At 39.6% G+C, this 144,179-nt stretch overlaps 1 protein-coding gene and 1 long non-coding RNA gene across 6 annotated transcripts; one reads left to right on the forward strand and one right to left on the reverse strand.

The window, feature by feature from the left end:
* Positions 1–24,559: 24,559 nt before the first annotated feature.
* On the reverse strand, positions 24,560–66,127 carry LOC118555996 (uncharacterized). 2 transcript variants are annotated; one of them, XR_004908386.2, is made up of 3 exons: positions 65,896–66,127; positions 65,038–65,105; positions 24,560–24,858 (listed from the first exon to the last, which is right to left on the reverse strand). It is a non-coding gene; the product is annotated as an uncharacterized LOC118555996 (long non-coding RNA). The 2 variants fall into 2 exon arrangements; XR_013442771.1 differs by lacking the exon at positions 65,896–66,127 and adding an exon at positions 65,249–65,658.
* A 173-nt stretch (positions 66,128–66,300) lies between these two features.
* C1GALT1 (core 1 synthase, glycoprotein-N-acetylgalactosamine 3-beta-galactosyltransferase 1) lies at positions 66,301–103,139 on the forward strand. 4 transcript variants are annotated; one of them, XM_078059292.1, is made up of 4 exons: positions 66,301–66,471; positions 83,926–84,162; positions 87,536–88,203; positions 102,839–103,139. In XM_078059292.1, exons 1-4 carry the CDS (start codon positions 66,465–66,467, stop codon positions 102,854–102,856), a joined length of 930 nt encoding a protein of 309 aa, XP_077915418.1. In that variant the 5' UTR covers positions 66,301–66,464; the 3' UTR covers positions 102,857–103,139. The 4 variants fall into 4 exon arrangements, with proteins under 4 accessions (XP_077915418.1, XP_035980409.1, XP_035980419.1 ...); XM_036124516.2 differs by lacking the exon at positions 102,839–103,139 and adding an exon at positions 94,882–95,695; XM_036124526.2 differs by lacking the exons at positions 66,301–66,471; positions 102,839–103,139 and adding exons at positions 66,524–66,596; positions 94,882–95,695.
* Positions 103,140–144,179: the final 41,040 nt, after the last annotated feature.

Genomic DNA, 144,179 nt, shown 5'->3' on the forward strand with positions numbered 1-144,179 from the left:
ATCCATCCGCCCCCCCGCCCCCCAAAACCTAAGAGATTCCAACCCCTTCAACAGCCAGGGAGCAGTTTCACTTCACAAGTCCTGAATCTCCTTGGCTGCACTGCACTTCAGTCCCCCGATGCAAGGAGCCCATCCAGGATCTTAACATCCTAGAATCCTAGAAATGCCCCAACGCAGGAATTCTAAACTCCAGCCGTCAGCGCGCAGATCGTCTCCTACCCTCTCCGCTTTCTCTGCCTTCATCCCCGTCGTACTTGTTCCCCCAAACTCTCGAATTCCTTCCTGGCAGGCTAGCGGGACCCTCTCAGCCTCTCCTCTCCAGGACTCGGCCCCTTTGTTCTAAATTACCAGCTCGCCGGAAAAAGCCACACCCGCGGTCCACACCACCCGCTGCCTTCTCTGCCACTGGACTCCGGGCCCTGCTGCAGCATTTGCGCACAACGGCACACAGTGACTACAGAATCTCGTGCTTTGCCCCTCAGCTGAGCCCTGAGCACCGTTTATCAGCCTTTCTGTTGGTGTTTGACAAGCTTCTTCATGACGTCTTCTCAACGACTGTCAGGTGATTGCTTCACTTCCTACTTTATCCACAAAACTGGCTGCGGCAGAAGCAGCACGATCAATGCCCTACCTCGTTTCGCGCGTACACACTTCAGACGGGCTAGCCAACTCCGCCCGGGTCTCGGCGGGCAAGGTTCTCCACCCCCCCAAGCCACCCAGGGAAGGCTGGCCCCGTCTCCCACCTGCACCCTCCGGAAGTGGCGTCATTGGTCTTCCTCTTGTTTTCCTTGACTTTCAACATCTCCCTCCCCACCGGCCCCTCCTCTTGTGTCTGCAGACCTGCTCCGGTTCCTCTCAACCTCATGTTCCACCTTAGCCCAGCAGACCCCCTCTGGGGTTTGGCAAGCGAGGACCCACAGGAAGCCTGTATTGGTGAACAAAATCTGAGTGGGATATCACCATGTGCATTTGTTTATATAGTGTCTATGGGGGCTTTTGCACTACAACAGCAGAGTGGTTGAGTAAGTTGTGAGAGAGATCATATGGCCCATGAAGCAAAAAAAATCTGCTCCAAGGCCCTTTACAGAAAAATTTGTCTGCTCCTTCATATTCACCCCCCACCTTCCTTCCTCTCTACTCCTTGATCCACAGCCACTGGGATCTTATTTCCGTGCCTTACCATCTTCTTAATCTTACCTTACTCAGGCCACTCAGATGACGCATAATTTCCTAATTCCAAGGCAGGGGAGATTTTCTCATTCTTTTTTTTCCTAGTTCCAACGCAGAGGAAATTTTCTCATTCTTTTTTTTTTTTTTTAAGATTTTATTTATTTATTTATTTACTGGGGAGAGGAGTAGGGGGAGAGGGACAAGCCGACTCCATGCTGAGTGTGGAGCCTAACTTGGGGCCCAATCCCAGGACTGAGATCATGACCCCAGCTGAAACCAAGAGTCGGAGGCCTAGCTGACTGAGCCACCCAGGTGCCCCAGATTTTCTCATTTATTCATTCCTTTGCCGCATTGGACATTTGTCTATCACACCCTTCTTGAAATTCTATAGAAAGATCCCAAATTCAAATGCCCAGAGGAGCCATGCAGACCATGTCAATGAATGAAGCAGGCCACACTGAGATATGAGTATGTGGGGACCTGGAGAGCCTGTCCCCATAGCAAAAAGGCAGCCCCATGCACTCCTGTAGATCCCATATACCCAGCTTTTCCAGTGCTTCAAGGGAGGCTATAAATGCAGATTTTTTGTGACATCTCTCGACTCTAAAATGTTGGCAACTATTTAAAAAAATATGAACCCTGATGAGCCAAATAAAACAAAATTTTTGGCCAACCCGGTCTAAAGGCTGTGGATTAGGCTGCCTGGATTCCAAGTCCATGCCTGAATTTCCCTGGTTCTCTTGGAGAATCTCTGATTTTTGCTGCTGGAGGTTCTCTGTGAGACAAACTGCTTCTGCCTTCCCAGGTGGTCATCCCCAGCCCATGGGTTTTTTATTCGCTACACAGGCTCTCTAGGCAAAATCCCAAATTTATATCTCACCCTCACCTATGCCCTTGCTTCTGACTCTCATTTCCAGTACCTGCTGGATCGCTCCACCTGCAAATCCCATGGACACTTCAACATCCACATCAGCCCTCCACCATCCTCAACCCATACCCTTTGCCAAGCCAACACCTATTTATCATTTAAGACTCAGCTTCCCCCCACCCATGAAGCTGCCCTTCTTTCTATCTTTCCATTGAAGGATTGGGGCCCCTTTCTCTATGTCTTTATAATATTTGGTAACTATACTTTCTACAAAATATTATAATTATTTGTCTTTGTGTCTCTCTTAGCCCCCTAGAGTGTGACCTTTCAGTGGGCAGCAGCCATGTCTCATTAATCTCTATATTTCCAGCTTCTAATAGAGTGCAGGCATATAATAATTTCCTAATAAAGATCTGGAAAATTAATATATGCACAAATAAATAAGAGAGAGATGCACTAAAAATTAAATTGCCAAATTTTCTATGTCTATAGAACACTTGTGCTAGTGTTATTTTGATTTTATGGTATCTTTGGTACATAACTAGCATTACTGTTAACATTTTAGTATTTATCAGGAAAAGATGTAATTTTCTCTTATGATTGTTGAAAGCGTTTGTTTTCATGTTACAGTAAAACTTTATTATGTCCAGCAATAAAAAATAATAAAGTTTAATAAATGGAAGTCAATGAATAAAGTAGGATTTGCCAAATAAATATATCTTTAAGCAAAACATAGTGGGGACACATATCTTTTAATATGTGTGAGATTTACTGGGAAAATTTATTTCTGTACAGAACAGAAAAAATAGCTTTTTGATCTTCGAATCTTGTCATGTGGAATGATAGTTGACAATGAAACGGGTTTCTCTCAAGCAAATGGCAATGATTCCAGCTTTCAGGAGGCACTTACAATGCCCTACCATGTCTTTGGTTTTGTGGCATACTTTTAAGAATCCTATGAGCTTTATCTCTGGGGGGAGTCTGTGGGGGTACAGCAAGGTGAAAATGCTGAAGTAACATTCGTTTTATTTTTGTCCATGGTTAACTGCCTGAGACTCCCCATCATTATTACCACTTGCAGATTAAACATTAAGGTAAAGTTCTCTTTTTCTACCAATAGGTGGCAGTATTGCTTTGGGACAAACAATAACTTTTTTTTTTTTAAGACTTCTAGATCTGTTTTATCTTTATTTCATTCCTAGACTCTAGGCCTCAGAGTGCCCAATATGAATAACGATGGAATAAACAAGACACAAACATGATATCTGAAGAAAATTGAAGAAGGCTTACCGATAACACCTCTTCATTCATAGCCTTGCTTTTGAAAGAAATGCCCACTAATTTCTCTCCCCCCAGGAAGGCTTCTTTCTCATCAAGTAAACCTAGAGTGACGATTAAGGCAGAAGAAATAGGTTCCATACTGCAAGTGGTAAATTTGCTATCATAGCAAATTGGGTTATATCCAATTCAGTAATCTACTCCCCAGCCTGGCAAGAATCTACTCTGAATATGTATTCACATAAGTCTCTTTCTTACATTGATTGTTAGCATAGGACTAGAGTCAGACTGACCAATTTGTCGATTCTCTCCTAATTTTAAATTTATACATGTATATGTGCCCATGTAACCATCACACTGATTAAGATTAGAATACTACCAACATCTCAGAAGGCTGTCTATGCACTCTTAATTTTTAGAATCGGGAAAACATTTTATTTTTCAAATAATGTGTTTAAAACAAAAGCAAATAAACAAACAAACTCATGAGGCAGAAAATTTGGGGAGAGGAGTTGCCCTGCTTTATACATCAGGTCAGGGTCTCTGTGCAGCCTTGAATGGAAATTCTGCGATAGATGCTTTGGGGCGGATGTGCTCAATGCGAGGCTGGGATGGAACATACCAAGTTACAGTGAGGATGTGGAGCAACTGGAACTCTTGTGCATCAGAGGTAGTTTGATAAATAGGTATAATCACTTAGGACAACTGTTTGGTAGTATCTACATATGCGTACCCTATGACCCAAAACTCCACTCCTGCATACATATGCAACAAAAAGGCAAACATACTTTCACAAAAGACATCTACTAGACTATTCCAAGAGCAAATGGCCTGTCAGTAGTAGGATGCATAACCAGATTGTGGTATATTCACGCAATGTAACATCATATAGCCACAATGAGTAAATTGTCCACAAATACATAGAATGATATGAATGAATCTCACAAACATATCAGTATCAGCAGAAAGAATTTAGATACAAAAAAGTGCATATGTTATGATTCCACTTTTATGAAGTTCAAAATTAATGTACCCTCTGAAGTGTGGATAGTAGTTACCCCTGGGTAGGAGCAGTGATGGGAGAAAGATTTCTGGGGTGCTGGTAATGTTCTGATTCTTGGTTACACAAGTGTGTTCAGTTTGTGAAACTTCTTCAACCTGTACACTTACATTTAGGTAAGTATGTTAAGTATGGAAGGAAGTAGATATACTTCAGTTAAACTTCAATTAAAGTTTAAAAAATTAAACTCTAGCCAAGTATAGACAGAAGTCACTTCTACGTGAAATGACAGTGCAACTTGCCCTCAAAGATGGGCAAGCCTTCTGAAGTAGAGACTGAATCCCTGACCATTCTATAAAAAAGCAATGTAAAAAACTGTGATGGTATAAGCAAAAGCATAGAAGGGGGAATGAGTAAGGAACATTTGGAAAATGACAAAATTAACCAAAGAATAAGGTTGATATAAAAAGCAGGAGAAACATCTCAAAACTAGTCTGAGTCTAAAGAACTTAGTCTTTATTTATTGGGCAACATGAAACTAGTGAAGTCTTTGGTTTTGGTTTTTATTTTGTTTTGTTTTTAAGTGGGTAGCAAAATGATCAAATCTCTACTTCTCGAAGAAAAATGTGCAGGATGCAGTGAAGGAAGGAGAGTCCAGCTTGGGTGGGGGTCACATTCAAGGGCACAAAACCTCTGTAATCCAGCCCCTGCCCACCCACCTCTTCAACCCAGTCCTTCACCTAGCCCCACCCAGCTACAAGCCAGTCATCTAACCACTCGCAGCTCCTCAACCAAACCAAGCTCTCCTGGCTTTGGACATGAGGCTCCATCTCCTGGGAAGACCCTTTCTCTGCTCCCTCACTACGCTTACACTGGAAAAGAGCCATCTCTCTCCCAGCAGCATGCCAAGAAGCTCTGTCATAAAATAAATCAAAGTCTGCAAGTACAAAACTTGTCTTCAGGACCACATAAAGCACATAAGATACAAATAGCTTCTATGGCCAAATCACCTGCAAACTCTGAAAGAAAAAAAATCTATTGATTTTCAACATATTAATTTATAAACAATGACGTTTCATTCACTAGTTTCTCAGCACTCCTAAGTCTTACTAATTTTAGTAGTTTGACGGCGGTCTTGATAACCACAGGAACTTGTAGTAATATCTATAATGATAAACCACCAGGGATCACCCCAGAATATAACTGCAGCCCAATTTTGTTTTGGTGCACCACACACTGTCACTCCCCCTTGCCATACTAGCAACCAGAAAAACGCACCCTGCTTGTTGGCAAGAAATTAGAAATTGGGTATTGAGTCATTGGATTTACCAAAAAGGTTCAAATTGTGAAATGTTTGAAGAAAATGTATAAGGGCAAAAGAAAATTATCTGGACATTGTCCAAGGTTCAGAAGGAAATAGGAAAACTTAAGTAGTTCATATCCTGTACACCTTCTAAGCAAAACACACCATTTAACATTTGTCCATTAAAATGCAAATATTGGCAGTGACTCACATGCCAGGCAGCGGAAAATGTGAGGCACAAATATTTGTAGGGGGGCTGCAGTGCCAGGACCCAATCCTGGTGAAGAGGAAGAATGGAAGCCAGCCGTTGCCCTCTTGGAACAAGAGGGGCAGCAGTGAGCAGTTCAAATGAAGTGAAGGGGCAGGAAGGATGTTGAGTTTGAGAAGTGCTTTATAGATTTTGGATACTAACCCTTTATCAGGTATGTCATTTGCAAATATCCTCTCCCATCCTGTAGGCTGCCTTTTAGTTTTATTGATTGTTTCCTTCACTGTGCAAAAGCTTTTTATCTTGATGGAAGTCCCAGTAGTTCATTTTTGCTTTTGTTTCCCTTGCTACACACAAAAAACAAATAATCCAGTTAAGAAGTGGGCAGAAGACATGAATAGACACTTTTCCAAAGAAGACATCTAGGTGGCTATCAGACACATGAAAAGATGCTCAACATCACTCAGCATCAGGGAAATACAAATCAAAACCATGAGATACCACCTCACACCAGTCAGAATGGCTAAAATTAACAACATGGGAAACAACAGATGTTGAAAAGGATGCGAAGAAAGGGGAGCTCTCTTGCACTGTTGGTGAAATGCAAACTGGTGCAGCCACTCTGGAAGACAGTATGGAGGTCCCTTAAAAAGTTGAAACTAAAACTACCCTACAATCCAGCAATTGCATTACTGGTTATTTACCCAAAGTTTGCAAAAATACAGATTCGAAGGGGTTGCATGCACCCCGATGTTTATAGCAGCATTATCAACAATAGCCAAACTATGGAAAGAGCCCAAATGTCCATTGACTGATGAATAGATAAAGAAGATGTAGTATATATACGTGATGGAATATTACTCAGCCATCAAAAAGAATGAAATTTTGCCGTTCACAATGATCTGGATGGGGCTAGAGTGTATTATGGTAAATGAAATAAGTCAGTCAGAGAAAGACAAATACCATATGATTTCACTCATATGTGGAACTTAAAAAACAAAACAGATGAACATATGGGAGGGGGGAAAAGGGGAGGGAACAAACCATAAGAGACTCTTAAAGATAGAGAACAGAGGGTTCATGGAGGGAGGTGGGTGAGGGATGGGCTAGACGGGTGATAGGTATTAAGGAGAGCACTTATCATGTGAGCACTGGGTATTGTATGTAAGTGATGAACCACTGAATTCCATTCCTAAAACCAAGATTGTGCTGTATGTTAACTAACTAGAATTTAAATAAAAATTTGAAGAAAAAAAGGGGGGGCAGGAAGGGAATTGCTCATCTTAGCACAAAGGTCTTAGCTGAAGATCAGGATACTAAAATCCTAAAAATACTAATGCTCAGCCCCTACCCTCAGATTAAATTTGTCTAGGGAGGGTCCCAGATATGGAGATTTTCCAGGTGATCCTAAGGTGTAGCAAAGTTTACAAACCACTGCAAAAGCAGAAAGGCCATAGAGTCAGACCTATGGGAAAAGTTCAGGTTGTATTACTTCCCTGATGAGAACTCATTCTGTTACTCACTCACCCCACCCCTTTCCACCATACCTCACCTCACCTCACCCACGCTCACCTTACAACCACCAGCTGGGTTTTGACCTCTCTCAAGTCAGGTCCCTGGGAGTTTCCATCTTTCCCTCCCGAACCCCCAACCCTCACCCAGCACAACTTTCTCAATCAATCAATCAATCAATCACCAAGTTCTGTCTTTTTCTGCATCCTAATTCTCAAATCTACCCTTTCTTCCCCATCTCTATAGTTTCTACCTTACTCTGGGCATTTGTTTGTTCAACAAATAATTATGAGTGCCTACTACTCTGTAGGTGTAGGTATGTATACTGTTTGGGTGAATAAAACAGACATAGCCCCTGCCCTGAAAGGCTTACAGTCTAATGGAGGAGAAAGACCATAACCAAGTAAGTTAACGAATTAATTTAAGATTATAAATGTAAGTACTGAGGAGGAAACAAGCAGGGTGTGGTGAAGGAGACTAGGGGCGGTGGAGGGAATCTGACTGGACAGGGAGGGCAGAAAGGACTTCTAGGAGAGTCACCTAATTTCCTTCTAAACTCTCAGCATTCTAAATAATCCCCAGCAACCACCAGAGTGATTTTTGTAAAAGTCCAGACATTTTAATAAGACTCACAGCCTCTTGGAGACCTAGCTCCCCGCTGCCAATCCAGGCTCACATGCCCATGGGGCTCCAACTGCTTCAGGCCACCAGCAGCTGCTAGTGCCCTCTCTCTTTTCCTTTCTTTCTTTCTTTTTTTGTTTTTATAATGTTAAGTTAGTCACCATACAGTACATCATTAGTTTTTGATGTAGTGTTCCATGATTCATTGTTTGCGTATAACACCCAGTGCTCCATGCAATACGTGCCCTCCTTAATACCCATCACCGGGCTAATCCATCCCCCCACCCCCCTCCCCTCTGAAACACTCAGTTTGTTTCCCGGAGTCCATAGTCTCTCATGGTTCGTCTCCCCCTCTGATTTCTCCCCCTTCATTTTTCCCTTCCTTCTAATGTCCTCCATGCTATTCTTTATGTTCCACATATAAGTGAAACCATTTGATAATTGTCTTTCTCTGCTTGACTTATTTCACTTAGCATAATCCCCTCCAGTTCCGTCCATGTTGATGCAAATGGTGGGTATTCATCCTTTCCAATGGCTAAGTACTATTCCATTGTATATATGGACTACATCTTCTAGTGCTGTCTTTCAAAGTCAGTGTATACACACTGCCCTCCCTCCAGTGCCCTTTCATGTCTTCCATCTGGCTTATTCCTATTTCTCCTTCAGAACACATCTTATGTTGCCTCCTATGAGAAGCCTCATTGGACCCTCCCTTTTAGCTGGTCCTGGTAAGTCTTAAAGGAAAACAGGGTGATGTTTTGCTCATAAGTACTAAAGCCAGGGGTTAAAGCCAACTTCTATCAACAAAGCCCATATTTCTTTCCCTTAATGATGTCACAATTTTCTCTACACTGTTTTTAAAATCATTGATACTATCTACATTGCATAGCTACTTAATGCATGGTCACATTATAAAACTTTGAAAAATACAGAGAAATGAAAAGAAAAAAGCCACTCAGATGTCATCTCTAACCATAATCACTATTAACCTCAGGGTGGGTATTCTTCCAGACATTGTCCCACACAAAGCCATCATATACAAACATGTACATTTTGTGACCAGGCTTACAGGTATATGTGCGCAGACATTGTTCTCTCCTATAGTTTCAAGGTTATGACTACAGTTTTTTTTTTATCAGAAGAGACTATTCCTTGCTCAGAATTCAAAAGCTGGGATTCAAAAACAGTTGTGCTGGTTGGTTGTTTTGTTTTTGTTTGTTTGTTTGTTACACTTCAACATTTGCTTAGAACAGGACATGTTGCTTTTGGACCATGTGCTCTATTCCTTTATTATATCCTCAGTTTTTCAAGCCACTGCAGTCTTATTCTGAGCAATTTCTCTCTGGGGTCCTCCATCCTTCTGCTCCAGTGCAGGCTGGGTGCCCTGTAGCCTGACGCTCAGCAATGATCCTGTGCCGGCAGCCCCCTCTTTCTTAGCTCTCTGTCTTTTATGGGTGAAATCCATCCTCAAGTAACTTTTAAAAAGGTATTTTAGAGAAAAAATTCTAATCCTTAAATATTTGAAAATGTCCCCTTCCTCCACCCCCACTCCAACTTAATTCATAGTTTGGCTGAGCATAGCAATCTAAATCTAAAGTTATTTTCCCCAAACTTTGAAAGTCTTCCATGTTTTTCTCAGCATCTCATGAAGCTGATAAGAAGTTTGATGCAATTAATGGTAATTGTCCTTAGCAAATTTTCTGCTTTTTCTCTCTTAGATTTTAAGATGTGGGCGTTGTGTTTATGTATGTAATTGTTGGATAAAAGGAAATGTATATTTTACTGAGTCAGACAGAATAATGCTCCTACCCCCTCAAAGATGTACATGCCCTAATCCTCAGAACGTATGAATATGTTCTTTTCCATAGCAAAAGGGACCTGGCAGACATGATTAAGGTTACCAACCTAGAGCTGGGGAGATTATACTGGAATACCTGGGTGGGCCCAACCTAATCACATGAGTCCTCAAAAGCAGAGTGCCTTTTCTGACCGGGTCGGACCTGGGACAGGAGGAGGAAGAGATGTCAAGTGTGAGAGAGACTTGAACTCTGTCACTGCTGGCTTTGAAGATGGAAGAAGGGGGCCATGAGCCAAAGTTTGCAGGTGGACTCTAGGAGCTGGATCTGCCCTCAGCTGACAGCCAGCGAGAAAAGTGAGGAACTCAGATTAAACATCTGCAAGGAACTGAATCTGCCAACAAGGGGAATAAGCTAGAAACAGATTCTCCCCTCAAGCCTCCAGAAAGGGACACAGCCCTGATGATGCCTCGATTTTAATCCAGTGAGACCCATACTAGACCATGACCTTCAGACCTTAAGTTAATAAGTGTGTGTGTGTGTGTGTGTGTGTGTTTTAAATATGTATTGTTCAAAGCCACTGAAGTTTGTGGGAATTTGTTACAGCAGCAACAGAAAACCAATACATTTATATTTTGGTAAATGCTGCCAAAACTTCATCCCAAAAGGCTGGATTTATTTATACATACACCTATAGTTGTTGAACAAACTTTCTCAAAACCTTCACTAACAGGGCATATTTTTAATATCTTAATTTTTCCAAGCTGATCCTGAAAAATATTTCATTTTTGTTTTCATTTATAGTCCTCTAATGTTTTAAACAAGGTCAACCATCTTTTATATATTTGTTAAACATCTTTTGTTTTGTTTGAAATTGTACTTTTTTTATCCTTAGATTGCTAACATTTCAACCCTGGCGATCAATGGGGTGACAGATGTCGCAGCCAGATCGCCCTCACATCCAGATTGCTAACATTTCAAATTGTTATGACTATGTGTATAAAAATGTATCCTGTTAGGTACTTTTAATTTAATAATTTGTATCTCCTTTCTGCTCTAGAAGCTACATTGCATATTAAACCATGTGCAGAACCTGCTAGCTGCCCCTCAAAGAATCCTGGTCTTTATCTGATCCTATTGCTGCTGAGAATGAAGGACTACATGTCTTAGCTTTTCTTGCAACTAGGTTTGGCAAAAGTGATGTAAGCAAAATTATGGGAAACCTGCTTAAAGATAGTTGCCACAGCTTGGAAGACCTTTTCTTTCTTTTACTTTCTTTTTTACCCTTCTTTCCTCCCTCCCTTCCCTCCCTTCCTTCCTTCCTCCCTCCATTCCTTCCTTCTTCCTTCCTTCCTTCCCTCTCTCCCTCTCTCCCTTCATTCCTTCCTTCTTTCTCTTCTTCTTTTCCTTTCATTATTCTTTTGGCTTCTCTTGGGTTTTCCTTTTCATATTGGAGACTTTCATCTGATATCTATTAATTCTTGGTTGCTGTTCACATTAAGAATGAGGCAATAATGGGACAAATTAACACCATATGCCTCCTGATAAGATGCACTAAGAAAAACACCTACTTGTGTGGTATTCTGCCAAAAGTGTATAACCTGAATTTAATCATGAGGAAAAACCTGACAGACCCAAGCTGAATTTCTACAAAATAATTAAAGAGTAGTCATAAATGTCAATGTCATGAAACACAAATTGGTGTTTGGTGATTAGCCCTCACTGAAAAAGATTTAAAAAGACATGGCAGCTGAATGCAACATGATCTGGTCATTTCTTTTGCTAAAAAGAAATGTTAAAAAATAATTGGCAAAATCTGAATAAGATCTACAATTAGATAATAGTACTATGTCAATGTTCACTTTCCGATTTTGGTAATTTTTCTATGCTTGCATAAGAGAGTGTTTTAAAGAAATAAATATACACTGAAGTATTTAAGTATCATGTCTATAACTGTCTCTAAAATGGTTCAGCAAAAAATAAAATATATATATATATATATATATATATATATATACACATATACACACACACACAGGTGTACCTGTTCATTAAGAAAGAGAGAAAGGGATAAAGTAAATATGTTAAAATGTCAATATTACAGGAACTTAGGCATTGTGTATATAGAAATTCTTTGTACTTCTCCAACTCTTCTATAAATCTAAAATTATGCCAAAATTAGAATAAAATTGTGCCAAAATTTTTTTAAAAAAGCTTTTTTTTTAAAAAAAAGAATATGGCAATAGAAAGACTCTCTGGAAGCTGCATGTACACGGGCTGATTGATGGTAGGCTTCAATAGAGTCCATACAGGCATGAAGCCAGCTGTGACTCTGGGAACCCTTAAATGCCAGAATAAGGAGGCATTCACCCTGGGGGTGTTTCCTGTAGTCATCTGCTCTAGTCTTTCTTTGGCAATTTCTCAGGATTATTTAAACCTTCTGATTTTTGTCCTGGCCTAAATGGCTGTCTGCAAATCCTTTCAGTCCAATGTCTCAGTCTCATCCCCTATTACATCTGCTGTGTTAAAGTCTAGGGCCTGTCTGGGGCTCTACCAGACAGTCAGCTCCATGGTGTGTTTTCGGCTAAGGCTTCCTCTACTCTGCTTCATCAAACAACACTCACGAATCTGTTTTGTATCTTCCAGAAATTTGTTGAAATCTAATTTGTTCAAACTTTTGTCTACCAACAAGCCCTCTCATTCCTTTCATTTGTGTTACTTTTGTTTTCATTTTTTATATATTTTTATTCCTGAGCATGTACTTCATCAGCCATCCTAAACCAGAATTTAGACAATTTAATGTTAATTTTAATCTGTAACTTATTACTCAAGGAACACATCTTTTTTCTACTTTTTTTTTTTTTTTTTTTGCATATCTGACAATCCATCAGCTTTTCAAAATTCCATGTTATCATAAGCTTTCTCAGCTCACTATAGGTCACACTGAATTTTTAGACCTTCATATTTTTTTGTCATACTATTTATTTGGTCACCTGGTAAAGTTATATTATTTAATTATTTCATGTGTATTGTCTTCTACAGCTTCACTTTATAGATTTGGGCTTGTCAAGGCCAACCTCAATTTATTCCTTTCTTTATACTTTATCTGAAGTAAGGATATGCCCAGAAGAATGGGGTAGCCCAGCACATCACATGTTACCTCTCCTTCACCCAGCCATGGCTGATCAAACCAGGTATCTGCCCCAAATGGGCAGCCAATCCATTGGTTGATCAGAGACCTTTGATTGGTGTGGCTTGACTAGAACAGATATCTAGACTAATCAGATCCCCTCCACTATGAGTTCAAATTATAAAATACAGAGATTGTTGCTGGTCAGGGGTGGGCATTGAAATGGCAAAGTCATGTCAGCTTAGTGATTGAAGCAGCCATTTACAAACAAATGAAACTGATCTTCAGAGAGATGAAAATGTTATAATTGTGGAAAAAAGCTGCGATTACGTGAGAAAGAGAATTTATCTTGGTTCTGAACAGCTCTCTAGTTTGTGTGAGGCCCAATTGCACAGAATTCTGTGAAATATCTGTAGCATTGAAACAAAACTTCCTTCCTAATAATGAAGCTAATTTGGGTGGGTATCTATTCCTTGCAACCAAAAAATAAAAAGCCTTAACTTTATTATCTTCATTCCCTGGTTCTTGTTTTTGAAAACAGAAAGAACTATTTGTTAACAAAGTTATTCATAAAAATTAACATCTGTATCAATCGGTACACAAATTAAAATGTCATAAGAATTAGGAGGGTTTTTTTTTAATTCTCCGATAGAATGTGGGGTCTTTTTCCCTAATCCTTGACTCTTTTTAGTCAATTTAATCTAATCCCACCACTAGAGTAAAAATTTCTTCAGGGCGAATTCAGGTTTGTTCTTTCAAGAGTCAAGGGTTAGGCATGAATTTTCCATTGTGAACTCTCCTATAAGATTTCCTGCCAACAACACATTAAGGAAACCTAATGCTTCCTCTGCTCCCTTTATTTGTCCTTCATCTTCCTCCAGAAGTAGTAAGAAAAAAACTCGATGACTTCAATATGCTTCCATATTTGCTATTGTGAAATTATGTCTTAATCCAGTACTATCCTCTCTATGCATCTTGACCTTTGAAGCTACAATTTCTTCTTGTTTTTATATCAAATGGATCAGATATATCATGGGTTTTGGAGAATGAATGCATAGATTTATAAGAATATCCAGCCAGAATAAAATTATTTAAACACACTTAAACAAATCCTACTTTCAAAAGAGTTATAAAAGAGTTCTACAGTAGTCTTCTAAAGTGAGTTCCTGAATTCAGGGACCATGTTCTTTAATTTCTTCTACATTCCCTCCAAAAAAACAAAAGATTCAGAACTATGTAACTTTCAGCTATCCAATTAATGTAGTTGAATCGAATCGTTTTAATTACCAGAAGAAAATTTTATTAAACTTTAGTGCCAAGTTTTAAAATGAAAATACGTTTAAAACAAAGTTAGGAAATGACATTAAAATTTTTAAATTGCAAAAGTCAGCAGTTAAGAGTAATGTTCCAAAATAAGCACTGCCCATCTTCTGTGAATAAGCAGTTTATTTTGGCAAGTGCAGAAGTTTGTCTTGGGTGGATTCACAATGATCCATGCCATTGCTGTTCTCTTCCAGACCAGTTAGAGATTTACTTCTTAATTCAGCTATCTGATTGCTACAGCTAAAACAAATGTGGTTCATATCATCTTCAAACAACAATTTTCTTTCAATTTAAAATAGTTTGTTCATAAAAGAAAATTCTGAAAAAGTATAACAAAATTGGAAAAATAAATTATCCAGAGTTCCACCATCCAAACAGATCTGCTCTTAATATATTCTTCTAGTTACTTTCTGCTCATAAACCAAAGAAATATATGTTCATCGCTTTTTGCATAGGATAATAAGCTAATCTGTATGACATGCTGAGGAATTTATGATCTAAATTGTAATGTACCATTTGTCCATGAATTCTCCCAGATTTACTTTTGTGCTCTAGGTCAAAGTTGCCCTGCTGGAAGGAATGCTTTGCCCCCAATGACAGTATGTTCAGGTGCATGAGTGTTGAGGAGGGAGAAGGAAGCTTTCAAAAACATTGCTTCTCAAACTTCACGGTGCATAGGAATCATCTGTTACTCTTGTTAAAATGTAGAGTCAGTTGGCATTTTTAACAAGCTCGCAGGTGTTGTAGGAGCTACTTTCCATGAACACACTTTTAGTAGCAAAATCCTAATATAACCTGAACATAAGAGAATTTGATGGAAGAAATTTTTGCCTTTACACATCCATCCACCATTAAGCCATTGCCATGTTTCTGACCCATTTCTGGGAAGACATGGGACTATTTCTCACACTTGGAAAGTTTGCCACAGGCTGAGGGTGGAGCAAGGATTTATTTATTGCAACGCAAGTGAAAATATTGAGCAACTATATTGAGTCTCCCCTCTGCAAAGGAAGCCTTGCAGAATTCACAAAGTATCTGTTCATCTCTTCTTCTTTGGTAGCAATATCTATGACATCTGGGCACAGGGTCTCCTAGAATGAAGGCTACCTTTCCCAGCCTCCTTTGAAGCTGAATGTGGTCAGGTTACCAACTTCCAGCCAATGGGATCTAAGCAGCAGTATATGTGCAAGCCATGTTTTGAGGATGACAATTAAATTAAATCATTTTATTTGTCCTAGTTAGGATAAGCTGCAACCCAGGTGCAGTCAGCTAAAAGATTAACTGAAAGTGTATACCCCAGAGGTTGTCCCTGATGTTCCAGTCAAAAAACCCATAGCCTACAAGTGACTAAGTGTTTCTGTCATCAATATCTGGATCAACACCAGACTCACTGCTAATGCTCTCAGTGAATTTCAGAAATGGGGTTTTAAGGGTGAAATTAGCAGTCTACTAACTAGTATAATGAATGCTAGAAAGGAACTCTCATTGGTTAATTTAAAGATACGTAAGATATAAGGTTGACTAAACCCTTTTACAGACACTTCCCACCCTTGCATGAATAGAGTAAAAGAATCCAGTGAGGCCTGCAGCCTATACTTTTAGGAATGGTGCCCGAGGTTTGATCTCTAATGATCCTGGGTCAACCCTTTGGTTTTAGGCTACCTAATGTTGACCACATAGATAACAGATTCCTGCTTCTGGAATGTTGTCATGCCTGCCTTGATTGAAGTTTTCACTCTAGGTAAGACTGGAGATTGGAATTGAGACTTCATTGAATTGAAAAACTAGATACTGTAAACTATTCTTATGCTTGCTTATAAATAAATTTTTTTAAATAAATATTTGCTTTTGTGGCAGAATTTTTTCTGAGACTTACTTATCACCTGGTACCAAGGTTGGGGAAGCACTTTGAATCTACTGTTATCTACCAAAAAGACCCTAAGAACTGTGTGGGACCTGGTTGGCTGGTGTCAGCTCATGGTAAAGAGAAAGAGGGATAGAAGGAACTGGATTTCCTGAAATCCAATGGAGCAAACATAGAGCTCTGGACTTCTTTCCTCCGGATGTGTTTTCATGTCAGAGAGAAATAAGTGTCCAAGTTATGTCAGACATTATCACCTTACATTTTCTGGTACTCACAGCAGAACCTATCCTGATAGTCAGGGATGCCCCAGTCACCATCCCAGGAAAAACCATTCCATGCACAGCTTTTATGATTTCACCTCCCCTCCTCATTCTTATTATCTTCTGTATTTAGGATTCTCTTCTACCACCACCCTCCTCCCTCTACTTTCAGATACTTTGGACCCCCCTTCAATCCTTTCTAATCAGAAATATCTACTCTCCCAAGGAAGGCTCATCTATGACATTGCTGCCTTGGTCCCCACCAAGGGTTGATCACTCACCCTGACTCTTTCAAGGAAAAACAGTTGCTAACCTAACTATTTTCCAATGATAGATGTATCAGAAGTCAGGCATTTTATCCTTAGACTTCACATCTTAGCATATATGATTTTAAAAATAAAAATGATCAATTGTTCAAGATCAAATATAATCCAAAGCCCATATAACATGCTATGGAACTTCTCACCATTTTTCATTTATTTTCTTTATCTCATCCTTTGCATTCATTTCACAGATTTTTTTTAAAGCGGTTTTTCAAGATTACAAATGCCTCAAGACTATATAACATTCACAATTACATACATGGCCTTGACAGTTAGAATGCCTTTCAGGCTTATTATCATTCTTTATCCTTCTCTTCATGCTTTCCTTCCCGCTTCTTCAATAAGGTAGAAAATGGAACTAAATAAAGGGCTTTGGGTTCCTCAGACCTCTCTTTTTGTACAGCAGAGTACCATAATTTGGATTTGGGGAGATTTCCTCTTCATGCAAAGTACAGTCCATGAGGAAAGTGGTAGTCTGGGCACCTGGGTGGCTCAATTGGTTAAGCATTTGCCTTTGGCTCAGATCATGATCCCAAGGGTCCTGGGATCGAGACCCGCATCGGGCTCCCTGCTCAGCGGGTCTGTTTCTCCCTCTCCTTCCACCCGTCCCCCTGCTTGTGCTTGTGCACCCATGCATGTGTTCTCTCTCTCTTTCTCCCTCTCAAATAAATAAATACAATCTTAAAAAAAAAAAAAAAGAAAGCAATCGAGTGAAATGATCTAGCATACGCTCTAGAGTCAGTCTGAGTTTAAACCCTGGCACGAGCTATGTGTCCTTACTCTGTGCCTTAGTTTCCTCATCTAAAAAATGGCAATAATAATAAAGCCTCCCTCCCAAGGTTGTTGTAAGAATTAAACAACATAATCAATGTAAAGAGCTTAGTGTAGTGCTTGACATGCAGTAAACGTAATAGCATTCATTTATTCAACAGGTAATTACTTGCTATGTGCTGTAAGCAAAGTACTACCTAACACTGTAGCAATTTGAAAGCTGAGGCAGAGTGAGTTCCTTAAGAAACTTACAGTTCATTGGGAGAAATAAAGTAGATTACCACAATAGAGATGGATATATGTCAAGATATTCCAAAAAATTATTTATTGCACTATATAGTTGCAATATAGATAGTTGCAAACTCTTTATTATTCCTGACATGGAGTCTAGTTCCTTCCCTTTGAATTTAGGATGGCCTTTGTAACTTGCTTAACTAACAATGTAACAGAAGTGATATTCCAGGACTTTCACCCAGGTCAGCTTTAGAACACTCTCACTCTCAGGGAAGCCAGCCTTCGCACAAGAAGTCCAAGCCTGTGGAATCATCATGCTGTAAGGAAGCCCAAAATATCCACCTAGTGAGTCTGCATAGACAGAGCACAAGGTATGGCTGTTTCAGCCATCCCAGCCCAGGAATCACACCTGAGTGAATCAGCTGTCCTGGCAGCATCTCGGCAGCCCCAGGAAATGCAATGTGGAGAAGAACCAAGAACGCAAATAATAGCCACGACTGAGTCTGAAGATCTACAGTCCTAGGTCAAGCCATCCCAACCAACTAACTAGATAGGACTTTAGATAAGCCATGTAAACCATCCTTGCTACAGGTTACTTATTTCAAATGGGTTTATGATAGATAGCTGTCTTTCTTATGTCTCTATATGTGCTGGAATAAAGAAAATAGTATGTGCAGAAAAGAGTTAGCTGAGCAGTCCTGAGACTGCTAGCCTTACAAAGGCTTACTTGCAAAATTGGCCCTGGGCTGGCATCTGGAACCTTGGCTGCTCAACAGTTCCCTACACTGGTATAAAACTTTCCCTATAGGATCAAGGTGGCTCTCTACGGCTAGACTGCTTCTACAAACCGTATGCTTTATGCTGAGCACCTGCTTTACTTCTAGAAGTCTGGGGTTGGGGTATGTGGTGAGCAAAGAGTGCTTCTTTGACCACCCTTGATATAAACCTTGAGGACCAAGTCACTAATGAGATGTCCCATGTGTTGTCACTGCTAATTGCTGAAGGAATTAAGCTACCCCACTGTAAAAGGGCTCTTCAAACCTTGAACCTGAGGTTGCCCCCAACTTCACCCCATGCACCTTTTTCATTTCTCATTTTGTTCTGTATGTTTTCATGGTAATAAATCTTAACCATGAGTACAAACAGATGCTGAGTTCTGTGAGACCTTTTCTATCAAATCACTGGACCTGGGGGGTGACCTTGGGGACCCCCGATACACAGCATTTTAAAAATTGTGTGAGAAATATTGGAAAGTTCTTCAACTTTTTTTTCTTAAAACGTGGTATCCCTCTTAACTTTCTCACGTTCTTCCTCATATCCCGCCTCCCCAGAATATGCGTATTGAACTTCCTTCCCACCTAAATCCAAAGGGGCATGTGGACATAAACACACTGTTGGTGATCACACTTGGTTCTTCAGGCCTAGAGCAGCTGTGTAACTACTATCTCTCATAAATACAGAACCATGATTGCCTGTATTTTATTCTTTATCCTATTGTGTTTGCCTTGTGTGGGTGTAGTATAGGAGCTTTTACCTCATTGGGCTAAAGGTATCATTGAAGTTCTTTTTACAAGATTTACCCTAAGACTAAACTGGTGATAAAAGTATTTTCTTTGCAATAGTATATCAAGACTTTATAAACTTATGGCTAGTCACAAAAGAACTGGCACCACAACATCGGCAAGGATCTAGATCTCCCTCATAAAATCTATGCAGCATATCTGGCTATGCAGCGTATCTGTCTCACATTGTGTAATATGCATGACTTATTTTCAGATGGTCTTCCTGATAAACTTTATGATTTTACTTGGACAGGGCTGAATATCATCTCTTTAATCTCAGAGAATGACAAGAGCTGAGGCACTATGACAAGCAAAGTCCTTGGATTTGGCTCTAGAAATCCACTGAGCACAGTATATTTTAAGAATTCACACAATAGGGGCACCTGGGTGGCTCAGTCGTTGAGCGTCTGCCTTCGGCTCAGGTCATGGTCCCAGGGTCCTGGGATCGAGCCCCACATCGGGCTCCCTGCTCAGCGGGAAGCCTGCTTCTCCTTCTCCCACTCCCCCTGCTTGTGTTCCCTCTCTCACTGTGTCTCTCTCTGTCAAATAAATAAAATCTTTAAAAAAAAAAAAAAAAAGAATTCACACAATAAGCGAGCAAACTGAATATTATGTGCTAAGCGCTTAAAATCATACTGTAGACCCAGGACTGAGACTTAGGAGACCAAGTCCTAACCCAATCTATGTTCTAAAAACATGACCTTGATAAATAATTTATCCTTACTGGATCTCTATCACATCAGCTGTAAAATGAGAGCATTCACATGAACCATTTTTTCAATCTCAAACATTCTATGACTCAATGATAATATGAAGTGTGGGAAGGTAAGTGCCAAATAAGAGAGTGCAAGTTTATTTTGTGGAAGGGAGAGGTTCCTGGAGATTAGAATAAGAAAACTTAATTGGCCAGGAAAGAAAGAGAGGGGCACTCCTCTCAGAGGAAGGGGCTTGGTTAAAGGTGTACAGGTATACAGAAAGAAAATTTTCAATATAAAATAACAATGATAATAATAGCCAACCATTGTTGGGTATTTAGTAAGGTATTATATATCATCTTATTTAATTTCCGTAACTATCCTAGGTATTGTTATTATTCCTGTTTTACAGAAGAGAAAACTGAGGCACAGAAAGATTCAGAATTTTCACGAGGTCACATAGCAAGTGGTAGAACCCAGATATGAAGCAATTTGACACTCTAGAGAATAGCTCTAATTGCTATTACGGCAGTCATGTGTGAAAGTCAGCAATAAAACTATCCTCTGAAGCATTGTAGCTTAGATACAATTGACTGGAAAATTAACATAAGCAGAAAATAATAGGCCATCATCAAGAAGAATCATGATAGTTACTTTTCATGGAGTGCCATTTATGAGCTTTTCATTTATGAGCTCTAACCTCTGCAGATGTTTTTTGTTTTTATTTTTGTTTTAAATTACCATTTTACAGTTAAGAAATTTGGGCCCAGGAAGTTCAACTTGTAATAGGTCAAGAGCTGTTAGGCGGGAGAGTTGGGATCCAACCCTGAGTTTGTCTGACTTCAGAGACCCTACGTATTCTACTATGCCATGCTAGATTCTTGGCAAGAAAAAGAAAACTATTTGCAAATATTAAAAACAGCTGTATCCTACTGCATGCTTTTATTTACATGAAATTCTAGAATAGGGAAAAGTAGTCTACAGAGATAGAAAGCAGACCAGTGGTTGCTTGGGGCAAGGGGGATGAAGAGATTGACTGCAAAGAAATATAAAGGAAGTTTTTTTGAATGATGGAAAAATTTTATATCTTGATTATGGTGTTGATTACATTTATACCATATTTGCCCAAACTCATTGAACTGTATTCTTAAAATAGGTGCAGTTTATTATATGCAAATTATACCTTGATAAAGTTGATTTTTTTAAAATGCCACTGAGGGGCCCCTGGGTGGCTCAGTTGGTTAAGCGTCTTCCTTCAGCTCAGGTCATGATCTCAGGGACCTGGGATTCGAGCCCCACCTCTGGCTCCCTGCTCAGCAGGGAGTCTGCTTCTCCCTCTCCCTCTGATCCTCCTCCCCACTTGTGTGAGTGCTCTCTCTCTGTCTCAAATAAAAAAAAATAAAAATAAAAATCCAACTGAATCCAGTACTTGGCCCTCTAGACATAAACTTGGACCACTGGCATTATGTGTCTTTTCATATGCATGGATCACCATGGTGGATATGAAATACTGGTTCTTAGCAACCATTCTGAACTCTGCTATGGCTCCTTCTTGTATTGCCATGGCTAAAAAGCTCGAAATCACATTTCTCTGACTCTTTCACAGCTAATGTTCAGACTGTGAGTTAAATACACTCAAGAGACTTGAAAGGAAGGAGTGAGACCAGGGCCATCTCCCTGCTCTGTTATTTGTCGCTACTGGCAAGTAAGATAATGCAGACATTGAGTCTTTTGGCAACCACATTCATCTAGCTTCATGAGGATTAGAAGTTAGTGGCTGCAAGGGTGACAGTGTTTTCATGATCCTCAGATTGCAACTATACAGTGTCTACCAGTTTCAAAAGCTTCCCCCAAAGACGCTTTACTTCACATCTTTATGACCGTGGCAGGAGCAAGAGCTCCCCTGGGAAATCAGATGAATAGTTATCTCCTGGGAGTTACTTCCGTCATTGCAGTTTAGAAACTGCTCCTCCAGCTCTCCAATGATTTTGCAAGCACCTAACTACCTGCATTAAATTTCTTTCTACTTATAATTGCCAGAATGGTTTCTGTTTCCCCAGAACTCTACACTGACATTGCTAGGAAAGATGGTGTGGATTTGTTGGTCAGAATGGCAACTAAAATAGCAAAGCAATAGCAACTTTTTCTGAGTACTGACTTTCTCCCACATGAACTCACTAAGGTCCATGCAGAGCACAGTTTTCTTCTTTTCTCCATCCTACTCAAACTCTGTGGATAGATTTGTCCACTCCTCCTTCCTTTTTCAGTCACTCTCAGATCATAAAAATCCTCCTGTTCATTGTAGTCCTCCAAGTCAACTCATTTCAGTCCTTAAAATGTCCAGTCCAGGGTCATTAGCATATAACCCGAAGCTCTCATCTAGTTTAAAGCATATTTATGCCCTCAGCTTGAGCTTCCTTTGGGCTGGAAAGTCTGGCATTTCTGAGGACGAGAACACGGTTGGTTTCTGCTCCATTTCTCCATAAAGTATTTGTTTCCCTTCTCCTCCCCGTGTCCCCTGCCCACTAGGCTGCTTCAGGATCTTCTGAGGTTGGAATGTGGTTGGGAAGAGGTAAAACTAGTCTCTAAAAGTCTCTCAACTGGTCTGAATACAACCTGGCATGTGAGCCCTCTGGGTATGGCAGATTTCCAGTGCTGATACTTTCTCTGCTGGAATGCTGACATAGCTTCCTTAAAGAAATCCCACTGCTGCCTTCCAACCTCCAACCCGCATCTTTCCAGACTGCACGGTCAGGCATCCTCCTCATTTCTGTATAGGATGGTATACTCCAATTTCCTTTTGCTGACGTCCAGTTTGGCACAAAGCCTTCTTGGGCAGTCTTTCCAAAATGACTCCCAGCGAGCTCCATCCTGACAGCCCACTAGGCACACAAGAAAATTCCCCACCTCCCCGCTCTGCTGTCGGTGAGGGAGCATCTGGGTCTCTGCAGCCACCAGGCAGGCAGCTACACCCATGGTCTTCCACATTTAATTTCCCAAGGCACGAGTTAAATATCAGTTCCTACTTCCGTCCAGGTCTGAAGGGTCCCGGTCACCTGACTTGAGGTGAGAGGGAAGCACTCCTCTCCCCTCCCACATGAGGAGGAGGAGAACAACTCTCTAAAAATACATTTCTTTGTAGCCTTGTCAGTCTTGGCTCCTGTATCAGTAGAAGGTGGGTGATTGCATACACCAGCTCAAGCAGTCTCATAGTCTGTGAGCATGTCTTACATTGGTGGTCCAGCAGCTCACTTTAGAATGCGGAGGCACTTTGTAATTGTTTACTTTGTTTTTGGTCTTGAAGCCATGAAATTTTGGTCTTCATGGCCAAAATTGAGACCGATTGTTGTTGAATTATCACAACAACCCTAAAAGGTAATGACTAATGCTCCCATTTTAGAGACAAAGAAACTGAGGTTCGAAGGGCAGAAAATGAGATTTCAACACAACTGAGTATGACTTTAAGGACTTTGCTGTTAAACATTATGATTATATATTTGACAATGCAAATGCTAATGACTGCTATGGGTTGAATTATGTCCCCCAAAACTCATATATTGAAGTCTTAAGCTCCGGTGCCTCGGAACGTGACCTTATTTGGGTATAGTGTTGTTGCCGATGCCATTCATTAAAATGAGGTCATATTGGAGTGGGGTAGGCCTCTACTCCAATATGATTGGTTTCTGTATTAAAAGGGTAAAATCTGGACACAGACATGCACACAGGGAGAAAGCCATGTAAAGATGAGTTAAGCTGCCACAAGCCACGGGACTGCCAGGAGCTAGGAGAGAGTTCTAGAACAATCCTTCTCTGGTACCTTCAGAGGGACCATGGCCCTGCTAATACCCTGATCATGGACTGTGAGCCTCCAGGCTGTGAAACAATAAATTTCTGTTTCTCAAGCCATTCAGTTTGTGGTACTTTGTTATGGCAGTTCTAGAAAACTCATAAAACAACAGTGTGACAGCCAGGGAGGTACTGAAATTTTAACTGAAATAAGAATTGTGTGAGAGAACCAAGCTGCTAGGAGAAGAAAAGGTATTGGAGGAGCCAGAGTGGGGCCTGCTATTTGTTCATGTTGGTTGACAGAAAATTGGGCTGGTCATTAGGAGCCTTTGAATAGGTTATTAAGTAGAAAGCTTCCAAACAAATTTTACTTCCCTAGGAACAGAGAATGATTACAATACTCACCTTGAAAAACTTTAAGAAAACAAAGCTCAAGCCAGGATTTTGCATAATTGTTTCTGGGAAAGCCTGAAGAAATTTGAAAGTAGGCCAGCAGGAAGTTATACCTGTATCTGAATATACAGAACCAGGAATAAGTAAGTGAAAGGGCAACACAGTAGAAGCTTATATTTCATATTTCATACTCCTGATGGCTTTGAGAATAGGAGTACTAAGAGACTAGAATACCTTAATAAAATTTGCTTATACATTAATGGGACCTCAAAACATATAAATAAATATAAAGATTTTCAAATTGTAATCGTGCAGAATGTGAAGACACATCTGCATGTCCTAAGCAACACACACACACGCAATATTGTTTAGAGATTTTAAGTTTTAGATTTTAATTTCCAAAAATGTTGGTCCAAGTAGCATAGGTATACAATTAAATATTAATAAAAATACCTCAAAAACTATTAATAAAAATATCTCAAAATTTCAATGGCTTGTCACAATAAAGTTGGCTTTTGGGGTTTTTTTTCACTACCATCGCAGTCCAGTGTGAGTCAGGTGGCCCTCCTGAAGCTTGTAGCTCTGCCATCCGGAATGCCTGGCCTCCACTGAGGGGAAGGGAGCGATAGAAAAGGCACACTGGTTCTTAATTGTCTTGGTCCAGAAGAGACACACACCACTTCTGCCCATAGATCATTGGTGAGAATAAGTCACATGGCCCAACCTAACTGCAAATGACGCTGGGTAACATCGGAGAACACCTGGAATATTTAGGGAACAATAATTATCTCTGCCATAAAACTATACAGGGAATAAGTGTATAAAAGGCGCTAACCCCAAAAGTGAGATGTTTGTTAGATGATAAATCCAATGAGAATCTGATCTCATTAATCTTAATGAGGGGCACTCTGATGCCTTCCTATCTATATGCAAATTACTATGCCCTGGTAATTTGACTGCTCAAATTTAGTGCTGCTCAAGAGCCCCCCCTTACTTCTGATAGTTCCCAGAGGAGTGCCTCACATGTGACCCCCAAACTGAATTGCTTCATATATAAAACAAAAGGAAGCAAGGATTTGGGAGGGGTCAGTGAAAGGGAGATAGCAGTGAGAGTCCCAGGACTTGGAAGAGATGTGAAAAGATTGAGGAGAAGATCTAAGCAGAGGGAGGGAGGCCGAGTCAGATGCCAACTGGCAGGAGGCCTGGAGCAAAGGTGGCTAGTGTACATCCCCCATGTCAGGACAGTGATACCTAATATTCAAGTTTCTTTTTTTTTTTCCTATTTATTTATTTTTTGCTGTAGTGTTCCATGATTCATTGTTGGCGTATAACACCCAGTGCTCCATTCAAATACATGCCCTCTTTAATACCCATCACCAGGATAACCCATCCCCCCACCCCCCTCCCCTCTAGAACCCTTAGTGTGTTTCTCAGAGTCCATAGTCTCTGATGGTTCATCTCCCCCTCCGATTCCCCCCCTTCATTTTTTTCCCTTCCTACTCTTTTTTTTTTTTTTTATTTAAACATATAATGTATTATTTGTTTCAGAGGTACAGGTCTGTGATTCTTCAGTCTTACACAATTCACAGTGCTCACCATAGCACATACCCTCCCCAATGTCTATCACACAGCCACCCATCCCACCCACCCCCCACCACTCCAGCAACCCTCAGTTTGTTTCCTGAGATTAAGAATTCCTCATATCAATGAGATCATATGATACATGTCTTTCTCTGATTGACTTATTTTGCTCAGCATAATACCCACTAGTCGCTTAGCATAATACCCTCTAGTTCCATCCACATTGTTGCAAATGGCAAGACTCCGGGTTTTTTTGATGGCTGCATAATATTCTATTGTATATATATATACCACATCTTCTTTACCCATTCATCTGTTGATGGACATCTTGACTCTTTCCATAGTTTGGCTATTGTAGACATTGCTGCTATCAACATTGGGGTGCATGTACCCCTTCGGATCACTACATTTGTATCTTTGGGGTAAATACCCAGTAGTGCAATGGCTGGGTCATAGGGTAGCTCTATTTTCAACTTTTTGAGGAAGCTCCATACTGTTTTCCAGAGTGGCTGCACCAGCTTGCATTCCCACCAATGGTGTGGGGGGTTCCCCTTTCTCTGCATCATCGCCAACATCTGTCGTTTCCTGAGTTGTTAATTTTAGCCATTCTGACTGGTGTGAGGTGGTATCTCATTGAGGTTTTCACTTGGATATCCCTGATGCCAAGCGATGTTGAGCACTTTTTCATGTGTCTATTGGCCATTTGGATGTCTTCTTTGGAAAAATGTCTGTTCATGTCTTCTGCCCATTTCATGATTGGATTATTTGTTCTTTGGGTGTTGAGTTTGATAAGTTCTTTATAGATTTTGGATACTAGCCCTTTATCTGATATGTCATTTGCAAATATCTTCTCCCATTCTGTCGGTTGTGTTTTGGTTTTGTTGACTGTTTCCTTTGTTTTGCAAAAGCTGTTTATCTTGATGAAGTTCCAATAGTTCATTTTTGCCCCTGCTTCCCTTGCCTTTGGAGATGTTTCTAGGAAGAAGTTGCTGCGGCTGAGGTCGAAGAGGTTGCTGCCTGTGTTCTCCTCTAGGATTTTGATGGATTCCTGCCTCACATTTAGGTCTTTCATCCATCTTGAGTCTATTTTTGTGTGTGGTGTAAGGAAATGGTCCAGTTTCATTTTCCTGCATGTGGCTGTCCAATTTTCCCAACACCATTTGTTGAAGAGATGGTCTTTTTTCCACTGGACATTCTTTCCTGCTTTGTCGAAGATTAGTTGACCATAGAGTTGAGGGTCCATTTCTGGGCTCTCTATTCTGTTCCATTGATCTATGTGTCTGTTTTTGTGCCAGTACCATAATGTCTTGATGATGACAGCTTTGTAATAGAGCTGGAAGTCTGGAATTGTGATGCCACCAGCTTTGCTTTTCTTTTTCAACATTCCTCTGGCTATTCGGGGTCTTTTCTGGTTCCATACAAATTTTAGGATTATTTGTTCCATTTCTTTGAAAAAAGTTGATGGTATTCTGATAGGGACTGCATTAAATGTGTAGATTGCTCTAGGTAGCATTGACATCTTCACAATATTTATTCTTCCAATCCATGAGCATGGGACGTTTTTCCATTTCTTTGTGTCTTCCTCAATTTCTCTCATGAGTATTTTATAGTTTTCTGAGTACAGATTCTTTGCCTCTTTGGTTAGATTTATTCCTAGGTATCTTATGGTTTTGGGTGCAATTGTAAATGGGATCAACTCCTTAATTTCTCTTTCTTCTGTCTTGTTGTTGGTGTATAGAAATGCAACTGATTTCTGTGCATTGATTTTATATCCTGCCACTTTACTGAATTCTTGTATGAGTTCTAGCAGTTTTGGGGTGGAGTCTTTTGGGTTTTCCACATAAAGTATCATATCTTCTGCAAAGAGTGAGAGTTTGACTTCTTTGCCAATTCACGTGCCTTTTATTTCTTTTTGTTGTCTGATTGCTGAGGCTAGGACTTCTAGTACTATGTTGAATGGCAGTGGTGATAGTGGACATCCCTGCCATGTTCCTTACCTTAGGGGGAAAGCTCTCAGTTTTTCCCCATTGAGAATGATATCGCTGTGGGTTTTTCATAGATGGCTTTAAGATATTGAGGTATGTACCCTCTATCCCTACACTCTGAAGAGTTTTAATCAAGAAAGGATGCTATACTTTGTCAAATGCATCTATTGAGAGGATCATATGGTTCTCGTTCTTTCTTTTATTAATGTATTGTATCATGTTGATTGATTTGCGGATGTTGAACCAACCTTGCAGCCCAGGAATAAATCCCACTTGGTCATGGTGAATAATCCTTTTAATGTACTGTTGGATCCTATTGGCTACTATTTTGGTGAGAATTTTTGCATCCATGTTCATCAGGGATATTGGTCTGTACTTCCCCTTTTTGATGGGGTCTTTGTCTGATTTGGGGATCAAGGTAATGCTGTCCTCATAAAATGAGTTTGGAAGTTTTCCTTCCATTTCTATTTTTTGGAACAGTTTCAGAAGAATAGGTATTAATTCTTTAAATGTTTGGTAGAATTCCCCTGGGAAGCCATCTGGCCCTGGATTCTTGTTTGTTGGGAGATTTTTGATTACTGCTTCAATTTCCTTACTGGTTATGGGTCTGTTTAGGTTTTCTATTTCTTCCTGGTTCAGTTTTGGTAGTTGATACATCTCTAGGAATGCATCCATTTCTTCCAGATTATCTAATTTGCTGGTATATAGTTGCTCATAATATGTTCTTATAATTGTTTGTATTTCTTTGGTGTTGGTTGTGATCTCTCCTCTTTCATTCATGATTTTGTTGATTTGGGTCCTTTCTCTTTTCTTTTTGATAAGTCTGGCCAGGGGTTTATCAATCTTATTAATTCTTTCAAAGAACCAGCTCCTAGTTTTGTTGATCTGTTCTACTGTTATTTTGGTTTCTATTTCATTGATTTCTCCTCTGATCTTTATTATTTCTCTTCTCCTGCTGGGTTTAGGCTTTATTTGCTGTTCTTTCTCCAGCTCCTTTAGGTGTAGGGTTAGGTTGTGTACTGGAGACCTTTCTTGTTTCTTGAGAAAGGCTTGTATTGCTATATACTTTCCTCTTAGGACTGCCTTTGCTGTGTCCCAGAGATTTTGAACAGTTGTGTTCTCATTTTCATTGGTTTCCATGAATTTTTTAAATTCTTCTTTAATTTCCTGGTTGACCCATTCATTCTTTAGTAGGATGCTCTTTAGCCTCCATGTATCTGAGTTCTTTCCGACTTTCCTCTTGTGATTTGAGTTCTAGTTTCAAAGCATTGTGGTCCGAAAATATGCAGGGAATGATCCCAATCTTTTGGTACCGGTTAAGACCTGATTTATGACCTAGGATGTGATCTATTCTGGAGAATGTGCCGTGGGCACTAGAGAAGAATGTGTATTCCGTTGCTTTGGGATGGAATGTTCTGAATATATCTGTGAAGTCCATTTGGTCCATTAAAAAAATAAATTATTTATTTATTTTAAATAAATAAAGTCATTTAAAGTCTTTATTTCCTTGTTGATCTTTTGCTTAGATGATCTGTCCATTTCAGTGAGGGGGGTGTTAAAGTCCCCCACTATTATTGTATCATTTTCGATGTGTTTCTTTGCTTTTGTTATTAATTGCCTTATATAATTGGCTGCTCCCATGTTAGGGGCATCAATATTTACAATTGTTAGATCTTCTTGTTGGATAAACCCTTTAAGTATGATATAGTGTCCTTCCTCATCTCTTATTATAGTCTTTGCTTTAAAATCTAATTTGTCTGATATAAGAATTACCACCCCAGCTTTCTTTCGATGTCCATTAGCATGGTAAATTGTTTTCCACCCCTTCACTTTCAATCTGGAGGTGTCTTTGCATCTAAAATGAGACAGCATATCGATGGGTCTTGTTTTTTTATCCAATCTAATACTTTGTGTCTTTTGATTAGGGCATTTAGCCCATTTACATTCAGGGTAACTACTGAAAGATGTGAATTTAGTGCCATTGTATTGCCTATAAGGTGACTGTTACTGTATATTGTCTCTGTTCCTTTCTGGTCAATGTTACTTGTAGACTCTCTCTTTGCTTAGAGGACCCCATTCAATATTTCTTGTAGGGCTGGTTTCGTGTTTGCAAATTCTTTTAGTTTTTGTTTGTCCTAGAAGCTTTTTATCTCTCCTTCTATTTTCAATGACAGCCTAGCTAGATATAGTATTCTTGGCTGCATATTTTTCTTGTTTATTTCTCTGAATATATCCTGCCAGTCCTTTCTGGCCTACCAGGTCTCTGTGGATAGGTCTGTTGTCAATCTAATGTTTCTACCATTGTAGGTTACAGATCTCTTGTCCCAAGCTGCTTTCAGGATTTTCTCTTTGTCTCTGAGACTTGTAAATTTTACTATTAGATATCGGGGTGTTGACCTATTTTTATTGATTTTGAGGGGGGTCCTTTGTGCCTCCTGGATTTTGATGCCTGTTTCCTTCCCCAAATTAGGGAAGTTCTCTGCTATAATTTGCTCCAATATACCTTCTGCTCCTTTCTCTCTTTCTTTTTCTTCTGGGATCCCAATTATTCTAATATTGTTTCATCTTATGGTATCGCTTATCTCTCAAATTCTGCCCTCATGTTCCAGTAGTTGTTTATCTCTCTTTTTCTCAGTTTCTTTATTCTCCATCATTTGGTCTTCTATATCACTAATTCTCTCTTCTGCCTCATTTATCCTAGCAGTTAGAGCCTCCATTTTTGATTGCACCTCATTAATAGCCTTTTTGATTTCGACTTGGTTAGATTTTAGTTCTTTTATTTCTCCTGAAAGGGTTTCTCTAGTATCTTCCATGCTTTTTTCAAGCCCAGCTAGTATCTTTATAATCGTCATTCTGAACTCTAGTTCCAACATCTTACTAATGTACGTATTGATTAGGTCCCTGGCAGTCGGTATTGCCTCTTCTTCTTTTTTTTGAGGTGATTTTTTCCTTCTTGTCATTTTGTCCAGAGGATAATAGATGAATGAGAGAACAAAATGCTAACAGGGTAACAATGACCCCAGAAAAATATACACTAAACAAATCAGAAGAGACCTGAAACTGGGGGAAAAGAAAGGGAAAGAAAGAAAAAAGAAAAGAAAAAGAAAAAAAGGATATAATCAGATATGATCAGGCTAGTGGATAGATCAGTGCCACACACTAGATTTTGGGCATATTTTGGTCTGTTAGAAGAAACTGCCTCCCAAAATTTTAAAGAAAGAAAAACTTACATATGTACAAAAATAAGGGTAAATACGATGAAGGGATGGAATATGACTGTAAAGATGAAAATTATAAAAGATTTATAAAAGGAATTGATAAAATAAGAAGTTGGTTGAAAAAAGAAAGAAGAGAAATTTTTAAAAAAATGGAGAGAATGTGATTAGGCAGGAGACTAGAACAAAGCTATACACTACAGATTTAGGGTATATTTTGGTCTGTTAGAAGAAACTGTATCCCAAAATTTTAAAGAGAGAACAACTTATATATATACCAAAAATAAGGTTAACTACAATGAAGGTATAGAATATGACTCTAAAAATGAAATATAAAAAAGATTTTAAAAAAGGGATTGATAAGATGTTGGTTGAAAAAGGGAAAAAGAAAAATTCAAAAAAAAAAAAAAGAAAAAGAAAAAGAATGTTAAAAAAATTAACTTTGAAAGACTAAAGAATCATGGTAAAAAAGCCATGGATTCTATGTGCATTATTCCCCTAGCGCTGGAGTTCTGCCGTTCTCATTGATCAGTAAACTTGGTCTTGGCTGGCTGTTCTTGCTGATCTTCTGGGGGAGGGGCCTGTCACCGTGGTTCTCAAATGTCTTTGCCGGAGGCGGAATTGCCACGTCCTTGCCGAGGGCCTGGCTAAGTAATCTGCTCTGGTTTGCTCTCGGGAGCTTTCGTTCCCTGCAAGCTTTCCCTACAGCTTTGGAGGATGAGAGTGAAAATGGCAGCCTCCCAATCTCTGCCCTGGAGGAGCCAAGAACTCAGGCCCCACTCCTCAGTGCGCCCCCAGAGAAAAGAAGTCAATCACTCCCATCTCCCCGGTCTCCGGGCGCACTCCGTGCTCACCCGGCCTGTGACCGAGCATTTCTATCTCTGGCACATGACCCCGTGTGGAGTCTCCAAACCCAGCAGATCCCTGCGGTGAGCTCCTGTGCCGCTCCTCCTGGGGGAGGAAGGGGGGGTCTCCCTGGATCTGCCGCTTCTTGGGTCCCTGCTGGAAAAGCAGTGGCCCGACTGTGCCACAGATCACAGTTTATGGCAACCCCGAGTTGAGAGCCCGCTCCTCTGCTCCGTCTCTGCAGCCGGCTTCCCCGCTCCCATATGTGGGAGCTCTGCCACACTCAGGCACTCCTGGTCTTTCTGTGACTCCAAGGGTCCTGAGACCATACTGTCCCAGCAAGGGTCCACCCCCAGCTTAGCGACTGGAGCAACGTCCCTCAGCGGAGCCGACTTCTAAAAGTTCCGATTTTATCACTTGCCGGTAGTGGCTGACAGAGGCTCCGTACCCCCGCGGTCTATCTTCCCGTATATCACCTCGGATTCACTTCTCTGCACATCCTACCTTCCAGAAAATGGTTCCTTTTCTGTTCAGAGAGTTGCTGCTATTCTTTTCTTCGATCTCCTGTTGAGTTCGTAGGTGTTCAGAATGGTTTGATCCCTATCTAGCTGAATTCCTGGGACCAGATGAAATTTAGGTCTCCTACTCCTCTGCCATCTTGCTCCTCCCCTAATATTCAAATTTAAATTATTTTCAATTCTTTCCTGAGCTGTCAGCCTAACTACTACTAAAAGACTGCTATTCCAGAGAAGGAGCCTGGTCTTCAGTATTAAGGAGGGTTGGAATAACTATAGGGACGTTGGTCCCACATTTTCTAGTGCAAACCCATGATCTGGACCCATATTTTACACAAATTCACTTCTTAGACCATGTGCCCCAAGTTTTGTTTTCAAAAAATATTGTCACTGTGTGAATCATCCCTGTAGGAAAATGGAAAAGAAAGGATTTTTCTGGGCAGGGGTAAGGCCCTGCTGAGAGCAGATGACAGCACAGATTTGAAAGTGGGTCCAGGCAGCCTATTTTCATAGCTTTTGCCAGCAATGTTCAGCACGAAAAAAAAAGCTTTCTATATTTGCATTGTGTTATATTTGCATAAGTAAATCCTAGAGGGATACCAAAAAAAGCTAATAAAATAGCTACTTGGGGTGGGAAATGGGGAGAAATAGGACAGACAAGTGCAGGGGTAGGAGTGAGAATTTTCACTAGGCACCCTCCTATATAATTTGATTTTTAAACCATGCGAATATATTATCTATTCAAAACTGTAAACACAACCGGGGGAGAAAAGTCTTCCAACCACCCCAGCCTTGTGTTCAAGCTACTTTGGGAGAACAAAAGACTTGAAGCAAAATCAAGAGTAAAGCAGTGTGAAGTAGCCACCGGACGAATGACACTGTGAGCACAAGCAGGAAATAGGAGGGACAGGTAACTAAGGGAGCGAAGAGCCCCTGATTCTACTCCTCATTCCTTAAAGCTCCTGAGATATTTGGGGGGAAAACCCAAGGAAGAGGAGGGTGATGGTGGGTTCTCTGTACAGTGTGGAATGCAAGGTAAACACTTTGTCATTTTGAATATAAGATGAAAGGGTGGCCCGAGAAGGGGAGGACATGGGGACATCTAGGTAGCAGACACTTGGATTATAATTAGCATGACATTCAAGGCTCTTGACGATTTTGACCCACTTCTTTACTGGAGCACTTCTCTCATTAAGGACCAGTCCAGGCTAAGTGTTAGTGTTTTATTCATCCAGCAATGAATAAAAAATTAAGAAGCTCACAGTCGGGTTGATAAAAACTGACTTAAAAACAACCAGGTATTACTTGTGCTCTGCTAGGAAAGTGTACAGTTTCCATGGGGCCATGAGTGAGGAGTGGACAACTGTGCCTGGAGGAGATCAGGTCATGAGGCTTCATGGTCAAGGTAAACCTTGAGTTAAGTCCTGGAGGGCGAACGGATATGCTGGGAGGTAGGGGAGGCGAGGAGGGCATTCCTGGCCCAGCCATCTGTGCATAAGCTCAGACAGAGGACACAAAATGGGGTTTCGAATCTGTGCTGTGCAAGCAACTCCACATGGCAAAAAGATAAATGAAGGGGGTGCGAAGAGCTGCAGCTGGAGAAGCGGGAAGAGAGACTTTGTATGCCATGGGCTTTTATCCTATAGACAGCCAGGTGTTAATAAGGGTGAACCAAAGATCCCACAGTCATCTGATAACACTGGCTTCACTAGTGAGAACTGATTAGATCCACTGGAGGGATGTGAGACTGAAGCTGGTGAGATGCAGGAGCGACCACTGCCATAGAAAGAGGAAAATCGGAGAAAGCCTGAAATGAGGCATTTACCCTCCACCTGACCATCCTGCAATGACCGTGCTCCCCATGAGGCCTTGAGCAAGTTACTTAACATCTCTGCAGTTTAGCTTTCTCATCTGCCAAATTACCTGCCATACAGGGTTACCATGGGGGTTAAATAAAACAAAACAATGTATGTAAAGTACCAGGCACATAGAAAGTACTTGATTATGGGTAAAAATGATTATTCCCTAATACGCCTTTAGCCCAGGACTTCGATACTCTCACTTTTAGGAAGCCATGGTGCACTGTGGGTGTTTCAGTTACCTATGGCTACATAGTAATAAATTATCCCAAAATATAGTGGCTTCAAACAACCACCACGATTCTGTTGATCTTATTGGGGCTCCCTCATAGGGCTGCACTTAGCTGGTGGCAAAGCTATCCTAGGAGGCCTAAGGAGGTGGCTTTACCCACAAGCCTGGGGCCTTGGCAGAAATGACTGGAAGGCTGGGACTGAACTTTCTCCACATGGTCTCTCATTATTCCATTATGTAACCCAAGCTTTATATATGGTGGATGACTTCCAAGATAGTGACAATGGAAGCTGCAAGCCCTCTTATGTTCCAGGGATTTAATTCTATGAAACAAACCATCCCAAACAACCCCAACCATTTATTTGATTTATTTGCTTATGATTCTGCAACTTGGGCAGATTGGCAACTTAACTCTGTCTACATGGTATTGGCTGGGGCAGCTCAACAAAAGCCAAAGGATCCAGGGTGCCAGGCTTCACCCGCATGACTGACACCCAGCTGAGGTGACTGAAATGGTAGCAGACTGGCTGCGCTTCTCTCTCTCCACTCCCCGTCTCATCATTCAGTAATCCAGCCTCAGCTGCCTTACATGGAGGCCACATCCTGAAAGGGCAATAATGAAATCTGCAAGGCCTCCTAAGGTCAGGGTGTGTAAGTCATGCCACATCATTTTCACCACATTCTGTTGGTCAAAGCCAGTCATGGGGCTAGTCTGAACTCAAGGTAAAGGAAATAGACTCCATCTCTTGATGGGAGGATTGGAAAAGTAATATTGCAAAAAGGTGAGTGGAATGGGAGTGGTTAGCTGGCTTTCAGTTAGGAAGCACTGGTGTGGGAGGGAGATCCTCATTCCACCACTCAGTAACCATTTTCTCTCAAATTTACTAAACTTAGATTGACCATCCAGTATCTGGATTGTCTTTTTAAATATGGGGTATCCCCCCTTGTGAGCACAATCTTTTATGATCCACCACTAGATGTGAACACATTAAGGGAAAGATTCTCTGGTAATCGTCTCTCTACATTCAGAGTTTTTCATGGTGCCTGGCACTTAGTAACAGTACAGTGCTCAGTAAGTACATGTGTTGAACTACTAAATAAGTAATAAATAAATAAATAAGCACCAATATTAGCTCTTTACTGGGCACTTCCCATATACCAAGAACTGTTCTAAACACATCACATGTATTGATGATTCATTTAAATACTAAAACCCTAGGAGGTAGGCACTATCATTCCCTGTGTTCAGATCAGGAATCCGAGGCATGAAAGGCCATGGAGTCCACCCCAAACTACACAGCTAGTATGTGGTGGCTCTGGATCTGGACCCACTTGACCTGGCTCCAGAGTCTGGCTCTGAACCACCAGGCTTTGCTGCCTTTGTAAAAGTATAAACAATTGCAAGGAAGACAGGATTGAAAACTGAGGAAACAATGGACTTGGAAAGGGATAATTATGCAAGGCATGAATCATTCTAGAAGCATTATAGCATGCTGGTGAAGTGTATAGAGTCTTGAGTCAGACAGATACTGATTCCAAGTGCAGCTCCACCGAGTACTACTCTATTACTTTGGATGGGATACTCCCCAAGTCTCAGTTTTCTCACCTGAAAAATAAGTCTAAGAATAATACCTATCTCAGAGGGCTGTGGTGAGGCTCCAAAGAGAGAGGGCAGGTACAGTCCTTACTTCAGTGTTCATACGTAAATATTCCCACAGACAGGGAACAGGGAAATGACACGGTAAGGCAATGCAAAAAAGAAAAAAATTAGGGTCAGATGCAGGTACGTGTACACTCCCAAAAAAGTTTCCTTTTAACTTGTACTTAATACAAGAAAATGGAAGAAGTTGGAAAAGGAAAAACAATTAAGAGTCTTCATTAGAAAGTTAAGAGGGGCGCCTGGCTCAGTTGATTGAGCATCCAACCCTTGATTTTGGCTCAGGTCATGATCTCTGGGTTGTAAAACTGAGCCTCCTGAGGGGCTCCATGCTGAGTGTGGAGCCTGCTTAAGATTCTATCTTTCCCTCTCCCTCTGCCAACCCCCCCATCTAAAAAAAAGATAAAAGGAAAAGAAAATCAAGAGAAGTTTGAACATTAAAAATGTCATTTTTTAAATCCAGAATGCTATGTTGACCTTTTGGTAGAGGTAGATTATATCAATAAAGTTTTTAAAGGGCTACTATAAGCAGAAAGAAAAGACTAGGTAAAATAGTAAAGCATTATAAATCTTGAGTCAAGGGGACTACCCAAAAGAGCAAAACACAGAAAATGATTGATCTCTATAAGAAAAGAAAGAAAACTCCAGCATGCTAAAAAGCTAATGCCAGTTTTCAAATTGTTTCAAGAACACCATAAAGAAAATCAATATGTAAACGCCAAGTGATGAAAGGTTTGCAACCTATTGACCCAGGTTTTATTAAAAGATCATGCTAGCTAAGTTGAATAAGTCTGTGATTGATATCTGATGAAAGAAAAGTCACAGACATGGTCACCGGGGTTGTCTAAATAATTTTTTTTTGGCACATCAATGAAGCCTTTATTAGAAAATTAGCAGGCAACTGCTGTAGAAATAGACAATGATGCATCTTAAATTTCACTGGCAAAGATGACAGTTGAGAGAATCCTCCTGTCCTCAGGCGAGGGAGGTCAGTAGGAAGAAGAATCTGAGTGACAACAGTGATGGTGGGGAGGAGGTGGGTTGAAGCTTCTGAGCCTACTCCTTCCTTGCTTCTACCACACATAACAACAACCAAAAAGGGTTTGTTTTTCATGCATAAACTAGATCTCTTTTTCGTTTCAAATTATAAATACAAGTTGAAGTAGATGATTATAAAACTGCAATAGATCTTTCATAAGAAGACTTTCATAAAAGAATTGGCTCTGCAAAGCTCTGGAAAACTAGAGACTCTACAAGGTATACAGTGTTCCTTTTTTACTTCACCTGTTCATTATGCAGCTCCATAGACTATAAATGATCCAGCATAAGCATTTTTTGGAAAAGAGGCAGAAAAGACAATATTTACTTTAGGTATAAAAGCATAAGAGTATTTTAGAAAGAGAAGATAAAATAATATACAAGGCTGCTTGACTTTCATGGACTAAAACAATGGGATTCATTCAATCATTTATGCAGCAAATATTTGTCAAATACATAATATGTGCCAGGCACTGTTCTAGAAACTGGGGAGACAGCAATAAACAAGACAAAATTTCTGCTCTCTTGGGCCTTGCATTCTAACAGTAAAACAGACAATAAACAAAGAGACATATAAAAAGTGATTGGGGCACCTGGCTGGCTCAATCAGAAGAGCATGTGACTCTTGATCTTGGGGTCATGAGTTTGAGCCCCATGTTGGGTATAGAGATTATTAAAAAAAAATTAATAAACTTAAAAAAATTTTTAAGTGACTGAGTTCTATGAAGAAATATAATTCAGAGTAAAAACAGGAGGGGAGAGGTTGTGAACCTTTTTGGGTTTTGCCCTCCCCCTTTCAAAGGTCTAACCCCACACCAAGATTCTGGCATATGGTAATCTTTGAATAACCTTTGAAGATCCTGGCATATAGAAATTTTTGTTGAATGACTATCAGGGCTATCAGTGGTCCCTGGTGAGCACAAGTCTCCAGGGTATTTGCTTGTGAGCATGTTAGAGCCCCATGACAAGTCACAGGGACCAGGGGGATTGAAGAACCTACAAAGGAAACATAAACTGTCTGGGGTCTTTTTCATGCAGTTCCTGTCTGATGAAGACATCCTTCTACCTCCATAAGTGACCCTAAGAACACAGGGCTGGGCAGGCTTCCTCATCTGGCCACCACATGAAGCAGTACTCACTCACAGAAATTTCTTTCATTGTGCACAAATCCTGACACTTCCTGGGCCTCAACTAATCCCCAGGACACCCCAGCTCCTCTCCTTTAGACCCTAAGGCACAAAAGATCTCCTATTTCCCTAAAACAGAATTACACTACCTTTGAGACAGGGCTCAGAACTGAGAAAAGCCAGTTTATCCTCCCTGAGAAGTAAAAGGGGCCAAAATTTAGAAGCTTTGAAGGACAGAGTTTCTTTTACTCTCTCCCAACACTGAGTGTGAGTGTAAGTGTGAGTGTGTCTGAGTGACTGTGTGTGCGTACCTACTGGTCCTCTCCTTCAGTCACCTACCTGTTCCTCCCTTCTGTAGTGGGCCATCACCTTGCTAATCCTATTATTTGAACACTGGGGGAAACTGAAACGGTACTGGAAGTCATAGTGACATAACTGAATTAGGTTTTTTCATATAAACAATAATGAGGAAAAGATTTGGTTTTTGACCAAGGGCCTATGGAATGACCAGGAAGACCAATTGTTTAATCAATTATAAATTATAGAGCTATGTCAAAGGAGTGTATATACCTAGATAGAGGCTTTTAGTAATAAATCTAATATGTTGGTTTCTTGAACTTTTGTGTTAAAGGCTACAACATAAATGGCTCCTTACCAGTTGAAGAATCAATCATGTTTATTTTTTAAAATAGATACTATTATTAAAATGTTCACTGCATTAAAACACATTTTTAATTGACGTTTCTTCTGAAAGAAATATGGAGACAGAAGTACCGCATTTATTATTATTAAAAAGAAAACCTCAAGCCCAAAATGGTGTCACTTAGGTTAAGGCCGCAAGTCAGTAACTGGGGCTTAATACCTAATCTAATTGTAATTTCAACCTCTCGCATAAAGATGAGTCTTACCCAGATCAGTCAGGAATTTTCTGATAAGCACCAGTGAGGTAATCTGCCTGGACTTTCTCTATCCCCCACAAAGAAACATGAGGTCATCTGCATAATAAGATCTCCTGTCCTTCCCCCTAAATGAAGGTGATCTTATCTGAAACAATCCTTCCTCTATTTTGCTTATAACTTTCTTACTTCACCCTCCTTCCTAGGAAAACCTTCCATTTTGTACAACTCCTCTGAGAGCCCCTCTACTTGCCAAACAGGACACTGCCTGATTCATGAATCGTTTAAAAAAGCCAATTACATCTTCAAATTTACTCAGTTGAATTTTTTTTTAACATTATAAAGGGCAAAATGAGTTGACTGAATTGTTACACTCAGCAAAGGTGGTACTTGGCCAACCAAGAAACAAGGGCATTTCCATGTTGAGGAACCAATACAACTTAATTAAAGGTAATCGAACAAGCTAATGGTTATGTCAAGTAATAAATAAATCAGAAAGTGAGTCAAGGTCAAGTACATAGAAACAAATGGTTCCAAGAAAAGCAATTGCCTAAGGAGGAATACAAAATGAGATAACGGGCTCACCTACGTAATAGCGATATATTATTAGCTAGAAAACAATCATCTCTGCCATTCAAATATGACAATAAAACAAATTTGAAATCATTGTTATTCCTGTCTCTGTTGCAACCTCTGAACTGCAATAGTGAAAGAGAAAGAAGGACGCAAAGGTATAAACCTAAACTCATGCAAATATAAATATACAAAATAAAGATGGAAACTAACATTTCAGAGTATCTACTTTTTACCAGGCATATCCATTATGCTATTTCATCCCCCTCAAAACTGAGGAGATTGGGCATTAACTTATCCATTTTACACATGCTAAAACTGTGTCACAGAGACGTCTTGTAATGGATCTAAGTAATAAAACTAGCAATCAATCAATCTAGCAAATAGTGGTACTGGAATTTGAACCCAGGTCTGCCTACTTCCAAAACGCTTGTTTATCCTGCTCCATGGACCCAGCCTCTTTTCTGATCCCAACTAAATAGGTCCTGGTAAGTGAGATGTCAGCACGGGTTCTGGGAGCCTGAGTATGGAGTGGAACAGGACTGAACTTTGGGCCTCAGAGCCAAGAACCAGATACCAAATAACAAAAACAACAACGATAATGATAATAATATACCAGACACTGAGTCAGAATAAAGAGCCAAGAAGACAGCTAAAAAATCTATCAGAAAGATACCAACTAGTGTTTCAAGAAATACTGGGCTCTTGTTGGACAGTCATCCTTTCAAAACGACCCATGAAAAAAAAAAGGAATCTTTAAGACCCAGAGGTGTGGGATGGTGTAGAAGGGAAAGCTACCATCACCTGTAAGATTGGACAGTGACAAAACCCAAATAACCACGGGAAGCCAAGGGCAGGGGAGAACTGGGGCATTCACATCTCTCAGATGAGACGACGGTAGTAGTAAGAATACCAACCACAGCAGGAACAACAGCAGCTCATGGAATAGAGAGGAAGCCCAAGTAGGGATTGCAGAACCTTCCTACCCATTGCACTGGGCAGTACAGGCACAGTGACCAGGCTCACAAGCATTTCAAGGGTCTGAAAAATGGTTTTATGCCTGAAGAAGAAAAGAAAGTATTGGGCCCACAATACAAAAGAAGAAAAAAATGGAAAAATTAGAATTAACAAATATTGAATTAAATATCTAAAGGTAATATCAAGTCAAGTGGTCAAATGCTGCTAAACCTTCACTTGGTTATATGGGAGTATCTTTGATGAGAAATGGCTGCCCTTTAATATGTTTGATGACACTGGGTGGAACCAACAAAGGAAGAGGGGCTGAGTGGTGCTCCACTCCCAGTCTCCAGGATGCAAGCTGGGGCTGCCCTCTGTAGCTTCTCCAGACTTCTTCAGCACTAGGCCATATACAGGAGGTCTCTTTCTTCCCCAGAGCCACATCTAATTATGGCATCTCCATAAGAGGCCTGATCAAAATGGCAAAACATATTTACTTCCAGTTTATCACTCACGGCTACTTTTCCCTCAGCATATAGTAGTTCTCTCCACTTCTTGACTCCTCTCTTTTTCCCCATCAAAGGAAAAATCCCATCTGATGACACTGACTCCAGGTTTCAGGAGGACCTAAGGAGCTGTAACTAATCAGCTTGGCAAGTTTAAGATCTATGTCAACTAAATATAAAGGGAGAATATAAATTAGGGACAAAAGTTACACTACTTATAAATGACATCAAATGAATTGAAATTATACACCACTCAGGAAAAGAAAACATAAGGTAAACATTAGAATGGACATTTCTGCTGATGTAAGATCCATTTTAAAGTATTTTTCCTGTGTTTAGTTCTATATTTTTTTTTGATTCACTAAAATATTTATCGAGCAGCTAGGGAGATACAAAAGTGATTAAAACATTGTCAAAGAGGTGAGGCAAATGCACACATCACAGAAAGCCAAGTGTAAGGGGTCACTGAATCACAGCAGTCAAAAGAAAAGTGCTTTAGGAGATCAAGAATGAGATTGCTTCCAGTGTTTAGTTCTGTATTTGATCATGAACGATGATCATGACTGATATATCAGGTATGTCATGAAAAAGACTATAAAACAATATGACCATATGATCCTAGTTTTGTTTTAAACACCATTGTGTGTTTGTTCAAAGAATGAAAAAGTCTAAAAAAGTGAAGACAAAAATGCTTGTAACTGATAAGAGTTTTGTTTGGGTGACAGGATTATAAGTAAAGTTTTTTTTCTAATTTTTCTATAATAAACATATTGTTGCTGTAAAAGTTAATGAAAGGAAAAGTTATGACCTAGTCTTCAAGAAACATTTTACTATGGGATACAGAGAACAAGATGAGTTTATTTTGGCGGGAAAATGAATGATGCTATTTAAAAGTTTATACTTTGTCAGCAAATGAGTTTTTAAAGAGAAATTCAATAAGCTTCAGAAAACTCCGGATCCATTTCCTGGCTCATCCATGGGCCATTTGTGTATCTTGGGCAAATCACTCTGAGACAGTTTATTCATCTTGATCTAAAATTTCCCCAGAACTAACATTCTTTGACTTCACATTGCTAGCTCTCTGGTAACTAGTAATATGGATAGCTCTTTCCTTTTCCCTACCAGGTATAGCTTGAAAATCACAAATTTATTCTTTAAATGTATCCATACATCTATCCATCTGTTCAACTAACATTTATTTGCAAGCTATTATGCTCCTAGAACTTAGTAAGAATCTCATGATCACTTGATTGCCTGAATCTTGTTTTCTAGGTAGATTTTTCAGGGAAAAATATTCCATGAGTTCTTGCATGTTCACAACTGCTTTGTTTTACTGTAGTTTATACTTAAAAGCAACTTTGCATGTGTATAAAAATCACTGTTTCATGTGTTCTTTCCTTGAGTCTCTTAAATATGTTGCTCTATTATCTTATGTTGTGGATAAATCTGATGAAAATATGATTTTATTTTTTCTTTATAAGTAACTTTGTCTTTATGCTCAGATGTCCAAAAAGTGCTTTCTTTACTATTCAGTTTTAATAGACTGTGTCTTAGTGTTTACAATTCTGAGTTCATTTGCCAGGGTTAATGGGGTGATCTTTCAATATAGATGTTCCAATTTTTTTTAAAGAAAATCTTGCATTATGGATTTTTGTATTTGTTTTGTTCTATTGCTTTCATCTTCTTCTTAGCTTATGTTGGATCTTCTTTTCCTATCTTCTATAGCTCTCATTTTTCTCTTGCTTTCTCTCTCTCTCTCCTTTTCTTTCTTTCTAGCTCCTTTTCTTTCTCTCTTTCCTTCCTTCCTTCCTTCCTTTTCCTCCTTTATAAACTATATTACCCAATTTCTATTTCTGACAATGGTGGACTAGATTGTCTTAGAACAATGTGAAGGTATTTGAAGAATCCTCATTCAGGCAGTGAGGATATATGGGGACTTAATCCAGAAAATGAGGGAATCTGAGAAGAGTAACTGAAAAGATGAGAATTTGAGCAAAAATTTTCATAGATTCAAGTTGTAGGGAGAAAATTGGAGTTCAGAACCATGCAGGAAAGGGGAATCTATAAATTTCAATTAGAACCAAAAAGGGACACAGTTTATAAGTAAGGGTAAGCTGGAAATGGGCCAGCCTTCACATGACTTGAGCCCAGTTCTGAATGTTACCAATCCCCAACTGATGTTTAGCCACCTCATTTCTCAGTTTCCTAATTATAATGTATGCTGTTCTTTCAGTTTTTTTGTTTTTTTTTTTTTAATTTTTTTTAATTTTATTTATTTATTTGACAGAGAGAGACACAGTGAGAGAGGGAACACAAGCAGGGGGAGTGGGAGAGGGAGAAGCAGGCTTCCCGCCGAGCAGGGAGCCCGATGTGGGGCTCGATCCCAGGACCCTGGGACCATGACCTGAGCCGAAGGCAGACGCTTAACAACTGAGCCACCCAGGCGCCCCTGCTGTTCTTTCAGTTTTTATTTATTGTTTCCTTAAGTTCTTTTAGATAATTCTATTATTTAGTTTTCATCTGCTTTTTGTTGTATATTTTCTAGAATACATTAATTATCCAGTTTCATCATGTAGCCCATTTTTTCTTAAAGATTTTATTTATTTATTTGACAGAGAGAGAGAGCACAAGCAGGGGGAGCAGCAGAGGCAGAGGGAGAAGCAGGCTCCCCGCCAAGCAAGGAGCCTGATGTGGGACTCCATCCCAGGACCCTGGGATCACGACCCGAGCCAAAGGCAGATGCTTAATCGACTAAGCCACCCTGTAGCCCATTTTTTTAAATACTAGTATATTTAGTGCTTGACAATATTCTTTTCCGTTGTTCATGTATAAATAAGCCCAAGTGTTCCATGTCTTTAGAAAAATGATTCCCTTGTAGGGGATTAAGATGCACTATGATAGCTTTCCTACCTCCACTGCTTCAGAGCTTTCTCCTGTATTGTTATTACAAAGACTATAGGTAGATAGATAAAGATACAGCAAATAGAGATATAAATAGCCTCTCTGTGTAGTCATACCCACTTTCTGAGATCTGCCATCTTTGGAATCCTACCTTCCCCCAAAGTGTTTGATCCTTTTCTCCCATCTGCCCTAAGAGTTCCTGTCCTGCTCAATTTGAATTCTCTTCACAGGACCATTTTCCTTAGGACAGGAATTTTATTAGATATTTCTGAGTTCTTTGAGCATTTGAGCCACAGCATACCTTCTTATCTCTCCATAGTGCCTGAGTGTGTAGCTGTGCTCTTCTCATTCCACTCACCCATAACTGGAGCCTGGAGTCTTCTCCTTTCCACTGTTATTCTCACAATATTCAATTTCTGAGAATTCCATTCCAGGAGGGACTCTCTCTCCTTTGGAGTATATCTTGGCAATCGCTGTAGTTTTCCCCTCACTATCTGATAGTAGAATGTTCCCATGAAAGCTTTCATAAACCAAAATGCCATAAAGTGAGGAAGTAGTCATCATAACTTATATGGAAAACTTTTTAGAGTTCCCAGACCCCCCAGAAAAAAAATAACCTCTCTTAGGCTTTTCTGATACCTTACGACACATCTTGCTAACAAATGTACAAAATAAATTGAGATAAAGCACAGATGCTCATGGATAGAATTCAAAGCTATGGCAGCTGGATGCTGAGATGCTAAGTGTAGCTCCCAGGGAAGGAGCTTCAGGGTGCCACTCTCACTGCTCTGGGTGCTCACTTCATCTATAAACACTGAACACTATTTTTGCTTTTTACCTTTCTTCATAAAAGTGAAAACCCTCTTTGGATTTCTTTTGGTTAGCAAAAATAGGTACTAATGTAGGTCTTTTGTACAAGTGAAATGGCCTAACATGAACTTTCTAAAAGCAGAGGAAATTTGTATTCCAGTGTTCATAGAACAATTAAAACTCTCTTTCTCTCCCCTCCACTACCTCTGCATAGCTGCTAGGCCTAGACATGTCCTGTATGGGTCCTGCATTGTTTGTGGTTTGGGTAAGGCAAGCCATAATCTGAAAGGGTATTCTGAGGTCCATGGGATGTTTTGTTAGTTGAAGATGTTGTGAGGATGTTGTAAATAGAATTTTTCTTTTGCTATTCTAGTTATTTAGTATGTTTTTAGAAAGGGGAATTGGAGAAATTTAAAAATTATGCATCATGACTTGCCCTGACCTGAAGTCAATATGGGCTTATTTTTAAATCATGAATACTATCAAGCAAGGGAACATAATCACTGATTCTTCATTATTTCACTGTCTTGACTGGCTTCTAAGATGACAGTTACTTCTGAAGTACTTTCTGCTCAACTTTGTTAAGTGTTTATTAGCTTCCCTAAAAGTATTCTTTGGAAATATAACCAGCCTCTATCTGAGAGTTGTCCACATTCTGATATTGCTTTCATTTTCCTCATCAACTTCTCTTCAAATTATGGCTTCCATCATTAGCTAGCCTCAGATTGAGTACATACACATACATTCTGAACAATTTATTAAATCAATGATATTCTTTTTCCTTTAAAATCAGACTTCATTTGAGAACTTCCTTATGCTCCAATTGCTGTATTTTCCTCCTAGGCATGTTTCAAATTGTTCTTTATATTTCAGGAGCTTCAGTCAGAATGCCTTCTTTAATGTTCAGAGGACTTACTAAATCAAAAATGGCTTCCTCAAGTTAATATTGTATTAACTTTGCAGTAATTTCTTCCAAATGAAAATTGGCACATTCAAGCCCATTACCCTCACACTGCTAGAACTGACACATTCCTCTGGTGAACAGAAGAAAATTACTATATTTCTCTGCAATTTTGTAGATTCTGTATACTCTTCAGAACTTGTTAAAATGCCCCCTTCCTTTTCTCTAAAGAAATGAAATTAAATGGTGAGTAGGAGTGGGGAGAGTGGCCTCAAGCCTCCAATGATCTACTGCAGGGTTCTGTACTTTACTCTGTTTGATTTAATTCAATCAACACTCCAACCTTCCATGAATACCTCCAATGTGCTAAGTTTTGTGTTCAACAGAAAAGATAAGTAAGAAATTATCTTCCAAGGGAGCCTTAGAGTTAGATGTGGGTTAGAATCCTTATCTATATCTACGAATTGGTGGCTTGAGTTAGCTATTTGATCTCTCTGAGCCCCAATTTCCTTATCTCAATGTAAATCCTACATGATACAGCTGTTGTGAAAATTTAACATGTATATAACATTTTATATTATTATACTTTATATATTACATACACACATATATTTGTATATATGTGTACATATATAATTTTTATAGCAGCTGTATCATGTAGGAATTTTATATATAGGTATGTTTGTGGTCGGCAGTGCTCAATAAATGTTTGTTCCTTTTGGATGATGTTACAATCTACTTGTAATTTGATAACATTTCTTCCCCGTTTACCTCTCCAACCACACAAAATGGCTGCTATATAGCCTATTGATTTTCTTAACAAAATGAATTAAAATTGATTACGATTGTTTTACGATTCCTCCTATATCAAATTGTGTGACATTTGTGGAATGTATTGCAACAACCGGCAGGGTTCTTGATCCGAGGTCATACACTCCTAAGGGGTTCAGGGAGTTTTTGAACATTCTGAAATTGCATACAAATCGATTATGCCCATTATGCCCATGACTTAGGCATTTTTGGAAGGAGGCAGTTCGTTGCTACCACCGGATTTTTAATGGGACTGAGAAACAGACAAACTAAAAGCCAAGAATCATGAGGGTGTTATAAAACCACAGTCTACACTGTATACTTCAGAAGTCAGACACTGTCTATGCAATTTCCTTTTTATAATGCTTAGCACAGATCCAGAAAGGGCAAAGAACTTAAACTTTTCTTTTAATCAAAGTAATAATGACATCCCTTTCTCTACTAGGAGGGGCAGTTATAAAAGATATAAAAACAAGAACTGAAAAATAAAAAGGAAGAGATTGAAAGGAGACAGACCAAACACTGAGGGCAGTGAAAGAGCAGGAAGCAAAGAAAAAGAAAAGAAAAACAACCCCTGCCACCTTACCTTCCCCCATCCCCAAAACACATGCAAATGAAAACAGAAGGAGAGGGAAAGGGAGAGGAAGAGGAAAGAGATAGATGGAAAGAGAAGTAGAAATGCAAAGCAGTTGAGAGAGAAAGGAAAAGAAAGTGATCTTTCTGTCAGACTGTGGTTAGTTTGTTCCGTTCCCGACTCCATCCCCCTCCACCAATACTGTCTTCGAGGCAAAGGCTCCCTAGAGATCCGGTAGAAAAAGAAGTTTCACAGATTGAATGAAGGTGCATGAAATTCTAATTTTAGTTCAATTTGATCATAATGCCTTCCGCAAGTCACTGTTTTACCTGAATTTTCCTTATCTGCAACATCTAGATAGTTAATGTTAGTAAACTAGAAAAAGTCTCCTGTCTCCATGTGAGCTGTATCCCAAAAATTCATTTTAAGGTGATCCAATTTGAAGAATGCACTTTCCTACAGAAATAGTGTTAAAACATTATCATAACAGTTCACAAAAACATATTTAACATAGAGTGGAAGAAAAGGGAATTGGCCTTTCAGTCATCAGCTGGATAAACTGGAGTACAACATCTCTCCTCATTTCCTTTCTCACACTCTAGGGAGCTTTACATGTGCCCATGTTGCTAAGTTGGGGGATATGTCTGCACTTAAAAGATAAAAGGCAGCAATACTATAAAAGACCACTGATACAAGAGAAGCAAACCAGCTAGATTTCCTGATGCTTATTCCTTCCTTCAACTCCTTTCTGCCCCACATGTGTCTTTCTTGCCCCTATTATCTTTGTGGGGGGGGGTGTAGAAAGCATTTCTTTTTTTATTTAAATTCAATTAGCCAACATAAGTACATCATCAGTTTCAGATGTAGTGTTCAATGATTCTTTAGTTGCGTATAACACCCAGTGCTCATCACATCACCTGCTCTCCTTAAGGCCCATCACCCAGTTACCCCATCCCCCTCACCCACCATCCCTTCCACAACCCTCAGTTTGTTTCCTGGAGTCCAGAGTCTCTCATGGTTTGTCTCCCTCTCTGATTTCTTCCCATTCAGTTTTCCCTCCCCTCCCCTATGATCCTCTGAACTATTTCTTATATTCGGCATGAGTGAAACCACATGATAATTGTCTTTCTCTGATTGACTTATTTCACTCAGCATAATATTACCCTCCAGTTCCATCCACGTCGATGTAAATGGTAGATATTCATCCTTTCTTTTTTTTTTTTTTTTTTGGTATTCATCCTTTCTGATGGCTGAGTAATATTCCATTGTATATATAAACCACATCTTCCTTATCCATTCATCTGCTGAAGGACATGTCAGCTCCTTCCACAGTTTGGCTATTGTGGACATTGCTGCTATGAATATTAGGGTGCAGGTGTCCCTTCGTTTCACTATATCTGTATCTTTGGGGTAAATACCCAATAGTGCAACTGCTGGGTCATAGGGCAGCTCTATGAGTAGAGTAGACAGTGTAGGAGGGTTCCAACAGTGTAGGAGGGTTCCCCTTTCTCCATATCGTCACCAACATTTGTTGTTTTCTGTCTTGTTAATTTTAGCCACTCTAACTGGTGTAAGGTGGTATCTCATTGTGGTTTTGATTTGTATTTCCCTGATGACAAGTGATGTGGAGCATATTTTCATGTTTCTGCTGGCCATTTGTATGTCTTCTTTGGAGGAATGTCTGTTCATGTCTTCTGCCCATTTCTTGACTGGATTATTTGTTTTTTGGGTGTTGAGTTTTCTTTATGGATCTTGGATACCAGCCCTTTATCTGTAGTGCCATTTGTAAATATCTTCTCCCATTCAGTGGGTTGCCCTTTAGTTTCGTTGATTGTTTCCCTTGCTGTGCAGAAGCTTTTCATCTTGATGAAGTCCCAATAGTTCATTTTTGCTTTTGTTTCCCTTGCCTTATAGACATGTCTTGCAAGAAGCTGCTGCAGCCGAGGTCAAAGAGGTTGCTGCCTGTGTTCTCCTCTAGGATTTTGATGGATTCCTGTCTCACACTTAGGTTTTTCATCCATTTTGAGTTTATCGTTGTGTATGGTGTAAGAGAATGGTCCAGTTTCATTCTTCTGCATGTGGCTGTCCAGTTTTCCCAGCACCATTTATTTGAAGAGACTGTCTTTTTTCCATTGGATATTCTTTCCTGCTTTGTCGAAGATTAGTTAACCATAGAGTTGAGGGTCCATTTCTGAGCTCTCTATTCTGTTCCATTGACCTATGTGTCTGTTTTTGTGCCAGTACCATGCTGTCTTGATGATCACAGCTTTGTAATAGAGCTCGAAGTCAGGCATTGTGATGCCCCAGCTTTGGTTTTCTTTTTCAGTATTCCCCTGGCTATTCAGGGTCTTTTCTGGTTCCATACACATTTTAGGATTGTTTGTTCCAGCTCTGTGAAAAATGTGGATGGTATTTTTTTTTAAGATTTTATTTATTCATTTGAGAGAGAGAGAGAGAGAGCACAAGCAGGGGGAGAGGCAGAGGTAGAAGCAGACTCCCTGCTGAGCTGGAAGCCCGACATGAGGCTTGATCCCAGGACCTGGAGATCACAACTTGAGCTGAAGAGACGCCTAACCATCTGAGGTTGGTTAAGCGCCCCAGTATTTTGATAGGGATTGCACTGAATGTGTAGATTGCTCTGGGTAGCATAGACATTTTAACAATGTTTATTCTTCCAATCCATGAGCATGGAATATTTTTCCATCTCTTCGTGTCTTCCTCAATTTCTTTCATAAATGTTCTCTTGGTTTTAGAGTACAGATCTTCTACCTCTTTGGTTAGGTTTATTCCTAGTTATCTTACGGTTTTCGGTACAACTGTAATTTCTCTTTCTTCAGTCACATAGAAATGCAACTCATTTCTGTGCATTGATTTTGTATCCTGCCACATTGCTGAATTGTTGTATGAGTTCTAACAATTTTAGGGTGGAGTCTTTTGGGTTTTCCACATAAAGTATCATGTCATCTGCGAAGAGTGAGACTTTGACTTCTTCTTCGCCAATTTGAATGTCTTTTCTTTTTATTGTCTTATTGCTGAGGCTAGGACTTCTAGTACTACATTGAACCATAGTGGTGAGAGTGGGCATCCCTGTCATTTTCCTGACCTTAAAGGAAAAGCTCTCAGTTTTTCCTCACTGAGAATGATATTCGCTGTGGGCTTTTCATAGATGGCCTTTATGATATTGAGGTATGTTCCCTCTATCCCTACACTTTGAAGAGTTTTAATCAAGAAAAGATGCTGTATTTTGTCAAATGCTTTTTGGGCATCAATTGAGAGGACCATATGGTTCTTGTCTTATTAATGTGATCTATCACACTGAGTGATTTGCAAATGTTGAACCATCCTTGCATCCCAGGAATAAATCCCACTTGGTTGTGGTGAATAATCCTTTTAATGTACTGTTGGATCCTATTGGCTAGTATCTTGGTGAATATTTTGTATCCATGTTCGTCAGGGATACTGGTCTATAATTCTCCTTTTTGATGGGGTCTTTGTCCGGTTTTGGGATCAAGGTAATGCTGGCCTCATAGAACAAGTTTGGACGTTTTCCTTCCATTTCTATTTTTTGAAACGGCTTCAGTAGAATAGGTATAATTTCTTCTTTAAACGTTTGGTAGAATTCCCCTGGGAAGCCATCCGGCCCTGGACTCCTGTTTTTTTGGGAGGTTTTTTATTATTTCTTCAATTTCCTTGCTGGTTATTAGTCTGTTCAGATTTTCTATTTCTTCCTGTTTCAGTTTTGGTAGTTTATAAGTTTCCAGGAATGCTTCCATTTCTTCCAGATTGCCTAATTTGTTGGCATATAGTTGTTCATAATATGTTCTTAAAATTGTCTGTTATTTCCTTGGTGTTGGTCGTATCTCTCCCCTTTCATTCATGATTTTATTAATCCAGGCCCTTTCTCTTTTCTTTTGGATAAGTCTGGCTAGAGGTTTATCGATCTTATTCTTTCAAAGAACCAGCTCCTAGTTTTATCTATCTGTTCTACTATTCTTCTGGTTTCTATTTCATTGATTTCTGCTCTAATCTTTATTATTTCTCTTCTCCTGCTTGGTTTAGGCTTTATTTGCTGTTCTTCCTCCAGGTCCTTTAGGTGTAAGGTTAGCTTGTGTATTTGAGATTTTTCTAATTTTTTGAGAGAGGCTTGTATTGCAATGTACTTCCCTCTTAGGACTGCCTTTGCTGTATCCCAAAGGTTTTGAACAGATGTGTTTTCATTCTCATTAGTTTCCATGAATTTTTTAAAATTCTTCTTTAATTTCCTGGTTGACCCATTCATTCTTTAGCAGGATACTCTTTAGTCTCCAAGTGTTTGAGTTCCTTCCAAATTTCCTCTTGTGATTGAGTTCAACTTACAAAGCATTGTGGTCTGAAAATATGCAGGAGATAATCCCAATCTTTTGGTATCGGTTGAGACATGATTTGTGACCCAGTACGTGATCTATTCTGGAGAAAGTTCCATGTGCACTCAAGAAGAATGAGTATTCTGTTGCTTTAGGATGGAATGTTGTATATATATCTGTGAAGTCTATCTGGTCCAGTGTGTCATTCAAAGCCCTTATTTCTTTGTTGATCTTCTGCTTAGATGATCTGTCCATTGCTGTGAGTGGGGTATTGAAGTCCCCTACTATTAATGTATTATTATCAATGTGTTTCTTTACTTCGGTTATTAATTGGTTTATATAATTGGCTGCTCACATGTTGGGGGCATAAATATTTGCAATTGTTAGATCTTCTTGTTAGATAAACCCTTTAAGTATAATATAGTGTCCCTCTTCATCTCTTACTACTGTCTGGTTTAAAATCTAATTTATCTGATATGAGGATTGCTACCCCAGCTTTCTTTTGAGGTCCATTAGCATGGTAAATGGATCTCCACCCCCTCACTTTCAGTCTGGAGGTGTCTTTAGGTCTAAAATGAGTCTCTTGTAGACAGCATATGGATGGGTCTTGCTTTTTTATCCAATCTGATACTCTGTGCCTTTTGATTGGGACATTTAGCCCATTTACATTCAGAGTAACTATTGAAAGATATTAATTTAGTTCCATTGTATTGCATGTAAATGTAAAGTCCCTGTTTCTGTAGATTGTCTCTATTTCTTTCTTGTCTATGTTACTCTTGGAGTCTCTCTTTGCTTACAGTATTCCCCTTAATATTTTTGCAGGGCTGGCTTGGTAGTCACATATTCTTTCTGCTTCTGTCTGTCCTGGAAGCTCTTTATCTCTCCTTCCATTCTGAATGACAGCCTTCCTGGATAAAGTATACTTGGCTGCATCTTCTTCTCACTTAGTTCCCTGAATGTATCATGCCAGCCCTTTCTGGCCTGCCAGGTTTCTGTGACTAGGTCTGATGTTAGTCTGATGTTCCTCCCTCTGTAGGTAAGGAGCCTTGCTTGAGCTGCTTTCAGGGATTTTCTCTTTTTCTTTAAAATTTGAAGCTTCACTATTTTATGTCGGGGTGTTGATCTATTTTTATTGATTTTGGGAGGGGTCCTCTCTGCCTCTTGGACATGAATGCTTATTTCCTTCCCTAGATTAGGGAAGTTCTCAACTATGATTTGCTCAAATATACCTTGTGGCCCTCTCTCTCTCTTTTCACCCTCAGGCACCACAATAATTCTGACATTGGTATGTTTCATGGCATCATTAATTTCTTGAAGCCTTTCTTCCTGGGCTATTAGTTGTTTTTCTCTCTTTTCCTCAACTTCCTTCCTTTCTATTAGCATGTCTTCTAGATCACTTATTCTCTCTTCTGCCTCATTCACCCTAGCTGTTAGAGCATCCAATTTAGACTGCACCTCAGTTATAGCATTTTGAAGTTCAGCCTAATTAGATCTCATTTCTGTACTAAGAGATTCTCTAGTGTCTTTTACGCTTTTTTCAAGCCCAGCAATTAACTTTAAAATTGTTATCCTGAATTCCATATCTGACATCTTACTTATATCTATATTGATTAGATCTGTGGCAGAGAACGTTACATCTGGTTTTTCTTTTGTTGTGAACTCCTCCTTCTAGTCATTTTGCCCAGAGAAGAATGGATGAGTGAGTGAGCAGAATCAAAAATATCAACCACGACCCAAGCAAAATACACACTAGACGAATCCAAAGTGGTCAGTAACCGAAACAGAAAAGCAAACAAAAACAAAACAAAGGGGGAGGGTAGAGAGAATATAACCTCACAGGGTCAACAAAGCAGGGTGATCCACTTGTTCCTGAGTGAATTTTGATCTGTGTGTTACAGACACTAACTCCCAAAATTGCAAAGAAAGCAAAACTTATATATATACAAAAATAAAATTATTCAAGAGAAAAAAGGCCAAAAATGAAGCATGTCTATAAAATGTAGATGTAAAAAATAAAAGTAAAAAGTGACTTAAAAACAAAGAGTTGATAAAATAAGAAACTAGTTGAAAAGGAAAATAAAAGAAAAAAAAGAAATGGGAAATTTTAGACTGAAAGATAAATGAATCATGAGAAAAAAAACCTCGAGTTCTATATACTATTTTCCCCTAGCTCTGGAGTTTTACAGTCTTGTGGGATCCATAAACTAGTTGTGCACCTGTTCTTCCAGTTGGTCTTCTGGGGTAGGGGCCTGCTGTGCTGCTTCTCAGGCATCTTTGCCTTGGCAGACTTGTACCATCCCTTGCCAGGGGGCTGGGCTCAGGGTGGCTTTTGTTCCCTGAAGGCTTTCTGCGCTTTAGAGGATCAAAATAAAAATGGCCGTGCCCCAATCTCCAGCCCCAGAGCAGAAAGATCGTGATCCCCTCTCTTCACTAAACCCTCTGGGACAAACACTCTTCACTTTCCTGTGTGCCAAACTCTGCAGACTCCTGTAGTGCGTGCCCACAGCAATTCTCCTGGGGGGAGAGCAAGGGTCCTGTGTTACTGCCCTTTGTAGTGCCCTGGGGCTGAGAGCAGTCGCGGGCTTGTGCACATACCCACTCAGCCGCTCCCAGGGTAGAGCTGAGTGTCACCGTACTGTCCTTTATGGGGCCGCCACCCTGAGAGCTATTGCCTGGTTGTGGCACACCCATTCCAACCCTCCTGGGCAATGGCAGATGGTCCACGTGTTCCAGTCCTTTTCAGTGTTTCCAGGCGGAGAGCAGTCACCTGATGGGCCTGGCTGGTGCTTTATCGTGACCCTAACGGAGAGTCACCCCCTGGGCTTATTAACCATAACCAGTTTCCCTGCTCCAGTGCTTGGGCACTTTACCGGCTCAGGCACCCCAGTTAGTTCTGTGACTCCTGGGATCCTGAGACCACACTGACCCACCTAGAATTCTGCCCTTTTCATCCCCTGAGCCCCTTTCAGACAGGGATGTCTCTCACTGGAGCAGATTTCCAATGGTTCCAATTTTGCCTTCTGGGGCTATATTCTTTTCTGGTAGCCAGCTTATGGAAGCTCCCTCCTCACTCTGTTTATCTTCCAATATCTCCCCTCAGATTTACGTCTCCGCAATTCCTACATTGCAAAAAGCAGTCACTTTTCTACTTGTAAAGTTCCAGATATTTTTTTCTTACAGCTCAGGCTGAATTCATGGGTGTTTAGAATGGTTTGATAGTTATCTAGCTACATTCACGGCACTAGATGAAATGAGGTCCCCTACTCTACCGCTATCTTGCCTCTGACCCTGCCCCCATTGTCTTTCCACATTTTATATTGGGCACAAATTCTACTCTCCTCATAGAACTAAAGTTCTGATTCTCCTGAACTCTGGAAGTTTCTATTGTTTCTGTATACCACCTTCACCTTTCATTTAGATCTGTCAGGCTTCAACTATAAAGTGTTACCTCCCTACTCAGCCTCTACCTTCCACCCTCAACCCCTGGCCCCTGCCATTTTCTTCCATTATTTATATCCTTGGCAAAAGTCCAATGTATAAGGGGGTAGGTAATGTTATCTTGATTGGCAATGTTCTAGTACTTATATTAGATGGCTGAAGTAGGGTGAAGTAGGGTAGGGAGAGAGACAAAATGCTACCCTATTTCCTGTGAGAAAGCAGGTCAGACTCCTCTTCTTAGGCAGAAAGTAAAAAGATGGATGTAGAGATAGATATTTAGAAAGGGAGGAAAATAAAGATCGTCTTATGTGTCTGCTAGCCTGGACCCACTCAGTAAGAGAAGACAAGTCCAACTCAAAGTAGAGGTAAGGCTTGACTGTAAATTGTTTCTAGAGGATGGACATATATATACAACTCATTCCAGAGACAAAAGATGAAATGGGGGGTGGGGCCACATGCCCTAGGACATGTCCAAAGATGTAAGGTAGCTGCAGGAACTGTATCAGAGAAACTAGTCCCTGGGGGAACCCTGTTAACAGATGACAGAGGGAAAGCTAAACCCTTCCCTTCTGTTCCCTTCTGTTTATACACAGAACTGCCTCTGTGTATAAATACACTAATCAGCAGAAGGAATTAGTATTGAGAGAAAAATAATGAGCCATAATATATAATCAATTTAAATAGAGTTTAAGCAACTGTAAGGCTAGGGATAAATACTGGAAAGGTACTTCCATTTTTATAATAATGTAATCACTACTGACTGCTTCTATACTGACAGGTATTTTGTACACACAATGGTATAACAGATTGAGAGTCTGAATTATTTGCAAAAAAGACTATTAGTCAAGGAGACTTAGAACTAAAGTTCTGTTGACATGCAGCCACCCTCAACAGAGAGAGCTTCAAATCCCAGAAATAGTTGCTTCTATTTTTGGAGGGTCATCCTAATCCATAGACTCTTGCGGCTCTAAGCACTGAAAAAAGACTTAGAAATCATTTATTCCAACTCCTTTTCTTTAGAGATAATTGCCTCTTGGATGAAGATCATTTATGCACATTTCAGTATAGAGATCTTTATAGTGAATATCTTTGTTTATCAATTAATATTTGATACTAGAGGTCTAAAAATGTGGCAATAAATCAAAATATTTGTTGAAAAGGTATTTCCTTTTAAAATTTTTAGCCAATCCACTTGTCATTATTATACTTGTTTATAAAAATAGCTACCATTATATCACGTGCCCTCTTTAATTCCCATCACCCAGTTAGCACTGGGTGTTATATTCAACTAATGAATCATTGAACATTATATCAAAAACTAATGATGTACTCTACCTTGGCTAATTGAATTTAAATTTTAAAAAATTAAGTAAAAATAAATAGCTACCATTTATCGAATACTTGAATGTGGTAGGTCCTTTGCAAATATCCTCTCATTTAACCAACACAATCACTCTAAAAGATGGGCATCATTACCTCTCCTTTATAGGTAAGAACCATGAGGCTCAAAAAACAGCTAGTGAGTGACAGAGCAAGGATTAGAACACATTTTGTCCAATATCTACTACTCTATCAGGTTGTATCACCATGGAAACATTTTAAAAATATACCAGAAAAAACAGGAAAACTGTCTCTAATATGTGATCTTTCAAGTGTCCTTAAAATATGTGTACAAGTGAATATTTTATTGAGGTTTACCCTAAGGCAAATATGGTTATAAAGAGGGCTGACATACTGGAAGTATTTCAAAATTCTACCTCTGATTAAATGTGAAAATTTTAAAAACCAGTAATTATCTAAATCAACATTGAACAGCATGGTAAAATGACTGTGAGCTCATTTGTGGACAGAGAACAAGACTGATGGGTTCACTGGTTCTATTTCTCTTCATTTCTCATGTGGAACACTGGTGTCAGTGCATGAAGAACTAGCTCTAGGTAGGCAGAAGTCACTCAAAATTATATCACCTATTGACCTTAGATACTTAGAAAAGAGCTTGGATTTTGAGGGGGTTGAGAAATAGCTCTCCTCTTGCTTTAGGTGTTGTCATTGGTGGAACTCCCCAGAAAACAGACTCTGAAACAGAGATCAGCATGCATAAAGATTATTAGGAAGTGCTTTTGAGGTCGATGCCTGTGAAAGAGAAGAGGAGGAAGCAGGATTGTAGAGAGGAAGAAGTTGGGCTATGTGTAGTCTTTCTATGGGGAACTCTGATGTTGGAATGGCCCTAGGGAATACCACAGGTTGAAGCTGGGAGGCTGAGTTTCTATATCCTTATGTTGATCAGTCCTTGCGTGTGGGTGCCCTGAAAGGAGGCATGACCTTGAGTTAAGTCAGGTGTTTGCACCTGAGACAGTTCCCTGAGAGGGCGGGCAGCTGTGGGTTGTCTGCTGCCAGCACTCCCAACAGCTAGGGGAATAAATCTTTCAGTCCTAAAGGCGGGGATCAGAACAATGCATCACAGCGTCCGCCTCAGGTTTGCTGCCTTTCATCACATGTACAGTTTCATTTTTATTATTTAAGATGTCTGGGGTGAGTCATCATAAAATGTCCCAAGAATGCCCAAGCCTGGTGAAGATTAACCTTGCCTATCAATTTATTTCCTTTAGACCCTGAGACCCTCAAAAGAAGGACAAAACGGTGTCTAGTTAGTTAGAATTTCAAGAGTCAGGCTTGTATTTTTCTGTGAGCAAGACAAGAAATCACAGAAGTCAGTGAGAGAAAATCGTCAGATAACTGAAAAACAAGAGGCAGGTTAGGAAGTAGCTCAGACCAGGTTGTGCCCACCCATTTGTGTGAGAGGATGTGATTCTTGTACAAGCAGGTCTGGGACTAAATAAAGCTCTTTTGTGGGCTGGATTTAGCCCAAAGGCTGTAGTTCGCTGACCTTTGATTTTTAAAATTAGCATTAAAATCGCAGGTCCAGGAATCTATTTGGTTCCATTTGCATTTAGTACTATAAGATTTCTATCTGTGTGACCTTGGGCAATATCCCAAAGCCCTCTCTGTCTCAATATCCATATCTGTTAAGTGGGTGTAATAATAGTACTGGCTTTCCAGGGTTATTTAGAGGAGACAGTCCCAGTTAAACATCCAGCAGGTAGTCTGGCACTTATCAGGTATTCAGTAAACAACTTTTGGAATTGTTATTGTTGTTATATTTGTTATCATACTGAGTTAATTGAGTATTTTCTGCCAAAGCCACTATTAGCCTAAATTTTGGAGGCAAGAGAATAAGAGAATAGTTTAAATGAGTTGTTAAAGTTGTAAAGCAATAATCAAGGAAAAGGTTGTGTCAAGACTCTTTATACTATTCCTGCAACTTTCCTGTAAAATCTGAAATTATGTCAAAATAATAACTGAAAGTTAAAAAAAAAAAAAACAAACCAAAGCTCTTTGACTTACTTTGCTGGGATTATTTGGGAGAGAAGCATGCTCTGGAACCCTTGACTATTTCTACAGTTTGGTTTTATATACTTATACCCTTTTAATTTATCCCTTAATTTTTGTGAAAACATCATTCTATTTCAGCCATGGTATGAGAATAAGAAAAAGAATTTGTGTCCATATTTGGATTAGAGAGAAAAGGGGAACATCATCTCCACGAGGTGCAGACAAGATGTAAGCAGGAGAAATTAAATCAAGCAATCTGCAAGAATGAGATGAAACTGCAGGAAGAAAGACTCAAGAAAGGCATATACTGCTATATTTCTTTCTCTTTTCCTTCCTGGAGATATTTCTTTCCTGGAGAAGATGACTATTTATAAGCACCAACTGTATGCCAGGCACAGTACTAGGTGCTTTCACATGTTATCTCACTAATAACAATTCTGTTGGGAAAAATATTATTGCCATTTTTACGATGAGAAAAACTGAGGCTCAGAGATTTCAGAGGTTTCCCAAGACCACACAGTATGTGAAGGAGCTGGGGAAAGAGTGTGGCATGGGTTTAGGGTCAGAAACAATTGGGTTAATTGTCCATCAGCAAGTGAATGGATACACAAATTGTGGTATATCCTTATAATGGAACACCACTCAGCAATAACAAGGAATAAACTATCGATGAACAAAACAATATGGTTTAATTTCAATGTAATGATACTGAGTGAAAAAAAGCCGGATAAAAAAAGAGCACACGTTGTGTGATTCCATTTATAGAACTCTAGAAAATGCAAACTAATCTATAGAGACAGAAATCAGGTCAGTGGTAGTTTAGATATGGGGAGGGTTCGGGAGCAGCAGGAGAAAACTTTGGAGGGGGAGCAATAGATATGTTCAATATCTTGATTGTGGTTATGTTTACATATGTCAAAACATCATATCATATATCTTACATACACTTTATTGCATATCAATTATACCTTAATAAAGCAAAAAAAAAAAACAGAGTGGAATCCCTTTTACTATTTACAAGGGCTTAATCTCTGAGACTAGTTTATTAGTTGGTAATGCCTCCTCAGAGAGTCAGTGTGAAGATGAAAATAAATCAGTGAGGAAAGTGTTTAATATAGTGCCTAATATGATAGTAAGTGAGCAGCAGAAGTTACGTAAGTCCTAGACTCTGAGTTCTTCCTTCTTAGAGCTTTCTCTACTTCAATTAGTAATGCTAAGTCATTGTTATTTTTATTTATAGCTATAATTCAAGCACATCAATCTTAATCCAAAGCACAACATCTTTCCACTAAACCACACCAAACCATGACAAATTTTATGATTTGAGTTCAGGGACATCATCTCCTGATGGGGCACCAGGCCAGAATCTTCTGCAAAAAAGCTGTTTTGTCTTAGAGCCAATAGTTTGTCCAAGCTGTTGCTATCATATTCTTCAGTCCCAGAATTTTTCTTTTGTTCCTTTTTATAATTCTATTTCTTTATTGATATTCTAATTTTGTTCATACATCATTTTCCTCATTTCCTTTAGTTCTCTGTCCATTTTTTTCTATTGGTTCTTTGAGCATATTTAAGACAGTTATTTTAAGATCTGTCTAGTAACTTCAATGTCTGGACTTCCTCACAGACGGTTTCATTCCTTTGAATGAGCCATTCTTTCTTGTTTCTTTGTATGCCTTGTAATTTTTTTTTTTTGGTTAGAACTGACATTTGGCTATTATTATGTCATAACTAGAAGTCAAATTCTTCCTCTTTCACAGGGTTCACTATTTTTTGGTTGTTGAAGGCTGTAGCAATCAGTTGATTTAATGTCCTTCCCAAACTATAATTACAAAGGCTGTATTCCTTGTCACATGTGGTCACTGCAGTCTCTGCTCCTTAGCTTGTGTTCAGCAAGGATTGTGATAGAAATATTCTTGAATGCTAGGAACTCCCAGTCTTTGCAAACTGGCTCTGAGCCACGGCCCTCCTTCAACTTGCCAGCTTTCAATGTACCAAGGGATGAGGCCAAGGTGAAAGCATAGGGTCTTCTTGAGTGTTTGAGTATGTGTCTTGCCCTGAGCATGCACATGGCTTTCTAAATTCCCCCATTTACATAGTTGCTTTTGAATGTCTTAATTTCCCAAAGAAACTCTACCCAGCTTTTGTCTTAGGCAGTCTGTTGTATATTTCAGCCATAATCTCTGCCTCAGGTGTTTGAGGATTGTTAATTCAGTTTTCAGCATTTTCAAGCTTTTTTCACCTGAGTTCTGAATTAGGCAAAATAGGGCAGAACATCTTGCATCAGAGCCTGCCCCATATTAGTCTGCTTGGGATGCCATATCAAAATATCACAGCCTGGATGGCTTAGACACAAGAAATTTATTTCTCACAGTTTTGGAGGATAGAAAGTCCAAAATCAAGGCACCCACCAATTCAGTTTCAGATAAGGATTCTTCCTGGTTTGCAGACAGCTGCCTTCTCACTGTGTCCTCACATGATAGAGAGAATGAGCTTTGGTGTCTATTCTTACAAGGGCACTAGCTCTACTAGATGAGGGTCTTATCCTTATGGCCTCATTTAACTTTTATCACCTCTTTATAAGCCCTAAAATTACACTGGGGTTAAGGCCTGAACATATGAATTTTGAGAGACACAATTATCTATAGCACCCCCAGATAGATTAGAACAGACATCATAGTAATCTCTGAACAAGGTCAGTTTGCTCCCTTCAGAACCAGGGAAACAGCATACATTTAAATACAACTTAAAAGGAATGAGGAAAAAAAAATGTCACAATATGCAGCTAAGATTTGTAAGTCAGTTAGTTCCTTACAATAAAAGAAGTAGCATACACATTTATAATTTACTGCTTAGGGATTTTAAACTAAAGCCAGCTTCACCTATTCCATTTAAAACAAATGCTTTCTGCTCTTGTTGAACCACAAGGGAAAACAATTAAGGAATATTTTGATTCATATTCTAGGAAACTAGAGAAAGTCAGGATAAGTAATCCCAGAGAGCCCAATCTCATAAATTGAGAATCTTTCTCTAGAAGACACAAGTTCCTCAGTGCAACCGTGGCAGTCTCTGCTTTCAAGCTAGTATGTTGTGAGTTATGCTGAGTCCTCTTCCCTTGAGGTTAAAAGTATTTCCTAAATTTTCTTTTTTTTTCTCCTTATCTTCTCCTCTCCTCCGTTCTCTACCTTCATCCCCTTTACATGTCAATCAACTTAGAAAATAACATTAGCCTTTCCAACTGTTTCAAAATCTTGGTAGATTCTGTGAAGATGCAGCTGTAAGGAATAAAAACTGTTTGGAAATGCTCTTTTAGTTTCTGTAGGATGAAAGTACTTTATCTTGGCAGGTATTTTCAGTATGAAATGAGAAGCCCTGCTTGAAAAGCACACCATCACCAGAAAAGAAAGCTCCGTCCTTTTTTTCTAGAATTCTTCTACTTCCTATTCAAGTTACTAAAGATGGTAGGTAGCGGGGGTCATCTACAACTAAAATAACCTGATGTTTAGTTAAGCCAGTAGTTAAAACCGATGTGGAGTCATACTGGATACCAGAAAGCAAGAAAGAACAATACAATAAAACCAGGGAATTTGGATAATTCACCCACTACATATTTTCTTGTTGTTGGGTGCAATTTTGCTTTAGGATAAACTCAGACTCAGACCAAATTATTGGTTAAATGTATATTTATTACTAAGTGTGCTTAACTACCACTGTTACCACAAAGAGGGGCACACACCCAACCGCAATTACAAATTAATTCATGGGAAGGAAAAGGAGGCAGTCATAATTATGTATTCTTTTTAAAGTGCAATAAATTTTCAACAGGCTAATAAAATGAGATCTGACATATAATAACCTACCATCCTGCCATACTCTTAAATCTTAACTGCTCACTATGAATGATGCTAATATTTTACAAAGGCACACAGTAAAATCAGTAATAAGTTATCACCTCTTGAAAGAAAACTCTTCATAGTATACACATCTAAAATATTTAATACTTAATTGCTTAAAAATACAATAGGATCTCATGAGCCTAATGTAATTAAAAGAACGTCCATGCTTTTCAATTACACTGTCACATATAATCTGATTAACCACCTTTTGAGGCAGGTTGGGATTATTTTCCACAATTTACAGATATGAAAATTGAGATTTAGAAGGTTTAGATGACTTGTATGGGCCACTCAGCTAATCAGTGATAAAAGTGGGAGCACTATGCAGGTCTCAAGGGTTCCACTGCTCTATTCACTATGTTTCCTCCAGGATTGTCAATGTTTAGATTTCAGTAAGATCCACAATTGATTTCTCTATGACCACATCAGAAATCCCTTATATAACACAGGTGTCAGGGAGCAAAGATAATACCAGCCTTGTATGCTACCCTTTAAAGTGAAAAACTATATATTCTACTTCACTGAATTGTTAATTCAAACAACAAATCATTAAACACCTACATATGTGCCAGCCATTGTGCTAGGCTCTATTATACCCAGCTGTATTAGTTATCTTTGCTGCATGACAAATTATCCCAAAATTTAATGGCTTAAAACAACAAACATGTATTATCTTACAGTTTCTGTGGGCCAGGAATTTGGGAGCACCTTAATGGAGTGGTTCTGGCTCAGGATCTCTCCTAAAGTCAATAAAGATGTTGATGAGGGAGGCAGTCATCTGAAGGCTTGACTAGGACTGGAGCAGCTGCTTCCAAGTTCACTCACATGGTTGTTGTCAAGAGTCTTTGGTTCCTTACTGACTGTTGGCGGGAAGCCTTAATTACTCATAATGTGGGCCTCTGAGTCCTTATGACTAAAGTTGCCTGAGAGTCCTTATGACTTGACAACCATCTTTCCCTAGTAAGAAGTCCCAGAGAGAGAAGAAGAAAAAAACTGGTGTAGGTTTTATTTTTTGGCATATGTTTTATAATCTCCTCTAAGAAGTCACACAAGTCTATTCATGAGAACAAGTCACTAAACACAGTCCAAACTCAAGGTGTGAGGAATTAAGTCCCACCGTTTGAAGGAAGAAGCATCAAAGAACTTGTGGACATATTTTAAAACCACTGTATCAGTGAATATAATTTAACTTACAAATTTAATCAAATTATTATAAAATGATTTGTTAATCTCATTGTAACATTTGGGTATTTAAAGAGAAACTAAGTGTATTGAGAGTGGTTTGTGTGTGTGTGTGTGTGTGTGTGTGTGTGTGTGTGTGTGTGTTTGTTGCTTATTTGTTTCCATTTTGTGTCCCCATTTTTATTTTGCCCTATTAAAAAATTCTACATACAATGCTAAATAAATGCTGACTTGTCCTATCTTGTTCTATCATTAGGAATTGCATTCACTGCTTATAAGAGAAAACCCAAATAACAAAACCTTAAATAGGAGGTATTTATTTTCCCTTACATAACAACAAATCCAGAAATGGGTGGGTCCAAAGCTAATAAGCTGGCCCTCTAACGCAATCACAAAGCCTGGCACCTCTGGCTTCCTACACTGTTAATACTATGTGGGGCTTTGGTTATTATGGTTGAAATATAGCTGCTCCACCTCCAGCATTGTATCATTGTTCCAGGTAAGAAAAAAAAAATGGGTACAGGTCCAATGGCTAAAAGGACATTTCTTCCATAAAGCTTTGAGCCTCTCCTAGCAATATCCATTTTCATTTTATTGATCAGTCACACAGCCAGCCATGGCTTACAGAAATCTGGAGAAGTAAATATTTTTAACTAGACACACTGTCACCCTGAAAAAAATCAGAGTTCTGCTAGTAAGGAAGAAAGGATTTGGGCTTAAACAACTAGCGGTGTCTACCAACCTGTGCCAAGGAGCCTCACCACACGTTATTCTGCTCCAACAAGCTTTGACACACATTATTGAAACACCACACCAGACAGACAAACGTACTGCCCAAGATTTATCTGTGTTTCAAATGGGAGAATTTAGTCATTGAGTCCCATATATAAAGTATATTTTTCAAAGTAACTACAACTTTCTTTTTTCTAGTTGATAACATTGAAGAATTGGCTGACATTAATGTCACATAAGGAAGTTCATCAGAGTTGTTTATTATATTAAAAATTTGGAAAAAAACAAATAGCAATAGAATATTGGTTAGATAAATGATAGTATATCCATTTATCTTTTAAAAATGATGTTAATCATGATATATTGTTCAGTGAGAAAAGAACTATATACATAATAAAATCCAGTTTATGAAATATTGTATTTATATGTCTTTATGTGTTTTTCATTCTTTATATCTGGAAGAATATAACATACACTTTAAAAAATGGTTACCTGTAGATTATGGGATTTGGATAAATTTTTGTTGTTGTTGTTTGAATAACTATGTATTGTTTTCATGAAAATAAAAGCTATTTTCAAATACCCAAAATGATGGGAGGGACTTACTTGATCTGGTTTTGTTCGTATCAATAGTGTTTCCTGCCAGTAATTTTCTGAGACCTGCTATGGCTGAACTTATCTTTGGAAGGGTTTCTTATCTTTGCTCAACGGAAAAAACAAAGTTATTCCTTATTCATTAAAAATTTCAATAAAATTAAAATGAGGTAAGAGATCTTGCATTTTTGGTTGTTTTACTTTCTATTTGGAACACTGTGACCTCTGGAAGGGTCTCCTTTTCCTGTTACAGTGGTTGTGGAAGGGAAGGGGATGAGGCTGGGCAATTAACTATACACTATTTGGAAAAGAAAGAAGAGGATATAAGTAAGGATGTAAGGGAGAGAAGTCTGGAGGTATGGGCCAGGAAAAGAGCACTAACCTGAACATCAGGATACTTGCACTTCTAGCTTGGGCCCATCAGTTTATCTTTCTGACCTGTTTTCTCAACTGAAAAATAAAAGGTTTAAATAAGAATCACTAGATGTGCTTAAATTCTTTTGGAAGATTCTCTTGGATCTATTAATGGCATATCATGGCAAACTACACTAGAGCTGAATCTAAACAAAGGAAAAAGAACAATAACAACTTACATACATTGTTCATTATTTCTCTCAGGCACATTAAGTAACTTGCCAAGGTTGCACAGCAAATAGGTGGAGGAACGAAGATTCCAGCCCAGAGCCCACACTCCTAAGGGCTATGCTTAAAGGCACTAAAGAACTGACAGAGACAGGCTTTTAAAAGAAGCTGGATAGTTTTCTCACCCTCAAGCTAAGGCATTGTAGATGATGTTAAAGCCAAGACCTTATCCCCACCTCCTGACTGCTGTTGGGTTGCCTCAGTGGCTCACAGGCTCCTCCCTCTAACCAAAAACACTTTCTGATTCAAAGTCCTTTAGCCAACTAAAAGGAAGATGATTTTTGGAAAACCCTAAGGAAGCTCTTCCTGTTATTGCCTGACAGAAGCGAAGTAATGACAGACCAAACCACGTGTGATACAGGCTTTGTGGTACCACTATTTTCAACCCTTTCGGGTTCATGTATCTGGTTACCCAGCACCCGTTTGCATACCTCATCTTGCTGTATTTCATTTAGGCCAGAGAGATACTGACTACAGAGTACGGGGGGGGGGGGGTAGGGGAGTGGGGGTCAGGAGAAAAAAGAACGGGAAGCGGGCTAGAGGCCAAAAGACTTCTGCAGGGTTAGAGCCTGTCCCTCACACGGAGGTCCTCAGGTACCTCTAGCCTCAGTCCCTGTAGTTTCACTGCTTTAGTTTCTCTCCAAAGTCCGGAAGCTAATGCAAAACCCTACAGCAGAACCAGGAAGGAGAAGGCCAACAGCGAGAAGCCGCAAGTGGGCTGCGACTATGGCTCGTAGAAGACCCGACTTCCCAGACCGCTTCGCAGAAGGGCGGGGCGTGAGCTTGGCGGCCAATCCCCACGTCCGCACGTCGCCATAGCCCCGCCCCACCCTGCCCCCTCTCGCTCCGCCCTTCCCTGGGGCTGGTGCGGCGGCGGAGACGTCAGCGCTAGGAGACCCCTGGGTGGCGGCTGCGCCGTCGGCGGGCCGCGGCCTGGACGCGCTGCGGGGGAAGGGGCGGAGCGAGCGAGCGAACGAGCGGGCGGGGGGGGAGGGAGGGTGAGCTGGGTCCGCCTCGGCCGCCGCCAGGGAATGAGCTGGGCGGCAGCGGGCGGCCCCAACCAACGGCTGCGAGCCACTTCTGCGGGTACCGGGAGGAGCTAAGGTTGCCGGTCTCGAGTCGTCCCCCTCTCCGCCCCCCAGAAGGGGCGAGAGGGAGCCGCGGCTGATGTCAGGTACGGCCGGCGGAGGCGCCCTCAGGCTGCGGGTCCAAGGTCTCAGTTCCCCTCGTCCTCACCGCTCGGAGTGTGTGTTTGCGGGAGCGTAGAGGGTGGAACCAAACCTGGGCGCAGCCAAACAGGTGTCTCGGGGTCGCCGCCGGGGCTGGGGACTTGCGGGCTCCTGCGGGAGGCGTGGAGCACTCCTGCTCCCGGCGCCTCTGTGAACTGCCGTTGGGGCCGTCTGCCCATCGGGCCGCTAGTTTGTTGACGAGTAGCCTCGTCTTCGTGGTGGGTTCTTCCTTTCTGCCCCCGGGTGCCCCTCACCTCTTCCTCGAGCCTCTGTCCTCCTTTTCGCGCGCTGCCCGCGGGCGGGCGGCGGCCGTGAGGCACGGGGCTGCGGCGGGTCGCGTTCTGACCACTTAGAGGTCCTGCCCGCCGGGCCGCCCCGCCCCCGGACCTGTGGGTCAGGCGAGACGCAGGGCTCAGGTGTGGGCACCTTCCGCGAGAGCCGCCGGGCTGCGGGGCAGCCGGAGTGCCGAGCGAGTGGGCGTCTACCACAAATGCCGGGGGACTTCCTCGGAGCTTTCTTGGATCATCAGGTTTGTCTGTGGCTGATTTATTTTTTTAAGTTTCACTGCCTCTGGCAGAATGAGCAAGCCAGGTGTGTTTGACTCACTTGCTGCGTGGAGGGGGGAAAGAGTTCCCCCCCCCCCCCACCGCGAGTGTGATGTGAGTAGTAGGTGCTGACAAGTTGGCCATACAGCTTTGAATTTGGAGAAATTGTATACTCTAACAGAAGAACGTAATTTGGGAATGGGGATTTATTCTTCCCTAGCTCGTACTCTCTTATTTTTTAAAATAATAAACAAGCACCACATGCTCTGGGAAAGTTGATTGGCTTTATAATCTTGTTCTCTAAGTTCGTTATAGATATTGTAGTATATGTTTTTAACGCTTTTCAGTTTGGAAACTATTATGCTAACCATGAATTGACTCCATTATGAATTAGAAAGTTATAAAGGTAGAACTTTAACGCATTAAAGTGAATAATTAGGCCAATGTGATTGGGACAGAAATACGTTCATTTACTAAAAGTTAGGCACAGAATATAGGTAGGTCGGCCTGGGTGCCAGGAAAAAGCGTTGTGCATGATTTCAACTTGTTTAATTTTGGTGTAGGTTTAGACAGTGGGAACCTGAATTTTTAGGAGATATTTAGACAGCTTTCCATACCTTTAGCAGATAAATGTCAAGTGAACCTTATGCACATGATGTTGTGTGTTCTAAGTATTGTGTAAAGTAAACTATATATACTTATTTTCCACTAGCCTTAGTATATATTGATGTGCACTTTAAGTGAATATAAAGTTTCAAGTTACCAAACAGTTAACTCTTTTCACCATATGTTAAGTAAAACAGTGATTTAGTAAGGAAAGTATGACTCATTTAAAATTCTTCATAGGAAAAGAGCATGGTTTTTCAGTACTCGTGGAGAACTATTAAATATCTCTCTTAAATTTGTCTGTAATTTGTGTTTTTCTGTATCTTTTTATTTAGGCTTCCGCATTTTAAAAATATTTTGTGGTTAATACCCATTGAGGGATAGATATGGTTTGTTGTTGTTTTTTTTTTTTTTTTAAAGATTTTATTTATTTGACAGACAGAGAGAGAGGGAACACAAGCAGGGGGAGTGGGAGAGGGAGAAGCAGGCTCCCCGCTGAGCAGGGAGCCCGATTTGGCGCTCAATCCCAGGATGCTGGGATCATGACCTGAGTCGAAGGCAGACGCTTAATGACTGAGCCACCCAGGCGCCCCTTGATATGGTTTTTCTTAAATATGCTATTTTGGGGGGCATAGGTTAGTAGTACGTACAGTGGATTAATTTTAATTTTCACCCAGTCATAGAAATACAAAACTGTGTCATTTAGGCGTATGCAATTTACTATTTGTATATTGATTTGTGCTAAGATAAAAATTGCATCTTACGGCTTATAAACCTTGTAAACCATGGTAATTTAAAATAGAGTCTCTGTGATGAAATTATTGATCGGAATTCTTGTGACATCGCAGCGGTAAACAAACGTTAAATGGAAAGGGGAAAACTTGATGAAATTAATTTCAGATTCATTTAAAATTTTAAGCTTCCCAATACAACCGTGTTACTTTTAGATTTGTTGAGATTGGAATAAAGACACTAGTGTACAAACTGTAACAAGATGGCAAGAAAAGTATGACAAAATTTTTTTTGCTCAAAATTTTTTAGGATTAAGGTCATTACTTTAAAAGAAGGAAGAAAGAAAAGGAAAAAAAAAGGAGACTTGTTCTCTAAAAGAGAAGATAGCATTTTATCTTAAATCTAAATGTATATAGTGTGTACTTAAATTTTCACTTTGCAACTAATTCAAATAGCCAAGGGGAAAATATATACCAGAAAGTATAATGTGTGAAAATAAGAAGTGTTCCTTGAAGAAAAAATAAATAAATAAATTGATATTAGTGAAATAGGGACACATGTAAGAAGGTAGGAGAAACAAACAAACAAAAAAAACTGAATAAACTATCTAGAACCTGTAATATGAACTGCCTTGCACATTGAAGGCAGGGAGAGACACATTAAGTTGGAGAGATTCTGAAACGGGCAACCTGATTAGTTTACAACTAAAGCTGTATATTAAAACATTTAAACTGGTAGAAATTAGATAATAGGCAGAATTTGAAATTATGTATGGCTTGGTGTAGTCATTTGCATTCTTGGTCCTTCTATTGGTTTCCTAGGGCTGCCATAATAAAGTACCGCAAACTGGGTAATTTAAAACAATAGAAATTTATCATCTCAGTTCTGGAGGCTAGAATTCTGAAATCAAGGTGTTGGCAGGGCCATGGTCTCTAGGTTCTAGGGGAGAATCTGTTCATGTCTCTTAGCTTTTCGTGTCACTGGCAGTCCTTGGTATTCCTTGACTTGCAGCTTTATCACTCTAGTCCGTTCTGTGTCTCATCATATGGCATTCTCCCTTTTTTATAAGGACACCAGTCATATTGGTTTAGGGTCCACCCTGATGATTTCGTCTTTTTTTTTTTTTTTTTTTAAGATTTTATTTATTTATTTGACAGAGAGATAGAGAGAACAAGTAGGCAGAGAGGCAGGCAGAGGGAGAGGGAGAAGTGGGCTTCCCGCAAAGCAGGGAGCCCGATGTGGGGCTCGATTCCAGGACCCTGGGATCATGACCTGAGCCGAAAGCAGCCGCTTAACCAACTGAGCCACCCAGGCGCCCCTCTGATGATTTCGTCTTAACTTGATTACATCTGCAAAGACCCTATTTCCAAATAAGGTCCCATTTATAGGTACTGGGGTTAGGACTTAAACCTCAGTCTTTTGGAGGGGGGAGAACACAACTTAACCCATCACAGTCATATGATTTATCTTATACAGTGTTCGGCAAATTTTTAGCACTATATGGCAGGCCAAATCGGGGGTGTGGTAGGAACAGAGAAGGGAACATCTATATTTACTTATTTGTCATTTACTTATCTCAGTGCTTACTCTGAACCAGGTTGCAGAGTGAAAGCAAACAGGCAGACAAAAATCTCTGTCCTGGAGGAGCTTGTATTCTAAAACATTGGTTCTCAGAATGTGGTCCCTGGATTTGCAGTATCAGCATCATCCTGGAACTTGTTAGGAATCCAGACCTCTTGATTCAGAAACTATTTTAAAAAAACTTTCAGGTGATTCTGATGCAGACTCAGGTTTGAGAACCAATGAACAAGATGGAGAAAAGAGACAATAAACAAGATGAGGAAGTAAAATATGTAATATATTAGATGTTAATAGGTGCTGTGGGTAAGAATAGGGTGACCAGGGAAGACCCCCTGAGAAGTAAAGGCCTGAAGGAGTTGGGGAGTAAGCCATGTGAGTATGTAGGTGAGTTGTGTTCCCAGCAGAGAACAGCAGATGCAAAGAGCCTCAGGTGTTTGAGAAACAGCAAGGAGTCCAGAGAGAACACAGCAAGGGAAACAGTAATAGGTTCAGTTTATGAAATTTCTGTTTGTTCCTTTTTGACCTATAAAAACCAAATCCTAGGAGAGATCAGAAAAAGAGTGGGGATAGGATGGCAGACCATTGAGGTTCATCTTAAGGCTTTTGCTTTGTCTCTGAGTGAGATTGGGAAGACACTGGAGGATTTTGAGCAACTAAGTGATACAATCTTTTTAAAAGGATCACTGGTGAAATGGGTAAAAATGGATTGAAGAAAGAAGGATGTAAAGGGAAAAGTTGATTAGGAATCAGTTATGATAGTTGAGGAAGGGAGAGGAGAAGAGAGAAAAGGAGGTGACTTGGACTAGGACAGTAGCAATGGAGAGGTTAGAAGAGAGGTACAAGATCAAAAGCATATGAGATGGTAGTGAAAAATAAGGGTTTTTTCCCCTCCTACTCTAGTTACTTCAGTTACCCAGTTGCCTGCCTCAAAAGCAACTGATGTTATAATTAGTCTTTGTATATTCTTCCTGAGATACTTTATGTATATATGATAAACTAGGTTTTAACAGTTTAGTAGAGTGGTTCTTAACTGGAGCTGAGTTTGTCCCTCGGGACATTTGGCAGTGTCTAGAGAGGTTTTTGGTTATCACAACCTGGGGGAATACTGCTGGCATCTAGTGAGTGGAGGCCACAAATGCTACTAAACATCCTACGGTGAACAGGACAGCCAATCACAAGAGAGAATTATCCAGCTCAATATGTCATTGGCTTAATGGGAGTTACAGAGGTTGAGGCATAGATGGTGGAGGGAAGAAAGTGTTGTACAGACAGAGAAAACAGTAGGAATAGGGGAGCCCACTACATTGGGATATTTAGTGAACTATAGATAGTTCACGATTGCTGAAGAGTAAGTAATAAGGCATGGAGTATCGAAATATGAGGCTGAAAATTTGGACAGAGTCTAGGTGAAGGAGAATCTATATATATCATGTTAATTAAAGATGCTTAGTTTTTGTCTTATAGGCAGTAGGGCTCCATGGAGGATTCATGGAGTGACTTGGTCAGCTTTTCATTTCAGATAGGTCGTTCTGGTGGCAGAATGGGGATGAGTTGAGGAGAGAGAGCACTTGAGTGAGGGAGACAGATTAAATATTGCAATTGCTTAGGGGAGAGAGGAGTGTCTGAAATAGAGATGATGAATAAATAGATGAATAAATAGAGATGAAATGGAGACGAGAGGATGGATTAAAAAAAAAAAAATTAGGAAATAAAATTGGCCAGATTTGGTAATTGGATATGGGATAAGGGGAGTGAGGAGTGTTAGAGAGACACTCTGATTTCTAGTTTAGATAAACAGATGGCTCCTGGTAAAATAGGAACCCATTGGTGAGTAATTTAGATGATCGCCAGTAATTTTAGTTAAGATGAGCATGTAAGAAGGGAATTAAGGGAGGAAGGTAATGAGTCACTTTTGGACATGTTGAATTTGAGATGCCTGTGGTCAAGGTGGAAATGTTTAATGTATATGTGAGTCAAACTTCGAGAAGTCTGAAAAGGATCCCCAGGTGTGGGGGTTTTAGTGCACTTTGTTTTTCCTAGATTATCTCTATAGATGAAGTAGCCTACCCTTATTTAATTTTTGTGATTATACTATACAGACTGTAGTAGTTTGTCTTAAAAAATAAATCTTTTATCTTACACAGTTTTAATGAATGAAGTTGTGTTATGGAAGAAAATAAAAGAAAAGGGTAAAGTGAAGACTAACAGATATAGCATCATCTCTTTGATTAAAGTAAAAGATGCAAATACACAGAGAAATGGGGAAGAAAACATACTCTTTTCTGTATATACATATTTTTTATCTATGGTTTCAGTTTTGGTTTTTTCATTTGTTTTCTTTACGTTTTTCTGATTTAAAAAGTAGCCACTACACCTTACTAGCAAAAAGTCATAATTGCCAAATATGCAAAGATTTTCCTTATTAGCACATTTAGATCATTGTTTTGACAGCTGCAGAGTATTCTGTGGTATGGATGTATCATGTTTGTTTATTTAACTAGCTCCTTATCAACAAGCAAACATCTGTGGCAGTGGCTGCCATGAATATCTTTGCAGACTTCTATGTTCGTGTCCATAGAGAAATTTCTGATGATGAAATGATGGGTCAGGTCATACTCATTTAAAAATTTTAAAATATATTGCCAAATTGCCCTTCCAAAAGACAGTAAATATGTATATTGTGAGAAAGAATGCATGAGTGCCAGTTTCTTCTTCCATGTCATTACTGGGTGTTACTAAACATTTTTTGCTACTATGTTAGGTTAAAAATAGTATTTCTGCATTTGAATTACTTTAATGTGAAATTTGAACATCCTTGGCCATTGTATTTTCTTCTTCTGCAAATCCTTTATTTCATCTGTTTTTATATTAGATTGATCTTTTGTCTTTTTCATTATGATATTTTTTGGCATTTTTTGCTGTACAGATTTTTTTTTAACATTTTATACAGAAACATCTCTGAACCAGCAGTTTCACTGCCAGAAGTTTAGCCAATGAATAGTTTCATACAATTTTCCTATAGTCATAGCTTCTGAGTTTTGAGAAGATCTCAATTCATGTTATAAAAATATAAAAAGATATTTTCATCTAGTTTTGTTATAATTTCATTTTTTTTAATATTGAAATCTTAGAAACATTTGGAATTTGAAAGAGAAAGGTAGGAATCCAGCTGGCTGATTTTTATCTTTTTCCCAAAAGATTATTTCAGTATCATTACTTGAATAAACCATCTTTTTCTTGATTTGAAATGCTATATATATTATGTATTAAATTTCCATATGTACTTGTTTTTTTAATAGACTCTTTATTTCAGTCTGGTAAAGACCACCAGGGATATATATCTTTAGGCTGACAAAGGTTAATTAACTTGCTGCTGTGAGGAAGACCACACACCAGAGGAACTGCCAGCATTTTACTAAATAAAGAAAGGACAGGGTTATTATAGGATTTTGGAGAAGGGTGGAGTTTAGACAAAATTTAAACCAAGCAATATTTGATAGGTTTGAAGTACAGCAAGGCTGTGTGTCAAGGGGTTAATTAACATCAGACCTGGGCTGAGAGGCAAACTCGAAGTCCTGTTTCCTTAGAGACTACACAGTTAAGATAAATGTGGAATGTTGTGTCTGGGAAACCCTATCTGAAACTCTGAGTTGGAAATTAAGGCTGCTGCTGTTTGATGAACGATCCATCATCCATGCAAGAATGGGATGTTCCAGTCTCACTGATACACTTTCAGATAGCTTAGTTCTGATGGCATGGTTGTAGAGAAAAAAAGTTTCTCTCAGCATTATGTCTGTAGTATTAATTAAAAGCATTAAAAATGTTTTTTAACTGATTCATAAATAAATTGATATGTCTGTTTGGCCTGAATATCAAATTGTTATAATTACTATACCACTGTTTATTGTGGGTAATATATTTTAATCTCTGGTAGGCTTAATCTACCCTCTAACCTGCAGTGCTCCTTTCAGGAATTTCCCAGTTATACTCATATTTATTTTCCAAACAACATTAAGAATAATTTTTTACTACATTACTTAATTTTTAAAAATCTTGTATTTTAATTGGATCTATTAGACTTAGTATACCCCCACACTCCTTTCCAGAATTTCCCAGGTATACTCACATACTTATTTTTACAAATCTTTTGAATGCTTTTACTGAGTTATTTAACTTTCTAAAATCTTGTATTTAAAAATAATAATAAATAAAAATAAATAAAATCTTGTATTTTAGTTTGGATAATGTTACATATATAGATTAATTTGGAGAATATCAACATTGTTCTTTTTTTCCGATTTTTTATTGTAAAATACACATAAAATTTACCAGTCTAATCATTTTTAAGTGTACATTTCAGTGATATTAAATACATTTATATTGTGCAACTGTTACCACCATCTATCTCCAGAACTCTTTGTCTTGCAAAACTGAAACTCTATACACATTAAACAGTAATTTCCCATTCCCCTCTGGCAACCACCATTCTGCTTTCTGTCTCTGTGATTTTAACGGAGTGTCTCCTGTCTCTGGCAACCACCAGTGTCTGGCAACCACCATTCTACTTTCTGTCTCTATGGTTTTAACCGAGTATCTCCTGTAAGTGGAATTATATAGTCTTTGTCTTTTTGTGCCTGGCTTATTTCATTTAGCATAATGTCAGAGTTCATCCAAGTGATAGCACACATCAGAATTTCCTTTCTTCTAAAGGCTGAATAATATTCCATTGTATGCACATAACACATTTTGCTTATCCGTTCATCCATTGGTGGACACTTGGATTTTTTCCACATTTTAGCTATTGTGAATAATGCTATAAACATGGGTATACAGATAACTCTGAGACCCTGCTTCCAATTCTTTTGGTCATATACCCAGAAGTGGAAGTACTAGATCCTGTGGTAACTGTAAATTTTTTTTTTTTTTTAAAGATTTCATTTATTTATTTGACAGAGAGAGAGAACAAGTAGGCAGAGAGGCAGGCAGAGGGAGAGGGAGAAGCAGGCTCCCCGCCGAGCAGGGAGCCCGATGCGGGGCGGTAACTGTAAATTTTTAATTTTTTGTGAACTACCATACTATTTTCCACAGTGGCAGTACATATTACGTTTCTGTACATTTTACATTACAATGCACAAGTGTTTGCATTTCTCCACATCCTTGCCAACACTTACCATTTTGATAGTGGCTATCCTAATAGTTGTGAGGTGGTATCTCATTGTAGTTTTGATTAGCATTTCCCTGAATTTCAGTGATGCTGAGCATCTTTTCATCCTCAACATGCTCATGCTTATCAGCCAGTAGTATATCTGGTTTGGAGAAATGTCTTTTCAAGTGCTTTGCCCATTTTATTGGTTTTGTTAAGTTTTAGGAGTTCTTTATATATTCTGGACATTAATCCCCTATCAGATAGATGACTTGCAAATATTTCTTCCATTCTGTGGGTTGCCTTTTTACTTTGTTGATAGTGTTTTTTGATACACAAAATTTTAAAATTTTCATGAAGTCCAATTTGACTAATTTTCTTTTGTTGCTTGTGCCTTTGATGTCCTATCAAAGAAACCATTCCCAATTCCAATATCAGGAAGTTTTCGTCTTATGTTTTCTTCTAAGAGTTTTATAGTTTTATATTTAGGTCTTTGATCTATTTTCAGTTGATTTCTGTATATGATGTTAGATAAGGGTCCAGTTTCATTCTTTAGCATGTGGATATCCTGTTTTCCCAGCACCTTTGTTGAAAGATTGTCCTCTGCTCATTGAATGCATGTGGCCGATTTGTTGAAAATATTTTGCCCGTAAATGCATGGGTTTATTTCTGAGCTCACTACTCTATTCCATTGGTCTATATGTCTATCTTTATGCCAGTGCCACTGTTTTGATTACTGTAGCCTTTGTGGTAAGTTTTAAAATTAGGAACTGTGAGTCCTCTGGTTTTATTCCTCTTTTTCAAGATTTTTTTTTTTTTTTTTTTGGCTCCTTGGGGTCCCTTGACAATTCCATATGAATTTTATGATGGATATTTCTATTTCTGCAAAAAAATCATTAGATTTTGATAGAGATTGCATTAAGTTTGTAGATCACTTTGGGTAGTATTGATATCTTAACAATATTCTTCCAATCCATGAATGTGGGATGTCTTTCCATTTATTTATGTCTTCTCTAATTTCTGTTGAGGATGTAAAAAAAATATTTATGTTCTCATGGAACAGTAACAAAAGGTATTCTCACTTTTGATTTTCTGTATCTGAAATTGTGGGAATATTTTTAAAAATAGAATTATAGCTCGAGACAATACAACTTGATTTTAACTTGGTTGTGAACTGTTATATAATTTTTGGAAGGTTATTAATTTGTTTCTTATCCTACATTTTCAGGATTCATAAAATTCCGCGGTCTTTTCTATGCTAAGGTTGTGTAACTATAATGCTTATAAAATACTTCAGGGTCATTAGGTGATAGCTGTGTGTTAATTTTTTCTATTTCTATCATTTTAATAAATTAGTAATAGAAAATGCTTTTAGTCTTTCTGTCTCAGAATTAATATGTACTTGTATTATAGTTCATATGAGTTGAATACACACCAAACGAAATAATATATAGGTCATATTATATATCTATTTTAAGCTTTTGGGTTAAAGAAGTGTAAAAGCTTCAAATGGTGGAACCATACATGATTTTTTTACCTAGTAAATTAGGTGGTATAAGTATAGATCTCTGTTTGCAAAACTCATTTCAACTCTGTTCCCCCTTTCAGTAAAACAAATACACAAACATTTGAGTGCATTATATAAGCCAGGCAGTGTGTTAGGTGCTAGAGATATAGAGATAAGAGCCATAGCCACTTTTCCTGAGGAACTCATAGTCTAGTGGGAAAAAGATGCACATACTTATTATTATGCGGTATGACATATACATAGTAGGAAGTGTGAGTAAAGGTACAAGGAAACATTCAAGGGAGCGCAGTTAATTTGACCATGGGCAGTAGGGAAGAGTGGTCATGGAAAGTACTGAAACTAAAGTAACCTTGAAAGAATTATTTATCTGTCCAGTAGACGAAATTGAGGAAGGCACACCCAGCAAAAAGAATAGAATGGCCAAAGTCATCCGTATGAAAGGTCATGGCAAACTTGGAGAATGGCTGAATGGTCTTTGCAGTAAGGGAGTATGAGAAATAAGAAAGCAGGAAGGTGAACTAGAGCCAGTCTTGTGTACCAAGTAAGCGATATGGATTTGATCCTTGGATAGTTTGGCTGCGTCTAAAATTCTAGGTTGGAAATAATTTTTCCTCAGAATTTTGAAGGATTTTATCCATTGCCTTCTAGCTTTCAGTGTTGCTGTTTGAAAGTCTAAAACCATTTAATTCTTGGGGCACCTCAGTGGCTCAGTTGATTAAGCATCTGCCTTAGGCTCAGGTCATGATCCCAGGCTCCTGGGATCAAGCCCCGTGTCGTGTTGGGCTCCCTGCTCAACGGGGAGTCTGCTTCTCCCCTCTGCCTCTGCCCCTCCCCCTCTGCTCATGCTCTGTCTCTCACTTTCTCTCTCAAGTAATAAAATCTTTTTAAAAAATTAAAATAAAAAAAACATTTAATTCTTGTCTCTGCCTCTTTCCCTTTCTCTGCAAGCTTGCAGAATGGTTTCTTTGGCCAAATTGTTCTGAAATTACCTGATACTGTATCTTTGTGGGTCTGTTTTTGTTCAGAATATTAGCTGTCATTGGAGCCTTTCAATCTGGAAAGGTCCTTGAAGTATTTGATTGTAGATTTCCTTCACTCTTTTTTATCTGTACCTGTAAACTGATCTTTAGTTATCAATTTTCTCTCTGTATTTTCCATCACCTTATCTTTTTGTTTTGCTTACTTTGAGGATAACTTCCTTAGCTTTATCCTGTGGCTGTTCTATTCAGGTTTTTTATTTTCTTACAGTTTAATTTATTGAGTTCTTTTTGTCCTCATAATTTTTTTAAAGCTATTATTTCATGAATAAAATGGCATGACATTTTTTAATCTCTCAGGATATCAATGATTGGGGTTTTCTTAGTTTTCATCTCATTATATCATCTCTTCCAAGTTGCTTTAAATTTGACTTTGTTGATTTTTTTCTTTCGTATTAGAGCCTTTCCTTAAAATACCTGGTGATTCTTAAGTGGCTATTTATATTTTAGAGTAGATACTAAAAAGCTAATTAAAATTTCTATACACATTGTTAGGCTGTGCAGTATTCTTCACTATACAATGATTGAACTAGAATGATTGATTGCTGAACCTTTTGGGGATTCCATAGAGCAAAACCAAACCAAGTGATTTTTAACTTTCCAAATCATAAAGTTGCTGTAGCAGATGATGCTAATACTTTGTCCAAGGGCCTGTATCTCCTTTCTGTTCACAGGCTCCTAATGTGTATTCATTCCCATTATCTATTTCCTAAGGTTCTTTGTTGCTGGGCTGCCCTCACACTGCCAGAGCCAGTTTTGCCAATGTACAAGCTATGAGAATGTCTGGGAAGTTTATTTCCTAAGAACAGCCCTTAACCAATGATTAATTATGTGAGTACAACTCTGAGATGCGGCTTGCATTGCCTCTAAAACTACCCTAGGGGATGGAGCTAAAATTACCTCCCATGGAACTTTGCATGACTTCTTTCCTTCCCTGTCCTACTTCCCTAGAAGTTTTTCCAGGGAATACTTTTTTTTAATTCTTTTTTTTAAGATTTTATTTTATTTATTTGCCAGAGAGAGAGAGAGAGCGTGCACAAGCAGGGGAAGCAGCAGACAGAGGGAGAAGCAGGTTCCCCACTGAGCAAAGAGCCTGATGTGGGACTCCCTCCCAGGACCCTGGGATCATGACCTGAACCAAAAGCAGATGCTTAACTGACTGAGCCACCCAGGTGTCCCCAGGGAATATTTTCTAATAAAACACTTCCACACAAAGGCCTCATTTCATGGTTTCCTTTCTGAGGACCCAACTTAAGATAACCATTAATGTTTGGGCTGCATTCCCTTTGATGATGTATTATTTTGGAGTGAGATTAGACTGATTTTTTTTAATTCTGTCTATATTTTGGGCTCTGTCAGAGATTGGTATCAAACTTTTACATGAAAGAAGGATTTAAGTTCTGCTTAACTTCCTGAATGATTCATATAGTACAGGCATACCTCAGAAATATTGCGAGTTCAGTTCCAGACCATTGCAGTAAAGCAAATATCACAATAAAGCAAGTCAGATGAATTTTTGGTTTCCCCGTGCATATAAAAGTTATGTTTATACTGTAGTGTAGTGTGTTAAGGATGCAGTAGCATTATATCTTAAGAAACAATGTACATACCTTAATTTACCTTATTAAAATATACTTTATTGCTAAAAAATGCTAACCATCATCTGAGCTTTCAGTGAGTCATAATCTTTTTGCTAGTGGTGGGTCTTGCCTTCATGTTGATAGCTGCTGACTGATCAGGGTGGTGGTTGTTGAAGGTTGGAGGAGAGTATATATGTGCTGATTTCCACATTTCTCACAGCAAGAAGTTAATAGGAACTATCTAAAATTGAAATAGGTAGTTTTAAAAAAGGGCCTCGGATTGCTTTATATTTTTCATAGTCTTTTTCTTGTCTTTAGAAGGATCATTTAGAGGAGAGGAGTCATATTAAAAATGCTTAGCTGACTTTCAGAGTTCATTTAGATTCATTTAATTTCCGTTTTTTGCTATACATTCAAGTAAATCTAACTTATGTTAAATCTTTAAAATAACATGACTAACATTCATTCCAATTCTGTAAAACTACTGTAAAATGGTTAAGAATCTGAATTCTTGATTCATATTGCTAGTGTGACCCTGGGAAGGTTACAAACCTTTCTGTCTGAGTTTGTCTGTAAAATGAGATTGATAGTCCCTCGTTTATGGTTTACAGTTAACCCACATAAAGCTCTTAATACAGGGCTCAACTGTTAGCCACAGTTATCTCCTTCCATCTCTGTTATTTATAAAGATGTTATTCATATCTATAATATTACTAAATGTTGATGATAGTTGTTTCTGAGTGATGGGATTTGGGGTGATTTTTATCTTTTTCACATTGTTCTATATTGCTTGATTTCTTTTTTACAATGAATAACACAAAGCTCTCCCTTAAAAAATAAAGTAAAAAATACAAATTTTAGTTGTCCCAGACCTTCTTTTGCAAATGAAATCTCAATTGTGATGCCTGAAAATCTATATTTTTAAAATGCTCCTCAGATAATTCTGATTACATACCAGGTTTGGAGAACAGTTGGCAATGAGAACTTCCCTCCTCTTAATTTTAATATCTTAGAAGCCCCTGTAATGTGCAACTTAGTTACACAAGGTCTTCCTGTCTGGTCTATTTCAGCACTCTTGTTAAGAATCTGAAGAGTTGAGAGTGCTGATTTTTGTCAAAAATCAGAGTAAGGTTTGGGGTGCGTTGTACCCATTTGAGATGGCTATTTTATCCCAGGAACAAGAAAGAAAAATCAGAGTAAACAGAAATTTAGTCTTAAGGCAAGAGTCTTTGAAATTGGAAGGGTATGGAGTAAAGCAACAGGGATGAGCCAGCATATGTAGGTTGATAATGCTCTGGAGGAGGAGGGATAAGAGGATGGTAGCCATCCAATAGCATCACAAGATATTTTTTAATTAAAAACAAAATTTTAACATCAGGAAGTCAATTTTCCCTCCACTCACCCCAGAACAGGTGTGTTGCTAAAAAAGTGCCACCTCAGCTAAGAAAACCGTATCCATAAATATGTCACTAGTTTACTACAAACAATAAATCCTCCATGCTGCAGAAGTAGACTTGTTCTGAAACTCAATGTCTTTTGGAAAATGGTGGGGTGGCAGGTTAGTTTTCATAGTTACTGGAGCTGGATCAGCACTTATTTGATATAGTCACTGTCTCACAGTCCTTCTCCTTCTCAGTCACAGTGCTCTCTGTGACTGTTGCTTCTGTAGCAGTGGAGAATTCATTTGGACTGTGCCCTTCTGAGACTGTGAAGTGATTGTATCTGGTATTAAGGTGAGGAAAGTCACGGCCAGTACAAAAAGAAATCAAAACCAGTGTGCTAGAAGGCAGAGTGTCAGAGAATCAGATGTGGTAAATTACGCAGTGTGGCTCTTAGATGATATCTCAGTTTAAGTGTCTGCTAATGTTACCTTAATAGCCTTCCTTCAGGGTTATTGCTTCAGTCTTACTCTGCTAATCTTTTTACATTTACCATAAGAAAATTGGCATTATGATACCTTTCATTCACTTCTCTTGGCTTCATGTTTGCAATTTATGGGATTTTCAAATTACCTCTCTTGTGGGTAAATTCTTAGTAATATACACTCTTACTTTAAAGAATTCCAGGTTCTTGAATAGTTCTCTTCAGCTTTTCTTTCTTATATAATGATTCAACAATTCTATACATTACTCAGTGCTCATCACAATAAGTGTACTCTTAGTCTCCTTTATCTGTTTCACCCATCCCCCCCCCACCTCTCTTCTGCCAACCACCAATTCTCTGTATTTAAGGCTCTGTTTCTTGTCTCTTTTTTTCTTTGCTTGTTTTGTTTCTTAAATTACACATATGGGTGAAACCGTATGGTATTTGTCTTTCTCTGACTTATTTCATTTAGCATTATACCCTCTAGATCTACCCATGTTGTTGGAAATGGGCACATCTCATTCTTTTTCATGGCTGAGTAATATTCGTGTGTGTGTGTGTGTGTGTGTGTGTGTGTCCGTGTGTCCCCGTCCGTCTGTCCATCCCACATCTTCTTTATCTTGTCATCTATGGATGGGCACTTGGGTTGCTTTCATATCTTGGCTATTATAAATAATGCTTCCATATACGTAGGGGTGCACATATCTTTTCCTACTAGTATTTTTTATTTTCTTTGGATAAATATCCAGTAAGTGGAATTACTGGATCATATGGTAATTCTATTTTTAATTCCTTGAGGAACCTCCATACTATTTTCCACGGGGGCTGCACCAGCAGTATACAAGGGTTCCTTTTTCTCCGTATCCTGACCAACACTTGTTATTTCTTGCCTTTTGATTCTGGCCATTCTAACAGGTGTGAGGTGATCTCTCATTGTGGTTTTGACTTGCATTTCCCTGATTAATGATGTTTAGCATCTTTTCATGTATTTGTTGACTATTTATATATCTTTTTTGGAAAAATATCCCTTCAGGTCCTCTGCTCATTTTTAATCAGATTATATGGGGTTTTTTGATGTGGAGTTGTAGAAGTTATTTCTATATTTCAGATATTGACCCTTTATCGGATTATATCATTTGCAAATAATCTTCAGGTTTTTAGAGTTTCAAAAGAATCACTTAAACCAGGAGGGATATTTTCCCTGGAATTGCAGATTACACCTTTTGTGTATAAGGATTTCACTAAAAACCAATCTAAGTGGGGAAAAGAAGACAGTAGCAAAGGAGAATTTGAGACCTCCTCTCAGGGAAAATAGCAGCAAGACTGGGTAATCTTGTTTCTGCTTTTCCTCTGGGAAATTTTATATAGGGGAGTTGGTGGGACATATATACTCTTCACCCATGAAGGCCTACCTTTCTGAACCTTAAAATGCAAGTTAAGATAGAGCAAAGGAAGTAAGTAAACAAGTGCCTGCCAGTTTCATGTGGGTAATTTACATCTCCTGTATTACTGAGCAACTTTGCTCACACACTCTCTCCTTTACCTCGGCTTCCCCCCGGGGTCATCCTTCTCAAACTTGAAAAACTATTCAAGAGAGAGCCTGAGATCCGAGATATAAGATGAGCATGGTGCAGTTCCATGACATGACAATTTTACTTATAGATTTGAGGATAAATATATTTGCATTAAATATACATATATTAAACATGTATTAAAAGGGATAAAGTAAAAGGTCACATGAAGGTATTTTTATATAAATTTTTTACTATAGTATATATTAGTACAAAAAAGTATGTAAATCAAAAATGTAAAGCTTGGTGAATATCAGGAAGATAAACTATGTAACCACTATTTTGATAACTGCATACTTTCTTTTTGTAAGTGATCTTTTCCCATTCTCTTGCTCTTAACTTTCTGAATATACTTAATGTGTCTCCTATTAGCAACATATAGTTGGGTTTATTTTTTTTCTGTAGTCTGGCTGGCCATCTTTATCTTTTACATATATTTGCGTTAAAATCAATCATATCACTATTTGTTTTCTATTTATTTCATCTGTTCTTTACTGCTCTTTTTTCCTTGTCTTGCTTTTGATTATTATTTCATTTTTTTCTGTTTTAGTTATATATTCATTTAGTTATATATTTATTGTAATGATTATACTAGCAATTACATTATACATCCTTAGTCTTTTAAAGTTTAACATTAGTACTTTCACCACTTCTGGACAACAAAATGATTTTAGAACACAAACTCTCTGTGTCCTCCTCACAATTTTGTACCACTTATGTCATTTGTCTTAATGATAATAGTAATATCTTGTGGGATATTATACATATTAATTTATATATAATATATACCATATAATGTAAAAGAGAAAAAAGGTAAATTTAAGTATTTTGACAGCAAAAAAGAAAAAGAACATGGCAAGCAGGCTTGGGTTCACAGAGGATTCTGATGGGAAGAAGAGGAAATTCTCTGTGTAAATACTGCCTATTTACCCATGCCCCACCTAACAATGATTCTCCAACTTATTACTCATCTATTTTATTGAATTGTCCACAAGGTGTGTTTTAGCATCAACTAAAGGGATAAAAGTTAAATATTCTCAGAAATGTTCTCCTATATGGAAGGAATTAACTTTCCCATATGGCTCAAAGTTATCAACTTGTTTTTTTGTGTGTTTTTTGTGGTTTTTTTTTTTTTTAAGTTATCAAGTCTTTTACTCATGGTATGTATATTTGCTTTATAATTTATAACATGCTGCTATTTTTTTTCTTACAGAAATACACTTTCGGGAAATGGCCTCTAAATCTTGGCTGAATTTTTTAACCTTCCTTTGTGGATCAGCAATTGGATTTGTTTTATGTTCTCAGCTATTTAGTATTTTGTTGGGAGAACAGGGTGATACCCAGCCTAATATTCTTCATAATGATCCTCATGCTAGGCACTCAGATGATAATGGACAAAATCATCTAGAAGGACAGATGAACTTCAATGCAGATTCTAGCCAACATAAAGGTATGGTTCACTTTATTAAGGAGTAAACAGAAACAGTATTTTTCAGTCTGTGTGTTCTGAGAATTGGAAAAAGCTATTTATGTGAATTTTGTTGTACGCAATATTTTTTGATGAAAATGAGCTTAATTCCCAATATTTAATGATAGCTCTTGGTTTGCCTCAGGAAGGAAATTGCTAAAACCCAGATTTATTTAGGGAGTAAGATATTAATTTTGAATTTATTTTTTAATAGAGACAGTTCAGAAACTGTAATTTGGGGAAAGGCAAAACTTTTCAGATTAGATTTTTTTTGAAAATATTTATTTAGTCTGATTTTGTTGTCATGGTTTATATCTGTGTCTTTAGTGTTTTTGCTATTGTCTTGTTTTGGTCTTAGTTTTTGCTTAGTCTTGTTCTAGAGAAACTCAAGAGGTATATATAAATCTCAATTTATATTTTTTCAACTTATATTTTTATCAGTAACTAATATAACTAGTCTTTTCACCTTTTAAGAGGCATAAAAATCTAGGGAGGTAGAAACTAAGGATATGTTATAATGACTTCATTTTCTCTTGGTTACCTACCTCTAACCGGATGTTCTCAATTGCGTCCCCTACGTGCCAACATTTAAATGTTGGTTTTCTCCAAGTTTCTGTCCTTTAGCTGTCTCTTTGCTTGTGTAATATCATCAATTCCCATAGTTTTGGTTTCCATCTATTCTTTACTGTCTTTATCTTAGCCCAGTTCCAAACACTGTGAGAAAACATTAACGTAATTCAAAGATCTCTGCAAATGTTATTTATTTGACAATAAAGAATACAGCAGCTTGGAAACAATTGGAATTCTGAGTTGCAGAGGGTCCCTCCATTAAGAATTGTTTCTTTTATCTTTTTGGTAGTAAATACCAAGCAGAGGCTGAGGGATGAAGTGTACTACATCCTGGTTGAGTTATATGAACTAGCAAGCACATGCATACTATTACAAATTATGTCAAGCTGAGGCTGAGGGATGAAGTGTACCACATCCTGGTTGAGTTATATGAACTAGCAAGCACATGCATACTATTACAAATTATGTCATGTTGTATAAATGTTTATATAACTGATTCAGCTCTGAGTAGGTGCTCTGTGTTATCATAGAGCAGTTCGATCCTGGACACTTGCTCTATAGCCTTGCTCTGGATTGTTAAAGGATTGGCGCCATGCTTCTCTACCAGTAGGGTGTGTCAGGTCAGTGCAGGCACATTTATTAGGTCCCTACTTGTCCTGCGTGATGGTCCACATCTGTCTAAGCTAGAAACTATGAAGTCATGGTAGGTGTTTTCCTTCACTTACCAATCAATCCCATTTGTCGTAAGTTCCAGCATTCTGCCTCTTTACCATTTTTCAGATTTCCTCTCTCAGTTCATTTCCCCTAGTTCAGGCCTTCAGTTATACCCATGTACCTGCACTCAACCAAACTTCACTATACCTTTTGTCCTTTCTTATTGTGTAAAATGTAAAATGAGCTTCTACTCATTTAAAGACCTATTTTCTGCATCATCTCTGTTTTCCCTGATTTTGCTTTATCTCCCCTTCTCTGTTCCAGCCAAGTTCCCATTTCATTGCTCTATAGGATTTATCAGCCACTGCTTTCTTTTTCCGCAGCACATTGAACCCTTTTACATACCTCTATTATAGCATGCCAAGGTCCACTACAAGACTGAGTTCTTCTGTAGCAGGACATGTGTCGTACTCATCTTTTCATCTCCTGAGCCAGCACATGCCTACAAAGTAATTAATGAAGGAATAATTACAGAATGAGAAAGAATATCTACCAGATCCCAGCAGTGGGGAGAAGGTTGTCTTGTTCAAAGTGAAACATTGAGAATTCCTGCATCTACCATTTTCCCTCTGCATCCAGTGTTTAGTTTATCTATAGCCAGGAGATTGGGCTCCTCAAGTACATGAAATGTGAATGCTCTCTGACTGAAGGGTGGTGATTCTGTTTTTGAATTGTGAATTATTGATTTTCAGAAGGACATGAGAATATTTTCGAAAATTCCATGCCCAACCTCACCCAACCATCAGTTAACTAGAAATTTATGCCTCCAGTTGCTAATTTTTCACAGGACTAAGTTTTTGTAACTCACTGGTTGACCTTAACTTTAAGGATATGCTTCCTTAGGATTCTGCCTTACAGCATTACTACAAAAAGTGTGGTTTTGCAGACTCATGCTGGTCCACAACTACATAAGTATTGAAATTGGGACTACACAGAAACTTTCAGGGTAATTTAACAGAGTAATTTTGTCTAAATCAAAACATAAGAATTAGGATTTGTATTTTATATTTCTTTTTTTTTATTTTTCTAGTAATTCATTTTTAGCATATTCATAAAAGTATAGGTCTCTAACTATTAGAAATAAAAATTGATCCTTCACCAAGCACTGATCTAGAATCTTAAAATTGGACTCTTCCTTTAAACCAGTGATACTCAATATGTGATCCTGGCCTGATGGTCTGAATTGTTTGTTACCAGTCTGCACCCAGATAAAGAGCTTGCACCAGGATGTAGCTCATTTAAGCTCACTGCTTAAGTTAAGTGGACTTTTTTGGAGGAAGAAGTAATATGTGCTTTATATTCTGGCATGGCTCCCTATTTCTTTACAAAGGAGTACTTTGAAAAACACTGCTCTAGACGATCTTAGAAATACTATTGCTACCTGTTCTGTTTCTGACTGATGGATTTGCATGTTGGAATGAAATATGTTACTATCAAAAGTAACCTCAATGCTGCATTAACTCCTCTTCTTCAAACTGGGGTAGTCATGAGAGCCTTTTTTAAAGCCACCTAAAATAGTGAATCTTGTGGACTCCAAAATGAATTATTTCAGCAGCATGTCTTTTCTGTCCTTCAGAAGTTTATTTAGAGGTGCAAGAAATTCCTGTCAGTGTTCTGTTGAGAACTAGTTGAAGCTTTCTTTGTAGAATGAAGTGAAAAGCAGATACTGTGTAAGACCGTGCTTTATATGTATACCAATCTCCAGGAGAACTTGTTAAAATGCAAATTCAAATCGAGTAGGTCTGGGGTGGGGCCTGAGATGTTGCATTTCTAACAAGCTCCCAAGTGATGCTGATGCTGTTTGGTCAACGAACCACAGTTCAAATAGTAAGAATTTAAGTTATAGTGGAAATTCTTGTTAACTGCAATGGATCTCCTGGATAAAACTGACATGAAACCAATAAATCAGAATGTCAGTTCATATAAGGTTGAGTTTTACTTTGTTTCAGCTAAATTACTGATGGTAGAAAGGTAAATAGAAGGGGGTTTTTGAAATTGTTTAAGAAAATTTTTCTTCAATATAATTTATTTGAATTTTACATCATAACTCTAAAAATTTTTTGTTTAATAGATGAGAATACAGACATCGCTGAAAACCTCTATCGAAAGGTTAAAATTCTTTGCTGGGTTATGACAGGGCCTCAAAATCTAGAGAAAAAGGCCAAACACGTCAAAGCTACATGGGCCCAGCGTTGTAATAAAGTGTTGTTTATGAGTTCAGAAGAAGATAAAGACTTCCCTGCTGTGGGATTAAAAACCAGAGAAGGCAGAGACCAACTATACTGGAAAACAATTAAAGCTTTTCAGTATGTTCATGATCATTATTTAGAAGATGCTGATTGGTTTATGAAAGCAGATGATGATACATATGTTATACTGGATAATTTGAGATGGCTACTCTCAAAATATAACCCTGAAGAACCCATTTACTTTGGGAGAAGATTTAAGCCCTATGTAAAGCAGGGCTACATGAGTGGAGGAGCAGGATATGTACTGAGCAAAGAAGCGTTGAAGAGATTTGTTGATGCATTTAAAACAGACAAATGTACACATAGTTCCTCCATCGAAGACTTAGCATTGGGCAAATGCATGGAAATTATAAATGTAGAAGCGGGAGATTCCAGAGATACCGTTGGAAAAGAAACTTTTCATCCCTTTGTACCAGAACACCACTTAATCAAGGGTTATCTACCTAGAACCTTTTGGTATTGGAATTATAACTATTATCCTCCTGTAGAGGTAAGTTTAAAAATTTTATTACTATATAAATACTTAGACTAACTTTTGTTTACTTAAAAAAAAAACTAGCAAATAATGTGTTTCTTTGGTACCAAAAACTAAGAATCTCCTTTACTCCTTTTATATAGAGTGGCAATGTATAACAAAATAGATGAGAACATGAGTGTCAGCACTAGTAACTCAGTAAATATTGCTACTGTTACCTACTATTTATTGCCTATGTCACGCATTAAAAACATAGCAATAAATATGGCCAAGTTCCAGTTCTTGTGACCCTTATAACAGTATATTATGAATCTACATTCTGGATACAGAGACAGTAAACAGGCAGACTAATAAAGATAAAATATGATTTTAGGTAGTGATAAGTGTCCTAAAGTAAAATAAGGCCAAGTGAGGGGATAGAGAATGACCCAGAGTGGAGTGGGGCACCCTAGTTTGGGTGATTAAAGAAGGTGTCTCTAAGAGGTGACTTCTGAACAGAAATCTGAGTGAGGTTAGAGAGTAGGCTGTGTGAAGAGCCTCCTGGGCTTCAGGAACAATGTGTGAAAAGACTCTGAGGTTTAGAAAGACCTAGATTCAAGTTTTCTCCCACTTAATAGTTCAGTGACCTTGGATGGACAGAATTTGCCCAATTTCTGAGCCTGAGTTGCCTCATTTGTAAAATGGACCAGATCTACCTGTTTCAGTTGTGATTACAGTATAATACAGTGCCTGTCACACTGTAAGCATGTAATAAGCCTTACTCTCATTTGACACCTTAGCCTCCATTCCTGAGGATTTTATCTAAAATACATTATTTTATCAAATATCTCAGCTAAATGTTTAAGAAGAATTAATATCTTATACCCACCAACTAGCTTTACCATATGTTAATCTTTTGCCACATTTGCTTCCTTTTTTAAAAGAAAAAGGTATAGGGGCGCCTGGGTGGCTCAGTCGTTAAGCACCTGCCTTCGGCTCAGGTCATGATCCCAGGGTCCTGGGATCGAGCCCTGCATCGGGCTCCCTGCTCCGCGGGAAGCCTGCTTCTCCCTCTCCCACTCCCCCTGCTTGGGTTCCCTCTCTCGCTGTGTCTGTCTCTGTCAAATAAATAAAATCTTTAAAAAAAAGAGAAGGGTATAGATACAGTTGAGGCCTGTGTATACCTCCCCAATCTAGTTTTCTTATCTCCTTCCTCAGTGTTAACCACCATCATGAATTTAATATTCGTCATCACTATGTACGTTTGTATCTTTTTTCATACATGTTTATGTATCCATAAGTAATATATAGTATTGTTTTTTAGGTTTTTAAATAAATAGAATTAATCCATATATATCCTTGAACATTTGCCCTTTTCATACAACATTAAAATGTATCCACATTATTATATGTATGTGCTTCATTAATTTAGGCTGCTCTGGGAAACAAACTGAGGGTTGCTGGAGTGGGGGGTGGGGTGGGGTGGGAGGGATGGGGTGACTGGGTGATGGACACTGGGGAGGGTATGTGTTCTGGTAAGCGCTGTGAATTGTGCAAGACTGTTGAATCTCAGATCTGTACCTCTGGAACAAATAATGCAATATATGTTAAGAAAGAAAAAAAGAAGAAGAAGAATGTAGCAGGAGGGGAAGAATGAAGGGGGGGAAATCGGAGGGGGAGAAGAACCATGAGAGACGATGGACTCTGAAAAACAAACTGAGGGTTCTAGAGGGGAGGGGGGTGGGAGGATGGGTTAGCCTGGTGATGGGTATTGAGGAGGGCACGTTCTGCATGGAGCATTGGGTGTTATGCACAAACAATGAATCATGGAACACTACACCTAAAACTAATGATGTAATGTGATTAACATAACAATAAAAAAATTAAAAAAAAAATTTAGGCTGCTCTGTAATCTAACGTGAGCATATGTAATTTATCCATTCACCTACTGATACACATTTAGTAGATTGTTTCCCGTTCATCACTGTTAGGAGCATTGCAGCAGTGAGTGACTGACTGAAGGACATCAGGAATCACGAAACCTAGCTTTTAGATTCAGATCTGTTATTGATTAATAATGCATGTAGGCAAGTCATTAGTACTCTATGCCTTCTTTTTTCTGGCCCTAAGATACAAATAATACACTTCATGCTAGCATTTTCATTTTCACAAGCCAGTGTTTTCAAATCATTATCTAGGACAGTGCTTCTCAACTGCAGGCTTTTTTGCCTCCCAGAGCACATTTGGCAAATTCTGGAGACATTTTTGGTTGTTAACTGGGAGACTGGCATTGGGTGGAAGTTGCTACTGGCATCTAGTGGGTAGAAACCCACAAGATTGTAAACCCACTAGATGCCAAACATCTCACAATGCACAGGATGGCTCCCCACAATAAAGAATTATCTGGACTAAAATGTCAGTAACACTGAGGTTAAGAAACTTTGACCTAGAACATTTGACCCAATCTTTAGACAATCAGCTTTAAAAGGAAATGTTGAAGCAAATCACTACTACAATTACCAGTATGTTCTTAGTACTTACACAGACACAGTAATTCCTAACAGTAGTTCTGCATTTAATAGGTGACAGTCTATAAAAGTCAAGTAGTTTGTCCTGATAAATAGTCTAGGCAATATTACAAACCATGCTGATTATAAACTCTTGTGATTTCATCATGAGTTCCCCTCCATGATTAATATGTGCCCCAAAGGTTGGGGGGTGGGGCTGAGGGATGTTAGAATAAATATTCTGCTGTTGGGATAAAATTCCACTTTAATAAACAGTTTAAAGTTCAGTTCTACGTAATGAATCTGTTTGAAACCTTATGCTGGCATTTTATTGCTCTTGTGGATGCAACAGTTTCCTAGACTGTAAAACAGATGTATTCCTAAGTCTGGTCTGTGATAGTCCTATTTTTGTTTTGTTCTAGTGAGGTACTACTTTGATTTTTTTTTAAAGATTTTATTTATTTGAGAGAGAAGGAGAGAGAGCATAAGCGAGAGAGAGCACAGCGGGGGCGGGGGGAGTGCAGAGGGAGAGGGAAAGGGAGGAGCAGACTCCCTACTGAGCAGGGAGCCCAACGCGGGGCTTGATTCCAGAACCCTGGGATCATGACCAGAGCCAAAGGCAGATGCTTAACCGACTGAGCTACCCAGACGCCCCTGAATTTTTTTTTTTTTTGATGTAAACTTTTCTTAGTATAATCTGACCATTCCAAGATTACTTGACCTCTTCCCTTCTTAATGCTGTACCCTTTCCCACATAAAAATATATCCAAATTTAAGAACATTACAAATAGATATAACAAAGACACCTAAATGCACATAAGATTTTACTGAGAGTATCTGCTACATACAGTAATAGCAAAGGGACATGATAATTGTCACTATTTTGTAACCAGTAAAATATCCTCCTTTCCTTTAAGAGTGCTACACACAATTCCCACCTACAGATAGGGTATACCTAACAATATACTTTATATGAACAAAATAAATATTTCTATGGTGCATCTTTTATTTAAATTGTAGTGGTTTTTAAAATGGATGCAAAATTTTATGTTCTTTCTATAAAAATTTATTCAGTTATATAGAAGACAATAAAATAGACTTGGAAGGACCAAAATTGACCCAACTTTCTAATGTTGCCTCTTCTCTCCCAGGAGGTTCAATACAAACACATGTGAAATCCAACTTCTATTAATACTTATCCATCATTTAATAAATTTTCTTTTCCATAAGTAAGTTACTATTTTCAGAGTTATTCTAAATCTCATACATACACTTTTGCTCTGTAGTAATCATGGAAAACACAGTGTGGAAAATTTTTATTTTAGCAAGTCAGTGTGTGAGATATACAGCTCATCAAAGAGTTATGTTCTTAAATTGGTTGTTTAGAACTTACTCTTCATGCAGTTCCCTTTTCACACCACCTTCTCACTTCCCTAGAAGTGAGTTTATTCCCTAGGACTAAAGTCTGCTCCCTAGGAATAAACTTCATCAGAGAATTTATAATCAGTCTCGAATACAGAGGATTTAAAATAGTGTATATGTGTGTAATAGTCTACATGTAATAGTGTATATATATATACACACACATACATATACACGCACACAGGTACACATACACACATATGTACATATGCCCCTATACGTGAAATTGCCTTTTTTATAGGTCAGAAATGATCAAATAGGGTTTATTCTGTTCCTCAGTTCTAACTACATTAACTATAACCCATCTGAAACTTAATGATATATGGTTAAGGTTGAGAGCTCCTGATTTTTCCAAATTGTTAACTGATTTTTCCAGTACCATTTTTAAACTAAATCTTATTTTCAGTAGTGATTTAAAATAATCTCCTTTATCATATACTGTAGTGTTACTTACAGTAGTAGGATTGGTGTCTGGTATTACAGTTCTGTTCTGTCATCCTATTTGGTTTTGCCTCAGCACCATATCGTCTTAAACCCTGTAGCTTTACAGAATTTTGAAATTATTACTCTAAGAGTGTATATTCCTCTACTTTATATCTCTTTTTCTTTCAAATTGTCTTGGTAACACTCATGCCTTTATGTTTATGTATTAATTTTTCAATTTAGGGACAATATCTTTGCCTGGGATTTTTAAAATTTATTTTAGGTCTTTTAGTAACTTTATAGAATTTCTCCAGATTTTATTTCTTCTTAAGTATCTTATGTTTTTAATATTTTCACTACTGTTCTACTTGGGCTCCTTTGTAATTAACTAGTATATATATAAAAGCTGTTGTTTCTTAAAAGCATCTTTAAAATCTGGCTCTGTTCCTGGATTCTCTATATCTGATGATTTTTTACTTGACTCTCTTGAGTCTAGGTAGTAGCCATTATTATATGCAAAGAACTGTTTTGTTTCTAATAGTTATAGCTGTTTTCTTTTATTGTGTTTTTATTGCTTATAAATCGTAGTAACAGTATCCTCGTCATCTAGTAAAAAAACAATAATGCAATAGAATGAAACATAATGCAGTAAATCTTACCAAAAATATTATTATAGTGTTTCAGGGTCATATAAAGTTGCTTTCAGAGAGGATCAGCAATTTAAAATTCACTGCTATTGGTCTAGTCTTTTTAGTTTAATATGTACTGGCCAGTATAGTAGCCAGTAGCCAGGTATGACTGTTGAGTACTTGAAATGTGGCTAGACCAAATTAAGATGTGCTGTCAGTATAAAATTCATTCCTGATTTCAAGAACTTAACACAAATAAAAAGAATGATTTCATTAATAATTTTTAAGATATTGATTGCATATTGAAAAAATAATAGGATTTATTCATTTGAAATATATTCAAATTAATTCCTTTTTTTTCTTTTTTTTTTCTTTTTAAATGTGGCTACTAGATTTTGAACTGCATCATGTGGCTCACATATATCTATTGGACAGAGCTGGTTTGATGATCACAAGTTGACTTATCATTTTACTTTTCAGATTTGTTCCTATCCTTACATTGCCTAAAGGTGATAAGAAGTAGGCACCAAATAATTTTCTAGTGCCTACATGGTTGTCCAGAAACCCCACATATCCAGTGTTTGTTTCAAAGGAAAGTTCAGAGAGAAAGCCAGAGAAAATACAGTGGACAATTCCCTGATAATTTTTACTGCATCGTAAGCTACCTACTTCCAGACATGAATTATTAAATGTTCAGTATCAATCTTCTCTGGGAACTTGCCAGAATATCTTTCTTCTTAGGTCCTTGCAAAGACACTAGATAGAGTCTGAAGTTTTGTTGGAATCACCTGGGTGAAACATTCTCTAGATACCAAAATAATCTTAGAGAACTGTTTAATTCTGGGGCCAGTTTTGTTTTTTGTTTTGTTTTTGTTCTTGCTTTTTTTTCTGTTCTATTTTTTTTATTATCTTGTTTTTGTCTTTTTTAGACCTGTTCTCATACCAACTCTGTTAGGAATCTATTATCTGGACAAATGTTTAACTCTGACCTACTTACTGAGGACCACCTAAATGTGATTATTTTGTCAATAATGTCAACATTTATTGAGAATTTACTATAGGCCAAGCTGATTCCAAGCATTTTATATACATTATCTCCTTTAAGTAACCATCTTTTGCAGATGGGGAAATTGAAGCTTATAGAGATTAAGTAACTTGCCCAAGGTCATACACTAGTAGGCAGAATTTGACCCTAGTAGACAAACTTTGAATTCAAACTTAGATTTGACTCAGTACTTCCTCTCTTAAATATTGTACTGTTTGGGTTGATGTGCAGATGAAGTATTAGTTTCAGACACATAATGGGCAAGGGTTTTGTAGTCATTGAATGCTCCAAAGGTGTCTTTGTGAGGTTGAGCCACGCAAAAAGTTAGAGTGAGAACATATGAAGTTTGAAAGCAAAACTTGGAAATAGAGCTTCATCCTTTGTATAGCTGCCCCTTTCGTTTGAGGAAGTCTCAAGATTTTTTTCAGTGAAAACACTATAGAATATGAAAGAATATTATTTCAGGTCGATATATTTTAGCGGTTTTCATGTTTAGTTTTAAATCATTAAGAACTCTAAAAACTCTTGGTTTCTTCCACAGGTCTAATAGATAAGGTACCTCTGCTTTACCTTGCCAACTTTAATGCTTGGATTCTGTTAAAATTAATGTTTCCTTTATCAGTATGTGAATATTGTATGTTAATTATGTACTGTTTCTTAATAATGCCTGTTTCTGCTACTTTTTTAGGGTCCTGGTTGCTGTTCTGATCTTGCAGTTTCTTTTCACTATGTTGATCCTACAACTATGTATGAGTTAGAATACCTCGTTTATCATCTTCGTCCATATGGTTATTTATACAGATATCAACCTGCCTTACCTGAGAATATACTAAAAGAAATAAGTCGAGCATACAAAAATGAAGACCCAAAAGTAAAATGAGAACTCTTGAAAGAAAAACATAAATGAAGAGGTAAAATGTCTAGCATTGCACTGAAGAACTTCTACATTTCTGATACAGAACACTGGAATCCCAGTGAGGAATTCTTTCTAAGTGAACATTCCATATTAGAAATCTTTCATATGAATGACTGTAAACTGAAGCTTTAAGTGAGCTGTGAAGTCTGTTAAAATGTGTTTTGATACAGTAATATATATATATATATCTGAAAAACTTGTGTTTTTAAAATGTGGCCAGGCAGAGGGACTAGAAACGAGATTTTTGTTTTCTCTTCTTGACCACATGTATTATTTTCACTGAGAAACTAGAACATTTAAATTTTCTAAAACTACACTGCACATATTAATAACACAGATGATGCTAAATAGATCTGCCTTAAAGAAAATTTTAGAAGGAAACAGTGTTGCTTAATGTTATTTATAAACTCAAGACATGAGCAGTATGATATAAATGAACAAAACCCCCCATACACACACTCATACATGCAGGTTTTGTCTAATGAAAATTTCCTGTGACTGTAATTGGCAGTATTTCTTCCAGACAAGGTAAAATAAGAATGGCACTTACCCTAAAGTGCATTAATAAAACCACATTTTGAAATTATATGGTCCTTGACTGTATTATATACTTGGTTCTAATTAGTAGTTAATGTTTTACTGAGTCCCCGTTGTCTCTTTTCTAAATATGTTTATCTTTGAATACAATTTTAATTATTAATATTTATTTACTCAAAGCATTAATAGCATTCTATAAACATGCATTTTAAAATATTTTGTTCCCAAATTTACCCATTGTTAATTGTGGGTAATTAATAAATAGTAAATTTAATGCTATTTGGGGATGCTTTTCTTAGATCAGTTCCACTCTCAGGAATTACTAAGTGACATTTTAAATTGATTATTTAAAACTCTTTCCAACTACATAATTATAGTTCCTTTTGTTATCATCCTGTTGAGAGATGAGAATTTGTTTGTGCCTTTCATAACTTATTTAAAGCAAAGTTTAGACATTCATTTTTAGGCTCTGAGGTGGCTATTACACTGGCAAAATAATTTGAATGTACAATTTTGATGAGAGTTGACTAAAAACATTAGAAAAACAGAGTGCTTAAGGAAACTGAAATATGCCAGATATTAAAAGACCAAATACTTAATTCATGCCTAACTGCCTGAATTTTGATGCTGACTTATTATTTGGGGTGGTTTTTTGTTTGTTTGTTTGGGGTTTTTTTGGTGTTTGGTTTTGCCAGTGGATAATTCTAACAGAGCAGAATACCCAATTCAACACTGTCATCAAAAATATATTCATAAATATTTCATTCTAATTTTAGTGACCTTCTATTTAAAGAATTTCTGGAAGGAAAGAAAATTTTAAGTTTTGTTTTCTTTAGCAATATTATCTGAGTATATCATAAAAGAATATTTTGCAGACTTTCTATAAGATTATCTTAAATGTTACAAATGATTTACATTGTTTATGTTTATCATTATGCTAATTTTACATGGTTGTCATGCCATTGAATCTGCTGCTTAGCTAAAGAGTTTATATTTATTGTGCCAAAACATGTCAAAATCATCATCTCTTTGGGTGGTATATGGAGAGGATGTTCATCTTGGTGACAATTAGTGGTAATTATGGATTACTCTGTCCACACAGTGAAAAGTCACACCAGTTTTTACGTTAAATTGTCTTTTGTTGTTTTCATGACACTGTCACCTGCTAGAATTTCAAGGCATTCATTCTATTCTTTGAACAACTCTTCACCTTGGTGTGGATATGAATTTTACAGTCCATATATACTACTTTCTAAAAACTTTAAAATTTACTCATAGGAAGTTAACATTGTGATGAATCCTGGGGTCTGGAGTCAGACTGCCTGGGTTTAAATTCTTGATCTATCACTTACTAGTTTTGTAACCTTGAGCAATTTACTTAATCTCTCTCTGTGCCTCAATTTTCTCATCTTAAGGGACAGTAATACTATCTACCTCACAGGATTTTTATGAGGATTAAATGAGTGAATATATGTACAACTTTTAGAATACTTGTCTGGCCCAGACTATGGAGCAATAAGTATAAGGTTTTATTATTCTGTTACCTTAGAGTGTAAATATTTGTTCTAAATGAATGAAAAAAATCTGCTTTAATCAGATTAGATATTGAAGGACTTATTTCATACATTTCTTATAATAAGTAATAGCTAGTTTTTATCTAATGCCTACTGTGTGCCACGTAGTGTGCTTTAGATATTCTATGTACATTAGTGTTAATCTTCACAAATTGGGTGTTCTTCCTGTATCGTAGATGAGAAAACTGAGGCTCAAAGAATTAAAGTAATTTTTCCACTGTCACAGAGCAAGTAAGTAACAGAGCCAGGATTTATGCTCAAAGCCTGTGTATTCTTTGTACCATGTCAGCCTTGAGGTTAGTCATTTAGCATTATTTCTTTCCATTTTTACTTATTAACATGTGTGATCTCATACATCAGCCAGTAATAGACAAATTAACCAGCCAGATTGTCATAGTGACTCTCAAATTGTGGTTCTTCTACTCTTGCCTGGGAACTTGTTAAAATGCAGATTTCAAGACTCCAGTCCCAGAAATTCTGATTCTAGCATGAGGCCCATTAGTATGCATTCCTACCAGATTCCTTTGGTCAGTGGTTCTCAAAGTGTTGTTCCCAACTAGTAGTATTTGCATCATCTGGGAACTTGCAAATGCAACCTCTCCTGGGCCCCACCCCAGACCTTCTCAGTCAGAAGCTCCAGGGTAGAGGCTAGCAGCTGTCTTTTAAACAAGCCCTCCAGGTGAGTCCTATTCATTCTAGTTTGGAAACCAATCTGATGCAAATTGATCGTTGGAATGTGCTAAAGATTTATTGCCCCACAAGTAGGGTATCTTTCAAAGATTTAGATGAAGGATGTTTTAAATCTGTGTCCTCCAAGATCACACCATATTAAATGTGAGAGACTTTAAAGATAACTTAAAGGGTCCGTGGATCATTCATTTTTTGACAAAATTCTTTAGCTTTTTCAGATTGACTAATACCAGGGCCCACAGTAACATATGTAATTCTCCAAGTTTAGTAATTTAACAATTGGGGCAGGAAGAGTTTAAGTACTAGTAAATACATAATTCATTAAAAGCATAGCTAAATAAGTGTCCTCACTTGTTAGTAAAAAAAACTTTCCAATTGTTAGTAAAAAACTTTAAATGGAGGTAGCAAAATACTGCTTTATAATATGCATAATGTTTTTCTGCTAATTCAATACGATCAAAATTTCATCACTTTCAAGAATCAGTTGACTGTCCTAATACAGCAAAAAATTATCCAAGTATTCAGTAGAGAACATACAAGCAGATTTCATGATGGTAACTTAGCATCTTTTAAATTAAGATCTTTGTCATTTGGATAAATTATTTTAGTGTGGTCTCAAAACATAAGGCTTTTGCTATCTTTATGTTTCCCAGTAACAGTAAACTTATATTTCAAGTGAGAAGTTCATAGATGATACAAAGCAGATTTTTGTCCCAGAGTTCAATTATTTGTTTTTAAATATCTTAAATTTCAGAGGAATTTTTGTTACTGTAAGATAATTCAAGATAAACTACTGGCCAGTTTTTAGTATTTTTTGAAATACAGTAATTCCATTTGAGCATTAAATTTGTTAACTGATTATTTTCATAATTGTTTCTTGAGTATGAATTTTTCACTTACTTGAGCCTATCGAACTATAGTATTTCCAGATTGAGACTTGAAAAAAAATGCCTCACTTTATTGATTAGATCAAGTCTGTCCTTTTGTTCTTCATTTAATTCAGTTCATTAGAGTATTCTGTCTTTGACAATTTCTTCTTCTTTGTATTTGTTGCCCTTTATTTTCTTTACAACTAATTTCCATTTCCTAACTACCCCTAATGCTGCTTTTGCAAGGTTAATTTGGCTGTAACTAGTGATTAGAATTTGTATCACTTACTAATAATTTTATACCTATTAACTTTAGATTTCCCTAGGAGATTGGAAATAAAAAATCTAAGAATAATGCCTGCTGGCTCTCAGGATATTTGCCCTACTTAAAAGTCTACAGTTTTAAACCAATTCTAGATATACGATTACTAAATGAACTAAAGTTATTTGGATTCCATTTCCTCTACACCCTTTTCTCAAAAACAAACCAAAAAAACTCATTTGCCTCATTTCTCTACTTTATTGTAGGGCTGACAGAAACATTCTTAAGCAATCTGGGGAACAACCTGTGGTTTATTTTATGCTAAATATAACCTCTATTGATTTAAGAATATGACTACGTTTATATATTGGAGTTGAAATAGAAGTTTTAATACAGATTAGAGTAAACATTACAAATTCTCTCTAGAGAAACCAACTCTAAAACTAGTTTCAGAAGTGAATAGTGCTCTGTCTCAACTCCTTTTACCTCTCTAGTTTTTAGTTTATATCAGTTCAGTTTAAATAACTTTGCAGGGCCCTACCAATTAATAGTCCATATACAGTATTTATTAGAGGGAAACTAATCTTACTGCTAAGCAGTGTGTTACATTACACAGTGAATATTTGTGTTTTGGAATTTAAAAGTTATGTAAGGTAGTAGTGTTATGAATGGTTTAAAAATGTGTGGTGACTTGCTTATTTTAAGTGATCCACCAATAAGTCAGAAAAGATGTATTTTTAAATATGTTTTTTAAAGTGCCTTTTGAACATTTTTAAACAATGGATTTAAACAACCGCATAAAATAAATTACCATGTTTAAAGCTGTTTTATCTGATTATTTTTAACTGATATAAGAGTTATGGGAGACACTAAGGGGTAGTTTTGGGGTTATTTTACCAAAAATATTAATTTAAAGTATTTTCCCATCAAAGTTACTCAATTTGAATAGGCTTAAGTAATTTTTACTGCAATATATATCATTTGTCTTTAAAGCAGCAAAATATTCCACCTCTGATTTAGAATAATAACCTTAAAAAAATTAGAAACACTCTGTCATCCAGGTAAGTGTGTGTATGTGTACATGGTGGGGGATGCTTTTCTATCTCTTGGTATATTTTGATCTATCATGTACACTGGAATTCATTTATTCAACTGATTATTCAAATAATATTCAAATAATGCCTAGCATCTACTAGAAATACAGTGGTGAGCAATACCTATAGGATTTCTGTTTTCATAGAGCCTTAACTCTATAGCTAGACAATAAACAAGTTAATAGATGAATGAACAAGATATTTCAGAGAATGGTGTTAGGAAAAGAAAACAATGATTCAGTAGAACAGTTTTCTGGGTAGGGTGTCAAGGAAGACCTCTGAGGAGGTAGTATTTGAACTGAGACCTGATGACAGACATTTTATATACTTCAAAAGTTATTTATATTTATGAGGTTCTTTGCCCCTACTGTGTAAAAAAAATAGTAACTTTCCACCTTTGCTTAATTATGCTCTGGGCATATGTAAAGACTCAGTGAAATGCATTTTATAGGCCAAAAACTTTGTGGTTTTAGGTATATTTCATCCAGAGCTCAGGTCTATCTATTGATACTAGATCAGTCTGGTACTTTTAAGATAGAAATAAAAATTGACCTACCTCTTCCTTAAGCAGATGATTGCAGATGTTCATAAGGTCCTTGAGTCTAGCCTGTCTGCCTCAGTTTTCAGTAACATGCCACCCAATATGTTCCTTATTAGTGCATATGTACATGTATGTGTGTATATATATATATTCACACTGTCGTTTGGATTCACCAGCTTTAGAAAAGTTGAGGAAATGAATGCCACTTCATATTGTTTTAGTAGTGGAGTTGTACAATTTAATTTATTCAGATAACCCCATGTTTTCCAATTAATTGTATATAGTTGTACTGCTAATTGATAAGTCATTTGAGAGGAAACTGATTTACCTAAATACATACATATTTACTATTACCTATTTTAAGTTTTCCAAAGGTATAATCCTGGAAAGAATACAGAATTATTGCTTAATTTATCTTCTTACTAAAGGGAGGGACTCTACCTCAAACATATTTTACTTCAGATCTAATAATGCTGACGATATAGATTATCCAAATAGAAATTCCTATAGTGTTTAAGACTGAATGAACATTTAACAACCGAAGTTCGGCAACATCGACATTCTCCAGATAAATCTATCAGAATTAGTAAGACGTGGAAGTAAACTGTTTTGCCATGAGTTTGTTACGCATTATTGAATTTAGTATTGCTATCTAGAACTTTAACTATTTTAGTTCTTAAAACTATCTTTGTGTTGCATCGTTTCTTCTGCCTAAAGAACCACCAGGTGTTTACTAGTGCTCTTCATTCTGTTATTGATAGCTCTTTTTTTTCCGGGACTGAAAATTTGTGCAGGGCATTTCTACCCTTTCTGTATTGTATATTGCCTCTGTATAGTGCACTAGAATACAACCACTTTTCTCCCAATAATGAAATATTCATTGTCTTTTTTTATGAAATTCAGTCCTAGGACTTCAGCTCTTTGGGTTTTCTAATGAATGTCTAGTGACAGATTAACAGTACTTCCTCATTTGTAGAACAGCTAGGTGATGTGCCATCTTAAAACTAATTTGAGTAGCAATGTCTTAGTCTTAACAAGTCATGAAGTTTTGACTTTTGTCAGCTTCAAATCTTTTTTCATAGAACTCTAAACCACATTGTCTTTCCTCTTTCTATTTCTAGACTACCAGAATTATTCTCCTGGTAGCATTTAGGTTGAATTTCACTTTCTCTTCATTTTGTTAGACTGTAGAAAGTTGGTGATAAAATCCAGAAAGTAGTTTGAAAAAGAATAATGATCCACTCTTTCCTTTAGTTCTATACAAGGCTATCTTCTGTGTATTTGCCCTGTTCAGTGCTGTGTGTGTCAGAGATACAGGAATAGTAAGGTATGGTATGGTTATCTTAATACTTGGATTTTTCTTTAATCAAAATACTAAACCTTAATTTTTCATGCTAATTAGGTGTATATAATAAGTAATTTTATTCAAAAAAGTGATTTTATTCTCTGAGGTGAAGGTAACTATGTGCTTAGACTAATAAGACATAAAAATGATCTATTGTTTATAAAAAGTAATTTTTACAGGGGCACCTGGGTGGCTCAGTTAAGCCTCCGACTCTTGGTTTGGGCTCAGGTTATGATCTCGGGGTTGTGGGATCAAGTCCCACCTTAGCTACCCGCTCAGCTGGGAGTCTGCTTGAGATTCTCACCCTCTCCCTTTGCCCCTCCCCCCTGCTTATGCGTGTGCGCATGCATGTGCGCGCACGCTCTCTCTCAAATCTTTTATTTAAGATTTTATTTATTTATTTATTTGACAGAGAGAGACACAGCGAGAGAGAGAACACAAGCAGGGGAAGTGGGAGAGGGAGAAGCAGGCTCCCCGCTGAGCAAGGAGCCCAATGCGGGGCTTGATCCCAGGACCCTGGTATCATGACCTGAGCCAAAGCCAGACGCTTAACAACTGAGCCACCCAGGCGCCCCATAAATAAATCTTTCAAGAACATTTTTTTAAATAATTTTTACAGACCTACTTGCCTGGTTACAGAAGCAGAAAAAAAGGGAAATAATTGAATCACCTATATTTTCTTAATGATCCTAAATTAGACATGTAGCTAGCTATTTCTGAGATCCTAAAGTAATCATGCTATTTGGTGTTTTTTTCTCATCTGAAAGTTTCAACCTTTACCAGGTTACACCTTCATTTTATGTTTTATTGTCTTTAGACCCTCTTAGACTGCTAGATCCTCAGATTTACCAAATGGAAAACTGGTGTTCAGAAGTTGAATGACTCAGAACAAGTGAAGCAGAACTGAGTGGTGAGATTGAACCTGAGTCTGAAGTTTGAAAACACGTCAAGATCCAGTCTTCTTTATAATATACTGACTTAGGGGGTAGAAAGACAAAAAACTGGGTGCACATAGTTTTAATTTAAGATCACCAATGACTTCATTTAAGGCTAATCACTTACCTCATAATAATGTAAAATAGTGCTTATTAAAGAATATTAATAGAATTTTTGCTTTATATTAAATAGTAGAAATTTGTCTTACTAATTCAGTAGTCATTACAAATCCTAAACTTACAGTGTATTTTCTAAATTTACTCTTTGGTAACTCTAGATTACTGCCTAGAATTACTTAAAACTCACTTTGTCAGGGTGTCTTTAAAAGGGTTTTCTTTTTTCCCCTTTGCATCTAAAACTTTTGATGTAAAATTACCCAAACTTCCTGTTACTACTAAAACTGAAATAAATGAAGCAAGAGAAATAGATATGAAAATGTGAAGCAGGCACTTTACCCAAAAGCACAGTTATTTATATCAGTGAGATTATTTTTTTAAAGAAGTTAAAGTAGGTTGGTTTCCTTTGACACCCGTTTTTCTCCAGACTCCACCTTATGTGACAGGATGGTAGTGGTTTCCTCCCTAAGTTATTCTTCTTACACCTAAGAATTAAATATTAGCCTCACTCCATGACATATCATGTTAAAATTAGGAGTTGTCTTGTTTACTTCTTCTTTCACCTCTCCCACAGGAATTTTTCCTAAAATTCCACCCACGCTTTGTACACAAAAGGTCAGCAAACATTTGATTTATTTCATTGACTTATTAAATACATCAAAATCACACCCAGGATCTCAGGGTGTGGTACTATAGACGTCAAATCTCTTACTACCCTAATTCTAAACCAGTCAGTGCACACCCTTTTTCATATGAGAAATAATGACAGAAACAATCTGACAAGTAACAATGGGGCTTCTAGAGCCAAGGGTGATTGCAGTTAAATTAAATCTTCACTGTTCTTGACACTTCAGAGCTATCTTCTAGGAATACTTGCCCTCCCTTGTTAACAAAACAGGGAACAAAACTCCTTCTTCAGGGACCTCACTTTTCATTTAGTTCAGCAGTTGGTACTGGGAGCTGTAACTTGAGGCAACACAAATATTTGAGTAACCCCATTTTCCACTTCATGGATTGCACACAGGAAAGGTCAGTGATTTGATTCACCACTTTTTTCCTTCAGTATTTTAGTCTTGAGTCCAGGTAATTAAAGAGTAATTTTACTTCACTTATGTATTGTGATCCCACAGTTTCCTTCCCACTGAATAAAATTTAGCTCTCTGCTAAACATGTAAGATGGGCGAAGGGTTACCATTAAGAGAAGTGGGAACAGATCAGCCCCCTGCTCCATACCACCAGTCAGGACTTTGGCGGACTTCCCACTTTTTATGATTCTAACAGAAGAAACAATACCTTTCCGTAATGAGAGGAGGATCACGCTCTCTATCACTGTGAAGGGAGGACTGGCCAGGTAGAGGGAAGCTTGAGCTAGGCTTCTGCCTTGAGAGGAAAAGCAGCTTCCAAGTGGTGTGTAGTTCAGCCCTTTGCCTAGGGCTCGTTTTTTCCAAGTCTCTCAGTAGCCCTTCCTTCATTTTCCTTCTACTCTTCAAGTCCAATTCTTGGATTCATAGGAGTGACTATTTTTACCCCCAGGTAGTTTGCTGGCCCTAGGGTTGCAGAGAGGAAAAGATACAGTCTTGCCCCCGGGGAACTGAGTGTTTAGGGAACACTCCTCTAACTTAACTGTAACAGAGCCGACGACAGTCTTCAAATATGTCAAAGCAAAATGGGCAATGAAGGGCTTAAAGAGCAAAACTCAGACAACAGATGCCTGTTCACGGAAATAAAGCCCTGCCAGGTGCACTGTCCAGGGCAAAGAAAGTTGCCTTTTGGAGATTAAGCTTTTTATGAGATTAGAATTTGAGAGAGGTCTCCCAGTGACTTCTGTAATAAGTTTTGTTGGTAGTATTGGCTTACTATTAAGCCCATCTATTGAGTTCTTGGTTTCATTTATCAAATATTTCAGTTCTAGAATTTCCATTTGTTTATATTGTATAATTTCCAGGTCTCTGCAAATGTTCTCAGTCTTATTTTTTTACGTCCTTAAACATATTAAGTATAGACGTTATGGAGTATATGTCTGCTACCCCCATTATCCGGACCACCACCACCACCACCACCATGGGTCTATTTCTATCAGTCACTTCTTTTGGTATTCAGTTACATTTTCTTATTTATTTTTTAATACCGTCTTTGGTAGGAACATCACACTTCTTGGTAGTCTTTTGAATAGGACAAATGAACCTGTGTCTCACCTTACAGAAACCATAAAATCTGTGCTATCCCAAAGTCTGTGTAACCATCAACCCAAGCACCCCACTGACCTGCTGACTGGCCTCCTAGTGAAGTGAAGAAGTTACACAGAGAGGTCAGCCAACGATTGCCCTCAGAGAACCAAATGAGAGAGGAGCCTACTCTGATTCCTGTGATGTGTATAATACCCACGTTGTACTAACTAGGATTCAGCCTAAGCAAATCTCTTCATTTTAGACAATCAAGGATGAGCAAAACCCGCATGGTCTTAAAGGATAAACTTGTGTTTAATGCCTTAGCAGTCATACTTCAGTGAGGGCTCCATGAACTCAAATTTAGGCCAAGTACTAAGCCAGTAGCTTACATTTCTTCAGCATTATTGAGTCTTAGAAGCAACCCATACACTGCAGGCCTAGCTGACCTAAATTCATTAAAAGCCAGATTTGGAGAAACTTCTAGGTATTCATCTAGATAGTAAAAGCTAAGGGTTGGCTCCTGTGCACTTCTGAACGATACTGTCTCAGCTCTAAAGGAGTTTCTAAAGTTAAACATATCCTTAGAAGGCTGCAAGTTCTCAAATTTTAAAGTCAAGTCTTAAAATAAAGAATACCCTCCAGGTCCGGGCTTTTCTTGCTGGAGTTAGAACCTTGATGTTGTATCTCTAAGGACTCCCAGAAACAGTTAATGGGCTGAGACACCCTCACACCAACAAATGGATAGTAATGTGACATACTGCACTTGGGGAATAAGCACAGACCCTTTGACTGTATTAACTTTGATTTTGTATGTTAAAGCCACATGCCTGATAACATTTCAGTCTGATAGCAGGGTAGGTTGGAATTACTGCTATTCACCAACTCATCTGTTCACCATCCTGGTCTTGATCTTAGAGTAGGGAGATAAATTGAGAGCAAAAAGTAAAATTACTAGTTGAATTTTACAAGCATTATATTAAATGACATCCAAGAGACAATCTTACATGAAGAGATATTAAGAATAAAAACAGATTTGGGGAAAGGTTGAATTACATATTTAGTTGAAAATTAGATGACATTTTAGATTCACAGAGAGCAAGAATTATGTCTCATTTATCTTTGTATCTTCCAGAGATTTGCAGAGAGTAGGTCATTCAAACTACGAGGATCTCAGATTTTCATTAAGTTTTATATTGTAGCATATCCATGTGCCTTGGTCACAGTCCAAGGGGTTTGGGATAGATTTATCTTTGAAGACTTCTCTAGCCCTAAAGCTAATCATCTATTATGCCAGTTTTTCTTACATTTCAGTGTGCCCAGGAATCACCTAGTGCGCTAGTTACAGTGCAGAATCCTTGGCCAAGTAGGTCAGGAGTGGGGCCCAGGAATCTGAATTTTCAAAGTCATTCCAGATAACTCTAATGCAGGCAATGTGAAGCCTCACTTTAGAAGCATTGAATTATACTGTATAGTCTCATGTTTCCAGTGTTTGCTTAAAATGTAGCAATTTATTGTTATCACTCTAAAGAATATAATTTTTAACCTCGGATGATTCTAAAAATGTACATTTTATATTTTTAAATATCTTTTGAAGCCAAATTTTTACCCAGGATTAATAGCACAGGAAACCAGAATCTTTCACGCACCTCTTACCCACAGATAGCCTTCTTGATTTCCCACCACACTTAAGAGCACTTTGCGCTCTCACTCTTTAACGTTGGGTTAAGAAGTGCTCTTTTCAGATTATCCCAATTTCCACAAAAACCAAAGGTATCAGAAGACCTAGAAAATGTTTATAGAATTGTCTACTTTGGAGCATGAAATAGACATTTAGATACATGAATCTGACCTATGTCTTAACATCCAGACTGATTCTACCTTACCCTATTCTTAGATAACTGTTATTCTCTCTAGGGAAGTTTTCAGATACTAGCTCAGCATCAGTGTCAGTTCCAGCCAAATTAACACTCTAAAAGATGCAGAATGGAGGTCCATGGGTCAAGGCTCTGGCTGCTCTCCAGAAGAGCCCATTCTTATCCTCAGGAGTAGCTCTTCCAGCAGGGCTGCCTCTCAAGGCCATGTTCCCACCTCCCACTGCAGACCCTACAGAAGAACTAAGAGATGAATTTTGGGAGAATAATTTCCTTGAATCATTTTTCTAAAGATGATGGAATATTCTTAAATGTTGCTAATTTGAACTTTGAAATGGCTCCATTATTTTGTAAGTACCATATCCTGGATAGTTAACTATGGCTGACAATCCACCCCTTGTCTTGACTGCACCCAAATCGTGTCTAGTGCATCAGAGAAGGAAATGAATTTGATGCACTTACTGTCTCTCTGAATTTTTCACTTTTCTATCGTTAGCTTTTATAACTCTTCTTAGCAGATGAAATTGAGACTTGAAAAAAGGAAAATTAAAGCTCATGATGAAATTTGAAAATCCAGTAAATTTCTTTTCTGGTCATATTTTAAACTGCTAGATCATTTGCTCATTCTTTATTTCTCAAGCTAAACACCAGAACACACAGATACACCCTATGCAGGCATAAAGACAGACACATCCTCAAGGTTGATGGGACTAGTTAGAATCTTCTGCCGGCCTGAGATGAGCGTGCAGGAAAGTGGTCGGGAAGTGGCTGTGGAATTCACGCCTCTGGGGAGGTAGAGGGACAGCTTTGTGCTGAGGCAGGCATTGAACTGTAAGGTGGCCCTAACAGAGGCTTACACTGGTCTCAGGGAAACTCTGGAACAGGGATGGCCCTTCATTCTTATCCTGCTTGGGGCAAGGCTGCCTGACCTTCATATACCAATATTTACCCATCACTGGATGAGGACTGCCCAGGGAGGAGGCATGATCTTGCACAAGGTAGCTCTCATCAGCCAAAGGTAATTCGGAGAGGAACTTGGCTGAGAGCCCTCAGCTGCCAACCCTCCCAGCAGCTGGGGCATGGGTGCCTCAGACTTGAAGGAAGGACTGGACCACACCCCACAGTGTCCACTACGGAACCACAGTAAAAACGTGGACATGAAAGCTCACCTCTGGCAGCTGTCTTCAGGCCTTTATTTTTTATTTTGTTTTGGTTTTTCAAGATTATCCAGACTTTCCTCCTCTCTCCACTCTTTACACTTTGATTTTCAGTACTTTTAAGTTTTCCCAAGCTAATGATTAAAAATCAAGCTAAAACAATACTTGGCCTGAGACTCCTAAAAAGTACTCTGGGTAACTAAGAGGTGGTAGGCTTTGCTCCAAAGGAGTCATTTTCTGAATCAATTTGGGCTTCTGAAAAAAGTTAATTGAGTTTAGGAGGCAGGGAAGGTGGGGGCTGCCTGTGCTATGTGATTGGAATGGTCATGGAAAGATTGCCCAGGTCCTGCAGCTCTGAAGTAGTCTCCGTTTATAACTAGCTCTGAACCCCCATGGTGCTTACTGTCAGTGTCCCTCACCTGGCCCTTGGAATGAACTGTCTCCTCTTGTTTATCACTTTGTGTCTAACTGGAATTCTCAGGCGTGACTGCCTGGTGCCTCCAACCCCTCGAGGTCAGGCCAGACTCCTAATTCTCCATGTCCATACCCAGGGCATACATGACATGTGAAGCTGACATCACTCCTATCCTGGTTTTTGCCTAATATGGGAAATAAGTTATACCTAATCGAGCTTCAGTAAAATACCTAACAGGTACTAACAGTTCACCTGGAGATTGCTAAATACTGGCTGATAGCAAGATTGAAGGATGGGTGAGAGCCATTGGGATAAAGGGGTGCTTGAACCAGGGAAGTAGATGGGCGGCTGTGGTAGGCAGAATTTCTAAAGTAGTTCCCCTCCCCAAAGATGTCCCATCCTAATCCCCAGAACCTGTGACTATAACAAAGTATCACTTCCATGATTCTGTTGTGATAAAGTACAGTTTACATACAATAAAGGGATCATCCTGCATTATCCAGAGGGGCCCAGTGAAATCACAGAAGCCTCTACAAATGGAGAGCTTTCTCCAACTGGAGCAGAAAAGGAAGGCAGAGAGCATGGAAGAATGTTCTGCACTGTTGTTGCTTTGAAGACGGAGGGGACCACGTGAGAAAAAATGTGAATGGCTTCTGAGAACAGAGAGAGAACCCCAGCTGACATCCAGCAAGAAAACGGGGCCTCAGTCCTACAGCTGCAAGGGACTGAATTTTGCCAACCCCCTCAATGAGCTTGGAAGTGTGTTCTTTACCCAAGCCTCCAGATAGGAGCCCAGACCAGGCAACTCCCTAAATTTGGCCTGAGACCCTGAGCATGGGACGCAGCCTAGCCTGCCTGGACTTCCAACCCACAGAACTGTGAGATAATACGTTGGTGTTTTAAGCTACTGAATTTGTGGTAATCGGTTACTACAGCAATAGAGAACTAGTACAGTAGCCAAGATAACAAGTCTACTCAGTATTCTGAAAAGTGCTGTTTCTCTGGGGAAAATGAGAATTTTTTTTTAAGATTCCACGTATAAGTGATACCATTCAACATGTTGATTTGGCTTATTTCACTTAGCATAATGCCCTCCAGATTTATTCATGTTGTTTGCAAGTGGCAAGATGTTCTTTTTTATAATGGCTGAATAATAGTCCTATATATGTTATATATATTCTTCTCTCTCTGTATATTCCTATATAGAGACATTTCAATATATATATTCCTATATATATTATAGTGTGTGTGAACACACACACACACACACCACATTTTCTTTATCCATTCATCTGTCAATGTCTACTTCGGTTGTTCCCATGTCTTGGCTGTGGTAAATAATGCTTCCATGAACAGGGGTGTGCAGATACCTCTTCAAGATAGTGATTTCAGTTACTTTGCATATATACCCGGGAGTGGGAATGCTAAATTATGTGGTAGTTTAACTTTTTAGAAACTGCCATATTATTTTCCATGACATTCTCCCTGGGAAAAAAGAGAAGACAACTATGTTAACTCTGATGATGATGAGGTGAAGTGAGGCAAGGGATGTGTTAATTATCTCGACTTTGGTAATCATTCTACAGTATATATGTATACCAAATCATCACATTGTACACTTCAAATATATATGATTATATTCATCAGTTATCCCTCAATAAAGTTATAAATAAATACTTTAGAAAAAGAAAAGAAAAAGGAAACTAGAATCTGCCTCTAAAACCAATCTGGTGGAAGAGGGGGAGGGGTAGAGTAAGATCCAAAGCTTACGACGCGCACCTATTAGGTGCTGGCTTGAGCTTCGACTTTATAGATGCCTACCCATTTATTTCTAATACTTATCCTATGTGGCAAATACTATTGTTAACCTAATATCATAGCCATAGGCTGCCAACTGGTGTTCAGAGAAATTAACTGATTGGTCCAATGAGTTCTTAATCCGAGCTGCACACCAGAATCACCTAATGAGCTTTTAAAAAAAAAATCCAGATGTTCAGGCCTTACCTCTGACCCACTCAATCAGTGGAATCCAGGCCTCTGGCACTTTTTAAAGCTCCTTGGATGCTTCTGATGTAACCCAGATGATGTTTGGCAACCATCTGTTTAAAGTGTGGTCCATGGAATCCCCTCAGGGCTAGGGAAGACACCAGTGGTGGTCTCCTGACAGCCATCCCCTTCTTCCTTTACAACAGAACTCCAGTTATGTTCAGGTGGCAAAGTGCCTAGCCTTAAGGGATACATCACAGTTGTCTGAATTTTACACTCTAGTCAATCTCACCTTTCACTTTCCCAAATACTTCCCATCTCTTCGTAGCTAGAGACAATCAGTAACAGTCTGACCAAAAACATCTAAGGAGACCCTGCCGGGAATGGGGAATTTCTGGGAAGGATTTTACTTCTGAAAAGGGATGAAAGTGCCCAAGGAGAGCTGTCTGGTACCATTCCTTGGGCATGGTAGTGAGAGGATGTGCTATTGGGAGCAGCAGTCCTCTGTGGCCATGAGGTGAGCCGTCTAACATGAAAAGCTAACATGCTGAGAAGTTAAAGCAGAAAGAAAGCCCGGGACTCTGATGACACCACTGAGCCTCAAAAACCCTAGAACAATTATTAGGAGACTTCATACCATGTGAGATAATTAGATTATGCAGTATTTTGTTATCACAGTGAAAAGCCTTTCCAAACACACACAGGACTAATTTAGAATACAAATCAGAATTTCTGCTAATGGGGCCTAGATTACTTGCATTCTGCACAATCACCCAATTCACTGTGCCCTGAAGTAAACACACTGATCCAGGATCACCTATCCAGAAAATGATGAAGCTCCTTCTAACTGGCCTGTTTTTTCCACTTTACTGTGCTGCAAATGAATGGAAAAACATCTGTATTCTTGTTACTACAGTCCCCATGGGAATGTTGGTATTAGTTATATCAGAAAATAAGAAGTAAGGAAATAACCTGAAGAAAACACATCTACAAGTTTTTGGTTAAAGAAAAAGTCTGTAAAACCCATGTTTGCACATGAACTGGGAAGTAATGGGTATGTGGGGAGGGATGGTAGAGGTTGGGGAGGGGCAGTGAAGACAGGGCTCACTTTTCATATTAATTACAAAGGACCTGCTGAAGGGTAGTAGCTTCCAGAATCTCTGAAAATCCGCACAGTAATCAGTTTATATGATTTTTCTTTTTTTTTTTAAGATTTTTATTTATTCATTTGAGAGAGAGCGAGAGAGAGTATGAGCAGGAGTAGGGGCAGAGGGAGAAGCAGACTCCTCGCTGAGTGCAGAGCCTGAAGCAGGGCTAGATGCCAGCACCCTGGGATCATGACCTGAGTTGAAGGCAGATGTCTAACTGAGCCACCCAGGCACCCCTATACAACTTTTCATAAATATGTTAACTCTGCATATCAGAGTACACCCTAATAACCTAGATATATAGAGAGACACAATCTCCTTATCTAAAATTGCTTCCAGACTTCTCATTTAGAGTGTCTTTGTATCTTCATCATGACCCCTAGAATTGTCTCTGATATTTCTCGTTTGGAAATGATTTCCTGCGTAGTAAGTTGTATGTGTGCTCCTGAAGTGAGTAGCCATCTCCCTTTTGTTCCCTGTCCTATCCATAGTCTAAAGCATAATGCTTTGAACATAGTAGGGGGTATTCAGCCAATGTCAATTGCAAGATCTCAAAAGACCCAGCAGGTGGACACCTTCTAAGAACTGGTGTTTTGTGAGGCATCTGGAACATATCATTAGATTATTCTCTCAGATGAGGCCAAAAGCAAAGCACTGTCCTAAAGGTCACAGAGCTAAGCAGCTGCAGAGCCAGCTATCTGAATTTATTCCTGTGCTCTTTCTCCGGGTTCATTCCTCAAAATGCCCAAATCATACTATTATTATTAAGTTGTGTACTTGAACCAATCAGATCTATGCTGGAAAACAGCAAATTAGAATGAACCCCACTCTAGTTTCTTATATTTTCATTCTCAAGATCTAACCCTAAGCTAAGCCATCTCAGCCCTCATCCATGTGACTGGAGTTTTATTTCTCCAAAAATGGGGCCCAAGGATCTTACTTGCCACTATAAGTGATTATGTTATAACATTTTGCTCAGTCTCTGAATCATGATCAAGTTGCAAAGACATCTACTCATAGTATCAAGAAAGAAAGAAAAGGAAGGAAGGAAGGAAGGAAGGAAGGAAGGAAGGAAGGAAGGAAGAAAAGAAAGAAAGAGAAAGAAGAAAGAAAAAGAAAGAAAGAAAGAAGAAGAAAGAAAGAAAGAAAGAAAGAAAGAAAGAAAGAAAGAAAGAAAGAAAGAAAGAAAGAAAGAAAGGAAAAGAAAGAAAGGAAGAAAGAAGGAAGAGAGAGAGAAAGAAAGGAAAGGAAAGGAAAGGAAAGGAAAGGAAAGGAAAGGAAAAAGAAGAAAGAAGGAAAGATAAAATGGGTCCTCTATCTCCATTTCTTATCTATGATTCCCTGATTCTATGATGGTATGAGCCTTGCATCTATGCTCTCCATAGTCCCATGGAATATCAGTTATAAGGAGCTCTAGCCTTTTGTAGGGTGATGAACTAGATTTTTTTTTCTCAATAAACTCCATTAACACATGGCCACTCAGAGAGAGGAGAAAACTTTTCTAAGGTCTGTCTTCAGAGCCAGGTTAAGAAGGCCACCTGGGCATCTGGCAGGGACACTAATCTATAAGGGGCACCAAAACATTTCTGGAGACGTAATAAGATTAATAAAACCATGTTGACCAGAACTCACCCCAGGGAGAGTATGTAAATGTAGGGAATACTTTGTTAGACCATTGAAAATAAGACCTAAGTCATCCGGGAGCATTCTGGAGTAACATGAGATGTTCACCGAAATACCAAGTGTTGGTTCAGTTAACTGAATGCTTACTGTTTTGCTCTTGGGGTATAAAGGATTGAGACTTGAGCTGGGTACTGCTCACCAGCGTCCCACCTCCTCCACCCTTTCTCCATGCAAAACTCAGCCTCACCAAAAACCAGTGTTGAAAAATAGTTGGAGAGAGGCCCAGGGTGGCTCAGTCATTGGGCATCTGCCTTCAGCTCGGATCATGGTCCCAGGGTCCTGGGATCCAGCCCCGCATCGGGCTCCCTGCTCAGCGGGAAGCCTGCTTCTCCCTCTCCCACTCCCCCTCTTGTGTTCCCTCTCTTGCTGTGTCTCTCTCTGTCAAATAAATAAATAAAATCTTTAAAAAAATAAAAGAAAAAGAGAAATGGTTGGAGATAAAGTTTAATAGGATAACCAGGTACTCATGGATCTTGATTTATATTTCCAACTATTACCTGGGATGTCACATATAGAACCTATACCATGTCTTGATGTTGGGTGTTACATTTCAGTCCTCTACACTAGAGGCTGTTTATGGGAGCTCTTCGCTTCCTGAAAGAGGGAGACAGGCCTGATTTCACCATCAAGAATACAGATTTAGCCATCACAGTGGGATTTGCTGGCCCCATATCTTGCTAATGGCCAATTCACCACTACACATAACTAAATCAAGCACAACTCCCTGCTATCGTTTAAAATATAAAAAAACAATTGCCCATAATAATGGGTGTGTCAGTGAGTTGCTTCTATTATACAGAGCTGTTAGGCTGCGGCTCCATCCGTCTCGCCACACTGTGGGCTATTTCTTGATGCATGTGGAGATAATGACATGTCAGCAGCATAGATAAGTTTGCCTGCGTAGTTGGCCATTAACTGTTAATATGTTGATTGTGGTTCATTCCACAGCCAAATTCCAGATCTTTGTCAGTTTTTTGTGCCGTGTTAGATAGACACAAAAAGAACCAGGAATCTCATTCAACTTTACTTGTAGACTAGAGAGGGATGGCGTTCAACCGCCACCATGTTACTATGTACCTTGCTATTTCAAACATTGAAATTGAAGATTTTTTTTTAATGTGAGAAGACATACCTTGTTATCATGCATGTACAAGGGAGTGATTTGATCATAGCACAACCTTGAGGATGTGTTAGTCTGTGTGACTTGAGGAGCTCTGGACACAAACATACAAACATCCTATTAACTATCAAATTCATATGCCAAGCGGCGCCTGGGTGGCTCAGTCGTTAAGCATCTGCCTTCGGCTCAGGTCATGATCCCAGGGTCCTGGGATCGAGCCCTGCATCAGACTCCCTGCTCCGCGGGAAGCCTGCTTCTCCCTCTCCTGCTCCCCCTGCTTGTGTTCCCTCTCTCGCTGTGTCTCTCTCTGTCAAATAAATAAATAAAATCTTTAAAAAAAAAAATTCATATGCCGAGGAAAAGAAGCTCCTGTAATGGGTTAGTTTCTGTGCATTAGAAATGTCGTTAAAAGGAGATATTGAAAGGAGATGCACCAAAGACGCTTCAGATTGTTCTCTTGTCCAATGATAAGATTTGTTTTAAAATTTATGTGAATATCTGGAAGTAAGTTATAGAAAATGAAAAATCTATCCTCCCTCTTAAAGTAGATATTAGTTGACAAGCCATGTGATAATAATGGCTGTAGTCAGCTGTTGGTATTTTTGCAGTATTTAAGGAAGAGAGTATAAATGAATTCTTTTGTGTACTGCTTCCGTTAACTATGAAAGGAATCAATGGTTCAATCTCATCCAAGATTTCTTTTTGAACTATAAGCTAACCCTTCATGTGTGTGTATCGGTTTGCACTGATAGTACCCCCTGCTATGCTTGGTAAACTGTCAAGCTTTTCTACCTATACACAGAAAGGGGTAGCTATTTGTATAATACACTATCATGCAGTTGCTGCAAGAAATTTGTTTACAAAAACAAAAAAATGCTCAGTCTTTATATAGTAACAAAATCTCCACCAGGAGATAAAAACCAAATCTTTGCTTCTTCCATGATTTTTGTTAAGGAATTGGTAGCTGGCACATCATCTGTTTCTATGTAGGAGGTGACTTCCAATGGCAGTATGTTTATTTTGTAACAGGGTAAAATTATGAAAATTAGAAATGAGTTTCTTTCTTTGTCTCTCTGAGAGGGTGGTCTTCACCCAGTTGGCCTGAATGCCCATCTAATTGAAGGAGGTGGGGGGTGGGGTGCAGTGGTGGAGATTGGGATTTATAGTAAGAAAGAATGCAAAAAATATTATTTTATATTATTCAGATACTGGCATAAGAAATAAGATTATGCAGAAAAAAAATAAAAAGGACTTCCAATTCAGGCTATTGCCTTAGAGAGGATTTTCCAAATACTCTTATCTCTCCTCTTTAACATATCACAGTCTCAGCCTGGACAATCCAGTTTATAGAGTTCTGTGAGCTAGAGAAGAAACCTTTGCTACCTGACAACAAAGGTCCAAGACCTGCTGCTACACAAAAGAAGATACAACATCACAAAATGGAAGGCAGCCCACCCATCTTTCTTCCCAGGGGATGGCAGAAAGAGGGAAAAAGGATGGAAAAGGCAAACTAAGACAGCAAAGTACAGGGCTGACATATGCCCCCCTACCCCCCAGCTTGATGAGCAAGGAAAACTTGGAAGGAGAGGTGGGCAGAGGGATTCTTGCCCCAACTCTTCATTTGAAACTCTGAGAGGGATTGCCTCACAGACTGCTCTGCACCAACCTGGAAAGAACCCACATCATTTAGCTGTGCAGAAGGTCAGGAGGAGGTCGTGGTTTCCCCAGGTGGCCTTGGTTCCCATGTGGTGTATATATAGGATCCTGCAGTTGCTGAGACTGGGTGGAGAGAGTCCCAGTGGAGGTTGCTGTCATGGGGTTGGGTGTTCTGTAGAGAGGGTTACAGAGCAAGTCTCCAGGCCAGGGACTCAGAAGTGTTGGTAGCCCCTGAGAAACCGAAGTGGGACTGAGTCAGTAAAGGGGAGACCAGATGACAGAGTGGCCACAGATCCCTCAGATGAGCTCTAACCACATAAAGACCTTGAGAACTGCTCTAATGATTCCTAACCATTGACATTGAAGAAGAGGTCCAGAAGAATATGAAAAAGTGAAAACTTGTGTGGGGAGCGGAGAGGAGCATGCAAATAATGTCAAAACAGCAGCCAAAGGGACTTTGGGGACACTCTGTTCAGTATCCACACAATTGAGCCACAAGTATCAACTGGGCAAGAACCAACCAAGGGAAGTGGGCCCATCACCCAAAGACTACTGTCCCAGGAGTCATGAAAACTACACCCATATCCACAGAAGCCATTTTGGAAAGGAGTTAGGGGGACACACAATATAAGAGATCACAGAGGCTCTTTGTTTTTTTGTCTTTTCCCCTAAAGCTGAGCATTATTTAAAGGGATTGTTTCCTTTATTCATTTGAACTAAGATTTCACACAGATAAGGGCTAAAAGTTAATGATCCCCCTCCCCCAACTACCAGAAGTCAGGGGGAAGTCCACAATATTTATGGATAAAAATAAAGGAATATTGGGTATCTGGGTGGCTCAGATGGTTAAGCATCTGCCTTCAGCTCAGGTCATGATCCCAAGATCCTGGAATCGAGTCCCTGCATCGGGCTCCCTGCTCAGCGGAGAGCCTGCTTCTCCCTCTGCAGCTCCCCCTGCTTGTGCTTGCTCTCTCTCTCTGACAAATAAATAAATTAAATCTTTAAAAAATAAAAATTTTAAAAATAAATAAAAATAAAGTAACAAATCTCAGTTGTAGTGTAAGTTAAATCTGCAACCATGTTATATTTGCTTCTGAAAGCCGGAAGAAATATGTGTTTATGTACACCAAAGTAATACTTTAGTTGACAATTTAAAAACAGAAAGTTTATCCTTTACCCGGCATATATAGCAACTCTACTCAAACATGAAAATGAACACAAATAATTCCTCTAAATAGTGATCTAATAAGAACATGGTATAGACAGAAAGAAATTATTTGCTTTTACAGGAAATTTCTAGTTGGGTTAAAAGCGTGTTGAAATGACTTTCCTTTTCTTGGACAGTTTTAGAGAATGAAGAATTGACCATCATAACTAATGTGACAACATATTTGCAACAATTGAGTGACTTTTTCCATTGGAGATTTTGTGTAGAAAAAAGAAAAACAAAAAAAAAAACAAGGATATCCGGGGCCATTTAGAAAGACGACCCTCAATTCCATCAATATGTAAATGATAATCTTATTGAATTATGACACAATGAATGTATTTTAGCAAAAAAAGCCTTTGGAATTTCTGGTGATATCCTATAAATGGCAAGAACAGCAGTAGAGATTATGTGATAGATTTTTTCTACTTTTATTTTTTTAAAGATTTTATTTATTTATTTGACAGAGAGAGACACAGCGAGAGAGGGAACACAAGCAGAGGGAGTGGGAGAGGGAGAAGCAGGCTTCCCACAGAGCAGGGAGCTCAATGCGGGGCTCGATCCCAGGACCCTGGGATCATGACCTGAGCTGAAGGCAGATGCTTAATGACTGAGCCATCCAGATGCCCCAAATTTTTCTACTTCTATACATCTAAAAAGGTCTTGCGTGAATCACACCATCTTGGACAAATCCACCATGATGATCACTCTGTGACCTGAAGCCTTCCTGAACACATCCTTCTTAAGTACATCCTTGGGGCATAACATCTTTGATCTGCCCTGGAGATGAACTATGACACACACCTGTTCTCAAACATTCCCCTCCCAGATGGTCTTCTAGTGTGTACTCTCCAACCTGTAGGGCTATAAAAGCAGGTCTTACCAGAGGTGGAGTTGTGGAGATCTACTTGTTTTGTGGCAGCCTAAGACATGTTTCTGTATATAAGTCACCTTAATAAACCATTTCTTGTCAAGCTGGACTTGCTGACCTTTTTTCCGGTCTTACAATTCTTTCAGCCTTTGGAGGTCATTTTGCATATATCTTCCTTTCACAGAAGACTAGAAACTGATAATGATACCAATACAGCTATTTTTAAGTAAAATGTCTTTATTTCTTAAATATCTTTGAACAAAAGCTACAGGAGAATATATTGTTTTTATAGGGCCAAAATTTTAATGTGTTATTAACTTAGGATTATAACAAACACTAATTATATTTCATTCTATAGTTATAATTATCTAAAATGTATTATCCTCTTTCAGAGGTTTGTAACACATGGTGTAAGAACACATTCTGAGAGCAAAAGGATGCCAGTTGCCATCAAGGTAAGGACCAGGGTTCAATATCCAAACTGTCAGTACAGGCTTCCAAAGATCTGAAGCTTATGTTCCAACAGCAACTCATTGCAAAGCCCAATGCCCTCATCTAAATGTAACTGAAACCTAATGAAGGCATCCACTTCCCTTTCATTTTAAACCATGTCTTATATGATTTGATAGAGTGTAATGTGTGTTAAGGAGCAACTCGAAAAGCTGGGCATTACATAGTCACTCTTATTGATATAAAACAAATGTAATGACAGTCTAAAGTGTAAGAGTACATGTTGAATATAAAATCACTTCAAGTAGTCATTCTTGTCATGAGCTATTAGATCTTGAAAGCTCAACATGCCTGAGCTTTTATTGAGCTTTCCATGTCTAATATATTAGCTCAGTATCGTTCCCCCTTCCCGCCAGCGTGTTTCCAGTTGGCATTCCTTGGACATCCATCTACTCAGAGCAGCTCCGTTCCCTTCTTCAGTAGCAATGGGGTTCAAGGGAAAATGGTGGAACCTGCACCTGACATCCCAGCTTATCTCTCTCCTTTACTATCCCTCTTCTTGTCCAATCATTGTATCTTCTCACATGCCACTGGAGCACCAGATGCATTTTCAAGGTCTCTACCATGAGAAGATGCTGGGAGTGTGGAAAATCCTCATATGAATAGTATGTTCTTAAAGCATACACTGGCTAGAGTTGTGCAATTGGCAAGATTATCTGGATTCAATGTCAGTTTTGCTGCCAAAAACTGAATACAGCCAGAGCCTGCCAAGGTTTCCCTATTTTTCGGTACAAAGTTTTAAGTTCTTCCCCACAAATAGTACTTTCTTGGTGTTTTTGAGGAACCTAAGTCTGCATGGAGAAGATCTATTGCATGATAATCCTCTAGTACCTTTTTTTTAAAAAAAGATTTATTTATTTATTTTAGAGGGGGAAGTGGAGAGAGAGAAAGGGGGGGACAGAGGGAGAGAGAGGGAGAGAATCCCAAGTGGAGTCCCCGCTGAGCATGGAGCCTGACCTGGGGTTCTCACGACCCTGAGATCATGACCTGAGCTGAAATCAAGAGTCGGATGCTTAACTGACTGAGCCACCCATGTGCCCCCTCTAGGACTTTGAGCTCAGGTATATACACATCCCAGCAATCACAGTCTCCAAGCACAGGTTCTATTCTCCTTGCAGCTTTTAGAGTTTGGGTGTAACCTCTCAGAAACGAAGCTATTAGCTGGATAAGAAACAAACATCTCCAAAAAATGTGATTCACCCTGAAGGTTCCTTAAACTCTCTGTTGTCCAGACAAATCCTAGTGATATATACCCAAGGTGAGTTATAGAGAATTAATTACAGACTCCTGAGAATCTAAGAATGGGATGGCAGCCCAGTTGTTCTGATCCCTGAATTATGCCATTGCATAGATTCAACCTACCTTAGGGAAATTTGATGTTTATTTTGGATAATGCAGCAAGTATGAACATAGGACACACTTCTAAGTGACCTTCTTTAGGAAATTTGAGTATGTGTTTATTAACACTAATATGTAGTAAAAAGATTATGCCTTCTAAAATTTGGGCAACAAACTGAAAAAGTGGCATTTCTGTTCTTTGAATAAAAAGCAAATGCAGGGGCGCCTGGGTGGCTCAGTCGTTAAGCGTCTGCCTTCGGCTCAGGTCATGATCCCAGGGTCCTGGGATCGAGCCCCGCATCGGGCTCCCTGCTCAGCGGGAAGCCTGCTTCTCTCTCTCCCACTTACCCTGCTTGTGTTCTCTCTCTGGCTGTCTCTCCCTGTCAAATAAATAAATAAAATCTTAAAAAAAAAAAAAAAAAGCAAATGCATTTAAAGTATATATATATGTATATATATATACACACCCTATATATATATATACACATTATATACTATACTATATATATACTATATACTAAATATACTATATATGTATAGTGTACACATACATACACATATATGTGTATACACATATGTAACATGTATAGTATATAAGTAGGCAAGAGAAATTTATCAGAAGGAAAAAAATAATCAATTCTATTTAAACTACCTGTTTCAGACTTATGTTAGTCTGTTATTCAGAAATGTATTAGGTCAACTTAAATACTATTTATTATAATCAGAACTACCAACACCCTTGTCAGCACGTTTGGAAGAAACAACAGGGATCAGATGTCAGTTCCACCTTAAATAAAATAAGTCATTTTCTTCCATTTTAATAGTTGAAATTTAAGGAAGAAATGGACCTGATGGCCATATGATCCCATAAGCAGAAGATGAACGTGTTCCAGATGGCAGGGTAGTTCCAAGGAGACCTTCAGGATTTTATTCCAAGGGTTGGCTCAATACTTCATTACACAGAAAGTGTGTTTTATCAGGCGAGACCTTCAAATCTAAACTCCTCTTTGGTCAAGGGAATGCTAATGACTGTCTGACAGCTTGTCACAGACCTTGGATTCTTTCCCCCTATCATCCCTGGCCAGTTTTCCCTCTGTCTGGCGGCCGCCGTGGGGCAGACTGCCAGCAGGCACCATACCCATGATCTTCGGAGGAGTCTTATCTCTGTCAAGCCTTCTTTTACTGTCATCTCTATCTTGCATCTCTATTCCAGGTCACTCTAGAATTTATAGGCAGGCTAGTATGGTTTTAATTTGCACTCGTTTGTTATATTGCTTTACATGACTCCTTTTCATGAATCTGTGTCTGATCTCCCCATGACATCAAAGTGCCTGTAAGGTCTGATTCTCAGAGGCCATGCCTCTGATTTACTTTATGATCCTTTAGGACATGGTTTCCACCCCAGACTCTCTTGCAGACCAGGAAATGACCAAATTATTGAAGGCTACAAGCCCTCACCTTTTGAGGGCTTGTAACAAAACAAGGCCTGAGCAGGTGGCATGGTTGTGCCAGGAAGAGGGAGTGGAACCTCAGGCCTCGGTTCTTGGTTAAATCCTAAAAACTTCTGTTGCAGTCAATGCATAGGAATGAATGGGGCCGAGAGTGAGACCATGAGGATGAGTAAGAATGAGCACAGCTTGGCAGACCCTGAGTGCACAGGGAGTCAAGAACGAGTGGCTGGTTATACCAATGGTTCCATGTTGGCAGAGCATGGGGATGAGATGCCAATGACATGCAAACATGTCAAATGGTGATTACTTGGGTCAAGGTTACCGGAAGGATCAGTGCTACCAGGATGTTGGCTTTTTACTCTTTAGAATGTTTATCCCCCACCCCAACCCAGAATATGAACTCCTTGACTTGTTCACTGCTGTCTCCCCTGCTCCTGGAATACCCTGGCACATAGCAGGTGTGCAATAAATATTTCTCGAATGCATGATGAATGAAACTGGCTGGTATTCCTTCTCAGTCTCATTAGTGGAGAGATCAAGAGCCAGCCAGCCTACAAAACCTGTTCTGGATTTAGAAGCAATATGAAGCCATGCAGTTCAGTAAAAGCAGAGAATCACTCTTGTGTTTCTTCCATTCTCTACCTTTCCCTGTCCCCAACACTATCGCCCACCCCCACCCCCAACCTGCAAAGGACCTTTTCTGTCCATATTGAGTCCCAACACAAGCCTTCAACATGATTCCCCCCAACTCACCTGACACTATTTTACCACACGGTGGGGCATCACCCTGCACCTCCGTGCCAGGAGCTTTTCTCAGCACCACTAAGTTTGCTGGTAAGTGGAGGTGATTGTTCCCAATGCAGAAAAAGCCTAGATGAAAAGCAGAGACAGGGGCTAGAGGTAGATGAAGCCTTTCTGGAGGACATTTTATATCTTCCTGAATTTCATCCATTATTAAGCCATGAACCAGCCCTACTGATTTAATGCCTAGGCTTGCTGCACAACTATATTTAGCAACACTTCAGAAGAGCGCAGTAGTTGGCACATCGTCTGATGATGTCAGATTCTTTACCTGTACAGGTCTCTTTTATTCAACTCTTTACTGGGGACCCTTAGCTGCTAGCTCACAACCTCTTTGAAAATAGTGATACATAAGATAATTTGCTATAGATAGCTTTATCCAAAAATAGTATTAGCAAATATGGAGAATCCACAGTATGTACTCCTTTGGTTTCCTGAGGTCCCTTGGTCAATATGGAATTCTTTAAAATGTAAGAGACATTTTGATACCATCACAATCAGGATTCTATTATATCACTAATGGCCACTAGACTAAATTTTGTGAGCTATCCCCCTCTCCCCAAGCCCTAGACCTTACCCAGAGGCTGACATGGTGACTAGTTCATAGTCCTCGGCAGACTGGTACTGGCCAGATTAAAGAAAGCACTCATTAATCAATATGTCAGGAAGAATTTGAATAAGTAATTCCTATTTCTCTCAGTCTAACAAGAGGGAAACAGCTCAAACACATTTGTTTGGAGGAATTTTTTTGTGTAGTTAGGTACTTTTGGTACTTTTGGGCATTTTCTTTATTAACCAGTTTGGTGTCCTTTTCTCTGGGTTTTCACTATAGTATTCATGAATCTTATTAATTTTTTTTTTCTTAAAAGATCTTTTTTAAAGAAAGCAAAGGAACTAAGTCACCCCCATGGTGAGGCCGGGGATGGTGGTAGAAATGGAGGAGAGGAGGGATTGCCAGATATAACTAGATAGGTTTTGATTTGCAGGAGGGCTCGCTCACATGTGGATATCCTCCACTCCTGTCACCTTTGCGTTGGCAGAAGGTAGTCAGAGCAATATGCAAATGGAAAATTCTAAGATGAATGTGCCAGAGGAAGAAAAGATACATTTGGATGTTGCTTTTTTCATTTTTTCAATGATGATCCTTTGGTGCTTTACATGGTCCCCTCCCAACTTTTTCTGGAGCTGTGGTTGAGGATGTGCCCTAATTACAAGATTCCGTGCTATAGAAGCTGCTGTTTATGCCTGAACAACTGCTCAGAATATCGTTGTAATTGCACGTCTGCCTTTCTGACTTCTTCAGAAATGGGAGCATGACTTACATGTTTGGAGAAGGTTAAAAAAGTGCTTGGGGGGCGCCTGAGTGGCTCAGTCATTGAGCGTCTGCCTTCGGCTCAGGTCATGATCCCAGGGTCCTGGGATTGAGCCCCGCATTGGGCTCCCTGCTCCGTGGGAGGCCTGCTTCTCCCTCTCCCACTCTCCCTGCTTGTGTTTCCTCTCTCGCTGTGTCTCTCTCTGTCAAATAAATAAAATCTTTAAAAAAAAAAAAGTGCTTAGGGCTAAAGGAAAAATAAAAAGCACTGAAAACTTGCTAGTATTTCACTATAATTCTGTTTTAAGGTTGTCTTTATCACAGTAGCAATACTTTGAATTTATAAAATTCTGTAATGTTTTAACCCTTGTGGTGCATACTTCCCCCCTAGAAATATGAGGTGGGCTTGAGGGTTATCATTACACGAAACTTGCAGTTTAGAAAAGAGAAGTGACTTGTCTTGCTCTCTGTCTTCTCTCTGTGTCCCTGGTCTCTGTGGGAACCCTTCTGTCCCTAGGGTCCTGTCACCTCTTACATGTGGGAGGAAGACTGATAAATCCTCTTCTGCAGCTTAGACCTCTCTGTAGATTTCTTGCCCCACATATCCTCCTAGTCATTGTCCACAGACATCCCCTAGGTACCTTGAAATGAGTATTTGAAAACTGAGCTCATCCTCTTTACTCTGATGTTGTCCTGTATTTGCATATGAATCTACCATTGTCTCAAAAAGTCTAACGAAAAAATAGCTGATACAAACATTTTAATAAACATATGTTGATTTACTAAATATTTCCAAGATTATTGAAGACCAACTCTCAGCACCACTGTTTATTAGCAAGAGCCCCACTATTTATTAGGTCCTCATGAGCTATGTAGTCTTAACTTTCCCAAATCTCAATTTCCCTCCCATGTATAGTGGGGAACAATAATACTTTACAGCAAAACTTCCAACTGATGTTCTGAGACACCATGGTATCCCAAATGTAGAAATAATAAAATGTGGGGATAGATAATTTTCCCTTTACTCCTCAAGGTTCTTGGTTGAGACCCCAATAATAAAAGACAGATTAACAGGAGGAAAAAAAACAATTTTAATTAAGTGCATACTTCATTTTAATTAAAACTAATTATGCAGTTAATTCCATTAATTTTAAATAATTTAACATTTTAATTAATTAATTAATTATGGAGTCCCACAAAGATCTGAGACTCAAAAGGCTTTGAGGCTAGAGAAAAAGATAGTGTTCTGGGGCTTCACAGGCAGGGAGGGCAATTCAAAAGAAAGTGAGAAGAGGAAATACTGGATAAACAATGCAGATAAGTCTCTCCAGTGAAAAAGTGATCTCTGGTAATAGCCCTTTTCCTCATACAGACGCCCTTTCTAATGTAAATTTCCCTTACAAAAGGGTAACTTCTATTCTGCTCTTAGAGCTTCTCCTGTGTCTGCAGTTTCTCAAAATTATCAGGTCAAAATAATCCTTTTGTCAAAAAGGCATGTTTTGGGGTAGCACATTCTGCTACCCTTTACAAATGCATTACAAAGATGCCAAGATATTGGCTGGAGCCCCTCGGCTGCTCGCCTTTGGCTTTGGGCAACCTTATCCGCTGACCCCAGTGTACTGCTACAATTCCCATTTTGTATGTGTGTCATAACCTGAAAGGTCATATGTAAAAAGCCAACATAGGGTCTGCAGTACAGGAGGCATTAAAATGCATGTTACTTACTATTTTGTAAATGGGTGTCTTTTTCTCAAAGGAAGATAGCCTCATGTTCAATGAGCATTTGCTATGCATCAGGCATTTTATGTACTATACCTTATCTCATCTAAACCTCAAAGTGATTTTATGGCCTTAATAGTATTATCCACAAGAAACAAAGCTCAGAGAAGTTTACTAACTTGCTCAATATCTCACAGTCAGTGAATGGTTAGCCCAGGGGTTGTCATGTCAGATCCCAAGTTCTTAACATGGAGTAATTGCCTCTTACTGGGGAGGTCCTACAATCTGCAAAGTCCAGTGCTACCGGTGCATGAGAAACTGGTCTTTTTATACATATTAGAAAGTCTGAAGACTGTGACTCAAGTTATGCCAGAGACCCACAAGGGCTTCATTTCTATTGTCAAATAAATACAGTGCAAATACCTATCTATGAGAAGTAATACTTTAGATACTAGTAGTAAATGGTCTTTGGTAAGAGGTAATGTTTCCTATTTTGCAGGGAAGAAAGGTCCCTCAGCTCTGGGACCTCTATGAGGAAAGCAGGTTGGTGTTTTTGCAGCCTCACAGCAGACAGAAATAAGCTGAGTGGGGGAAGACAGAATGCAGAAAGAGGAAATGTAGTGCTCTAGTGCTACTTCACTAATTTCCCAAGCAAAGACGAATTCTCTTTTTAGACAGAATGGGACCGGGGATGTGAGCACTTTATAAATATGTAATCAAAGTAGTTATTATTTCTTTCCAACCCTTTCAACATCCTCACCGCCTGATACAGACTAACTAGCAGTTTTCTAAGAAATGGTGGAGAATATTCTAGCTAAGTTAATAGACAATATACCAAAGGGGATGGGGAACCCTGCACAGCCTCCAAGTGATAAGAGCGAAATAAAATATAATCATCAACTTAATGAAGAGTACTTTTTTTGAATTACCACACAATGTGAGCAATTTTCATCCAATTAACAGTTGCTTTGGATATAGAGTGACTAAGTCAGCAAGCTTCTGGTTTTCCTGTAGGTAGAGAACATATTGTACCGCAGATGTTTCATGAGCTATCAGTAGCTTGATTTTCAATAGAAAGATTCCTTTCCTTTGCAGGGAATTCAGTGCAATCCACTTTAACCCAACAAATACTTAATGACTACCTACTATGTACAAGGCAATCTGATAAGCCTAAGAAGAGAAAAAAAATAAGTCTCGATACTTCCTCTCAAGAAGACAATAAAAAGGAACAATATGTGTACATAAATTATGATAATCCATGGTAGAATAAATGAGTGAGGACATCTGGTCTAGGTGGAAAAGCTTTGTTTTGCCTTTGAGATGACCGGGAAGATAGGCAAGATTCCAAAGACTGAGACAGGGGAAGGAATTTTCAAGAAAAGAAAATACTGTCTATTAAAATACAAGGCATTGGATTATAATGGACAAAATATATTTTTATTTTTATTTTTCCTCTCCTCACCTTAGATCCATTAGCTGGGGCCCTGAAAATTAGACAGATTAACAAGACAAAGACAAGCAGGATTTTATTAATTTGTGCATTGCACATACGCACGGGGGTACTCAGTGATGAATAACTCAAAAGAGTGGTTAGAACTTAAGCTTACGGGGGTGCCTGGGTGGCTCAGTCGTTGAGCGTCTGCCTTCGGCTCAGGTTGTGATCCCAGGGTCCTGGGATCGAGCCCCGCATCAGGCTCCCTGCTCCATGGGAAGCTTGCTTCTCTCTCTCCCACTCCCCCTGCTTGTGTTCCTGCTCTCACTGTGTCTCTCTGTCAAGTAAACCAATAAAATCTTAAAAAAAAAAAAAAAGAACTTAAGCTTATATAGCATCTTAACAAAGAATAACTAGTTTGTGGAGAAGTGACAAGACAAAGGAAAGGGACTTTGAGCTTCCAGAGTTGGCAAATTGTGGGAAGGCAAATATATGAAGAAACTAATGGAATATAAGGATTTTTTTTAGCAACATTTGTGTTGATTCCTTTGGTGCCACTTCTGGGCTGTTAAGAGTCTAGACTTGTCCCCACGAGTTAAGAATCATCCTTCCTTTTCTAAGAGAAAGGGGAAGGGCAGAGAGTTGTTCTTACTGCCTTCGGCAACAACAATCCTTATGTCAGAATGGCATATTTTGGGGTGGCATGCTCTGAACCCCCCCAGGATATATTGGATTAAATAAAATATAATATTAAAATTAAGTCCATGTATTTCTTCTTACTTTTTAGATGTGACCCCTAGAAAATTTGAAGTTACGCATATTATTTTTCTATAGGATAGGGCTGGGCCAAATTATGGCATACCTTGAATATCAGACAAAATGTTTGAAAGGTGTTTCTCCCTCAGCACCAGATTTTGGCAACGTGAGGTGTATATGATGCCATCAGCGAGGTAGGGCACATGCTGCTATTATAATGATATGATGCAGGAAAGAGGACCAAGAATTGGAAGGAGGCTGGAAAACGAGCTGCTCTATTTGCTCTGTTTCAGTAGGTGGTCTGGGGTTTTATTCATAATAGAAATAAACGACAAAGGTGTTAATACGGCTGCTGTGATAGTAAAAGGAAAGGCAGTAACTCTCAAGAGAAACTAGAGGTAATCCAGTACCAGATTTGCTCTGTTTCAATTTTATAGAAAATACTTCATCATTGAAATTTCCATAGGAAAAACATCTGTTACTACTAGTCTAAATCTCTCTAGACTGTAACTTCCATTTTCCCCTTGAAATGATAGTTTTTAATGGAATTGTTAAAAACTGAAGGTTGCTTAGGGACCCGGTTACTGAGTTTTTACACTATGTGAAATTTACCTGAAGTACTTCAGAAGAGATAGTATGATGTATAGGTGTCTGTTTAAATTAGTTTTAATCTATACCCAAGGAGATATTTGTTAACACCTGCAGTATTCTAATCATAAATGCATACTTGAAAAGTGGGTAGCACGTGAAAGATGCTGTCTGGATGACATTTCTGCAAGAAGTTCAAAAATTGCCATCTGCATCTGCACCTAAGGGGACTGAAAGGGAAAACCGAAGGGTAAAGTAAATGACATGCCGTGCCAGGAGCCTGGCAGCTAACACCGTGGGGAGAAATTCCTAGATTTAGAATTCTGTCCTGCATTCATTCTTTTAATGGAGGATTCTCTTGTCTGATCCAATTAGAAAGTTAGTTGATCTTCAGTCAGAACATGTTCTCAGTTTCCTGGGAGCCAGCCTTTCAGGCAAAGTGCTCATTGGAGTTCCTAGACGATCAGGGAGTTAGAATTCCACTGAGCTTCCAGAGCAAGAAGGATGAGTGTGCGAGAGTCCGTTTGTAATAGATATTTGCACACATGTCTTGGTCTGAGACTTATTTCCATGAGAGGTTATGGGAACACCAGTAGCCAAGTGACCATACATCCTGGTTTGCCCGGGAGAGCCCCAGTTTACACTTACTATCCAGCCTTGATATTAATATCACCACCTTTCACTCTTAAAAGTGCCTGAATTTGAAAGATAAATTATATAATTACTCTTCTGTGGTGGCTTTAAAATATGCTCACAGATTCTTTGCTATTCCTCCCTTTAAGAGGTGGAACCTAATTTCCCACCTCTTGACTATGGGCTGGATTAGTGACCGGCTTCTAAGAAATAGCATGAGGCAGAAGCGATGGTGTGTTGACTTCAGAGCATAAAGGCACTTACTCCTTGCTCTCTTTTGGATCACTCACTCTGGGGAAAGCTAGCTGCCATGTTGTGAGCATTTTGTAAACAAGGAATCTGAGATTCTGGTAAAGCGGCTTGCCTAAATCCCCACAGCCAGGTAGGTAGTGGTGGATCCAGCTCTCAAACTGTGTCTGTCTGACTCCAAACCCACACTCTTAAAAGAACAGAAGTATGTTCTACTGCTTTGCAAAAAAGAATCCAGAAAAATGATATAACAGAAATTTTGGCAAAAGGCCACAAGCAAATGCAGAAAGACTGTCTGAGATTGCAAACCTAGGGTTTTTACATGCTGTTTTTACCACATATTTTTTCAGAATGTATAATAGATTCACATGGTTCAGAAGACATGAAACATATTTCAGTGAAATATCTCTCTCTCTCACCTCTGTTCCCAGCCACCTACTGCCCCTTCCTAAAGACAACCAACATTACTAGTTTCCTGCATATCTTTCCAGAAATACTCTATGCTTGTACAAGGCCATATAGACATATACCCTTACCACTGCCATTTTTTTACACAAATGATAGCATAGAATAGATACTGTTTGGCACTTTATTATTTTTTTTACCTGACAATGAATTGTGGATGTCATTAAGTATCAGTACATTAAAAAAACATTGGTTTTATAGCTTCATTATATTCTAGTGAATTGTGTAACAGGATGTATTGTAATGAATACTCTTTTGATAATCATTTTCATTATTTTCAATCCTTTCTTATTTAATTTTTTTTTAAGTAGGCTCCACACCCAGCCTAGAGCCCAGTGCAGGGCCCGAAACCACAACCCTGAGATCAAGACCTGAGCCAAGATCAAGAGCCAGACGCTCAACTGACTGAGCCACCCAGGTACCCCCTTTTCTTATTTAAAAAACAATGCTGTGATGAATACCTGTGTCCATCTGTCATTTCTAGATGCAGGTCCCTAGTGCCATAGCCCACCTCACTGCACTGATTTGCAGAAGGGTCAGTCCAAGGGCATTATGGACTAAACTACCCGACAGCTCAAAGTTAAAACTGTGATGGGTACTGAAACTTTTGTTTTCCTTTTCTATTATTTGGGGAATGGGAAGAGAGTAAAAGAGCAGAATTTTTTTTCATCTTAAATAAATGCGTAAGTATTTATCCTCTAACCCACCATAGCAGAAAATAGCCGAGAAGATGATTTAAACTTGGCAGGCTTACCAATTTGGGTATTCAACATATTTTCATTTGTCTGTGCACCAAGGATATAGTGGATGCTTTCTTAAATACCTTTAAGTCTTTTCTTCAAACTTCCCCCTTCCTCCCTGTCCTCTTTTTGCCCACTCCTTTCCTCCTCCTCCTTTAGATGTCCAATTGTCCAGGCCCAAAAGCTGGGATTCATCCCCACTTCTGCCTTCTTTCTCACCCCTGCCCTGTGGTGCCATGGTCAGAAGAGCTGGAAGTGACCCACATGCGCATTCTTGGTTGCCAGGACAGTGGTCAGCCGGGCCTGGAGGCTCCTTCTCACTCAAAGAGGCTGCCCAAAGGGGCAGTCCCCTCCTCCCACCTCCCAACCACTCCCAGCAGCTTCCCATGAGCCCAAGGTTTCCCTCCCGGGAGGGACAACCAGCATTCCCAGGCAAGTTCTTCAAACAATACCCTCCCACAGTGTATTTCCGCAGCACCCAGCAACAGGCTGCTTCCTCACATCGGCCCAATAAAAAGGAAGGGTATTGATGGGGTTCAGGACACGCTACCCCAAAATATGGCACTGTGACATATTGAATATTTTAAACTGAAGGAGTTTGAGAAATGGCAGAAGCAGGAAGGTCACTCTGACCTCCCCAACCCTCCTTTTGCCCCTGAAGCAGTACCAAACCCTCCTGTGGGAGGTGCCCGCCCTATACCTGGTAGAAAGTGCATCCTTATCCCGGAAGAATGAGGGACTGTGAGAAGGATCCTAACAAACAGGCCTTGCTAAGTTTCTCCTTGTTCGCTACACTTACCTCACTCCTCAGTCTATCGTATTTCTTCACGACAGCTCACCCTTCATCAAACCTAGAATAAAAATACTCAGGTCTAGCTGTTTCTTCGGGTCTTCAGCTCCTTATGAAGGCTCCTGTGTTACATAAAACTTATATTAAATAAATTTGTATGCTTTTATCCCATTAATCTGTCTTTGTCAGTTTAACTTTCAGATCCAACCAGGGACCCAGAAGCACTGAGGAAAGTATTTTCTTCCCCTGCAGCCTCAGGGGGCAGTTCCATCACAGACCCAGCACAGCACCCTGCCCACAACTCCTCCCTGTGGGGTGACAGGAACACGGAAGCCTCCTGTTCTTCCTTGATGACACAGCTCAGTAATTCTCGCCCCAGTAATGCCTCTTGCCTAACCCATGCTGTGTAGCATTGTGGAATTTCTCCTGAACTCTGACACGAGATAAGGGGTCACCACAAAGAGACCCATCTTGCACGACAGGTGACCAATCAGTCCCCAAATCCTCCTAATCCCAAGTAGCTGGTTTTTGAATGAGCTGGACGTGGTAGGTGCAAGTAGAGTGTAGTGTTTTTCCTTCTCACCTGTTCCCCTCCAATCCACCCTCAGGATCCATTCTAGGCAAGCTCTGGATGAAATCTCAGGCAAATTCTGTCATCTTTCTGGTGACTGTCACATAATAAAAAGTCCACTCTGGCTGACCTAACTGCAGGCTGGGGAGACACAATGGAAGTTGCTGTTGCCACCCCTCCCCCTACTCCCCATGGTGGCAAGTCTTTCAAGCAGCTCCACACCTTCCAACAGAGAGCAGAAGGTGATGGACTGATCCAAAAGCAGCATCCTACCAAAATCCTGGGGGTAATAAGAAGATACAAGAGTGAGAAGCAGATTCCTGGACTGGATAAAACCAAGCACCACGGACCAGATCATGTCAACATGAGTGATTAATCAGAATAAGCCGAAGGATATACAGCTAAATGTTAATTAAACCGCTTCCTTCTGGTCACAGACACTGAGTGGGGAGCATTTCCACTTGGGCTTCTGAAGCCCACCAAAGTGAGAAGGATAAAGGATTCCTATATGTGGTACACGCCTCTCAGGAGACATTCAGAAAGAAAAGGCTCGTGTAAGCCTAGCAAAATGAATTTATTCTAGAATGTTTTAAACCCTTGCCAAGGATAACAGGGATGCTCCCAACTGTGACTGATCAATTCGCCTAATCACAGGTTATCAAAGCGTAGGTTCCCACCTAAGAGTTTTAGGAAGTTGCTTTGGTATTTCAAGCAGAACAACTGAGTTCCAAATAAGCACATTCAGCTTTGGAGAAACTACATTATTTAGCCTAGGCTCTCTTGTTTTCAAATTTTAAAAGCTTAAAAATAAAATACTTTGCATTTTAAGTTGCCAATAAAATAGAACTTAGAGTTACTTTAATGCTCTTTTTTCCCCAATAGGAATATGCAATGCAAACAGTAAGTTAGAGGCTTTCACAAAGACATTGTCTTTAGGCTCACAGAACCTGCTGACTTTATAGAAGGGTTTCTATTCAACTAGAGAAATCTCCATAAGAAGATCCAAACTCATTTGCCATAGTAGTTGGCACAAAGCAGGATATATAGGGATGTATACATATATATTAAAAAAAAAAAAAAAACCCTGACTCTGAATGGCTGTTCAAGGTTCCTGATTCCTTATAGAAAGTTTACCAAAAGTTAACTTTCTCGCAGTGTTAGCAAGTTCTTATCTAGTTTGTTCTCTGAAATGATAACACACAGAGAACAAAAAACAAGAAACAACAGGGACACCTGGGTGGCTCAGTCCTTTAAGCCTCTGCCTCTTGGTTTAGGCTCAGGTCTTGATCTCAGGGTCCTAGGATTGAGCTCTGCATCGGGCTCTGTGCTCAGCGTGGAGTCTGCTTGGGATTCTCTTTCTCCCTCTCTCCACTCAATGCTGTCTCTTTCTCTAAAATAAATCTTAACAAAACAAAACAAAACAAAAAAAAACAAGAAACAACAACAAAAGCACTGCTTAAGAGAAACCTTGAAAAATTTATAATTTTGGTCTAGCTTCTAAAAAGTTCCAGAAGTAAAGGGAGTAGCATTTGTTCTGCTTTTGCATTTTTCTAAGAACTCAGACTAGTGCCTGACTGGTAAATAAACAAGCAGTTTTATCAGTTTCATCAGTGGTAGAAACTACAAATTATCAAAACTAAAAGTATTACAATTCAGATGCACTCCCATCATGTTACATGTTAAGTGAGTGACTAAAATATGTTATTAAAACATTGTCACATATTTCAGAGTACTTCAGTAATTTCCATTAGATGCAACAGCCACCAAATCCCCCCATCCTAAGTGCATGTCATTCGTGAAGTAAATGCTGCAAAAGGAGATATATGCCCTTTACTTTATGGGAATGTCAAGGGCTAAACATCCTTTAGGTTCAAACTAAATAAACAACTTGATGCTTCCTGCTCTTTGCTGGTGTTCTCTTGACTCTTTTCATGGGAGTATCACAGAAAATTCACAGTACTCTCACTTTAGATTATATCAATAGCAGGTCAAAACTCATGTTTGTGTATTTAGGTGTGTGTAGAATGTAGAACCCATCTGTGAGTGAGTTGTTTACTGTCATGGAGGGTGCCAGGCAATAGCCCCATGTATGAGCACTTGGTGGATCACACAGGGATCCCCCACCTCCTCTCACACGCTCTTCTGACTCCATGCATCTGTCCACATGGCTAATAGTTATTATGTATATTTTTTACATTAGGTAAGTCCTTAATCAACCTGTCTTATTTAGATTGAATACATCATTATATCTGACCTTCTTATAACTACTGTGTGAGCAATAAGCTTCCAATTAGAAATATTGCCTTAAAAAAATACCATGCTGAGAAGGGTGACCTAAATCCTGCATTAATGTGTGGTCACTTTATTTATAGGGTCTTTAAAACAATTACATTTTTAATGAACTAGGGTGAATAAAGGCAGGACTAGTAACTATCTAAAAAGAAAAAAAAATGTCCAGTCCAGGGTAATAGTGAAACTCAAAAGTCCCTACCAATTTAGAACTTTCCCCTTGCCTTCATCAGGCTTCCTCGAGGCTGAGAAATGTGCAATGGAGAGGGTCATTTAGCTTTCAGATTCTTCTGGAGTGTTTGTTCTACCACCTTCCCACCACTTGGACACTGTGTTGGGCAACCCTGGGGATAAAGCACTTGAAGATTGGCAGTTAGAGGGAAGAGGCAAAAAACACTGAAACTGAAAGGGGCAGCTGCAAGCTTTCGAGGTGTCCCTGGGGCATGATGAAAAGCTGGAGCCAACCCTATTTCCCTGGTACTCCCGGGGGGCCTTTGGAGATCCCCCTGTTGCTGCCGGCTCTCCTGTTTGGGGGGATAAGTAATACCTTTTCCGGGTATCTGTTTGCAAGTCCCCATTAAGTTCCAGGTTGCCCTGGGACTTAGGTTCATCGGTCGTTGGAATCACTGCCCGGCCCCAGCCTCCCCGCAGCTTGCCTGTTTGGATGGGGCTTCCTCTCAGAACGACCGGATCCGGCTGCCTTGCCGTGTGCGTGGCCCACAGGACGCCCCGGGTCGTCCTTGCCCTGCCACACCATGGAAGTGCAGGCCTTTCCCAAGCAGCCCCCTCCTCCCGCCGCTGCTGCCCGGTGGGGCCTCAGCCTCCTGGTGTTAGCTTTCCGGGCACGAGGGCCAGCGTATTTCCAATGACTCCAACCGTCAAGGCAACAAGTCCAAGGGCTCCGAATGGGGTGTTCTCTGAGCTCCTCTCATCAGCTTAAAGTGGGCTGGAAACCACCACCACACCCTGTTTTGAGGAACACAGTACCTTTCTGCAAGAAAATCCTCCTGGGAGGCTCTTCCACCTCCCAATGACCCTTCACCATCTCTTTTATACTCAACGTGGGCGATGGGCTAACGCTGGTAAAACTATTTCACAATGTCTTCCCGGGCTGTGTGTAGGCGATCCACTACCTGGCTTTGGAGCGAGGGAGTACTTGGCATTTACTGCTGTTTTCCTCCAAAATTGGGCCCTCTGCTGAGGTTTCCAGACAAAAAGAAGAGTCCATTTTAACACCTTGTTTTACTTTATGTTCTCAATTCTTAGATGACATCTTTTGTAACTCTGTCTATGTAGTTAGAGTTTTGTTTTGTTTTGTTCATTTTACTATTAATAGCTGAAAGTTCTCTGAACAATTCCATTTTTTTTTTTTTTAATGTAGTAAGAGTTTTGAGTGACTGGGGAGAGAGAAGCAGCACGGTGCTGTGTGCACGACTGACAAGGAGATGATCCACTTCAGGATCTCAGAGACTAAGAGGGAAGAGTCTGCCCTTAAATACAGAAAATGCGTATTTTTTACACCTCTCTGCTTATCTCCATCCTCACTGCCCACCTTAGCTTTAGACCCCATTCGCTCTTGCCTGTGTGGGGGATAATCTCTCCGCTTAGTAATCTCAGTGACAATGTGTGTCCCTTCCTCTGCTCTCACCAGACTGTTTCTAACATATGACTCTATTTGTTCCCTAGGGTTGCAGAAACAAATGACCACAAAGATGGTGGCTCTAAACAATAACACTTCCTTGTCTCATGGTCCTGGAGCCCGGAGGCCAAAATCAAGGTGTCCTCAGGTTTAGTTCCTTCCGGAGGCTCTGAGGAAGGAACCACCCCATGCCTCTCTCCCAGCTGCTTCTGGCTCCAGCAAGCTCTGGTATCCGGTGGCTGGTAGAGACATCATTCCAACCTCTGTCTCCATCTTCACTGGACTTCTCTGTGAGTCTCTGTCTCAAATCTCCTTCTTCTTGCTCTTACGAGGACACCGGTCATTGGATTTGGACCCCCTATCTAAGTCTCTACATAAGTCTCTAAAAACCATCTCATTTCGAGATCCTTCACTTACTTAGGTCTGCAAAGACCCTATTTTCAAATAAGGTCACATTCACAGCTACTGGGATTAGGACTTGGATGGATCTTTGGGGCCGGGGGCCGGGGGCGGGGGGCAGGGAGTTGGGAGCACCACTTAGCCACGGCCATGACAAAGGGCTTCGCCGACACAGCCTGCCCTCTCCTCTTTACTCAGCATTCACCATCCGACCTCCAAACAGTAAAGCTGAGAATGCTTCTGAAAGACTGAAATGTACACTGGCGGACCAGTTGTTTTCTTGTCGTTTTGCTTTGCACAGACTGGGTGAATGAGAATGGGCGTGGAGAACACAAAGTAGAGAAACCTCAGTCCTAGAAGGGGGAGCAGGACACAGCACGCGGAGGCCGACTCGGGGGAGCCAGCGGCCACTAGCCGGCAACTCCTCTGGAGTAAGCCCTAATCTCTTCAGGCTGATCCTCATCCATGCTCTGGAAACCCTGCCAATACACACACAGACACACACACACGCCACACACATACCAGACACACACGCCTCCCGCCCTGGTGCCCCCCACCCCCCCACACACACCATACCCACCCCACACACACCATACCCCCCACACACCATACCCCACACACACCATACCCCCCCACACACCATACCCCCCCACACACACCATACCCCCCACACACACACCATACCCCACACACACACACCATACCCCCCCCACACACCATACCCCCCCACACACCGTACCCCCCACACACACCATACCCCCCCACACACACACCATACCCCCCACACACACCATACCCCCCCCACACCATACCCCACACACACCATACCCCCCCCACACCATACCCCACACACACACCATACCCCCCCATACACCATACCCCACACACACCATACCCCAAACACACCATACCCCACACACACACACCATACCCCCCACACCATACCCCCCCACACCATACCCCCCCCACACACACCATACCCCACACACACACCATACACCCCCACACACACACCATACCCCCACACACACCATACCCCACACACACCATACCCCCCACACACACCATACCCCCCCCACACCATACACCCCACACACCATACCTCCCCCACACACCATACCCCCCACACACACCATACCCCACACACACCATACACCCCACACACACACCATACCCCCCCACACACCATACCCCCCACACACACCATACCCCCCCACACACACCATACCCCACACACACACCATACCCCACACACACACCATACCTCCCCCACACACCATACCTCCCCACACACACACCATACCTCCCCCACACACCATACCTCCCCCACACACACCATACCCCACACACACACACCATACCCCACACACACACCATACCCCACACACACACCATACCCCCCCACACACCATACCTCCCCCACACACACCATACCCCACACACACACCATACCCCACACACATACCATACCACCCCACACACACACCATACCCCCACACACACACCATACCTCCCCACACACACCATACCCCCCCACACACCATACCTCCGCCCCACACACCATACCCCACACACACACCATACCTCCCCACACACACCATACCCCCACACACACACCATACCTCCGCCCCACACACCATACCCCACACACACACCATACCCCACACACACCATACCCGCCCCCACACACCATACCCCCCCACACACCATACCCCACACACACACAGCATACCCCCCAAACACACACCATACCCCCCCAAAACACACCATACCCCCCACACACACACACCATACCCCCCCCACACACACACACATACACCATACTTTCACACATACCACAAAACCGACTGTATGGTGACCCTGGATTGGAGGTAGGGCTCTGGGACACTGATGGTGTGATGGTGACAAGAAGAGAAAGCCTGGCTCCATGGCCAGAGTGAAATTCACACCCTGTGTGCCTTAATAACCACCACAAAGTCCTCGCCTCCTTGATCTCCTGGCTTCCCATTCATTCCACACGGTGTCCTATAGTGACCTTCCTAAAAAATCAAATCTGACTCCAAGGGCACTCTGGCTTAAACCTGTCAGGGGCTTCTCGGAGCCTTCAGAATGTAATCCTGTCAAGTTCTAACCACACAGACTCCTCGAAGTTTCCCTGAATACTGTGAGCACACCCTGCCACCGCACCCCTGCACACACTGCTCCTTCAGCCTGGGGTTTGCTTCCATTTTTTTTCACCCCTCACCCACACCGAACCCATATCCACGCATCGTGAGCAGCTTTGCCCTTTAGGTGTCAAGGGAAGTGGGCAATTTGGATGAGCAGCACAGTGTGCCCAGACTGACCATCAGCCTGCAAGTTGGTCCAAGGTCCCAGCATCGTGGTGTGCACACTGCCAGGCCAGATCGCCCCTGTTCCGGGAAGCCCTCCCCACACCAAAGGCTGGTTTCCTTGCAGCTGCCGTGTGCACACGTGTGCATGACATCCTGTGCACGTTACTACCAGCCCTCATCACGCCGTTCTGAAACTGTCTCCTCCAGGAGACTGTGGCCCCTTGAGAGCACTCATCTGGACCTATTTGTCGTTGTGTTCATAGCGCCTGGGACAATGTCAGTATTTCTTATGGTTAGTTGCCTAGAAAGGGAGCAATAACCTCCCAGCTGCTTCCTTGTTCTCCCCCAAGTGAGTAGCAGCAGTGCCTACATTTCCTGTGGGGCGACACTAGGGAGGATTGGAGATGGTCCCTGTGTACTCAGCTCCTTGGACTCCAGCAGTGGGGGGTGAGTCAGCATATCGACATTCTGTGGCCTTGATCCAGCCCCAGACACCATTGTCTACACCCACAACTCCAGGTGATTGCCTCCCTAAAGATAATTACAATGTGCTTTTTAAAAAATCATTATTATAGAGATACTAATTGTTTATTATAGAAAATTAGGAAAACGGAAAAGCCAGAAAGACTACTTATATCCCTCTTTAAAATTCTGGTGTATTTGTCTCCAGATTTGGAAAGGTAATACTATTTTTGTTTTTTTAGGTTTGCTACTTTAGAGAGGACTGTAAGACAGAGATGGTGTTATATTTATCATTTCACATCTGGCTTTTTTGCTGTAATGTCTTAACAGAAACTTTCCAACTTGAATATAAACTGTTGGCAAGCATTTGTGGCTGATATTGAACTTTTTTGTGTCTCAGGTCTGCACTGTCTTCTTCTTTTTTTTTTTTTAAGATTTTATTTATTTATTTGAAAGAGAGAGAGACGGGGAGAGAACAAAAGCCGGGGGAGCAGCAGAGGGAGAGAGAGAAGCAGACTCCCCACTGAGCAGGGAGCCCGATTCGGGGCTTAATTCCAGGACCCCGAGATCATGACCTGAGCCAAGGACAGATGTTTAACCGACTGAGCTACCCAGGCGTCCCTGCACTACCTTCTTTACTTCCTGGTTCCTTCCCAAGGAGAAAGGCTGATGAAAATAAAAAGTTCAGGGTGATATTTATCTCCCAGTATTTCCTGCTCAACCGGAAATTCAAGTACTGGAAATCTTAGTCTCTCTAATTCTTTAGTTCCTCATTTATTAAACCCATTACTTTTCTTTTTTTTCAAAATTTCTTTTTTTTTTTTTTTAAGATTTTATTTACTTATTTGACAGGGAGAGAGATAGCTAGAGCGGGAACACAAGCAGGGGGAGTGGGAGAGAGAGAAGCAGGCTTCCCATCGAGCAGGGAGCCCGACTCAGCTCAATCCCAGGACCCTGGGACCATGACCAGAGCCGAAGGCAGAGGCAGACACTTAATGACTGAGCTGCCCAGGTGCCCCTAAACCCATTTCTTAATGTAGTTCTGAAGGTTAAATGAGATCATCTGCAACAGATTCCTATACATTCCTGAAGACGGCCAGCACTCAAATCGGGGAAGTTTCCATTCCTTCTCTATAACCAGGTCAGTCCCAGGGGGGCCAGAGATCAGTAAATGCACAAGGGACCTCTGTAGAGAGCAAAATGGAGTCTCCCATGTCAAGTAGGGGCCCGTGTCAAGCAATGACACAAGCAGTTAAAGGTACTGCAGCTAGGAGATATTCCTGGGATCAACGTTAGCTGACACCGCAGAACTGATACTGAGCAGAAGCGGAGGAGGTCTGCGGGGGCCCAAGACCCATTAAATGCCTTTAAAAAGGGAGAATTTGGGCAGCAAACTGTCGGAGTCCTCAGACATGACCCCTCTATGTCTGACCACTTTAAAAAGGCAACTGCGGCGGAAGGCTCTGCCTGATGGATCTCCGAACAGAACTGAGATCCTTCCCTGCTTGAACTTCAGAAGCAGTCAGGGCTGAGGGCGGACCCCGACCGGACGGAGGCCTGATCTCGGCTGCGGGCCCACAGACTGACTTCACGTGTGGTTCGTTCACTTCCTGCACCCTTCTGTTATCTTGTTTGTCGTGTGGTTTGTCTTCTGCCCTGCTCTGTGTGCCGCTTAAGAAGCCAAGTTCAATCACATGGGGGAAATGTCCTTGAGTTTGGGATCCTGAACCTACTTTATCATTGTGATTTCACTTTGCTTTATGATTGAATACAGCTGATGTCGTGGAAAGACACAGCTCGTGTGCGCACCTGCCTAGCGTGCTCATGACCTTCCAAGACCTCCCATGTCACCTTCTCACTTGTCAGGTCAAAACCTGGCTCAGAGCTCCCTGGCTTAGCAGAGCGACAGAACCAGAGCTACTGCTCTGACTTCCAAACTGGACTTCTCTTCCCTGGCATTTAAATTTAATTTATCGGTCATTCAGATATTCACAGTTGAGAGCTTTATAAGGAAATTCTTAATAAGCATCTATTCTATTATCTCTAGAGAGATGAGTTGTTTTGCACTTAGCCAACATTTTTTGTTGGGGGTGGCAGAAATTGGGGAACAAGTGGGGTAGAGCATCATATAATCCCAGAATAAATTGCTTCTGCTCCCCCCTTCCTTTCATGGGCTCTGCTAATTGCATTTCCGCTCGTGGTAAGAAATTATGCAGTGGTCAGTTCTGTGCCAGTTGAGGGAGACACTGGGTCAGGGGAATCCCGGGTTGAAAGTGAAAAGGGCAATTCTTGACCCAGTCATTCTGGCCTGTTCCAGGCCCTGAGCCAGCTTCCTGTTTATGCATTTGTGAGATGGATGGACAAGGCAAGCAGCTACCAGCGTATCCTAGCCTATCTGCACGTCCTCCCTGGAAATGGGCAGGAATCTGGGAGAGAAATAGAAAGGTGGCTGGGTGCCACCCTTGTGCCTCCTGGGCCGGCCAGGGTCACCTTGAAAGACAAACAACTTGTTCCTGGTAGCCTGTGGGTGACTAGTTCTCTTCCAGAGAAGCGCACCAGGAAAGCCTTCCCCGCTGCCTGGGGCCAGGCTCCCCTCAGTAATCTGGAAGAAGGCCCTGCTGGGAGGCACAACAGTGGGATGGAGTCTCCACATCTCTCAGGCTTGTTTCCTCACCACTAAAAAGAATATTCTCCCTGGACTCTTTTACCCTAGCTCTTGAAGTTTGGCAGAACAAATTGTTAAAGCAGCTTTGTGAAGAAGACAGGGGTAATATACACCCAGCGGGGTTCTGGAGGTAAAAGTCAGGAGTGCAAGGCAGCTTCAGGACCACCCTGACCCCGCTGGGAGTGCCCCTTCCCTCTCTGTGGTGGCTCCAGGCTCCTCTCTCTCCTTCTCGCTGCCTTCGCTTCTGTCCAGATGACTCCTGCTGGCAGATGGCTTTCGGCCATCTTGGCCCAGATTTCAGCTCATCACATCATTTTACTGTGAACTCCACGACCTGCTGTTTAGTTCCATGTGTCTCCTCATTTATAGGCCCAAGACAAGCACTTGGCTGGACCCAGGGTTTGGGGGGTTGAATTGTGTCCCCCCTCCAAAGGATATACTCAGGTCCCAAACCCTGGTACCTGTGAATGTGACCTTATTTGGAAATGGGATCTTTGCAGATGTAATCAAGTTAAGAGGAGATTATACCGATTAGAGTGGGCCCTAAATCTAATATGAATGGTGTCCTTAAAAGAAGAGGTCATATTTGGGGGTGCCTGGGTGGCTCAGTGTGTTAAACATCTGCCTTCAGCTCAGGTCATGATCCCAGGTTCCTGGAATCAAGCCCCACATCAGATTTCCTGCTCAGCGGGGAGCCTGCTTCTCCCTCTCCCTCTGCTGCTCCCCCTACTTGTTCTCTCTCTCTCTCTGTAAAATACAGAAAGAAAATCCTTAAAAAAAAAAAAAAGAAGTGGTTATATTTGGACACAAGAGAAAAGATGCACAGGGAGAGCACCATGTGACAACAGAGGCAGGGACCCAAGTGATGCACCTCAGGGCCAAGGAGCAAGGACTGTTGGCAACTACCCGAAACCACAAAAGGCAAGGACAGAACCTTCCTTAGAGCCTTTGGAGCTTGATTTCAGACATTCAGTCTCAGAACAGTAAAAGAATACATTTCTGTTATTTTAAGCCACCCAGTTTGTGGTAAGTTGTTAAAATAGCCCTAGGAAACTAATACATCCAGCCTAGGTTTTGGTGCCAGGCCAACCTCGGGACGTGGCCATCTTGGATGGGATCGTCACTCTTTGCGTGGTCAGCCGTGGCCCAGAGAGATAGGGTGATGTTATCCAATTGCGGCCACCTAGGCAGCAAGGCTGTGGACAGAGCAGTATCCTGGAGAAGGAGGCATGAGCGTGGATAGGGGTTTGCTGGTGTGACCTCTCCGGGACCAACTAGGTGGCTTTTACGTGAACTTGCCTTGCTGAAAGCACACACTGCCCTGGATTGCATGCCATCTCTGGCTGTAGTCCAGCCCAAGGAATATTTCTGTTGTTGTCTTTGTTTGCCAAAGCAGTATTTTTAATATAAATTGTTTTTCCCATCTGCAATTCCCAAGGGATAGTTTCTTCAAACAGAAGGAATACTGATGACTCTCCAGACCCGCTCTTGGTCCCAGGTGAGCCCAGTGGCATTGCCACCCACACTGGCCAGCAGTGAGGCAGAACAGTTCTAGGCCAACCTTGAAGGCACGTCTAGCTGGCCCAGCCAGAGGTAGTTACTTCCTTAAGGAGAACCAAGGATCTGAGTCAGATAACTGAACAGCGCCAACAGTCATGTCAAGTGAGATAAAGAAAAGCAAGAAGCATTGTCCAAAGCCTAAGGGCTTGAAACCTTGATGGACCCAAGTGACAAGAATGAAGAAGAAAGCAATTTAAAACCAAGACCATGAATGGTAAGTGTATGCAGAATTTTCTTTCCTGCCTAAACAGTGTGTATGTCCAGGGTGGATGTGGTATCTTAGCCCAGGGTAGACAGCCTAAGTCTCTCTATTCCTAAAAAATGCTTTTTCTGGGGCACCTGGGTGGCTCATTTGTTAAGCGTCTGCCTTCGACTCAGGTCAAGATCCCAGGGTCCTGGGATCGAGCCCCGCATCGGGCTCCCTGCTCCGCGGGAAGCCTGCTTCTCCCTCTCCCACTCCCCCTGCTTGTGTTCCCTCTCTCGCTGTCCCTCTCTGTCAAATAAATAAATAAAATCTTTAAAAAAAAATGCTTTTTCTGTGAAATTAACTTTTGTCTTAATGAATAAGCCATTTTGACATATTAGGACTCTATATTTATGATAAGAGCCCTGAATATTTGTTCAAAAAAACCAATTCTTAATTTAGGAACAATAGCAGAGACTGTAAGTTACTGACAGGGTTGACTAGAGCTAAGCTTTGCCACTTATCTAGATATAATCTACTATATATAACTTGTTTTCATGAATGTGAAAGTTATACCTATTCTCTGTAGAGATTTATGATAGAAACTTGTTTTAAAAAATGTTTAGGGTCTGATTCCAGAAGTGGTTTAGAAATGGTTCTTCCAATCAGATCTTTGTTTAGGGTCTGTCCCTGTTAGTGCTTCTCTCTTTCCACTCCCTGAAACTCTAGCTTTGCTCAAACCTTAGTATTGTCCCCGCGCCCCCCCCCACAAAAGTAGTTTTTACTCATCCTAGTTCCTCTATTAAGACAACTCTTAGCAAAATCTGTCAGCTTATAGGAATATCTTACATTGCCTTTGCATACCTCTTATGAAGAACCTTGGAAAAGATCCCCATATGGAGTTGGAGATGCTTTGACCCCACAGTCATGCTTCCTGT

The sequence above is a fragment of the Halichoerus grypus genome, chromosome 12 (genome assembly GCF_964656455.1).
Source record: "Halichoerus grypus chromosome 12, mHalGry1.hap1.1, whole genome shotgun sequence".
Taxonomy (NCBI): Eukaryota; Metazoa; Chordata; class Mammalia; order Carnivora; family Phocidae; genus Halichoerus; species Halichoerus grypus.

Excerpts from the sequence above, each read along its gene's own strand:
- C1GALT1 (XM_036124516.2), top strand. Across the intron at positions 84,163-87,535 it reads AGATTCTAGCCAACATAAAG|ATGAGAATACAGACATCGCT; the intron begins GTATGGTTCACT and ends TTTGTTTAATAG. Across the intron at positions 88,204-94,881 it reads ACTATTATCCTCCTGTAGAG|GGTCCTGGTTGCTGTTCTGA; the intron begins GTAAGTTTAAAA and ends CTACTTTTTTAG.